This window comes from Momordica charantia, assembly GCF_013281855.1.
Source record: "Momordica charantia cultivar OHB3-1 chromosome 5 unlocalized genomic scaffold, Mcharantia_2.0 BLBB01000005.1, whole genome shotgun sequence".
Taxonomy (NCBI): Eukaryota; Viridiplantae; Streptophyta; class Magnoliopsida; order Cucurbitales; family Cucurbitaceae; genus Momordica; species Momordica charantia.
In genome coordinates, this window is record NW_028275163.1 from 18,684,699 (window position 1) to 18,785,876 (window position 101,178).

Consider the following 101,178-nt stretch of genomic DNA (forward strand, 5'->3'; position numbering starts at 1 on the left):
TTTTTTCTTTCTTTATTTTCAACTTTTGTTTCTTTTATATTTTTATCTTTTTAACCTCTAAGATTTTATTATTATTATTGATGATCTTCAATCTTTTATTATTTAGTTCTTTCCCGAAAGAATAAAATGTGAATGTGACATATGATAATAACGTGACATTTGATAATAACAAAAGATTCTACAATTCTTTCAATCATTTTTTTTAGCAAGTACACATGTCTAATAACTTAAATATTGTATTTATGTTGTAAATAAATGTACAATTTATAAAAGTTGGAGCGCTAAAATTGATATTTCAAAAAATTAAAGAACCAAAATTAAAAGTATGAACCAAAGTCAAATATTCTAAATTTTAGGGGCAAGAATAATAATAGCAGTTAAACTAAAATTACTAAAAATGTAGAGTTAAACATGTTATATATATCATATGCACTAAAAAAAGTATGTAATAAACTTATATTTATTAATGATTAAATTTTGAAATTAACTAGTTAGAATGAAACTGACAATAAATTTTAGCAATTGAATTTATGTTTTTATTCCTCCTAAATTTCATAAAAGTAAACTTTATATTACAAAATAAAATAATGCAGAGCATCCTATAAAAGTGGCTTTATTATGTTTAAAAAAGAGAAAGTATCTTTATTAATTTAAAATCAAAATAAAATGATTCCAATCACAAAAGGTTTCAAAACTTTGAGAAAATGTCTAATTTTAGCTTAGGTCTATTTTTAGTATTTTCTTTTTTGCTAGACTTTAAAAATGTGTATTTTAATCTCTTATAAATTTAAAACTATTTTATAATTTGTAGTTGTATTATTCTACTACCCTTTTTAAAAAAGAAAAAATCTACGAAAACAAAGCAAGTTTGTACCATTGCTGTAGTAATTTTACCATTCAATGTAATTTCTGAGTGAGAAAAAAAAAAGATATTTTAACAAAAATAGATATTTTAAATTGGGAGGATTGAAGTCTTAAAATAGATATTTAGAAATCTAAAGGACTAATTTAGGGTTGAAAAATAGAATAAAAATAAAAGGTTAAAAATACCAAAATAGAATGTTAAAATTGTCTTTTCACCTGTGATTATAGACTTGTAAAGTCCGTCTTCCACTCCAACCACTGCCATTTCTACCGGATCCACTCAGTTTTCGATTCCATTCTCCGGCGAAGCCATGAATTCCATGCTTACACTCACCGTGGCGGCCTTAGCAGCCGTCGTCGCCATCGTTTTCTCCCTCCAAAGCCCACTCCTCAAGCTTAATCAGTTTCTAGCCCCGCCGCAGATTGCCGGAACCCACGATTTTCTCCATTCCGCCACCGTCCTCCCGCTCACCGGCGCCGTCGGTCCCGAGAGCCTGGTTTTTGATCCTAACGGTGAAGGCCCCTACACCGGCGTCGCCGACGGCCGGATTCTCAAGTGGCAAGGCGATGGCCGCGGCTGGACCGATTTCGCCGTCACCAGCTCTCAGAGGTATAATTCTGTTTTCTTGCGTTATTCTGTTTGGCCTTGATCGTATATATCTTTAATTCGATATGAATGAGTTTTGTTCAACCGATGAAGGAAATCAAAAACGTTTTAGGAATTAGGACAGCGATTTACCAATTCTTTCGGTACCTCTTACTGCTATATATTATGTAACATCATCAGTGCAACTTGTGATTTTTTTATTGAGCAGGACTGGATTGAATTAATGTAAAATATTTAGGCGATGACTGATTAATCAATCACTAGTTTTTTTTTTTTACTTGAAAATGGTGAATATAAATATGTGGAAGGAAGAGGTTTCGGTTGAACTTTTAAAGGATTTGTAAGATTACTTGGTTTGAAGAACTGATTATCCGATTCTCTGATATTCTTCTCTTGCATCCTAAATATCTTAACCTATTGAATTGGATGTCAAACTGGTGAGGCACCATTTTAAAGGCAAATTCATCGACTATTTCTAGTTGTGCTTGTATGGATCGATCGTCTTGAAAATCGGTGTGGAAATGGAGAACTATCTAGGGTTCAAATCCCTCTCTCGTTTGCTTGGTGAATAGATTTTTTTCTTTCTTCTGTTGGTTTGGTTTTGCCCAGCTCAGTATCACAAAAGGACATATCATTAATTGTCCTTGACCATTTCTATAATTAGCAAGCTTCTTCCTGATGCCTCAACGACCTGAAGATATCTCAGGGAGACTAGGAGTGGATTAACAGTATGAGACGATGTATTGAAACCGTCTCTTACGCCTAAGGAGAGCAGAATCGTGTTCTCTGTAGAATTTGAGCTGATGAAGTTGACGTTTGAAGTACTTAACCTTTCTGTCTTACAAATTTCACTCTATTGCTCATATTGGTACTGTTGGAATGTCTGTTTTAGATGTGCATGTGCTGTGCTCACTGGATAGAGGACTGTGCATAGATTGTTTGTCGAATGTTATTCATTTCTTGGGTTCACATGTTGATTCAGTTTGTTTTATGTTCTTGAAGGAGCGAGTGTGTTCGCCCGTTTGCACTTGAGTTGGAGCATGTTTGCGGGAGGCCATTAGGACTGCGTTTCCATAAGAAAACTGGGGATCTCTACATTGCTGATGCCTATCTCGGCCTTCATGTGGTCGGACCTGCTGGTGGTTTGGCGACCAAACTCGTGACAGAATTCGAAGGCAAGCCACTTCTCTTCACAAATGATCTTGATATTGATGCAGTCGCAGATGTGATATACTTTACTGACAGTAGCACGGTTTTTCAAAGAAGGTAATTCAGATCGTAAAGCACATTCATTCCTCATTTTAGTAAGTGTTCTTAAAGGATAAGTTCTGATGAAAGAATCTGATAAAAACTATCTGATGAACATAAGCTAATTGATTTTCTGGTTCCTGAGTTCTTTTGTTCTGCATAACTGAATCAATATGTTTATAATGTCATTAATCATCTCTATTTGAACATTCTCATGAAGACCGTTAAATCGCTTAAATACTGTTGCCTTTAACCTTAAACTTTGCTGAATTTGCAGGCAGTTCATGGCGTCGATCTTGAGCGGAGATAAGACGGGAAGGTTATTTAAGTACCATCTAGCGAGTAAACAAGTTACGCTTTTACAAGAAGGCCTTGCTTTTGCCAATGGTGTTTCATTAAGCAAAGACAATTCGTATGTGCTAGTTGTTGAGTCCATCACAGGCAGGATCCTTAGACATTGGCTTCGAGGTTCTGAGGCGGGAAACGTCGAGGTTCTCGCACAGCTTCCAGGGTTCCCCGACAACATTAGAAGAAACAGGAGAGGCGAATATTGGATCGCTTTGCACTCGAAGAAAGGAGTTGTTGGGAACTTGGTTACTTCAACCTCTTGGTTTGGGAATCTTCTGTTGAAGCTTCCTTTTGACTTCAAGAAATTGCATGGGTTGCTTGTGGGAGGGAAGCCCCATGCAACTGCCGTCAAGTTGAGCGGGGAAGGAGTGCTTTTGGAGATTTTGGAAGACTGTGAAGGCAAGACTTTGAAATTCATTAGTGAAGTGGAAGAGAGGGATGGGAAGCTTTGGTTCGGGTCGGTTCTAATGCCGTTCGTGGGCGTTTACGAACCAAAGTAAGTAAGGTTGTCCAAAGCTATTTCTCAAGATACCGTTAATTAAGGTCGTCCAAAGCTACTTCTCGAGATACCATTCGGGTATATAGTTCACTCTTGCTTCTGGTAGTTTTAGTTTTCCTTCTAGATGATCATAAAATGGAGCGAAAGAAGCTCTTGTCGATCTAACTTTTGGTTAATATATTTGGATTTTGAATCTTTCTTCAATTTTTTCTTGTTTTTGTTTTTTGATTGATTGTTTGGTTTAGGTTTTGAACATATAATTGTGGATTTTTTTTTTTTTTTAACATTTAGTCATTCTGAGTTTTTAATCTTATTTAACTTTCAGGTTTATCTGATTTTCAAAATATTGAGATAAAAGGACTTTTTTTTCTTTTGAATAAAGGATAAATCTAACATAAAATAAATAAATAAATAGATCAAACTTATTTTATACTTTCTTTCATTCTTAAATTGAAAGACCAAATAAAATAATTTTTCTTCCTAAAATAAATTAATATTTTAAAAGGATCATTTTGCAATTCAGAACATTTTGGAATCTTTGGATACTATAAAATAGAGATGGTTGAACACACGACCTACGAACCAATTTCGTCAGGCACGTTAATTTTGACTAATCATATCTTTAATATTATTGGTAATTGCAAGTTGTTAGTAACATTTGAGAAACAAAAATGTTTTGGTAAGTTTCTCCTTTTAATAAAATATTTTCAAAATTATGTAGAAATTTAGAGCAACAAAATTATGTTTATTATTTATTGTTCTTGAATATTTTTTCCAAAACATAGATAAAAACATTATTTTATTATTTTTATGTTAAAAATGTATAATAAAAATAAAAAAAATTAAATTTTAAAGAACAAAAAATAAGAAATGGTTAAGCATACTTCTATATATTTTTTTTTCAATAATTAAAAATAAAACCAGTTATCAAACGTAGTTTTTTTTAATTGAAAAAAGAAAACAAGAAATAAGAAACATAAATGTTACCACCAAACGAGCTTTTAAAATCCTTTTTCTTTTATTTTCAAATAAGACTTCATGAGGTGTAATTCTAGTCCTATAAACTTTATTAACATCGAATTTGAAGTAATAACTCAATCAAGATAACAACTTGCATAGAAATCTCGTCACACATACTTTAATACTTGAATCAGTAATTATATCGGACTTGAAACAATAAAGCCACCACGTGAGGAGGAGGCATTTTCCTCGCCCACAACAAGAAGGTTTTCTTTTCCTTTGAGATTCCCACATAAGAATTTTAATAGAACAAGAGATGTTCATTGTAATCGCGTCCGGATACTCCGAAAACATGAAAAACAAACTTAACAAACCCAAAAATATCTTCCTTGTTAAACTTCAAAACTTATAAATATTGAAAAAATTAAAATAACATACAGCTTTTAGAATATTTCATGTTTCCAGTATTTTCAAAATTTGAATTTAACATTTTAAAAATACAGAATAATATTAAAAATGATAAAACTTGGATGAAATAGCTATTTCATGGTACAATCTCATTTATTTTTCTGTCAAAATTAAGAAATGAAAAATATAATATACTACAAATTATATAATATTGTAAAATAATAATTCAACAAAACTTATAGCATAAAAGTTAATAAATAAAATAATATTATTTTAAATTAAAATAAATATTTAATCGATAACTATGGCCAGTTTACAAATATATCATTAATCCTTGAAAAACTTTTTAAATTGATATTCAATTTCTAAATCTATTACCAAATATGTTAAAACCACAAAACACAATTTTGTTTTTTATTGATTTTTTTTATTCATTTTTTACTAAATAAATAAAAACAATAAATAAGAAACAGTTATCTGAGGAAGAAATAAAAAAAAAATCAATGAACGCACCCTAAAATATTAATAATTTAGATTTTAGTAAAAGACTAAAATAACCCCCATCTCGGATTGTAAGGAGTTAGGGCGATTCTCAAGAATTAAATTACAAAATTGCCATTGCATTGGTGTTAAAAATAAATAAATAAATAAATAAAACTCACGCATATCACACATCTCTGAAATTCGGTTTCTCTCGTCTCTCTGCAGCAGAAGCCATGAACTCCAGCCTCTGCCTCACCGCAACCGCAGTCGCAGCCGTCTTCGCCCTACTGGCAGTCACCACCACCAGATTTTCGCCGCCGCCGGAGTACCTCGATCATCGGAAAACTGAATATGCAGTGATCCACGGTGGCGTCGGACCGGAAAGCTTCGCCTTCGACGCAGGCGGCGGCGGGCCTTACACCGGCGTCTCCGACGGCCGAATTATCAAATGGCTGCCGGAAGAACGGAGGTGGATCGATTTCGCCGTCACCTCTCCGAACAGGTCATTTCGATGATTTTTAAATTATTTATGCCTTTTTATTTTATTAGTCAAATGCACGATGAGTTTTATTTTTAAAACTGGCACCCAAAGCTAGCTGGCTTGGATTAGATTGATAATTACTTTATTTTTAATTTTCTACTTTTAAATTATTTCATTTTAAAAAGCTCTTTTAATCTTTAATTAAACTCCAGAAACAAAAATTAAATATTTTAAAAAGTAGATAGCACGTGAAGAAAACATGGGTAGAAATAATGTTTATGGAACCTCATTTTCAAAAAAGAAAAAAAAAGTGATTAGCAAATGGAAACTTAAATATTAAGATGAATATTTTTTTTTCTAAAGCTTATTTTAATTCTTCAAATTTTAGTTAATAATTTTTTTTTAAATACAACATTGTAATGGTAGAGATGGTTTGGCATTCTGATTTTCCACGTTGGTGCTTATGTTTATGTCAGCAAATTCAAATAATTTTTTTTTAGAAACTATTTTTGTTTTTCTGATTTGAGATTCTTTTAATAATTTTTTTTCTCTACAAATGTCAAGGAAAATACTGCTATTATATTAGGGGGTTGTAATTCTTCATTGTAAATATTATTTATTAACCATAAAATTAACTGAAATTAATAAACCAAAGTATAAAAATAAAGTTAATTTAATATGTCGCAAAATGAATAATTCAATGATTAAAGTTATTAATAATCTCGAAATAAATAATTTAACTTAAAATGTGTGCGAGTGATTGGGACAAGAAACTATTCATATGATTGAGAAATTTCAAAAAAAAAATGCATTATTTTTTTTTTTGAGCCATAGAAAAAAATGCATTATTGAGAAGTAGGAAGTTTCTTTAAATTTTCTTTTTCTTAATTATTTCTTTTTATTTTAAGCTGAAATGATAGAGTAGGAACAGCTTCAAGGATAGTAGAGGAATTTCATATTTAAAGTTAATTTGGTAATGAGAATAAATGAATAAATAAGGATGAGTTGGGACTTATGAAAAATTTTCCTTTATTTTCCAATTTTTTGTTATTGCGTGCTGGTTGGTTTACATAACGATAGAAATTTTTATATATAGTTAATTACGATTATACCCCTGATCCTGGTAGACTATGCATGAACTCCACGTGTAAGCTTTGGCTCTCTGCTGTTTGTCATTTTTCTTAATTCATCACATATTTTTATGTGGTGATATTTCCTAGATTGGTTCCGCAATTATAAATTTTGCAGACAAATTAAAATGTTTACTATAATTTTTTAAAATTAAAATTAAAAAATATATCAATGTTGTTTACCAAACTATCTGGAATTGGAATAAGATACATATATGTCTTTCTTATTTTAGGTAATTATAAATATATTAACTACAAATTGTTGTGCTAATATTATTTTTAATTAAAATATTAAGAAATTTAAATCTATCTTATTTATAGTAAATTTTTTTGCTGCGTATTAAAAATACATTTCATTAATCGTATCTATTTAATTTTTGAATTTGAAAAAATTAAAACATTTTTAACTACATAGTTAAACACTGGGATTGTGATTCTAATTATTTCTTACCATTAATGTTATTAACTAAATAATTAAATGACATTATAGAAAATAGAAAGACATTAATTTGACATGAAGTGGTAGAAAAGAAAAAGATAGTTAGAACAAAATAAAATTATCATCAAGTTTATTTTTATATATTAATTCAAGCGTAGTTACTCAGATATAATAATTATCTAATTTCTAACAAGTAAAAAAAAGGAAAAAAAATTTACTTATTTTTTACCGTGCTAAATAAGCTTCCATTTGTTCTGAGCCTAGCACAATTTGTTATTTTAGAATTAGAGATGTAATCTAAGAGGTAATTTATTAGATTAGTTGATGAACAATTTTTTAATTTAGTCCTATTAATTTTATTACTAATTCTAAATCAAGATTGAATATTCCAATATGAGCCAAGTAAAAAGACAAAAAAAGAAAAAAAAAATCTTTAAACTTAATTAGGTATTCAAGAGCTTGCAAAGAAAAAAAAGAGGGAACTTAAGAGTACTTTTTAACAATATTAAACCACGAACCTTTTTTTTTTTAAGTAAAACTTAATGTTTGAAAAAAAAAACGAGAACATGATGAAATTATTATTATTTTTTTTTTGGTTGTAAAATGTTAGAATTGGGAAAAATATTTAATTGGAGAGATGAAATTGAGAAAAAGGAATTATGATGGAATAACAGAACAGGGTGTGAAGAGAGAGAGAATGCGGAGGAGGGAGAGGAGAGGTGCGGGAGGGCATTAGGGCTCCGCTTCGGCGGCGGCGGCGATCTGTACATCGCCGACGCCTACAGGGGGCTGCTTCGCGTCGGCGGCGACGGCGGTTTGGCCACCAGAATTGAAATTCAAAGGGAGGTGCTGCAGGGGTTTGATTGTATTTTCACATTCGCCAACGCTTTGGACGTTGATGAAGCTTCTGGACATATCTATTTTACCATTACCTCTTCCCAATATCCAAGAAGGTTCTCTCTCTCCCATCCAAACTCTACCAAAAAAAAGGTCAAATTTTTTTAAATTTTTCTTTATTTTAATCTATGCTTCATCACAAAACTATTTTGTTTTTTAAAATGTAAGTTTATAAAACAAAACGTTGTGTTTAAAGAAAATGAGATGGGGAGAAATTAAAGTGTAATTTTTAGAAATAGAAAATTAAAAACGAAATTGTTATTAAACGGACATGTATTTTCGAGAATTTAGTTAAGATTAGGTTTCGGATGTCAATATTAGGTATTCACGTATATGTATTTTCATGTATAGCATTGAACTCTTTAGTTTAACGGATGAAAATGTTAGTTTAGCGGTTTAAATTTCGTATGTTAATTAAGCAGTATTTGAGTGACATGTTGGTTCAAATCTGTTAAAACAATAATTTAATCGTCTATCAATTTTTTTTTAACAAATTTTATGTCGGGAGAATTTTAACCCATTAAAGATAAGATTGAGATTTTTGAAAGGTAAATGACTAAATTGAGAATTATTGTATCTAAAAGCTTCTTTGTTGTATAGGAATTTTGTTTCTGCAGTATTAAGTGGAGACCATTCAGGAAAGCTAATGAAGTATGATCCTGAAAGCAAAGAACTAAACCTCCTTTTAGATAACCTCTCATTTCCGAACGGAGTCTCATTGAGCAAAAATAGCGACTTCCTTCTACTTGCAGAGACGACCAAATGCAGAATTCTGAAGTATTGGCTAAAGACACCGAAAATCGGCAGCTACGAAGTCGTGGCCGAGCTCCCAGGGTTTCCCGACAACATCAAACCGAGTCCTCGAGGCGGGTTTTGGGTGGGGATTCACTCGAGAAGACGAGGGTTGTCGAGGGTGATCATGTCATGGCCTTGGATTGGGAAGGGTTTGGTGAAGCTTGTTCCTTTTAATATAGAGAGAGTCTATTCATGTTTGGGAAAGTGGATAGGGAGTGGTGGGGTTGGAATAAGGGTGAGTGAAGAAGGTGAAATTTTGGAGGTAATTGAAGGAAAGTTATTAGGAGGGTTGAAATGGAAATCTATTTCTGAAGTAGAAGAGAGAGAGGATGGTGTTGTTTGGATTGGCTCTATTGATACTCCTTTTGTAGCAAATATTAAGATATGAACAATAATGCTTCTTCTTGATTAATGGTCAATTCTAAGATTGGAAATTGGAAAGATTAGCTTTGAACACAATTAAATTCAATGATTAGTTACTTAGTTATTGATTAGGAGTGTGTTTGGGTCTTTAATTTTTGTTAAGGATTTATGAGAATCAAAACGATAAGAAATCAAAATAAACGAATGATAATTAATCGGAATGATAATTTCTTATATTGTTTACTATAAATCTTTTTAATTTAGAATCATAAACTGGTATTGTTTATTTGAAATTGTAAATTGAGATAGGAATCGGATATATATTATAATTACTAGAATATATCCTTTTCTAAGTTCTAGCTAATTAATTACAAATTTGTTAATAATAATTTTTAATTAAAACAATCAAAAAAAACTTTTAATTTATTTTATTAATATAATTTATTGATAGTAAATATTTTTTATTTTAATAATTTATTTAATATTATTAAATAATAAATAATTTAATAAAATTAAAAATATTAATATATATTTTTATAGAACAATCATTATTTAAAGTATTGTTAAATTTGTGTTAGAATTTTTAATAATATAAATTTTACTTAAACAATTTGATATTTATTAATAATAATAAGTAAAATTAAATAATTGATTTTGGAGGACTAAAATAACCAATAAAAATCACTTTTAAGCAATCAAATTGATTAAAAAAATTTTTTTTAAGGAATTACTAGCTTTAATGTTGATTATTTTAAAAGTGATTCTAAAGTGATATATTGGAAAATGAAAATCACTTTAGAATAAATTTAAGATCATTTGATATTTATAGAATCATTTTTAGATATGACGGTGGAATCAATCTAAGAAAATGTAACCAAACAAAAATATATATATTATATATTTAATAAGATAATATTTTTTCAGTTAAGTTTGGTAGGTATGTCAAACTCTCACTCTAAGTTATGTTAAAGTATTTTTTGTTTGATTTTTTTTTATAACTTTTAAATATTCTATTTCAATCTTTAAATTTGGAATAAAAAATTATTTGTAATCATTGTAATTGATTTCTCATTAATTATTTTGAAAAAGAATATACGATTTACTTAAATTTAAAGACTAAACCATAACGTTTGACATGCCTCTCAATTGAGTGTTTTTGGATTCTGATATCATATTAATATTCATAGAGTTACATCTCAAAATCAATTGACGAGAGAAGTAGCTCATATCTATTCTAAGCCTTTGCTTAGGTCATTTATCTTTTTAATGTAGGATTCTTAACAAAGAACTGTGTCTGCCTTGTCTCGTACTAAGACCCTGATTTCGAGAAAGTTAGAAACAGCTGCATCCGTATTCAGTCTCATCCAACTTGGTAATAGAACTTTTATCTCCTTGCTAATCATTATTTGGTTACGTCTGTTTTTTGCTTGCAAGAGACCCTTCTTAAATATGCTAGATACGAGTGAATCCATTCGCATTTTATCTCAATACTAGAGATTTGTTTATGATGTATCTAATTATTTCTATCATTCCATATGTACCAACAAATTAAACGCGTCAAATCTCGCTCGCCTAAGTGCACGTTAGACGAAATAGAATCCCAAAAGCTTCGTCGAAACCTCATATTCGGCCAATGCACAGACTGCCAAGATGGTAAACACAAATCCCAAATTGTTTTTGCTCGTTTACAAACAGATTCCTCTTTCTTTTTGCATATAAAAGGACACAAGGGATTCACCTCAAGCTTCCTACTATATATGATACTCATTGTAGGAATGCAATTATTGATTACCTTCCATAGAAGTGCTTAACCTTGGTTGGGATCTGAATTTTCCATAAATGTAACCAAAAATTACTTCTTTTCGACAAGCTAAGCGTGATGAAGTCTTGGATACATACTCTTTACTGTATAAACTCCCCTTTTCTCGTAATGCCATATCCACGAGTCCTGTCTGTTTGAGGTACCAAGAGGGATTTTTCGAATAATGTCAATATCATCGTGGCAAAATATAGTGCATTAAGCTTACATTCATCCCAATGTCTACTAGGACTAATAAGATCTTTAACCAGCATATCAGCGAATAAAGGGGAAGGCATTAGTGGTTTAAAAGTAGTCTCTCTCAGAATCCATCCGTCAAGGAAAATCTGAATAGTTCTTCCATCTCCAACCCTTTTTTCCAAACCTTTGCTAAAAGAGCTTGATTAAACCCTTCCATCTCTAACTGAACCGTCATGATATTTTGAATTAAAAAATTGAGGTATTTACATTAATATCATAAAATAAAAATATATTCTCACATATTGATAAAATTTGAAACTTTCCAAAAATAGTACCATCCAAATTGAACTCAAACACACCATATAAAAATACTAAAAATATCATATTTCTGTTGTATTTGAAAAAAAAAATTACAAAATTTTCTAAAATACATATTATGCCTAATATAATTTCTCTATAAAAAAAAAAAATGAAAGGTAGCCCATGTGCCAGATTTTCATTAAAGGAAAAAGAAATCCTAAATGGAAATTATGGAATATTATGAAATATGAAGTTGATATTTTTCAAAAACTTTCCTTTTTCTATAAAGCCTGTTTTCTTCATCAAATTTCTCAAAAAAGAACAAATTTTGAAACAAAGATTTAAAAAAATGAAAGATAAGTCTATTTTCACAATTTTACTACCATGTCATATTTAAGTCTTAAGTTTAACAAGAAGTTGATGAATCGACGTTTTGGAACAATTTTAAAAGTTGACGAATGAATAAAAGTTAAACTTTTAAAATGATTGGGCATAATTGAAGCATGCCCTAAAGTTCAATGAAATTTTGCTCCATTTAACCTTCACCGCAAGAAATTAGATCTTTGCTGATACAACAAGTTCATCGACAAAAGTAAAATGGCATCATCGATCCTGTCGAAAAAATTGTCACCAATATTACCGACAAGAAAAGTTGATAATTTTATTTTTGTCGACCAAATTTAAATTTTGTCAGCAATTGGTATCAACCTTTTTATTATTTTTCTACAAAATTTATGTCAGAACTTGAATTTCGTCAGCAAAATAGAAATTTATTTCTTTTTATTACAAATTTGATACAATAGCAATTTATTTATTTTTATTACAAATTTGATACAATATTTAAATTTCTTTAAACCTAAATCACAATTTCATAGTAGTAAATGTATGCATATCATAAATCTATAGAGATATAGGTTAGAACCAACATTATTCTTTATTAGCATATAAATAACATCCTAAACCTTAAACTATAAGGCTTCGTCTTCATCAAAATGTTGACAAAATTTTCACGAAAACAAGCCTCAAATAATATCAAATATACTTGAAAAAAACAAAACAAATAATAGAAAAAGTTTAACGAGAAGCTCAAACATGTCAAAAACACGTTTCCAGTGCTTAAGTAACAAAAAAAACGTATTTAAAGTAAACTAAACATGTTTAACTCACCACTATACATTCTCAAAAATGTTTGAGATACTTGAGAGAAAAAAACATTTTTGAGAACGTATAGAGGTGTTATGCCTCAAACTTTAGGGTAGATCATATCAATTATGCATCGACCATTTAAGCTTTAAATTTTAAAATTGTTTCAAAACAATCATTTCATTAGATTTCCTTATTAAAACGAGGATAAAAATATAACATGATGGTGAGTAGTAAAATGAAGATTACATATATGAGCATGCGTGACAATGAGTTATTAAAGAATTTTAGTCCCAATTGAAATTATGGTGGGAGGATGAGAAGCCACGTTAGTTTTTTAACCTATATCATTATACCTATACCAATTTTTAACTTCATATTTGATTGATTATATAGATTTTAGGAGACATGACAACATGCATGCCTAACAACATGCAACGCCATGTAGGCATGCTTAAAAGGAGAGACGATCTGGCTTTGCAACATTATTTTTGGAACAAGTTTGAAAGTTATAATATTTTTTAAACAAATTTTAATGAGTACATTACATACACACACATATATATATAATTATTTATCTATTTAAAGACTCTAACATTCCTATTTCTTGTTTATGTATTTTCATTTTTAATAAAAATGTTCTTGTCTATGTATTTTCATTTTTAATAAAAATGAAATGCATGACTCCAACATTCATGTATATTAAAATAATATTTTTATTTATATTTCGGAACAAATTAAAAATAGAAAGAGAAAAACTAATTTTAGTTGTTTCTAAAATTTCTATACAACTATAAAATTTTCTGAAAAAAAAAGAATAAAAAACATAGTTAATTGTAAAATGTTTAGATTTCTTAATAAAATTGAAAACGAGAAACAAGAAACAGAAACATCATCAAAGGGACACTAAATATTTTGTTCCGAAACGGACGTAATTAAAAAGAGTTAAAATTATGGCATGAATCAATTTCTTGGAGGAAAAACAATGGGATATATGGAAGATCACCGAATTAGACAAGGAAACTTCTCTAACATCCCTTTAGAACACATGACTTATGCTCCACGCAAACTCACCCTCTCTCTCTTACATATATTATTTATTAATTATAGGAAAAAAAATTTCTCTCCATAAATTTAATTTAATATATATATAATATGGGGTGGGAGTTTTATTTTGTTGTGAATCATCTTGGAAATCTGGTTGTCCATATGGCGGGAATGCACTACAAATTCTTCCCTACAGATTTCTACTACCCTCGTCTGCCACCATCAAACTCCGGCGAGAGCGTCGGGAAGGCGGCGTCTGCGGTTCTTCCTGTGGTGACCAGAAAAGTAGCAGTGGAAGAAGCAGCAGAGAAAGAAAAAGGCAGGAAGAAGAAGAAGATTGTGAGGGCCATCATCAAAAACTGACCCTCGCTCTATTTGTAATTTTGATTTGGCTTTTCTTTCATATTCTCTTGAAACATTTGTATTATCTGCTTATTTATTTGAAATTTAGGGTCGATTCGGTAGCGTTCGTCGTTCTCGTTCATTGTTTCTTATTTTCAATTTTAATAAGAAACTCAATCATTACAATTATTCATGTTTCCCTTGTTTTTCATTTTTTTTTTTTTACATTCTCAAAATTGTATGAAAATTTTCAAAACAATAAAAACAAATTTGTTGTTTTTTTTCCTCTTTTTTTCGTTTTATATTTGTTCCAACATAAATAAAGATTTTGCCCTATCGTTTTTTAATGCATGGGTGTTGAAGTTCATGCAATTCTATTTTTCTTTATTAAAAAAGAAGAAACATAAACAAGAAATAAAAACGTCAAAAAACGGGCCAATTGCTATTTAATTTGGAGTTGCTTTCCTAATCCCTTGATGAATTTTTAATTCTCCTCTCTAATAGATTTCTAAGGTCCAGTTTCTTAGCAATTTCGTTTTTGAATTTCTGTTTTTAAAAATTAAGCTAAAAAATTACTTTCATCTAATGTGTTCTTTGTTTTTGTTTTATTATATAGTTTAATAAATATTTTCAAAATCTATGCCAAATTTTGAAAAAAAAATATAGGTCCATTTCGTAACTATTTTTTATTGTCTGATTTTGAAAATTATGCTTACGTATGTATATATATTTTCTTTGGTTTGCATCCATTTTTAAAATTTTTTAAAATCTAAATTAAAATTAAAAATATATATATATATATTTTCAGAAAAATAGTTTTTTTTTTTAAAATCTGGTTAATAATTTAAATATGTTTTCAACGTGATTAATTGATTAATAGACACATAATTGAAATCTAAGGTAAAATTTTAAAACAACCTACTAACAAAATTGACTAATAAAGTTTTAACATGCTTGTTTGATTAATAGAGGCATAGTTGAAATGTCATAAACTTATTAAAGTAAATTTATGACTAACTTATAATTTAAAATTTATTTATTAGTTTCATTATAAAGCAATACTCACATTTACAATTAAAAAAATAAGTGAAAACACTTGAGAAATTTATTATGCTTGTACTTGAATGACTTTTGAAAAAATTATTTTTTATGTTTACTTTTTGGAATAAACAGTGCTTCTCCTTGAAAGAACTTTAGGTGCTTTTTTTATTATTGATTAAAAAATATTTTTTTGTCCATATACTTCTAACAATTTAATCCCTAAACTTTAGTTTGTAACGATTTAGTCATGTAATTTAGTTATTGAACTTTAATATGTAACAATTTAGTCCTTGTAATTTAAAGTTGGTAACAATTTAGTCCCCATCATAATTTTTTTTTTTAAAGTTTATTGTGTGTATAGATTGATAGAAATATTAAATTGTTATATGATAAAATTTGGCACTTAATTTAATAAAAAGTTTTACGATGGGGACTAAATTGTTATAAATTTTAAACTACAGATACTAAATCGTTACAAGTTAAAGTTCAGAGACTAAATTATTACTTTTGGAAAAGTACATAGACTAAATCGTTACTGTAACTATATACTTTCTGACAGGATGGTTTGAACCTAGATCTTGAATATAAACACCAAAGCCTCTTACCACTATGCCAACACCCAAAGGTGCTTAAAAAGTTTAATTAATTCCTATAGTTTGAATTAATTTTTTTAATTATTCTATATGGTTTCAAACATCACAAATTGTCCACACTACTGCTATATTATTGATACATTTTTTGTCTGATAATAAGTTGATATTTTCTATTTGGCTAATTGTGTATTAGTTATACTAAAAGAATTTGTTGGTAGACCATGTTTTGTTTAGTACAATATGTGGGGTGAGAATCGAACTCACAACCTCTTGATTGGAGATAGTTATACTCGCTTTGGCGTTAGTAGACCATGTTAAGGTTTAGGGATAAGTGAAAACCGGAGGAAATAGGTGAGTTTTTGGGTGGATGAAAGATAAAATCTTAATAAGCCCAAACCATAAATTGTAGAGACCAAATTATACTATAAATCACATGGACCAAATTTGTAATCTGAATCCATTTATTTATTTATTATTATTATTATTATTATTTTGCTATTCTGTACGAATTGAAAACCATAATATCAACCCTGAAGGTTTTAGATTGACGTTGAGCCAATATCTTGATCTAAGTGTCAAAGTAAGCATAGCTCAATGGTAATTGACATATTGTATTAAGAAAAATATCTTGATCTAAGTAAGAAAAAAAATGATGTAATTGCAACGCTTTTACAAATCGACGGTTATCTAATAGTTTGTATATTTTTTAATATTTAATTTGTTTAATTGCTATTTAAATAAATTTAGGAAGTGATTGTTGAAATTGAAAGTTCATTTCTTAAAAATTTCTAAAGAGGAATTCCCCAATGTGATTTGTCTCTTAATGGTCATTAAATGTATATTAAAAAACTCTAAACAGGACGGCGACGATGTGACTATCTCTTAATAACATGCATATTAAAAAACTTTTATATCCTTTAATAATTATTAGATATAAATTGTCAAAGCGAGTATAACTCAACGGTAATTGACATCTATCAATCGAGATGTTGTGAGTTCGATCCCTCACCCACATATTGTATTGAAAAAAATTATTGGATATGGATCCGAGGTATTTTAATAATTTATCTTTCATAAATCCATATTAGAAACATTGTAGCGGCCACGTTTAATAATTTATGGGCGGTTTCTGTAATTTTTTATTTTAGAAATACCAATTCAAAATTTTCAAATACTAAATTTTAAACCCTAATTTCTATTTCCCCTCCTTCCTCTTCAATTCTCAGTCTTCCTTCTGCTGCGCCCCACCCCATCCCACCATACTGCCGCCGCCCGCCGAGCGTTACTGCCGCCGACGACGGTGAGTTTCTGTCTCCTTCTTTTACGCATTCTCCTTCTCTTGCGTTTTCTTTCATGATGGCGGAGTCTCGCTCCTTCTCTCAGTCTCAATCACGGTGAGCTTGACAATGAAATTGCTGATTTTAACATGTGATTTCATGGGATTATTACGAAGAAAAAACAATTAATTGTAGAAATAACAACAAATTTGTTGATTTTAGCGTATATGTTGACGCATATTGTTCGTCATTTACACCACTTTTTTTTAGTTTTTTAGTTTTTGGGTTTCATATAAATGATTTGTAAGTTGTTTACTTGTTAGCAATGCTTTGCAGATAGTGGACCAAGTTCTCCTCTAAGGTTCAAAGCATTTGCATTGCATCTGAGAAAAACGAGGAGAATTTAGACTGCCTTTTGGTGGCACAACTTCTGTTATTGTTCGTCCTTCAATCCACAAGATGGGAAAGGCCAAGAAAGGACCCAAATTTGCAGTCATGAAGAAGATGGTCACATCAAAAGCAATTAAGAAGTATGCCTTTCATTTTTTCTTTTCAATTGACAACTTTATAATAATATTTTTTTAAATAAATATTTTTTGATTATGTTTATTTTGTTCTTGTTACCTATCTCAGCTATAAGCAAGAGGTATTGAATCCAAAAAAAAAAGATCTTACCAAGGAGAATCTTCCAAGAAACGTGTAAGAAACTTGTTGTGCTGATTATTTTCTGCTTATTCTTTTCACTAAATTTTCTAAGTTATTAATTATTATTGAACATATTTTTTGTTTTCGACTTGTTGGCCATTAATAATTCATGCTTTTGTCGCTGTTAATTCAGTCCAAATGTCCCTTCGGCACTTTTCTTCAAGTACAACACTGCTTTGGGGCCACCTTATCGGGTTTTGGTAGATACAAACTTCATCAATTTCTCCATCCAAAACAAAGTGAGTGCTTCAGTGTTAATGAGAATATACTATATTATAACTTTCTGATCCCTGAGGAAATGTAAAGCATATTATATTATGAATATTTTTATGGATGATTTTAAAGTATATTTTCTCAATGGTTTCAACCAACAGGTGATTATTGGTAGTAAATTATTTTCTTTCAAATAATTGTATTTCTCCTCATCAATTTTCGTAATGATGAGAAAGCACTACGTCACACTAGTAGAAAGAAGGATGAAAATTTCTGTTTACATAATGACTGAAGTGGTCTCTTTCCTTACTGGTGCAGTTGGACTTGGAGAAAGGAATGATGGACTGTTTATATGCTAAATGTAAGTTGCACATTTATGGGAAAATTTTATTTTGAGAACCCAAAATATGAAAAGTTATGTTCTACTTGGACATGTGTGCTTATTTGTTATCATATTGTAGGCACTCCTTGTATAACAGATTGTGTGATGGCTGAGCTTGAGCGATTAGGTCAGAAGTATCGTGTTGCTCTTAGGTAAATTCAAGTTTCTTTGTTATTAGAATATGGATTCTATCCCTTCATTTGTTGGTACTATATACATGTATGTTCAGATGCTGTTGGAGTTGGTCTGGAGTTGGGTGATATTGTGTGTCTGTGTGTCTTTTCTTTCTTTTTTTTTTCCTTTTAAATACCCATCTTTGATTTTGTCGTCAAGAGAAATACCAACAACTTATAATAATTTGCAATTCAAGCACTAATAAAAAAGTAGATTGAAGACTTCAGAAAGCTAAAAGCAATTCCATTATTATAATGAAAAGAAAGTAAAGATGTAAAAATTTCTTGACTCCTCTCCCTGAAAATTTCTCAAGAAAATTCCAACTCAACGTTAATCCAAATAGTCTTAGCTTTACCCTTGATTTTTGAGCCGGTAAAGCCTGCTGCTTTGATTTAGATCCCACGCAAGGCTGCTGCTTTGATGGAGAAAAATCCTAAGAAGAACCTCATTTGGACTGGAAAAGGCTTGAAGGTTGGACTCATCTCATTAGTTGTACCATTGTCCCTTTGAGCTCTGAGGAAGGAGGTCTTCAGTTGGGCAATCTTCTTCAGTTGAAGAATGTGACATTGTTGTTGTCCGAGTGCATTTGGAACTTTATATTGGAGGAGGTCCTAGTGTACATAATTGTGGTTAGCCAGTATGGTTACAGATTTGGAGTCTGGTTTACAGACAGAGAAGGGTATTAATGGTAGGAGTCCATGGAACTTTATTTCTGCCTTATGTTTAAAGTGGGAGATAACAGGGAGATCTTTTTGTGGGAAAACAGCTGGGCTATGGATCAACTGCTTATGAGCGAGTACGTTTCCCAGATTATACTTGGTGCTCACTGTCTAACTCCTGAAAAATAAAACAGAATAAGAAATCAATCTCAATCAGCCAGTCTTTGAATGGATTTGATAGGATGCAGAATATCCAGTTTAGGCACCACTTGAACGGTGTGGAGTTGGTGGAGTGAGTTGTATCGTTACAGATTCTTCAAATGTTGGGTTATTTACATTTCGGATTCTTCAGAATCTGGAAAGTTTGGGTGAGTTTACTTTCTGAACTCTATTCTCTAGGTTGGTTTCCGAGAAGGCCTTATTTCTGAATCCTTATTTAAAGCAATCCGGAATACAAATTACCTCAAGGAAGTTAATTTGTTCCATTTGGTCTCTGACCTTGGGAGGTTGGAACCATTGCAGAATCCAAAGAAAGATCTGATATCTGATGTAGCATCTTTCTCCCAACTTCTATACTATCTGCAACAAGAACAGTTAAGATAATGAGCATTTTTGTCTGATTATTCCTCTAGTTGCTGATCAAGGCTTCTAATAGTGTTTCACTTCAGTTTGTGCTTCTTGAGTTACTGTCTAACGTGCTGAAGGGATGGAAAATATGCTTTGTTGGCTAGAGGAAGGATTATTTTTATTTTTATGAACAAGAAACAAACTTCTGATTGAATTAATGAAAAGGAATGAAAATGTTCAAAGATACAAACTCTCGAAAGAGTGAAAAAGAGGAAGGATTATTTAGTGTGGTGAACTCTATGTTTGGAAGCTAAGAAGCACGGACACGGACACGACAAGACACGGCGATACGTCAATTTCTGAAAAACTAGGACACGGACACGCTGGGGATACGTTATTTATTTATTATTTTTTTTAGGATATAGGTAAATTTAACATAAAAATGCTAAATATACTTCGCTAAAAAACATAAATGTTAAGTAAATTTATTGGGTTGAAGATGTACCCACTAAAAAGCATAAAAATAGTAAATGTAATCCACCAAAAAAAATCCTAGAGAAGGATTTGAATTTGATTATTGGGTCGAAGTTGTCATCCTAATTTAGTAAAACATATTCTACTCCAGTTTAATTCATATGAAATTAGGGAAAAAAGGAAGTAAAACTAAGAATAGAGCTTATTTAATTTAACTCACACAAACAGAAGGGTGGGTCACTAGGTAGCGTTTTAGGGTTTTTTTTTGTAGTTTAAGTTTTTGAGATTTCAGCCAAACTTCTTGGACTTCCAAAATTGGGCTAAGGAAACAATATTTTTTTATTTGGCGTGTCCCTCCCGTGTCCAAAACGTGTCCCCACGTGTCTGAAATTAAAATAAAAAATTTAATATTCGGACACTTTAAATTGCGCGTCGGACACGTGTCCGGAGCGTGTCCGGACGTATCCGTGTCCGACACAGACACTCCTCCTTTTTTGCCATGTCCGTGTTTTATAGTTTGGAAGATTTGATTAGGAAAGCCCAAAGAACTTTGGAGGGTGGAGGGCAAAATCAACATTTTGAAGTTGGCCTCCTCTTGAGTACTCTATTTTTTGATTTTTTTCTTCGGAGGAAATCCAAGCTTTCTCGGCTCTTGGAATCCAGTTCTAACAGAAAAATTGCTTCATTTATACAGGAGGCAGGCTCAATTTGATGAGCTCAGTTCTCCTAATTTGACTAATTGCCTTAATTTAAATTTTGGTCGAGGTTGTTAATATCCTAGATGAAGTCTTCAAAAACAGTGTGGAAAGGTGTGGAAATGGTAACATTCGTTTGGTGCACTGGAGTTCTAATTAAAGAAATCTCTTCTTTTATAAAGGAGGCAGGCTCAATTTAATAAAAGTTCATTTCTCCTAATTTGACTACATATTGCCTTTATTTAAAATATCGGTCGAGGTTGTTGATATCTTAGATGAAGTCTTCAAAAACATTTTGTAGCAAAGTGTGGAAATGATAGTACTCATTTGGTGAACTGGAAAATTGAATATCTTCCATCGTAAGGGAAGGAGGCTTAGGAAGTGGTTGTATAAAAGAAACAGAGCTCTCATTTCTTATTGGCAATGAGATTTTGTTATGGTAAAGAGCCTTTTAGATGAACTAGTGCTGACAGTTACATTACAAGTAGCCAAGTAGGAGAAGCCCATGACCTTTATTTTGAGTTGGAAATAAATCTCTTCTGTTAAATTTGCAACATACTTTCTCCCTCGGTGTGAAGGCTTTCTTGAAGAATGAGGAGTCTTTGGATAATTAGATCATTTGTTTCTCCACTATTAATTTGCTGCAAATTGGTTGCATCGTTTGTTCAAGGAATTTGGCATATGGGTTTGTCTGTCAAGTTGGATTGGGGATTTGATTGTGGAAAGTCTTGCAGGCTTTAGATTTAAGAACAAAGCCAAGGTTTTATGGAATTGTGCAGAGTGTTCTTGTTGCCTTTCTGGAAAGAGAGGAATCATAGGGTTTTTGAAGATAGCGCCAATACAGGGAAGATTTCTTGGAATAATGAACAATATACTTCATCACTGGTGGTGTGCTAATAACAAAAAAATCTTTTGTAACTTTAGCCTCCTCACGATCTTGTATGATTGGAAGGCTGTTCTGTAGTTTTTGTGGGGGTTTCCTCTACATCTACCCCTGCCTTTAGGTTGTTCAACCTATTTTTTTTCTCTTATCCAAAAAGAAGAAACATTTATTCTAATCTCTGAGGCTCCTTTGCACTTTATGCTTCCTAGGCGAGGCTATGCAATTTGACCATTTTTAAAGGGGCTTCGGTTGGACATTGCTGGAAAGAAACATGAATTAACTGGGACTTCACTTTTAGGAGAAGGCTTGTTGATTGAAGACCTGTGGAATGGATTCCCCTCAAGGTCTTTGTGGAAAGTTCCTCTAGGAGGCAAGGTCAAGATCGAAGAATTGGAAACTTGGGGTTTCTAGCAACATCTGGTGCAAATCCTTTCTTACCAAGCCTGCGACCAATTTGGTTGCTGTCTGCAAATGTAAGGGGAGGCCTCCTCTAAGAAATCAATTTTTTCCTTTGGTCAGTGGCTAAGGAGGCATTAATACTCAAGCAAGAATCTAAATGAAATATTCTAATTTTTCTTCTTTTCCTAGTGAGTTGGTTTATCCTCTGAAAAGGTAGCCATGAGTAGGTGGACTACCTTTTTTCGCACCTAGTGATGATAGTGTCCTGTAGTTAACCAACAGCCTTTTGGTTTATTTGTGCAATCCCTATAGTTTGCAGGTGACTTTGGAACAACTCCTTCATGAACACCCTTTTAGAAGTAAAGCCATATCTTTGGCTGAAAGCGGTGAAAGCTTTCTTTTGGAAATTATGGATGGAAAAAAATAAGTTAGCTTAAAAAATACTTTCTGATGGAAGATGATCTTTCTAGGAATCGTACTGTATTCGAGGCCTGAGGCCTCTCCTTGATGTTCTCTTGTCGTTTTTGTGAATACTTCCTTTTTAGAGAAGTAGCCGCTTGTTCTCTTCTTCTGTATCTCTCTGTTGATACTGATTACTATTTTTGGACTTGAGCAGAATAGCTAAGGACCCACGTTTTGAGAGACTACCCTGTACTCATAAAGGAACCTATGCTGATGATTGCCTTGTTGAAAGGGTGACTCAGGTGAGAACTCGAGGCTTTTTGTATGTGTATGTGGTTGCGTACGTAGACTTTGTTTCCATTTTCATGTATCATTTCCTTTTGAGCTTCTAAATATATTAACCATCTAAATATATTTTTTTTGGTGTTGGGGGGGGGGGGGTGGATTCTTGGGAAGGTGGTCTCATGCAGCATCTTTAGAATTAACTATTCTTCCTTTGTAATTTTTGCCACTATGGACATTTGTGCAACTTGGCCACCGGCATACTTGAACATGTTGTAGACGTGTTGAAGCATGTGAAAGCTGCTAAAAAAAAGGAGAAAGCAAACGTGTTTGTTTAACATTTGACAAATATATATATATTTTTTACGCATTGAAGCAGTTATATATATATATTTTGTGCATTGAAGCAGTTCTAATTAATAGTTCTTTTTGGTGATGTACATAAAGAAAATATGGATGATATGACAAATGTTGGTCGAAATGGAACTTTATGTCTCATGTAGTTGTTTGTGTATAGTTAGTTACAGTATGGTTTATCATATTTGTTAGCTTGTCAACAATTTTTCTGAAAGATAATCAACATTGTATCAAGTTATTAGTAAAAACAATATTACAAAAAAACATAGGAAGAATTAGGTACCCTGGCTAAAAGATCTCATGTTGGATAAGATTCAAAGTAAAAGGATTATTACAGAGACAACTAGTGGAATGAAGTTGAAGTGGATGGAGGAGTGAAAGATGCTCCATGCCCCCCCCCCCCCCCCCCCCCCCCCCCCATCTGTAGCCTTCCACACCCTGAACTGTAGCATCACACCATCTCCCACATGGCCCTCCCTCCTCCTCCAAACCCCATCACCATTGATAGAAAACACTTTTCCATTACCATCGACCATAGATATAGAGGCAGTAGAGTTCGTATCACTGAAACCACCAAAGACAAGGCCTGCCTTTTTCATTTCCCTTCACTGGTCTTCCATTGCTGTTTTCTCCACCCTTCTTTCATCCCCTCTAAACCACAAATTCTTCAAGGAAACTCGCATCGATGAACATACCATTTGGGTTGAAAAGACTAGTAACCTCAAAGGCACCCTTGCAAAGATTGCAAAGCTGGATAATAACGACGGTCTTACCAAACTTCTGATAACCATTGGTGAGGAAAGGATAGGCTGGAAAGCTTTTTATAGACTTCTCCACGAACCCCCCAAACAAAACAACACTTCAATACTACACCAACCACCCCTGGACAACCTAGCTCATCCATGGCTTTTGGCCCCTTGACCTATCGCGATGCCATTTAAAAAGGAAAACAGAAAGTTAACCCACTACCTATTCCACCTTCGGTACAGCAGCACAGAAGGAACCCGCAGCCAAACAACATGGCTGTTTATGAGGAAGCAGACTTACAGCTGGAATCCTCCATTGTAGTCATCAGGCGTTTCTTCCACGACGATTGGTTTAAGATAACTAGAGCCCTTCAAACACATATTAGCACTCTTTGTACTTTTAACCCTTTCACTGCTGACAAGGCCCTCCTTCGGTGTGAGAACAGAGAACAAGGAAACATTATATGTCAGTTAACGGATTGGCATCAAGTAGGCGACACCCAGCTGAAATTCTTGGCATGGAACGAGCTCGACCCATCCCATCCCCCCTATAGTCCCATCATAGGGTGGTTGGATAAAAATTCGCAACCTTCCTTTGGATCTTTGGGATAAAAAGACTCTGAGTTTCATTAGGGGATTCCTGTGGAGGCTACTTGGAAACAGCTAAGAAGACTCTATCCAGACTTGATTTGCTTCAGGCGACAATTAGGATAAAATCCAATCCTTTTGGTTTTATCCCCGGAGAAATATGGATTACAACCGCCTTTTCCACACAACTGAAGGTGCTTATTGACCCTTTCCATGAGGTCGAACAATACCTGGGATTTTCAGCCAGAATACATGGAGCTTTGCCGATCAGAATGTCCTCCGATCATCCTTCTGGGATGGGCACTGATGTCCTTCTAGGATTGTGCCCAAAATTTTCTATTTTGGAGAAAGACAGCAGACCTACCTCGGAAAGTCGCCTTGTTTTCACCTCACCTCGTACAAGCCCTGACACGCATGAACCTCAAAGTCCATCTTTATCACCTTTTGACAGCAATCCCTTGAGCCTAGTGCCGTTGACTGACACCCCTGCAACTTTTGATTTCCATCCTGCTGACATACGACATCCTCAAAGTCCTATCACTTCTGTACCTCTGCATATCACAGGCACCTCTCTTTCCTCGACTGCCACCCTTGCTCTACACACTCAACCTCCCCCGCTTTCACTTTACCCCTACCCAACACCTACTCTGACCCCCTTCCCCCCCAAAATCCTCTTCCTCACCCTACCCTCCTCCTTGAGGACCCAAAATTAGCCGTTAATATCGCTTAAAAAGAAACCTACCTTGCTTTGGGCACAAAACACTCCACCAACCCCCCAAACTTCTCTCACCCGAACTTCTCTCAGACTCCGACCAATGTATCTTTAGCCCCTACCCGCTCTCTATCGAACCCCCTTCCCCAACTTTCTCCTCTCATCTGATCGGGGGCCCTGCTCCTCACCCATTTGCATCGGGCGTTTCACACACATCCCTCTTTCCCTTTGATCCTGCTGTTCACCCTTCATCCTACCTACAGGTGGTAGTTCCATGGCTCGACACTATGGGCATGGGCATTTTCCCCATCCCCACAAACTCTCAAAAAAGGCTACATCCACCCAGAAGGAATTCGGGGGAATCAGGGAGCTCGCGGGTCTTACTTCCTCCATCAACTACGACAAGCACAAACCAAAACAAGGCGGGTCTTTCTCTGTTAAATGATTTTCCTCTCCTGTAATGTTAGGGGTCTTGGCTCCTGGAACAAGAAAGCTCTGATAAAGACTCTCATCAATAAGCAAAATCCCACCATCGTTATCCTCCAAGAAACCAAACTTGAAGTGGTTGATCATCTGACTATTAAATCATTATGGAGCTCTCGGGACATTGGCTGGACAACCCTAGATGCATCAGGCACATAGGGGGTATCCTTATCATGTGGAATGATCCTTCTTTTCAGGTATCTGATGTTACTTTGGGGCTCTACACATTATCCATTTTTCTCACCCTTCTAGATGGCTCCAATTTCTGGCTAACAGGTGTTTATGGCCTATCAACCTCCGAGGACAACCTCCGAGGACAAGCCAGCTTTCTGGAAAGAGTTGACCGACCTCTCCTTCCTCTACACTGATTTCTAGCTTCTTGGGGGAGATTTCAACTCTGTAAGATAGTCACATGAGAAATCAACCTACCACAGACCTACCAGAAATATGCACCAATTCAACTCCTTCATCGAACAAGCTGCTCTACAAAATCTCCCTCTGACAAACGGTCTTTTTACATGGTCGAATTTTAGGGACCCCCTACTCTCACATTGATTGAAAAATTTTTAGCTACTAATGATTTTCTTTTGAAATTCCAGAATGCATATGTCAAAAGGCTCAATCGACCAACTTCAGATCACTATCCTCTTCACCTTTCTTTCGACATGTCTAGATGGGGCCCCTCTCCTTTCTGGTTTGAAAATGCATGGTTGCAACATCACTCCTTCCCTCCACTGATTGAATATTGCTGGAAAAACATCCCTCTCAGAGGCTGGCCAGGCCATGGCTTCATTATGAAATTTAAGGGGTTGAAAACAGTGATCAAAACATGGAGCAACTCTACTTTTGGAAGCATCACACAACAAAAAAACCAGCTAACAACAGAGATAGGCATTCTGGATAATCTAGAAGAGGAAGGGCTCCTAAGCACAATACAACATACCCAGCGGAAATCTATTAAGACTCGTCTCCTAGAAGTGGTGGCAATGGAAGAAACTCTTTGACGTCAGCGTTGTAAATCCAAATGGCTTCACGAAGGTGATATCAATACATCTTTCTTCCATTGCGTTGTGGCTTTGAAGAGGCGGAAGAGCACCATTACTGAAATTCTCTCCTCAGATGGTTCTAGCCTCATTGAAGAGAAGGACATCGAGAAAGAATTTCTCTCTTTTTTTGACAGGTTATACTCCAAGAAATATAGACAGAGATTTCTCCCACATCCCATGGATTGGAGCCCCATATCTCATCATCAAAGCATAGAGATTGAGCAACCATTCACTGAAGAGGAGATTTGGCATGTGATCAAAGAGTTAGGCACAAACAAATCTCCTGGACTGGATGACTTCACTGCTGAATTCTACAAAAAATTTCGGAACATTCTCAAGGGCGATATTATGAGAGTGTTCTAAGACTTTTTTAAGAATGAGATTATTAATGCAAGCCTCAATGAAACCTACATATGCCTCATTCCCAAGAAGCTTGATACTAAACAGGTAGGGGATTATCTGCCTATAAGCCTCATTTCATGCCTCTACAAGATTATTGCTAGGGTCCTTTCTGAAAGATTAAAACGACTGCTGCCACACACAATCACAAATGTGCAATCTGCCTTTGTGGCTGGGAGACAAATTCTCGATGCATCTTTGATTGCCAATGAGCTCATTGAAGTTTGGGAGAGACGCCAAAAGAAAGGAGTGGTAGTGAAGCTGGACATTGAAAAAGCCTTCGGTAGTGTAGATTGGGAATTTCTTGATGCTGTCCTAGAGGCTAAAAGGTTTGGAACTACTTGGAGAAAATGGATTCAAGGTTGTGTATCTTCAGCAAACTTCTCCATTATAATCAATGGTTGTCTGAGAGGAAAAATCATCGCTTCTAGAGGCTTTCGGCAAGGTGACCCTTTATCACCCTTTCTCTTTATTTTGATTGCCGATGTGTTCAGTCGTCTTATGTCACAATCAGCTCACCACAACCTCATAAAGGGGTTTGACCTGGGCAACAACTTCTTGAACATACACCATCTACAGTTTGCGGACGACACTATCATTTTCTCCACATATGAAGACGCCGCCCTCAATAATTTGTTCAACATCAACCGATTTTTCAAAGAGGCATCTGGGCTTAAAATCAACCACCAAAAATCAGAAATTCTGGGAATTAATCTATCCGGCAGTGAGCTTGCAGCCCTAGTGTCACAATCGCACCTTTTCAAAGCAGCTCGAGCGATTGTGCGGCACTTGCTCTAGCTCAAACGAGCAAGTCAGCCGGGAAAAACTGTAAGTTGTGGACAATCTCGGTCGTGGGTCTAGCCTCCGCTCACGTTTTAGGAGAAAATTGGTTTTAGAAAACGTGAGAGAGAAAAATAGTTGAAAACATCTTTAAAACAAACATTGTAGACATTGGATGCAAGAAAGCTTTGATTGCAAGAAAGTATACAACACTTGGTCGGAGGGAGGTTTGATGACTACTTGGTCCCCCCTAAGGTACATTATAAGGCATTTTTGGTGTGGCAGGTGTAGACGTCCTAAGTGGCGAGGAGTCACTCGGTGGCCTACAGGGCCCGTGTGAACTCCGATTGGCTTGAAATTTGGCGTGCTTACATATCTTACTAATACACACCTAGTTCCAAAGCCGCTCGGCCAAAATCCACCTACAACCCCAAAAACCCGATACAAGAAAATTACACTAGAAAGCTTTAAAGACATGAAAGGAAAGCGAGTGGTGAGGATGGTTTGGACATGCGGCCATGGGTAACACACCTTGGACAAGCATGCCCACAACACCTAGCATCCAGGTTCAATTGCAAAGAGGGATCTTGGCCTACTCTTTATCTCAGTCTGCCTTTACACGGTAAGCCAAAATCCCTCACCTTTTGGGACCCAATGGTTGAGAAAGTGAAGAAAAGATTACTCTCATGAGAAACTCCTACGTCTCTAAAGGTGGTAGACACACGCTTATACAAGCTACTCTTGCAAATCTCCCTACCTACTACCTCTCTCTCTCTTCCCTTTGCCATCTAAAGTTGCTAACACCTTAGATAGCCTCTTTAGAAACTTTCTTAGGAAGGGCAACAAAGAAACTAATGGGATGCACCTAGTCAAGTGGGATACTACACAGCAGCCGATTTTGGAGGGGGGATTGGGCCTGCCCACCTTGAAATGAAAAACAAAGCGATGTTGGTCAAATGGATTTGGAGATACACTAAAAAGTCGAAGGCTTTGTGGCATGATGTGATCGAAGCAAAGTATGGAATCTCTTCTTGGTCCCATAAACCTATCACAACCTCTCTCCCGACAGGAAAAGGCCTTGGAAAGTGATTCTCAAGACCCAGAAATTGGTTTTCGATAGGCTGGCTTACAAAATCCAAAATGGTAGCTCATTCTGGAAGGTCCCCTGGTTGGTCAATGAGCCCTTGGAACACCACACACCCCTTCTCTTCGCCTTATCCATGAAAAAGGATGCTTCTGTTCGGGATATTTGGTCTGTGGACAACAATTGCTGGAATTTGAGGTTGAGAAAGAAGGTAAAAGATGCTGAAATTATAGAATGGGCAGCCTTCTCACACGAGCTTTCATCTGTTCACCTATCCACAGAGATGAACATTTTAACATGGAAACTTGAACCAAACGGCATCTTCACCACTCGCTCCCTCATAAAAGACCTCACACAACTTTGCTCGTATTCTCCAAGGCATCTGTATGAAGGCATATAGAGGGACACATATCCTAAAAAGGTGAAATTCTTCCTTTGGGAACTTAGCCATCGAGCTATCAACATCGGTGACAAACTACAAGAAGAATGCCCTATATGGCTCCCTCCCCCCATTGGTGTGTGATGTGTAAATCTAACAATGAGACCCAACAGCACCTCTTCGTCTCCTGTCACATTGCAACCAATTTTTGGAACCTCTTCCTTAGCACTTTTGGATGGGACACTACTTTGCCAATGGATCCCCCTCTCCTCCTTGAAGCTACTCTAATAGGACACCCATTTGGAAAAGAGAAAGCTCTTCTTTGGCAGAACTTTATGCGAGCATTCCTTTGGATCACTTGGAGAGAACGCAACCAACGCATCTTCAGTGACAAAACCTAAGAAGCACGGACACGGACACAGACACGGACACGACAGGACACGGCGATACGTCAATTTCTAAAAAACTAGGACACGGACAAGCTGGGGATACGTTATTTATTTATTATTTTTTTTAGGATATAGGTAAGTTTAACATAAAAATGCTAAATATACTTCGCTAAAAAACATAAATGTCAAGTAAATTTATTGGGTTGAAGATGTACCCACTAAAAAGCATAAAAATAGTAAATGTAATCCACTAAAAAAATCCCAGAGAAGGATTTGAATTTGTCAAGTAAATTTATTGGGTCGAAGATGTACCCACTAAAAAGCATAAAAATAGTAAATGTAATCCACTAAAAAAATCCCAGAGAAGGATTTGAATTTGATTATTGGGTCGAAGTTGTCATCCTAATTTAGTAAAACATATTCTACTCCAGTTTAATTCATATGAAATTAGGGAAAAAAGAAAGTAAGAATAGAGCTTATTTAATTTAACTCACACAAACAGAAGGGTGGGTCACTAGGTAGCGTTTTAGGGTTTTTTTTTTTTGTAGTTTAAGTTTTTGAGATTTTAGCCAAACTTCTTGGACTTCCAAAATTGGGCTAAGGAAACAATATTTTTTTATCTGACGTGTCCCTCCCGTGTCCAAAACGTGTCCCCACGTGTCTGAAATTAAAATAAAAAATTTAATATTCGGACACTTTAAATTGCGTGTCGGACACGTGTCCGGAGCGTGTCCAGACGTATCCGTGTCCGACACAGACACTCCTCCTTTTTTGCCGTGTCCGTGTTTTATAGGACAAAACTCTCCCTTTTGATAATTTTTTTGAAAGTCATTACATGGTGTAAATCCTCCCCTATGTTTCACGACTATAGCTACATTTCCCTATTAGCTAATTCGGAGTGCTTTCTAATTTCATACATCAATGAAATTGATTCTTACACAAAAAAACAAAAAAAAAGTTGTAGTGGATGGAGTGAACTAAATGCTGCATTGTTTTAGTTATTTTTAAATTGTTTTGATGCTTTTAATTAAACTTTTCTTTTTTGCAGCATAAGTGTTATATCGTTGCTACTTGTGATCGAGATTTGAAGCGTAGGATTCGCAAGGTATTATCAAACAATGATAGTTGGCAGGCAACATAGGACATTAGGTTTAGATACGGTAACTGGCTTATTTTCTTGCAGGTTCCTGGTGTACCAATCATGTACATAACTCGGCATCAATATTCAATTGAGCGGTTACCCGAAGCAACAATTGGAGGAGGTAGGCTAAACATATTTAACTCATACAATAATGTTATCTTTTAGAATAAACTGTCCTGCAATGTTGTGCATCTTGATGTATCTTAATTTATTGGAATTGTAACTTCTAAATGTTAAGTTCGGTTCGTAAGTCCCTTTTAATTCAAAATAAACTGCCATGGCTTTAAATTCTCTACCTGGGATATTAATATTTTATGACTATTAAATAAAAGCTATTTGGTCTAGTAGTATTTGTTTTGAACTTCTTAAACATTGAGAAGCTGAGGGGTATAACATTTGTGGGACTCTCCCAAGGGGCAGGTCAGTTGGTAAGGGTCTCAAGTTTGAATCTTCTTATGAGCTTAATACAAAAGAGCTCATAAAAAAAATCTTTGATATTTCCCGGATTTGGGCCTTGGGCCGGCACAGATGGCCTTAAGTATAGGGGAGCAAAGCTCCAACTCCCAGTTCTAATAAAATATTTGAGGGACTATTATGGACACTATTGTGGTATAAAATTTTCTTTAGGTGCTGATATGCCCCCTTTTTTAGGATGAGTTATGGGGTTTTCAATGTTTTTCTTTTTTGCTAATTGATTTTACAGCTATTTTAAGTATTTAGTGACTGAACATTTGTAGTTAGAACAATTTTCTTGGGTGGTTTGGAAGAACGTAGTAGTTTACTCCTTGGAAGTTGAAGGTCCAATTTAAAATGTTTTGAAGAGTGTTATTAATATTTGACATTGGTTTTAATTGTTGATGCAGCTCCAAGGATGTGATTATGACAAAAGAAAGAAGACTTGAAGAGGTTTTTTCTCCCACCAACAAAATCTCTATAAGATTAAATTTAAAGAAAATATTAGGAGGTCTTGTTATCATGTAAATTATTTGGCATTAGGTGCTATTGTGTTGTCTCATTCTTTTTCAATTGTTCAACTCTCCTTGGGATTCGGTTTTCGAGAAAAGGTCCAATCCTTTAATATCATGATTGGGTGATGGGATAGCATCCCACCTTATCTTGATTGGTAGGCACAATCGCTTGAGTCTAGTTAATGAGTGGAGGAATAACTTTCAATGAAAAATTTTCTTTAGCAATCAGCGATCGGTACTCCTTTCTTGTCTTCTTTTCATCTCAAGTGGTTCTGCATACTGTTTAATGTTAAGGTTAATGCTGTATTTATACGATGTTAGATAGTAGATTTTTTTCTTAATGTATGTTGAAAGAAAGTTTCTTTTTCTTGAAAGTTTTAGAAGAGTTTTGAGAGTGTTTTCATCCAAAGAACTACCATCAAAAGTTTCTACTATATAAACTAATGTTATTAAGGGTTCCTGTTGACCCCTCGATGTTTATTTAAGCCAGACTTCTATAGACAATTAAAATTGGACAAAAGAAATTAAGTTGAGGAAAGTGGGTAGAGAAACTAGTGAGAGTATGTATCTTGTAATAAAGTGTGTATAAGATGTGGGTTGTCTTCTTCTTTTTTTTTTTTTTTTGAGGTTGAAGATTTGAGTTGTTAAGAGTGAGACTGTTCTTACAAACTACGGTGGTTTTTTTTTTTGATATTTTCAGCATGATTTGTTTTTTACTCACATGCTTCTTAGAAAACAGTAATTTATGATTGAGAAAAAAAAAAGTGCACCTTCATGATATGAGTGGTGACCATCAATTCTTTTAAGTTTTTCTTAATCGTGTTTACATGGTTTCAAGATCTTTATTTGGATGTGGTATTAATTTATTCGTGTATTTTTTTGAATTACGATAACATAGTGAAGGTCCTTGTTTGAACAATACTGTTTTGGAGCCGTAGGATTCATTTAGATGAAGGGACCACCTCAAATTTGGGAATCTCATTCCCTAAAAAGGGGTCATCTCATCCCTTTCGTAATGAAAATTTTGATTCTCTGTTTATCAAATTGTAGGAAAGTAATCAAGGACTCACTTCAAACTTTGAAATTCCATTGCATGAAAAGGGGTAATCCCATTATACTCCTACAATCCCATCAATCTCATTCCTTATTCCGTGGATCCCACATATATATTATAATTAATGTACCTCTTTTACTCTCTCTCATCTATGGATTAAATCCATATAATTTTTAATTAGTTTTTAATACTTTTATAATTTCTTCTCCATTTATACTCCCATTTTTATTAATTGATGGTATTTTATTATATAATATTAATATTAATTAATATCAATAATTTTTTAAATAGATATTATTACTTTTAAATATTAGAATAGTAAAACTTAATAATATGTTTTATTAAAGTTTGGTTGTTCTACTAAAAATATTTTATTTGATGTAATTTTATTTTAATTATTCATTATGTATTAATATTAGATAAATTGTTATAATAAGAAATATTTACTATCAATAATATAGTAATAAATTAAATTAATATTTATTATTATTGTAATTTAAAAAAGATTATCACAATAATATATTTGTACAGCAGAAAGGGGTATATTAGTAATTATCCTGTATCTGATTCCGATTCCGATTCCAGACAGTTTTAGTAAACAACATCAAAGGAATTCTGATTACGATTCCAGAAAATTTCTCGTAAAAATAACATTATGATTCCGATTGATTTTCATTACAATTTCTTTCTATTAGGATTGCGGTTAAGTAAACGTGGCCTTAATTTACTACATTTACCCCTTCCACCTCATCTATTAATGATCCATAACTTATTTTTATTAATTATTTTATACTTTTATTAATTTTATTCATTTATACTACTAATAATTTTTCTTCTAATAAAAATTTATACAACTTTTATGAGATAAACGTAATTTTATTATAAAATATTATAAATTAATTTTATAATATTTATAATATTAATTAATATTTTATTTTAATTTGTTATTAATTAATCTCAATTGATTTTTAAAATATATCTCATTATTATTAAATATTAGAATAATAAATTTTAATAATGTTTTGTATTAAATGATGGCCGTTGTAACAAAAAAAAAATTAGTTTATGTAATTTATTTTAACTATGCTTTCATTTTTTATTTTACTTTGTTATAATTAATTAATATCAATAAAATATAATTCATTATTATTAAATACTAGAATAATAAAATTTAATAATATTTGATATTAATGATGGTTGTTCTAATAAAAAGTATTTTAGTTGATGTAATTTTATTTTAATTATTTACTTTACTTTGTTATTAATAATTATTATTAATAAATAATTTTAAATATAATTTATTATTATTAAATATATATATATATATTTTGAAATGTATTATTATTAAATATTAGAATAATAAAATTTAATAATATTTTATATTAAATGAAGGTTGTTCAAATAAAAGAAAGTATTTTAGTTAATGCAATTATATTTTAATTATGAATTATTTATTAATATTATATAAAATATTATAATAATAAACTATTCACTATCAATAATACAGTAATAAAATAAAATATATTATTATTTAATTACAAAAATTGGAACAATAATGATTTTGTAATAAGCTAGAAAGAAAGAAGGAAGGGTATACTAGAAATTATTATATATTTGATTTCGATTCCGATTTCAAACAGTTTTAATAAACAGCATCAAAAAAATTCTGATTCCGATTCTAGAAAATTTTTGATAAACAAATCAAACTAATAACATTTCTATTCCGATTGATTTTCATTTCCATTGATTCCGTTCCGGTTCTTGGTAAGTAAACATGAACTTAGTTTAAGGTTTGAAAAGATGCCCATAAATAGCAAATGTCTAATAGTAACATGTATGAGAATAATGTTATTTGAAATTAAAGATTATTGTATTTGATCATGCATACGAATGCTAATTTTATGAGAATAAATGATGTTTATATATATATGTTTATGAAATTCATCGCCACGATATTTTAGTTAATGAGCAAATCAAAATTAGTCCTAATAAATTAATTGATTATAAATAACTAATTTTAATATTGAAAAATAAATTATTATACTAAATTAGTGTAATTAATTATATGTTAAGATATTGTTAATTAATTAACTAATTAGTAATTTTAGAAAATAAGTAGTTGCATTCATTTAATAAAAATATTTCAGTAAAAATGAATTAAGTATGTATTTTAATAAGTTAACAAATAATTATTAATTTATTATAAATAAGTAATTAATTATATTAGTTCTGGTACATTATTAGTTAAAAGCATATATATATATATATCTATATATATTATTTTCATGTTTAACCTTATAAACATCGTACTAATTAAATAAGGGTATAAAAAAAAATCTTTATCCATTCCTATCTTCTGATCCCTTATACCAAACGACCCTTTAAAAGTCTTTATTCCCAAATGAAATTGATTTTTTATTTTTATTATTTTTATTTTTTTAAATGAATCACAACCATGTGGCATGGTTGATAGATTCTCCACCACAATCTTTAGTATCAAATGGTGACCAAACAACTTAAGATTTGCAAATGCCTAAAAGTCAAAGTAAATGAGTGTAGAAAATAATTTATATGGTCACTAACCAAAGTAGCATTTATAGACAAAGGAAAATAGTGTTGCAGCGGTCTTCTTACGTTATCATTAGTGGCTCTCATATATTCACGGATCAACTTTACCAGGTTGGCCAAAGTTGGAAGTTCAAAACTCTACCCCACATATTATTTAACTTAAAAAAATATATATATTTGTCACCGTTGGCATGAAAATGACTATAAAGTATATTCAATAAGAAGCCTTCGATGGGAGGTTGAGTGTTGAGTGGGGCGTTCATATACGATCCTGTGGTGAGGGTTGTGTCAGCTCGTAATGATCTTATCTCAAATCTTTCAAGTACTTTTGACTTGGTTATAAAGATGGCATCCCGAACATTCTCCCAAAGTTATATCCTATATTGGACTTAAGTTCTCACACTTCGCTTTTGACTACACTTAACATGTCTCGTACAAATGAAGATATTGTTCTTCACTTATATATTCATGATTTTTTTATATCGGACATCATTCATCCCAGCTTTGTCCTAGTGGCATTGTTTGTGCAATATCGTTGGTAATAATTATTAATGATATTACTTTGCATTGTTTATATCATGTAGACCCAAAAGTAGAGATGTCATATATAATCCATTAAGATAAATGTATATGGTAAGAATAGGATTGTCATTCTCTACACCTTATTAAAGTGTAATTTCTTAATAGAAATATTATAAGTAGCTTTTCTTTCCATTGCACTTAAATACATGGTTTATTTTAGGGTGATTTAAAATTTTAGTCAATATATTTTAATCGGTCAATCTAATTGATTATAATGAAACAACTAATCCACCAATATATCTCATAATAACTGCTGATTCGTAAATTCGATATTAATCAAGTTTACTTGTTTAATTTCGTTCTTCAATAAAAGCTATTCCTAGTATAGGACCAACCCAAGAATTTAGAGCAGTCCACACTCAGGGAAGGAAAGAGACCAATCAATGCAAACATGTGTTGGAGGCGATTTTCAACACACATGTGACACATATTGATTGGGTAATTGAAGTTATTCCACCTGACTTTCAGTGATAAGCTTCAAGTTTCACCACCTTAGTTTCGTCTCTTACGATCGAGGCGACGCCTAGCGTGGCCGAGCTGACCAAGCTTCCTTGAAAGTCTTGTTCCCATTTATTGGTTGAACTGACTATCTTCATTTCGGCCCAACCCCAATCTCCGACAGACTCCACGACAACACGCCATGATTCATGGCCACCTTAACAAGTTGTTGAGGCCTTCTTGGGGACATTATCGGGATAATTGCTTATAAATAGAATCCATTTACCTTATTTTCAGGTAAATGAACACTCAATTCTCTCTTGAGTTTAGTTCGTTCAGCTAGTGACTTTAGCATCAGAGTGTGTTCTGTTTTGCAAGTTCCTTGCTCAACCTATCTTCAATTCATCCATTGAGTCATCCTCAATCTGGGCTGAGGTTCGCAAAGTTGATCAATTTTGTGATCAAAGTACAACTTCTACTATCTACGGAGTGTCTATCATGGTATCCACACAATATTTTTTTCTTTATAAATTAATTATTCAATGTTGCGTCATTTTTTAAACCTTGTTTTACGCAGTACTTAGAACAAAATTTAGTATTCACATAAACATATTCATTGTTAGTCATATCAGCAATAATAAAGAACGATGGGACATTGAATAATTATTCATACTGTTTCAAAAAAAAAAATTATTCATAAATGGAAACTCGCAAGGTAGGGTATGAGAAAATTTCCCATATTATAGGTATAAATGGGCCCCCCAAAGGGCCCACCAAACTTATCTTAACGATCTCAACAATTTCGCATTAGGCCCGTTTTGGGCCCACTGAATTTAGTATTTGTTTATAGAAAGCATTTGGGCCCACTCAGTACCAAATGTTGTTTTCAGGTCCATTTCAACATTTGGTGAGATTTTGAATGTTGAATTTCTTTTCCTCACATCATCTCTTAGCCACAATTTTTTTCCCTTTGTGATTGCAATTTCATTTTCTCCCTTTATCTCCGAATACATATTTCTCATTTTTAGAAAGCGAGGGCCGCACTCGCTCAATTTCGTGGCTACCTTTAATATGCCGGTTTCTTTTCTATCCATTCAATTTTTTTCCTTTTTTCTTTCTTTTTATTTATTTAAAATCTCAAAAAGACAAGAAAATCTTTTAGACGCTGTTTGAAATTAAGAGACGGGATGAGAATAAGAAGAATGGCAGTAAGGGTAAAGTTGTCATACATGATCGAGTCATTATTCGCTACATATTCGTCATTTTCTTTCCATTTTGCTACCAAAATAAATATAAACACAGTTTTTTTAAATGAATAAATAAAAATGTTTTCGTGGTCTTGTATACAGTTTTTATTTTTTATTTTATTTTTATTTTAAGATGTTTTTATTTTAAGATGAGATGGTAAGATAGTAAGCTACACTAGTTTTATAATTATTTTGAATTTTTTTAAAAAATATTTTCTTAGGTTTATAAGATTAGAAATAAGAATGAATTGTTGTCATTCTAAAAGTCGCTTCTTCTGTCTTTATATATATTTATTAATTTAATTTATTTCTAACCAATTAATTTAAATTGGTTAATTTTGTTTAAAATTACATTTATAATCAATAAAACTACATTAAAAGTACTTTATTAAATTAACCTATTTAATTATTCCATTTACTATTAATTGGTTGATTAAAATATACACACAATTCATTTTTATTAATGAAAATTAATTAATATATAATTATTTATATTTCAAGGATTAATTCCATAAAATGTTCTCAAAGTCAGAGTCCATAAAATAATATCATTATTTTCACATGCATCTAATGAAACCTTAAACTAAATAACCATTCGAAGATATTCGACTTACGAATAAGCTTGTGTCATTACAAAAGTCAAAGTCTATAATTGACATGTGAATTTGTTTTTCTTACCCTATAAATTTATTAATCTCACGTGTTATCTAGTACGTTGCTTATAAAAGCTCGTCTAATTATTTTATTATTATATACTAACTTTCATATATTTAGAATTGGTAAACTAAATATAGATTATATAAACTCAAAATTTTATATACAATGGTTGCTATTTTTTATATATTTTATTTTTGGTTAAAATATTATTTTAGTCTCTATACTTTTAATTTTTATTTATTTTGGTCTCTCTACTTTAAAAGTATGTATTTGGATCACTGTACTTTCAACTCAACTTTAGTTTATTTTAATCTTTGTATTTTCAAAACATTCATTTCGTGCCCTATATTTTAAAAAGTGACCACTTTAGTCTCTATTTGCAAAAATTTAACAAAAATTCTATATATAACTGAATTTTTAGTAATACAAAGTTATGGCTGCATTTCAAGAAATATGTTGAGTATAAGTATTGTGTTAAAATCATGATTAAAAAAATGAGATAAGAAATAAAATGAATGAACCAAACAATCACACTTTAAAACGTAAGAGAACAAATTGAACGTTGAAGTATATAGACTAAAATAAATAAAAGTTGAAAGTACAGGAAAGCAAAATAGACATTTTGAAAGTACAAAAATAGAAATTAACAAAAATTCGAAGTATAGAGGCCAAAATAGTATTTTGACCTTTAATTTTTATCACATAGATGACATATTATATTATCTATATTAACCTCTATATATTCCTCAACAAATCAGTTTTGATTTGAAAAGATATATATTTTTACCCTTCTATAAATCACATTAGACTCATTCTGAATGTTTTATCTACAAGTGCTCTTAAAGCAATAAAGTTAGAAACTTTATATTTTCTTCCAATGGTAATGCCTATATATTCAATGAGTCGATTCTACTAGAACTTGTCAGATTTGTCAATGAGAGCATAGTTTCATCGGTTGAGACACATATATCCAATCATGAAGTTTAGGATTTAAATTCATACCTCACATGTTGTATGACTCGCCGGAGAGCTCTTCTTCAACTTCTAAAGAAAAAGTGATCATGAATATCCACCTATACGTAGCTATTTTAAGAGTTTGATATCCGGAATAAGAGATGAAAATATATATTATGATAAGATATTTAGTTTATCTTAGAATATACAATATTAAACCAATTAACATATCAGAGACACCACCCCACGTAGTGTACTAAAGAGAAACATACCAAAACTGACGATATTGAGTCTATTAGCGAAGATCCCATCAATATTACCAATACAGGTCCTCAATGACCATATTTGTAACATATTATTTCTCATACTATATTTATAAATATGGTAGAATTATTTGTCATCCCTTACCATTCTCAAATTTAAATAGATAACTTCATTTTTTTTAATATTTGTTGCATATGTATTTTTACAAAAATAGTTACAAATATAATATATTAAAAATATAATATAGTTTTTTAAATACAAATTATTGATTAATTTAAATTAGGTAGCCTTTATAATTTATTCTATACATTAATTAAGAATGATTAACATAAATATTAATCAAACTATAGTCGTAATAATGGTTCTTTAACCTACATTATTAACTTTTTTTAAAATAAGACTTAATTTAATAAATCAAGCCACATGGGTTATATTTAAGTAAAGTCTTCCATAAATTTTTTAATGCATGATCCACCATATATTTCAGGGTATTTTATACCCAAAGGGCAAACAACCCTTATAATTATATTTGAAAATTTATTTTGGATAGCATATATACATCTTGTAGCATGCATATACCTACATTATTGACCCTTATTATAATAATTGATTTATATATTCTGAATTTCTCTCCCATTTACAATTATTTTTTAAATACTTTTATCTAGGTTTGCATCTGAATCTAACTTTTTAGGATTGCATAATAAAATTTTTAATTGTAATAATAGTTTTGATTAAAGTTTTATAAAATAACTTGTTGACCCTAAAAAAATATTGGGTTCACCTCAAAATATATAATCTTTAGATATGCTTGAGACATATTAAAATCAAATTATAATTTAATCTATTTCAATTAGAGTGTCCTAATTAGCCAATAAGATTATATTTTAACCATTTAAGACACCGGTAATTTTGTTTCTAGAAATGGAAGGTTTTAGTCTCTTCCTAACACCTTTATTGTACTTTAAAAATTAGAAGTGTTAGGGTTAGTGAAAGATGACCCTCCACGTAAGGAAATGTTTGAAGAAGAAAGATGGGGTAATTAAAGACCTTGGACCTCAATATAACTTATAAATGGCCAAGGTGGTCATGCTAAGGTGCTCAGAAGTCATAATCATTCTTTCATCATTCAATGATGGCAGAACCTACTCTGTAATTCCTGTGAAAATGTTTGATAACTTACCAGGAGAGTCATTCTCATGTTCAGATACGTACATAATTGATAGCTTATTTTGATATAACCTCATAATTTACTAACTTGATTGTCAGAGTGTGATTTTCATTTCTTGAGGTTACTTTAGTCACCTCTGGAGGAGGACATTGATCGAGCTTTTCCATGGTTAATCCCAGTTTCGGTTAAAGACCTAGAGCGGGCTACCGATTTATACCAAGCCCGTTTCGCCAATAATTCATTGAGGTTGATCTTGAACTTACGTTCGAGACCATATAGCAGTAGTTTCTATTTATTCACTCAAGAATGAATGAGACTTTGTTTCACGGGATGAATTTCATTAACACGTCTCGACTAAAAATGGTCTTCGCAAGCGTACCGCTCTTCCAGTACATATAAAGACATTTTGTTTTCACGCAAGAACAAGAAGGGTCCAATTACAATATGATATATTATCGTTGTTGGTTAAAAATCCAAACAATAACTTTGTCGAAAAGTAACTAATTTAACAAATTGCCATTAGAGATTTGAGTCCACGACCTACATATTGTTGAACTAAAAAAAAGAACTGTTTTATCAAATCTACAAGTTAAATACAAAAAAATAAATGAATAATTCAAGTAATAAACAAACCTGTTAGATCAAGAATCTGATCAATTTCATGAAGCTTGAACTATGATAAGGCTGACAAACTAGGAAATTTGCACAGAGAAATTAAACAGCTCAAACATTCAAGTCAAGTGTTAATTCAATCTAATACTCAATTTGAGGATATATAGTTTCATGTACCTTAAAAACGAGGTGGAACTCTCTATCTAGAGGTTGAGCTTCCGACGACAGTTGAAGAACGATTAATTACTATAGTCTCGCAAATCACGAGGTTTGTTGGATAAATTATTATCGGTTTGCGACAAATGACATAATGATCGTCAGCTTGTCCCTCATGAGAGAGTGGTCTATTGAGATCTATGTTGGTCAGCTTGGCCTTTAGGAAGTTACGTACAAACGACCAAAACAAAGTAATATTGACTTAGCTTTTAAGAAGATTCAAGCGGTTCAATAATCTTCATAAACTTTGTCTTCTAATTATATTACTATGATGATTCGGAGCCTTCCAACCTATTAAATGTTGACACATGATCGATGAGAATTCGCCTTCAATAAAATCAATTATATAAATCTTTATCCTCATATTTGTTGTACTAAAAAACAATTATACGAGTATTATATGTATGATTATTTTCTAATTGACAAAAAAAATAATGGTTTTTTTTTTTTAGAATTATAATAATAAATGAATGTGTAGGTCATGGTTGTCGTTTTCGATCTCAGTTGATGAATGCGTTGGAATGACCCAAACAAACGAGTCTGCTTACAAGGTAACGGTAATGCAGGCGGGACCGACATATCAATAAATGATTGAAGAACTTCATTTCACAAAACGGCATCCTGTAAATATCACTTATTTTTTTCCTTTTAATTTCATATTAATTTGGACGGTTATTACATATGAGTTTTTTTTTTTTTTTTTGAGAATGTTATTACATATGAGTTTTAAATATTGACGTTGATATAAATAGAAATATCGATAAAATACCGATGTCGATGTAAAAATTTGAAAAATTAAAAGATATTTAAATTAATAAATAAATATTCTCTATTTTTAAATAGATTAAAAATCTATTTAAAAATGATCAATATTAATATTATATATATATTAATGACATTTTATTGATATTTTTCATATTAACACTACGTAGAAAATACATTTTTCTCTATCTTCTTAAGCGAGTCAATTTTAGATTTTAGATTCAAATTCATAGATAAAAATTTAGTTTATTTTTTTACCTTACATTTATAATATTAACATATGAACTTTAATAGGTATAATAATTTAATTTTTATAGTTTAAAATTTATAACAATTCAATCTCTATAATTAAAAAACTTATTGACGTACTATGTAACAATCACCATTAGATACCATATATAAAAAAGTTAAAGGTCATATGTACAAAAATAAACAAATAACAAATAACGGAAAAAAAAGAAAGGAATGATGGGATCCAAGTGGCTATCACTCAACTCCATGTTACCATATTATTTTTTTTAATAAGAGAACTAAATCACTATAATATTTAAATTACAATAAATTATTATATGCTAAAATTCAATTATGATGTCCACTTACTTTAAAAATTAATTCATATATTTTTTTTATCAAATGTTGTAGAATGGGACAGTTGTCTCGTGAGATTAATCAAGATGCACGCAAATTGACCTGAACATTCATGGATATAAAAAGAAAATTACATATTAAAGTTCAACAACTAAATATTTACCTAATTTCTTTTTTTCATCTCTTTTTTTAGTACAACATGGGGAGATCACGACCTTTTAATCGAAGGTAAGTTGTCTTATTCAATTTAGTTATGCTATTTACAATCATTTGAATAATATATAACTAAATGAATAAAACTTAATTATATTCCAAGGCTATCACTCAACTCCATGTTAAACTATTATTTTAATGTAAGGATATACTTTTTTGTCTCATATTTTTTAATATAAATATATGTGACAAGAATAATTTTAATATTGTAACAAAAATATCTTTAAAGATCATTCACGGTATATCTTTTCCAATAATTGTATACTATATACAAACGCCCATATCCATTTTTTATATTTTATATATGTCTCAAAATTTTAATTGAATACAAATTGACAAACTCACATGGATGTGATGAGATAAGAGTTCTAAAAAAATCAATAAACTTTTTTATAGTTCCTTTGTACAACAAATTCCGTCATTGTTGGAATTAGTCGACAAAGACGATTGGAATGAGCTTGAGTGTCACTTCAGTAGGAAAAAACGACCTACATAAGAGATGCAAACACATCGATATGCTCAAGTCTGTTTAAATTCGACCTTAATATAGAGACCAAACTAGAATGCGATACATGGAGTGAAAGACTCTATTTATAACTGGAGGATCCGACAAGCTATCCGATCAGTAGTTACTCATGTCATACCAAAGGTCGGCTGCTTGGGAAGTGGGAAGATATTAAGCCTAAAAGAGGTTTTTCAATGTGGTTTTGTAGCTACGTAGGAAGATCGATCCGTCTTCCCAAAGTTGGTTTTCGGGTGAGACTTGATCTTTCCGACTTTTCTCTATTCTTCATGTGACAATGCTATTTTTCACCCACAATAGAGTTAAAATACTATTTTGATCCTAGCTTATTTTATTTTGGTCTCTCTACTTTTAAAATGTATTATTTTGATATTGGTACTTTTAACTTAGGTTCATTTTAGTTTTTATACTTTCAAAATGTCCTTTTTGACCCATGTACTTTTAAAAAGTGACAGTTTTAATCTCTGTTTGCAAATTCTTAACACAAATTCTGTAGAACAGCATAAACTTTTTAATATAAAATTATGATTACATTTCAAAAAATATATTAAATGTAGTGCAGCGTTGAAATTGTAATTGAGAAAATGAGATAAAAATAAAATGAAGAAATCAAAATGATTACTTTTAAAAAATATAGAGAACAAAATAAACGTTTTAAAAGCACGTAACCAAATTAATAGTCATTTTGAAAATACATAGACAAAATGAACATTTTAAAAATAAATAGATAAAACGAACAAAAATTAAAAGTATGGAGAGTAAAATAATATTTTTAACTAGTTTCTAGATAAATAAAAAAATAATTTCGGTTGGATAAAAATGAGTCTTTAAGAACCCTATCAACGAAAGTTCAAAACTTACTTAGTTTTAATTTCTTTACACATTTAAAAAAGGAAAACATGCCCTATCAAAAAACTTAAACGACATAGTCAATCTGAACATAATTTAATTGATTATTTAATTGATTAAATCATATATATGATGGATTAAAATCTTAAAATTTTTACTTTTCATTCCAGTGGAACTACAAATAAACTTTAACCAAACTAGTAAAAAAGAATATGATATTTTAACAAAATAGAAACTATAATAATTAAAATTAAAATAATATTAAAAGATTAAAAAAAACACAATGGAATTTAACAGAATAATAACTATAACACCTATGGCCAGAAATAGAATATGTTTTTCGAAAAAACAAAATATTTTATTTGTTGCCCATACTTGTGGATGAATGATGGTGACGTGGCTTTCAACTAATTTCATTTGCTGCCACGTAATCGATTCCGTGGAGGTTCTGATCTGTCGCATTCCCCAGCCAGCTGAATAGTTGAACTTAAATGATACGATTTTTTAGTTAATTACAAAACTACCCCTGAAATGAGAACGGGGATCAAAGAAAATGCCACCGTGTCCTCTGTGTCCTGTCCGCGTCATTTCTCCAAATCGAATCAATTATGCCTCATTTTATAGCTATTTCCTTTTTCATTTTCTATTTTAGAAAATCAAGCATATAATATTACTTCTATTTATTACCATGATATTAAATAGTTGTCGACACGTTGATATTTTAATTGACACGTCGACATTTCCATCGACATATTCATATATTTATGAGTTCGACATCGACACAAAAAGTAAATTGATATTTCCATCATAGTACAAAAAAATAGATCAAATATAAAAAATATCAAAACAAAATGTCACTAATATATATATAATATTAATATTATTCATTTTTTAATTATTTAGAAATAGAAAAATGTGTATTGGTTAATATAAATATTTTTTACGATTTTTTAATTTCTAACATTTACAGAAATATCCATTGAATTTTTCAAAAATTAAGTTAAAAATTTTTGTGGTCTATTTTTCAAAAATTAAGTTAAAATTTTGAAATTAAATAAAAAAATGAAATAGTTATCGAACTGAAGTGTTAAATACCTCTCTTTTTTTTTTTAGTAAAACAAATGTAGAATAGGAAGATTTAACCTTCAACCTCAACAGAAAGAGTGAATAATTCAACCTCAACCTCCAACCTTAATAATATAATAAGCAAATCACGTAAACCATTCTCGAGTTTAGTAAGATTTTTTTTTTAGTACAACATGTGAGACAAGAAATCAAACTCACAATCTCTTGATTGGAGATATATGTGAATTACCGTTGAACTATGTTCGTTTTGACTGGTAGAAACTTTTAAAAACCAAATAGATAAAACTTCTTAATTGCCAGGTATGTAATATTTACATAATTTTCTAATTTAATTAAAAAATTTTTAAAAAAAGACAACATTATATGTCATGGAAGAATCTTGAGATGCGCCAAGACATGCTGGACCCATTTTATAATCTCGTGGCCTAACTTCTTTTTCTTTTTTTTTTCTTTAAATAAATTGTTGACCTTATAATATAACCTATAATTGTCGCTTTGATGGAAAGTCAATTTATAATGTTTTAATCAAAAATTAATTATTAAATTAAAATACTTCTAAAATAAATTACGAAGATATTTTTACATGTTTTATGGGCACCCCACTCTCTTCTAAAACTTATACTAAATTTTGGCTATTACTTTATAGCCACATCTATCACTCATTTAAATAAATTTTCTTAAAACTTTTTTTTTTGAGCTAAACATATTTCAATTACTTAAGAGGTTATTTATCCTTCTAAATAGGTTAGGTTCAAATTTCGTTCCATCTTTTTCTTGAACACTGAAGAAAAAATATATAATTTTTGAAGGATGTAATTGTTCCCTATCCTCTTAATATCTTTCATTTTGGTGTCAACCTATGCATAACTTAATTGGTTAAGACTAAAGTATTAAATTATTTTCGACACGTCGATATATTCATATATGTATATGTATTAAACATCTTACATAAGGAGTGAATCAATATTTTCATTGTATCGTAAAAAATCAATGAATTATTATAAAATTCAACAAAATATCATTAAGAAACATATAATATTATCTAAAATTTTAATTATTTTTAAAAAATTAAAATATTTATGCGTTAATTTAAATAATTTTTCTAATTTTTCTAAAAACATCTATAGATATTGAAATTTTGTCTATAAATTCATCGACATTTTTATAAAATTGAAATCTATCGACTATTGACATTTAAATTCTTTGTTCAGACATCAATAATCTCTCTAAATGTTAGAGTTCAGAATCCCAACCCCAATTCTGTGTAATAAAAAGAAACAAAAAATTATTTTAGTTATTTTCAGGTTGTGACAACTTCCTATTTATGCACAAATTTTTTTAAAAAATATTATTATTAAAAAAAATTATTTGCTCAAATTTTGTCAATTTTCATTGAAATTTTTATAAAATTGAAACATCGACATTTCTATTGGTCAGTGATATTTAAATTCTTTGTTAAGACATTAATAATCTCAAATCCCCACCAAACTCTTTCCGATAAAAAGAAACCAGAAGACATTTTAGTTATTTTCAGGCTGTTACACCTTCCTATTTAACAACAAATTTTAAAAATTTTGAAATAATTTTGAGGTTCATATTTTTCAAAAAAAAAAAAAAAGTTATCAACTCAAAATTTTGTCTACATTTTTATAAAATTGAAACTTTGACATTTCTATCGACAATTGACATTTAAATTCTTTGTTAAGACATCATAATCTCTCTAAATGTTAGAGTTCCGAGTCCCGCACAACTATTTGTAATAAAAAGAAACAAAAACATTTTAGTCTATTTAAGCACAAATTTTAAAAATTTTGATATAATTTTCAGACTCATATTTTTCAAAAGGAAAAAAAAAAAAAAAGAAAGAAAGCTCTCTCTCGGGTGGAGAATCTTTTGCCATTACAACATGAACAATTGACAAAACCAAAAAGAATGGTAAGAAAGGGACATTAAGATGAAGCTACTTATTACACCATCTGGGGTGTGGGAGATCGAACTCACAACCTTATGTTTGGAGGTATATGCTAATTACCGTTGAGTTATGCTCACTTTGGTATAAAATATTAAAGATTATACAATAATACAATGGTTTATTTATACAATTTTATAATTTGTGCTTAATTTCAATTTGCCAACTTCAACGTATTTCAGCTAATAGGTTAGGAAACCATTGATTAGAGGTTTTAAATTCACACCTGCACTCCACTCCTAATTAAAAATTAAAACTTTTAATTAAAAAATTGTTTGTGCACAAAATGTCCTTCATAAACGATCAGGCGAATCTTCTATGAAGTGTAGAGAGACCTGCAAGATAAGTGGTGAACACTCTAATATTCAAGTCAGTATAGATTAGAATAAAGAAAAGAATTTTCCTTATATCCCAGGACTCTCAGGAATCACACTCATAATTAATGATATTAAATCTCTCTTTCTAAGATTGTATCCGTTATGATCTGAAACAGACAAATTACATGCCTAAATTCTCCTATCCGATCTGATAACATCTTCAGACGTTAATTGAAAAACTCTCTATCCTCCTACTCTAACAATGCCAACACGTGGCGATCGACTTTTAGCCCATACAAGAACGCATAGGTCCTATGTAATTTTCTCTAAATAATTCAACTAATGAGAATAATTTAATATAATTAAAAATTGTAATAAAGTAGCATAAAAAAAGAAAAAAAGAGAGAAATATTATGCCCCCATTTGAATTGTCCAAAACGGGCTAAAGAATCAGAATCATTGGCCATTATGGGAAATACCGTTGAAGTTTGAGGGCAATTTTGGAAAGTGCGTATATTGAGGATCGTCGTCTCTTTGTTTGGCAGGCTCTATTTAAAGCCACTCCAAAAAATTTCTCACACTTTTCACAGCCACAAGCACAAGAACGGAGCTCCAAATTCAAATGAGGTTCGACAATGGCGCTAATTGCCATTAGAACCAAAATCTCTAGGATTCTGAGCGCTCTCCCGGCCAATACCTCGCTTTCCAGACCTCCGTTTTGCTCCAATGGTGGCGCCAATGGATTTGCATCCTCTGCTGTGGCTTCCTTGGAGTCCAGGTCCATGGGGCTCGAGATTTTGGGCGTGAAGGATTACGAGGACTATCGGAGGTCTCTCTATGGTGAAATCACTCACAAGGCTCTCCTGGTTGATGCTGTTGGTACTCTTCTTGTTCCTTCTCAGCCCATGGCTCAGGTCTCATCCTCTCTCTCTGAGCTTTTTTTTTTTTTTTTTTTTTTTGCATGTTTAAATTCTCTCTGTCTCTTCTGTTTTTTGATTTCTGTGTTGAAGTTTGTTGAATCTTTTGATATGTTTTGTTGCAGATTTACAGAGAAATAGGTGAGAAGTATGGGGTGAACTACTCGGAGGGAGAGATTCTGAATAGATACAGAAGGGCTTACCAGAAACCTTGGGGTGGATCTCGCCTCAGGTCAACTTTTCTCCTTCGATTCACTGAGTTTTTGTTTTGAATTGGCTACAAATTTCAGCTTCTTATGACTGATTTTGCATTTATTGTTCTTCTTGTTCTCGTCTGGATCTCGTAGACCTTGTGTTCTGTGAAAGAAAAGTCATACACACCTAATACCATTGTCCAAAAGACCATTGAATCGTTGACTAGATCATATTTCCGAGGATATATTTGTAACTCTTCCAATGTAGAATTAAGAAGAATTTATTGTCTTTTTGGTTAATAGCTGTCCATCATTAAAGTGTATATGCCTTTTAGGTTTGTAGTTTAGAAGAAAAATTATTTGGTCCAGTGGGAGCAATTTCTAAGGAATTATAGTTTATTTAATGAAATTTTCTCACAGTTAAGTCAAATGGGAGCAATTTCAAAGAAATTATAGTTTATTTAATGAAGTTTTCTCACGGTTAGAGTTAGGCCACTGCCTGTTATAATTTTAGCTTTATGCTGTGGCCAGCCTAGTATCCTAGTCAGTTTACAAAGTGCTTTTGTCAGAATCAAGTCGCTTAAACCTGTAAAACTGGAATCATAATTGATTATCATGGCCTGTGTTTTCCTGGTCAGTCGAAAGAGTAAACTGGTGGGAATATTTTTAATAATTATGAATCAGCCTTGGAAACACAGCTTTTTTTCATCAGTTTGTTTTGTACGGCTGAGGAACAAGATCTTATAAATTGGAGCAATTGCTTGCTCATTTGATTTCATTGATGATCTGATGAGATGTTTGATATTTTTAATAATTAGATTATGAGATTTCATAATTTTAGGCATTTTCCTGGGGGGGAATGAGATGTCAGTTCTTCTCAGATCTCTGTTTGAGTAATCTAGAGACAGCGAGAAGTCTTCTAATTCTTCTCCAATTCCTTTTAAATTGATGGCATAAAAAATAACATTTGGCCTCGTGGAACTGCAGATATGTGAGCGATGGGAGACCCTTTTGGCAATATATCGTCAGTTCTTCAACTGGCTGTTCAGATTCTCAGTACTTTGAAGAACTCTATAACTACTATACGACTAACAAGGTTAGAATTATCGGCAGCCACTTTTTCCTCGGAGCTCCTAGTGGTGATATTTCTTGTTCTATAGACATATAGTTATGTTCTTTCTGCTGATAATATGTTCGCAGGCTTGGCACCTTTGTGATCCTGAAGCTGAGAGAGTCTTTAAAGCTCTCAAAAAAGCAGGTGTAAAGATAGCCATTGTTTCAAATTTCGACACTCGATTAAGACCTCTCTTGCGGGCCTTGAACTGTGATCACTGGTTCGACGCTGTGGCAGTGTCAGCCGAGGTGAGCTATTCATCCCTTTTCATTGGTTCTGTTGGACTTCTTCTATATGTTTTTCCTGCTGCTCCCATTGTTTTCCATGGCTACTGAGACACGATTTGGTTATAAAACTGCTTTGCTTATAAAGGTACATATGAGTTTACATCTGAAATCCTTCCCAACGTGATCCTGAACAGGTCGAAGCTGAAAAGCCTAATCCAACAATCTTCCTAAAAGCCTGTGAGTTGCTGGGTGTGAGACCTGAGGATGCCTTACACGTAGGGGACGATCGTAGGAACGATATATGGGGCGCGAGAGACGCGGGTTGTGATGCATGGCTGTGGGGAAGTGATGTACACTCCTTCAAAGAGGTATATGCTTCAATCCATTCACTCACTGCAGAATGAAAGAACTTACCAAATTTGATCTAGTTCTACTGTCATTTATATGTATCAAATCAACCACAAATCTCCTTCGCACAAATGTCGGTCACGATGCTTGACTTGCTGGTTTTTTGGCAATGCAGGTTGCAGCGAGGATAGGAGTGAAAGTGTGAAAAGGGAATTCGAGTACGGTAAAAGATTTTAAATTTGAATTTCCATGGAAGCTGGATGGATGTACAGGGATTTAGCAGTGAGAGCAGCGCAGCTGAATGTGTATATATTGTATTTATGTGCTTCTGTTTGTAGTTTGTTTATGGACTGTTTTTGCTACCGAGCACACAAAATAAATACAACTCTTCTTCTACTTTCCTGTTTTTCTTTTGTTTCCCAAGTCATATTTGATACTCGAATACTCGGTTCGATAACCCGTTACTAATTCTTCCTCTCTTTCAAGCATATACAAAGTCAATGTATATTTGTTCGCTTTTTTTTTTTAAATCAGATTTTGTTTTAATACAACATATAGGGATAAGAATTCAAACTTACGACATTTTGGATAATATCTTAACTAGTGGAGTTAAAGTTTAGATCGAAGAGAATTAGAATTCAAAATAAAATTCAGTTAAAGTTTAGATCGAAGAGAATCATCAAAGAGGCATGAACTGTGGAATTTATTATCTTTGAGATAGAGATTTTTATTCCTAAGAAATGAATAGTAAAAGGAGAGGGAAATATATAAATTAATTATATAAATGGATGGCTCTATTTTATTAAATATTTATAAATATAATTTTTTTAAAAAGTAATTACATACATACATATATATTTTTTTTAAATTATTGTATATACATTTTTTTCCTTCATTATTACTTTCTGGGAACTAAGGATTCTTAAAATTGTATGAATGCAATTTGATCTTGATTTTTAGTGAATTATATAAAGTTTTATTTTTCCTTTTGATTTATGAGTGAAAATAACTTGTTAATTTATGTAATATGTCCACAATTTGAAAGACATTATTAAATAGAGGGTAACATAATCTCACAAGAGTTGTACTCATAATTTTTTCTATATATGAAAAATAGAGGAACAGTTTTCTTTTTAAGTGCTTGTTTGAGATTTGAACATTGAGATCTCCTAATTTTATTAGCCAGAGAATTTTTTTTTCTCTCTAAACAGCCTAAGAAGAATTTAGTACAATTGTTTATTTTAAGGAAAAAAATAAATATAATCATATAAGTAAAAAGGATTTTTTAACCTAACCATATAACTATGAACTGCTTGAGGAGAGCAACTTACATACTACAGTGGTTATAATTGTGAATTTCCTATATATGGGATTGCAGTCTAATTATTTTAGTGAAATAATTGAGATTAATGAATAAAGATTATTTAATTCAAAATATAATCAATAAATTTAATATCATTTTTCATTAAAAATGAATCTATTATTCAACACAGGCATAGTTCAACAGGTGGAGACATTCCGCAGTTTGAATAAAAAATATGTCTTAGTTAAAACTTCTTATTTAATTGTGAAAAATAAGTGGTTAAATTGAATAGATTGAATCCATAATTAAAGTTTTAATTTATATACTTTTAAAAGTGACAATTTTGACCTCTATTTACAAAATTTTAACACAAATTTAAAAAACTCAACAAATTTATGACTAGATTTCAAAAAACTTAGTATCATTTTAAATTTTTTATCAAAATAAATGAGATAGAAACGGAAATGAATTGACCAAAATGATTACGCTTTTAAAATACAAAGACCAAAACGAAATAATATAGGATATTAGTATTTAAACCTATCTGAAAAAACCATCTTCTGGGTCGAAATTAAATATGTTTAAGGAGAGGGAATGAATTAGAGTATAATGAAACAATCAATAATTAGAGCACTGGCTTCACACAAAACTATATCCTCAAAGTTCAAGGGAGCATTAAGATTAGGACAATGACGAATAATCAAACAAAAATCAATACATAAATCACATCTTTGAATCACAAAATTTTTCTATATACTATTCGTTCTATTGATGATCATATTGTTTCAATTGGATCCTCTAGTGTGCATCCTATTTGTTTCCTCTGTAAATAGAAATGACAAGCTCTCCTACTCATTTAAGTGAAACATAACCTACCAAACTAACAAAATTTACAGCTTCAAAACTCTTCTCATGGATCAGATGAACTCTCCGAACATGCGTCGTGACGTTTACGCTCTGCTATTTTCCTCAGCTATCCCTTATATGTGACTAAATTGGTGAATTAGGCTGCAACTTTGATATATTTTGCTTTATAAGATGCAACAGTGTGAACATTCACCTGTGGCCTCTTCTACCTCTACCTCTGCCTCTGCCTCTGCTTTGGCCAGGTCTCATTCGACCTCGAACACCTGATTTACCCTTTGAACCTGCAAATTCCGCGCTCCTCATGTTCTTCTTACGAGGGCCTTCATCATCATCATCTTCCTTATACCTGGCCGAGCTTCTGGGCCTAAATGAAATCTCTCGCGACCCTCCTGGTCCCAATTTAACTTCATTAAGAATACCAGAATCCCGTTTATTGTCTCCCATAGCAGCAACTCTCTCCTCCATGGTGAGCCTGTTCTCCTTGGCAAGCGATACACGGTTCCAGAATGCCTCAGCATGCCTTTCATCCTTAACCTCATACAATCTACACATTGTCATTAACAAAATTACCAGACGTTTCGTTACCAAAGATTCTGATATAATATTTAGCACAAAGAATTCATATGAACTCAGAGAGAGAGAAAGAGGTTAACTAATATGTATTCCTTTTTCCCTTAATGGAGAACTTTTACTAAAGCATACAGACTTTTTTCATAGGTTTGAAGATCAGAAAACTACTAGCTCTTAAAAGAAGTGCCTACAGAGAAAAATAATTCAGAGTTGAAGAAAACTCACTTCGGAACTCGTGCTTTCTTATGTTTACCACTGCCAGGTTCATCTTCGGACTCGGATGCAACTGAGGCATCAGAATTACTTATGCTTTGATCACTATCCTCCGACACAGGTTCAAAATGCTCTTCCACCAAAGATGGTTGCTTCGTAGAAGACACTGGATGCAGCGCAAGATACTCTTGTGAAAACTCATCGATCTCGAAGTTCTGCAGTAAATGAAAAGATGCTATAACATGATCCAACATAAACAAAGTAAGCTACTTAAAAATGAAAAAGTGAAATTCAAGTGATCACCCCAGGCCCAAAGTTTCTTTTTCTTGACATTTACTTTGTTAAGAAACATCTGGAAACATATTCCACGAGCAGATGTTGGCATATGTAATTTGATCTTTTTAATTAGATATATTGTAAATGAAGCCTTTGACATTTTTCTTCTTTCCCTTTCAAGAGTTTTGAGACTGATAGAAAATAAGTAACAGAAATATCGAATAAAAGATGACGAGGAGTGCTCGACAGCCATACCTCATTTTTAAACATATTTGAAAAACGTTCATCTTGAAAGATTTCGCTACTGAAACCTTTCTTCTTCTTTGATGCCTTCTTAGTCTTATTGACATCATCCTTCTTTTCCTTTTCAGTGTCTTCATCCTTCTTTTCCTTTTCAGCTTCTTCGTCTTCAAGAATTTGATTTGCAAGGCGCCTGTTAACTTTGGGTAATTTCCTTTTCATCTGGAGCAAAATAGTAGATAAAATACAAGTCAGACAGTTTGATGAAATTTTAAAATATATAAGTTGGCAAGCCATAATAGGAGATCCCATAAAGACTTTGCCTGACCTTCCACTTACAAATTCTAAGTACATGGAAACATCCTAAAACAAGATAGAAAGAAAACTCATTCACACATCAGGAGATTCCTAAATGGAATATCACTACACATCAGAACTTAACTTCAATGGTTGTACAATGTAAGTGATAAAAAATTGTTAGAATCCATATAAATGAATTAAATTTACCCAACCCATCAGCTTAAGCTTTTGGGTTGAGTCGTGATTTGTTCATTAAGATGGTATCAGAGCAGGAGATCCTGTGTTCGAACCCCTGCGTTGTTGTTCCTCCCCATTTATTATAATTTCCACTTGTTGGGTCTTGATGTTATTTTCCAAGCCCACAAGTGAGTTGGAGTGTTAGAATCCATATAAATGAATTAAATTTACCCAACCAATCAGTTTAAGTTTAGTGGTGGTTTGTTCATTCTTAAGAAAAATAATTTCAATAATTTAATTAAAAAAAATTTAAACGCAGCTGTCTTTAGGTCGATGAAAACAAATATTATCTCATAGTGGCCTTCATTTTTAGAATTAAAATAATGGAAAACTAAATAAAGATGGTACAAAATAAAAGGCAATGATGGCTTGGGTCATATGACCTTCATACCACTAAGAGGGGTTCAAAAGAAGTATCCTACACCCAATCCTCAACCAAGTTGTGTGTTGTGCATGAAAGCTTCTGAAGACGACCAAAAAGTTTAATGATGGTAAGCTGGAATTACATTCCCCAGTCAGCATAATGTTGAATGGAGCTCTTAGTTACCTTTGAAGAGCCTAAAGGAAATAAATCTATGCCTATATTAGAGAAAAGTCAAAGAAGAATAAATCTATGCCTATGTTGAATGGAGCTCTTAGTTACCTTTGAAGAGCCTAAAGTTTAATCCCTCTAGGGTTGGGCACAGCAGCCTAGTTCTGCAATCTGCGACTTATAGAGCCTGCCCAGAGCAAACTTTAGCCTATGCCTTCTAACAAATCAAGATTGACTTCCATTTCATTCAGTTTTGGATTCTGTTGTCTATTATCTGATTGAGTCTTTGGATGTGTTTTGCTATTTCTCTTGTTGGCCAATTTTTGCCCTTGTCCAGGGCCAAGGGCGTCTGTTTCTGGTTCCGCAATCACTGTAGAGACTTTACATATATTTTTTTCTTCTACTAAGCAATTTTTGCCCTTTCCTCCCATTGAAGTCGTTTATTCTCAAAAGGACATTTTTTGGCAGCCTCTTTTAGATTCTATTAGTACAGTATCGTTCATGTTCAACTTTTCTAGAGTAAGAGTCCAAAACCATACTTTCACCTATTTAAGGATTTTTGCCTTCCAAATGACTTTGACAAGTAGTTACTTGAAAGGAGGTCTCCGCTGTGAAGTTGGGGATGAGAGCTTTTCTTGAGGCAGAAAAAATATCTTGGGTAGGTTGGGGACAAGAGACCTTATTGAGAAGTATCCACTGCTATGAAGCACACTGTCTAGAGTCCTCCTAATTGCTAGGGGGTTGAGAGCTAATTAAATTTAGTATTGAGTTCCACCCCTCGGCATCAATATCTGTGATGTTTCTTCTAAAAAGAAGATTCCAACCATTAAATATCTCTAACCAGCACTACTTGACATTAAAACCCTTAAGAGATGGCAACATCGTAGAGTCTCGGGAAACTAGAGCTGAAGGGTGTTCCCAATCCACTGATTCTCCCAAAACACTCTAAATGTCTAGCCTTTTTTATCTTTCTTGGTTCTCTTCCTTTCATCCAGCAGAGCACTTTTTAACCACTGACACAATGTGGCATCAAGAAGTAAGGCCAAAGTTCTCTGGTGAAACATTGCCAAGAAAATCTGAACAGAAAGAAATTTAAGAATCTTAAAACGAAAGGGTAGAGATTTAAAGCATTCGGGAGTCTGCTAGATTTTCGGCTTCTACTAGTTAGTCCATTCTTCATAAATACTTGGTAACTACGATTTGTTTCTCATTAACACCAATTTGAACTTCTTTTTGCAAACTTCCCTTGGACCTCAGTGGCACCTCATCTAGCTTTCTGCATTATTCTTTATTGTGACAAATGAATAATTTCAATTTCTTACTAAGAAGAAAAAGAAGAAAAAGAATTATAAGCAATGGAGAGAGGCAAGTGAAACAGAGAATCTGTACACGTGAGGTCCAATAAAATTAGGAGCATCATTTTCCACATGCCTTCTGTCATACCAACAAGCGATTCAATTAAAATCCTACTAATCTTGAATCCCAGACTTCCCTTCTTATAAAAAAAATAAAATAAAATTAGCATCAAAGAAACAGACAAGAATATTAACAAATTGATCAAAACTAAGATAATAAAGTATTACAGTGTTTTGGGACAAAAAATGGATTACCGTAATTCGGTTGGCACGCTCCTCATCTAGTTTCTCTTTTTTCCTTTGTTCTATGTACGCATCATATGCAAAAGGATCCACCAGTGATTTTGCCTGCAATAACAAACACCACTAGATTAGCACTTAAAATACCTCAGTCTATAATATAATATTTTTTGGGGGACCAGTTTGCGAACTTTACTTTCAAGTTACTACCATCATCTTGCAACCTAGCCTAGCACACCGAAATTTCTCCAGAAAAAATTCAAAGAGCAAACTAAAAGTTGTATAAACAAAAAGAAGATATATTTTAGAAAAAAAAAAATTAGAGATATAAGAAGCGGGAAATAAAATACACAAGTAAAGCTATAAACAATGAACACTCAAAAGAGATTTGGTTGGAAAATATTATTATTATTATTATTATTATTATTATTATTATTATTATTATTATAAGAAACAACCCGTTCATTGAGAATAATGAAAATAGATACAAGAACTACAAAAAGGACCTACAGAAAGGGCATACAAAAAGACAGCCCTGAGAGAGGAGGCTTTCCAAAGACAGCCCTGAAAGAGGAGGCCCCTAAAGAAAGGGACTCCAATTCAAAAGAATAAGACCTAGCGAATAATTACAAAAAGGCTTAGAAACCGAGCCCCATAACGAAGTATTAAATCTAACGATATCCAAACATAGTCCACAGACTTTTCCACCCCCCTTAAACAACCTGTGATTCCTTTCCAGCCAAATACCCCATAAAGTAGCTAGAAAGCAAGCCTGCCACAAAAAACAACCCCATCACAAAAAAGGGTATAAAAGCACCTCCTCCATCATAGCCCTACAATCCCCAATATATGTGTTTTTTATTTATTCTCATGCTTTTTGGCATATTAAAAAAAGGTTGATAATAATGTTGTCAAAATACAAGGACAAAAATACAAATAACCAAAGTGAGAAACAACAAAAATAGTTAAAAAAAAATTATGAAATAAGGACCACTGGATTTTTTTTTTCCTTTAATGGATGAAGTAATCTCGTGAAAGAGGAGCAATTATCTTAAGAATGGATGGGAAATCAAATCAAAATCAGCATATGCAAAATTCAAAAATATATTTCTCTATCCTATCCCACAAGTCTCCACTAAGGTTCTCCATATGTTACCCAGTGATCTATCAAAATTAAGCAATTCTCATGTATTTAATACTACCAGAAAATGAAGCTGTCACTATTAAGGAAGGAAGCATCTTATTTTAAGTTCTGGAGAAAGAGCATAAGCCATACCGTAAACAAAACCATAAATTTACACGTAAGCCATACTATAAATAAAACAATAAATTCACACACAAGCCATACTATAAACAAAACCATAAAATTACCTTTTTATACAAACGATAATCAATAAAGAAACCATGAAGGTAAGCTCTTAGCAGATTGGTCCCAATCAGGTTTGTCAAATTTAGCCTCTCAAGTTCTTCTTTTGTCAAGAACTTGAAATCATCATATATTGTTGTTTGTGCACCCTCCTCCAACTCCTCCTACATTAAGAAAGAAAAAGTATTACAAATCCAAGATCCCCCAAAAAAAAAGACTAAAGAGAATAATTATCAAAAGTCCACCGTCAAATTCTCCAAATAAGAGCACCACTTTGGTGCAGGTCCCAGAGCAGGTAGAAAGTAAGAAGGTATTTGACTTGAATTCAAAGCAAGTAACATCAATCCACTGTCTTTGAATACACACGTGTCATTTATTGGTCCAAGTGTGGGCTCGATGCTTGTCATTCCTTCTCCCTAAACACGTTATTTTTATAATTGAAAGAAGATATCAGAAAATTTTCAATCTACAAAGAATGAACACAAACTTTGCCATCAATCAAAGATAATAAGGAACGGACCGTGCAGTTCAACAATCAGACAGTTGGCAACTAGATAGAGTTCTCATTAACAAATCAAAATAATTCTCATAACAAATTTTGTTTGATAGTCAACAATCTAGAAGAAGTCTTGTTAGTCAAAATAGACTTCCTGCTCATAGAAATCCTTGTTTGTTAAAAATCTTTTTAACGGAGCAGAAAAAGTTGACCATATTTCAAATCGTTATGCCAATGACATTTCATCGACTTTAACAAAAAAATATATTATGCCTAGCTAGTGAACAATACATTTCGCTCAAAATCTAATTTCTATCTTTCGTAGACTGAAAAAACAGAGATGATGGAGAGATTTCTTACAGTATCTGGGTCCCAAATCCTAACAATGTGCTTGTCAGTGGTAATCATTTTCGGTTTTTCCGAATTAAGAGTTGAATGCCATTTAATGTCCAAAATTGGACTGTCATACCTGAAAAGTAATCATATAATTTTAATCAGTACATGATGGTTAAGCCGCAAATCTAATAAAAGGTAAACTCACATGTGATCTTTAATTCTTATGGGAACTGATGAACGCAAATCGTAGATCAAGACCTGCACATGATGTGATAAAATCATTCAAGTTAAAATATAATTAAAAATGACATTAGGAGATATTGGAAATTATAAACTGCACTACTTTCAAAAACAATAGTAGAAAGCTTGGGTATGAGCAATGGAAAGAGAGGAGCAATAAAATGTTTCAGTGATAAGCCAAGGATTTTGCAGTTTTAAAGGGAAGTATTTCCTTCTTTGTTTTTGAATGCTATGTAGTGTTTCAGTAGAGACATTTGTAATTATTATCCTTTTTTATTCAAATCAATAGAGGAGATTTTGTGATCGCTTTAACTAAGGGAAGGCTGGATTCCTTAGCCTCCCCCTTACGTGAAGGGATTACAAACCATCCAGTAATTTGTAACACAATTTTAAAAAATTCCCCAAATATTACCAAAACTGAGTCACTGACTCTTAACAAGTTCCATAAGGATGGGAAAAAACAAACAGTACGAAAGAGATAACCAACATGTTCACTTCTGCATCCATAATACATCAATAAGAAAACAAATCAAAGTGGGAAAACTCCAATCCAAGTCTGCCATCACCATTCTTAATTTATATTTTCACCTTTGATGCAATCATTCAATTTCCAGGAAAGTCTTAAAGATTAATTCCCAAATAATACCACAACTTAGGAGATGAATATTTACCTTTCCTGAGCTACTGCCAACAGCCATTTGGAATCCACCAATGTCGTCAAATGCTAATGCAGTGACCTCCTATGTAACAAAAAGACAAGATTCAGTAAATTATTGATAAAATGTTTTGCTACTGCACAAGATCTCGTTGAAACCTCATGAGTGCTAAAAATTTTGCTAAAACTCCTTGATGCAATCTATCCTAAAACAACACAAGTAATTGCAAAAGATTTAAGTATTCTTATGTAAGCAAAACAATTATTTATTCTTTAAAAAATAATAATAAACAGAGCAAAACAATTTTATATTTAAAAAAAAAATTATTTATACATGTTATGAATAGAAATTTGATTTAAAAAACAACGTTATCTTCCATTAAGAAAATACAAGGCATACAAAAAACCAGCTCCTCGAAAGGAGTGCAGAGTCCAAACCCTAACCATACAGAAGCGAACTTCAACCCAAAAGAATAGAACTTATCTAACAAATACAAAAAGGTTTAGAAACAAACACCCACAAAAAGGTGTCAAATCTAACAATATCTCAAACCTCTCCCCAAGACATCTCAACCCCTCTAAAAGTTCTACCATTCTTCTCAAGTCAAATACCTCACAACATAGCAAGAAAACACACATGCTACAGGACTCTGCCCTTCTTTCGAAATGGAGGATTCAAAAGGACCTCTTCCTAGAACAACAATCTCTATTACATGTCCTGCCAATCTCAAAACGACTCAAGTCTAAGCAAACAAACAACTCCAAAGGATATGAATCTATGATCAAGATCCTTTTGTTTGTTTTTTTGTTTTTTTTGAAAGAAACAATTTCATTGATGATAATGTTCCAATTGGCTATTAGGGAAGTGTGGCTATAGTTGCTAAACAGAGGGGAGCATTTACACCAATTAATGACTAGGTAAACTATAGCATCAAAAAGTTTCTCAAATCTCAATAGATTGTTCCTTTTCTTGGAAGGTTAGATGGTCTCCCTGATAGGAGCTGCCTCTTATTTATGGTATAGAGGGGAATTACAATGTTTAGGGAGATTTGAGAGCTCCCTTACCTCTCCTCCTATCCTTCTCAAGGAAATGACTACTCGCAAAAAGATACCCTCCCCTCCTTCCAGCAGCTGTATATATAACCAACTCACCACCCCAAAACCCATAACTAACTTGGGCCCACAATACAAATATTCCCTTTTCCTATTTTCCCTTCTTACCCTTTCTCCTAACATATTTATGAACAATTGGAGGCCTATCAATACCCGCCCGCCAAGAAGACACCTTGTCCTCAAGGTGAAATTCCGGAAATTGGACACAAATAGTGTCATAGGGTTCCTAAGTGGCGTCCTCCAAGGTCCCTCCCTCCCATTGAATCAGTACATCCCAAGCATCTGGTTGATCGCCTCGTACTTGAACGCCAAGTACCTCCACGGGTTGCTCAGTCAACCACCCATCAACCCCTAGGGTCCGAGGAAGAGGAATAATAGTAAAATTGTTGCCGACCGCCTTGCGAAGCTGAGAGACGTGAAACACCGGGTGAATAGTAGCAGTCTCAGGTAATACGAGCTTGTATGCCACCGAACCCACGCGTTCCAAGATACGAAACGGGCCAACGAACCGTGGTGCGAGCTTGGCATTGGAGCGAGAGCTCAAGCTGCTGTGGCGATATGGTCGAAGCTTCAAGTACACCCACGTACCTACGTCGAACTCCATATCTCGACGTTTGGGATTCGCTCGATCACGCATACGTTGTTGGGCAGCCAATATGGACCTTCAATTGTTTCAGCATGGCATCCTGATCTAAGAGTTGTTGGTCCACAAGGGAGACAGGGGATGTACTTGGTTCATAGGATAGAAGGGGTGGCGGAGGTCGGCCATACACCGCTTCGAATGGGGATAATCGTGTGGAAGAGTGGTAGGATGTGTTGTAACTAAATTCTGCCCAAGACAGCCACTTATAATCCATTTGGAGGGAGTGTACATAGTGAAACAGCGGAGGTAGGACTCGAGACAATGGTTAACAACCTCGGTTTGGCCATCCGTCTGCGGGTGATAGGCCGTGCTACGGCAGAGGGACGTCCCAAGCAGCGAAACAGCTCCTCCCAAAACAAGCTAGTGAAAACTTTGTCCCGATCAGAAACAAAACTTCAAGGAATTCCATGGAGACGAACCACCTCCTTGACAAAAGTTTGGGCAACAAGTACTACCGTAAAAGGATGTTTGAGAGGGATGAAGTGGGCATATTTAGATAAGCGATCCACAACCACTAGAATGCAATTGAACCCCTCCGACCGTGGCAGCCCTTCCACAAAGTCCATGGAGACATCCTCCCAAATGCGCTCGGGAATAGCCAAGGGTTGTAACAAGCCCGCGGGAGCCAAGGATAAGTATTTAGCCTGTTGACAAACAATACAATCACTACAAAAATGACGGACTTGGATACGTATTCCCTTCCAATAAACCTCACGTCGGAGGCGCTCCAAGGTTTTAAGAAAACCCATGTGCCCGCCCACCGAAGAATAATGGAATTCTTGCAGCAATAAAGGAATGGATGGAGATTTGGGGGAGAGAACCAACCGCCCATGACGATACAGTACCACATTCCTCAGCATATATCCTTCTGGTGTAGGGTGCCCATTCTGAAGGGAAGTGACGATCTGAGACAATTCATCATCTTCTAATGCCTCTTGTGCAAAGACGGCTATATTAAAGCCCCCCACCATGGACAAGGCACTACAAGAAGCAAAATCTGGTCGGTGAGAGAGCCCATCAGCAGCCTTATTCTCCAACCCAGGCTTATATTCGATTGCAAAATCATAACCCATCAATTTAATAATCCAACGCTGATACTCGCCAGGAATCACACGCTGATCCAAGAGGAACTTAAGGGCCTTCTGGTCTTTGCGGACCGTAAACCAGCGACCCAGAAGATATGGACGCCATTTTTGCACTGCCAGCACAACCGCCATTAATTCCCGCTCATAGTTCGCCTTGTGGCGGTGGCTCATAGATAAGGCATGGCTGTAATATGCAATTGGCCATTGCTGTTGCATCAAAACCGCCCCCACCCCGACACCGGATGCGTCGGTTTCAACCACAAATGGCTTCGAGAAATCAGGAAGGCCGAGGATTGGTACTATAGACATACTTTGCTTTAATTCCTGAAAAGCCACAGAGGCTTCTGCCAACCAATAGAAATTATCTTTTTTTAGCAACTGAGTCAAAGGAAAAGCGACGACGCCGTAATTCTGAAAAAATTTCCGGTAATAGCCGATGAGACCGAGAAATCCCCGAAGTTCCCAATATTGGTGGGCTCGGGCCAGTCAATCATAGCTGTAATTTTGGCGGGGTCAGCGGCAACGCCGTCCGCGGAGACGATGTGGCCAAGATACTCAACTTGTGGCACCCCAAACAGGCATTTTTTTTCATTGGCCACCAACTGATGCTCTTCCAAAGTTTGTAGAACTAAACGGAGATGTTGAGCATGGTCCTGTAGAGTGGCACTATAAATTAGAATGTCATCAAAAAACACAAGAACAAACTTACAGAGGAAGGGGCGCAAAATGTCATTAATCAAAGATTGAAAGGTCGAAGGAGCGTTGCGCAAGCCAAACGGCATCACGAGGAATTCATAATGTCCATCGTGCGTTCGGAATGCCGTTTTATGGATGTCACTAGGGCGCACTCGAATCTGGTGGTATCCCGACTTCAAATCAATCTTGGAGAATAAGGTGGCGCCAAATAATTCATCTAACAACTCATCCACCACCGGTATAAGGAACTGATCCGGAATTGTGACTCGGTTTAAGGACCGATAATCCACGCAAAAGCGCCAAATGTCATCCTTCTTCTGCACCAATAGAACCGAGCTGGAGAAGGCACTCGAGCTAGGCTGTATAATCCCGGCCAGCAACATCTCCTAAACGAGCTTCTCGATTTCCCCCTTTTGAAACTGTGGGTACCGGTAAGGCCGAACATTTACAGGTCCCGTGGACGGATCTATCTCGATGGCATGATCATGAATTCGAGAGGGAGGTAGGCCCTCGAAAGGCTGAAAAACCTTAGCAAAATTCTCTAACACCTGCCTTAATTCAATGGCGAGCTGCCCTGTACGAGAATCACCACGACATAAAGGATTAGAAAGAATAGAGCGGAGTTCAATGAGTACTCCCTGTCTCTCCTTCTTAATTGTACGTAGCATCGATTTAAAGGACACTTGGTTCCACTGAAGACGTGTCTCCCCATGCAGCATCACTCGTCGAGACCCCAACGCAAATTTCATTATCAAACTCCTCCAATTCAAGGTGACATCTCCTAAGGTGGAGAGCCACTGGACCCCTAAGATCAAGTCGGCACCGCCCAACGGAATGGGGAGAAGTTCTTGGATGACAGAAATATTTGGAAAAATAACCTCAATGGCCTTACAAACTCCTGAACATGCCACTTCTTCTCCGGTACCCAGTACAATTGCATAGCCCTTGGTCTCATTGATTGGAAGGCGTTGACCTCGAACGAACTTGACATCAATGAAATTGTGGGAAGCGCCGCTGTCAATTAGGACTACGACCTCTTTCCCCGCCACCGTTCCCTTCACCTTCAGCGTTTTCGTCCTCGGGAATCCAGTCCCACGAAAGAATTTCGTGACAGCATCACAAATTCAATTCCTTCCTTGTCGGTTGTTTCGCAAATTGTATCGATGGCATCTTGGAATTCGTCACCCGCCGCCTCCACCTCTTGGATCGATGCCCTGGGGAATACTTCTCGTCACATCTGTAGCAAAGCCCTTTTTCTCTTTTCGCTTTTAATTCCGCATCAGAGAGTTGGCGAAATTGGCCCCCTGTTGAAGGCGTGTCACCCCCTTTAGGTCTATTCTCACCGTTTCGAAGAGGATTGGAACTGGTCGAAGTAAAGGCCCACGGTCCGACCCGACTCAGACCCGGTTGTTACAGATTTGGACAGTACCGCCCCTACCGTAGTGCCCATTTTCTCCTCTTGGGCCGTGAGAGTTGGGCTGACTCCATCTCTATCTTCAATCAATTAGGCCATCTGCATAATTTCCTTCACTCCTTTTGGTTTCATAACACGTACTTCTTTTCTCAACCCTTCCTTCAACCCGTTGAGGAACAGACTCTCGAGAAGAAACGCCGGCATGCCATCAACCGTTCCGCCAACCTCCTCGAATCTTCGCCGGAAATCCCTCACTGTCGTCTAACAGCTACGAGGCGATCCCTCAGTGTCCCATCCATGGTGGGTCGAAATCGCTGCAACAGAAGTACTTGGAATTCCTCCCAAGTCTGAATCGGCCTCTGCTTCTCTTCCCATTGATGCCAATTCAAAGCCTCCCCATCTAAACAGAGAACTGCAGCCTCCAACTTCTCCACGTCCGTCAACCTGTTAATCACAAAATACCGCACAACCCGATGCAACCATCCATCCGGGTTTTCGCCTTCAAAAATGGGCACTTCCAACTTACGAAATCGAAGATCAAACACTGGCGCAATCGCATTCGAGAGCAAGTTAGACCCTTCGCCCGATGTCACAACACTGGCCGGAGTTTTCTCTCTGCCTTCGACACATACCAGTCCTTTTCCTTTGTCGTCCTTCAGTTTCCCGTCGGTGTCCGTTTTCGGGGTCATCACTGACATCCACGACCTCATCTCTTCCCGGAGCATAGCCATCTCCTTCTTCCATGACTCTTGACTGTCCTCGATCGTTGTTACCACTCCCGAAAGCTGCTGTTCCACGGCTTCCACTCTACTTTCCATTCTCGTCACCATTCCCAGAACCACGGCTCTGATACCAAAATGATAGGAGCTGCCTCCTATTTATGGTATAGAGGGGGAATTACAATGTTTAGGGAGATTTGAGAGCTCCCTTACCTCTCCTCCTATCCTTCTCAAGGAAATGACTACTCGCAAAAAGATACCCTCCCCACCCCAAAACCCATAACTAACTTGGGCCCACAATACAAATATTCCCTTTTCCTATTTTCCCTTCTTACCCTTTCTCCTAACATATTTATGAACAATTAATTGGAGGCCTATCACTCTCCTGCCAAGTGGTCCAGAAAAAAGCCCAGAAAAAGTGCATTCAAAGAAGCTTCTTTTCTTTTTTGAGGGGGTGATCTATAAGAGTAGCTTCCAAGAGGAGAGGAGGGTCTGTTGGAAGGGCAGGGCACCAGCCGAATGTTGAAAGAATGTAATTCCAGAATACTGTAGCAAACTGGCAGGAAGTAAAAAGGTGGTTTTGTGATTCCTCACTGTGTTTGCACATCAAACACCATTGTGGAGAGAGGGACATATAAGGCATCCTTCGCTGGAGCTTTTCATTTGTGTTGATGGCACAATGACACTACTCCCAGAGAAAAAAATTTACCTCCTTTGGGTATGGGCCTTTCCAAATGGCATCATATAGCTTTGGAGTGGAGTCCAGAAAGTGGGGAGTAAGGTCTTTGGCAAGGGAGCGGGTAGAGAAAATGCCATTTGTTTCAAGCTTCCAATACATCAAATTGGGCACGGTAGAGAAATGGACGAAGGAGAGTTGGTGTGAGAGTGATGACCACTCATTGATTTCAGCATCTTTTAAATTCCGTCTCAATCTCAAGTTCCAGCCGCGAGTGTCTTTTAGCCAAAAATCACTTATGGGTGGTTCCTTTTTCATAGATAGAGCATAAAAAGGGGGTAGGTGAGTTCCAATGGTTCTTCATGCAGCCAGGTAGGTTTCCAAAAGGATATGTTACACCCATCTCCAACTTTGTATGCTATTCTGTCAAAGATCAGATTCTGAGTTCTAATGATCGCCTTCCAAGGTCCTTTAGCCAAAGGGATAGATGTAGCTATAGGCTTCAAGTTCCAAGAGGATTTTCCATATTTCACTTCAATGACCTGTCTCCAAAGAGAGTTCCTTGGAGAATGCACCACTGCATGGAGGATTTTTCATGTGTATGATCAAGATCCTCTAACACGTTTACACAGAATGCACCACTGCAAGCCAGCCAAGAAGCGAGAATGCCTCTAGATACGATATAAAGTGTTAACCCTCCCGTGCAAGACCTACCATGAAAAGAATTTGACTTTCTTGGAGACCCTAACCTTTCAGAGAGGAGAAAGAGGCCTCAAGTGAGGACAAAGGGACATATTAGATTTGAGACAACGAACTACAAGAGAAGTCCCCTGAAGAGTTGATGGTCCGAAAATAGAGTCCCCTCTCCTTGGACACACATGATAGGTACTCGAAAGCGAAAGAAAAGTTGTCACTTCCGCCACCTCTCTATCCGACAAAGGACAAAGCCCCAAAAAAGGGAAAAGTAAGAACTCGAGGAAGGCATAAGAGAGGTTACTGAATGCTAGGAGATACGAGCAAGGAAACATCGCACAAAGAGACTTATCTCCCACCCAATAATCCTCCCAAAAACAAATATATGTACCTTCCCCAATAGAGCATCTCACAAACTTAGAGAACAAAGGGAAACCTGAGGATTTCTTTTTTAAGGAAGCAAACCCTTCATTAAGAAAAACGAAAGAAAATACAAGGGTAAACAAAAAACCAACCCCTCAAAAGGAGTCCCGACTAGCATGAACTTCAATCCAAAAGAATAAAACCTAATTGATTAATTACAAAACGGTTTAGAAACCAAAGCAGCAAAGCCCATAAAGAGGTATTAAACCTAACAACCTCCCACACCTCTTACCTGGTCCCCTCCACCACCCTAAAAATATGTAACCTCTCAGACCATATATCCTACCAATAGCAAGTCTACCAAAGAACTCTGCCCTTGTCATGAAAGGGAGGAAAATGGAGAACCTCCTCTAACATAGAACAACAATCCCTATTACAAAAGCTTACGCGTAGCAACTCCATAAAGTCTGAGCGAATGAACAATCTCAAAGAATATGATCAAGATCCTCTAACGCACTCATACACAAAAGCACTACTTCATGCCTAACACCAAGGAGGAATGCCTCTAAATATGGTTGGAGGTGTTAACTCTCCCATGCAAAACCCACCAAGCAAATAATTTGACATTCTCTAGGATCTTAATCTAAGGGCATCCAAGGGGACAAAGGATCGAATAAGATCTAGAACAGAGAGCTACAATAAAAAACCCCTCGAAGGGTTGGGCCCAAAAATGAACATCCCTTACCTCTAGACCCAATTGAACGTCACCCAGAAGAGAACAAAGAGCAAACACTTCTACTGTCTCTATGTTTGATAAAGGACAATAGATGCCTAATGAAAGAGAAAGTTCAAGACCCAGAAAGGCATAATACGGGCCACGGAATGCAATTTCTTGGCTAAAAGCTAATATAAATAAGGTAACAAAGCACAAAGAGACTTGTCTCTCACTCAACAGTCCTCCCAAAAATAACATTTGTCTTACCCAAGGGAGACAAAATGAGAGAACAATGGAAAGCTTGAAGAAATAGCAGACCAGGGACTTTTTGAATAGCCTTTAGACCCATAAGCCAAGACCTGCTAAAAAGAGTGAGGACTGTATTTACTCACAATAATCTGCTGTCAAAAAGCATCTGGTTCCTTAAAGAAACGCCACAACCACTTGTCCAACAGGGCCTCATAAAGAATCCTTAGTTTGCCAATGCCCAAACCACACATAGCCAAAGGACGCAAAACGGTCTCCTACCTAACCAAATGGGAGCCACCCCCTTCATCAACTCCTTCCCATAAGAAGTCCCTCACGAATTTCTCTAGCCTTTTACTCGCCAAAAAACGAACTCAAAATAGGGATAGGAAATAGGTTGAAATCCCACGTAAGACTTATTAGATGAGAGTTAGTCTACTACCCCTTTAGACTACTACCCATTTAGAAAAGAAACCTTTATTCTAGGAAGATGGATGCTTTTGAACCTTTTCTAAGATTGTTCCAAACCAACGAGCTCTTCGAATTGCTCTCCAAAGGGAGCCCGATAAGAGGAAGGAAAGCTACTCACCGCACAGCCCACTTAAGAAGCACAATCATCTAGTTTTGAAGAATCTCAATGGATCCCCAAGACCAAACTCTTACCTCTACTAATCTCAAGGAATGAAATAAACTCAAAGAATGACAAAAGACCATTAAGATTAATGAAGGACCTTTCCTGATCAAACCAAAAGAAAGTGTGAAAACTCGAGATGAGAAAGAAGTGTACTATCCTTTCCCACCTTAAAGCCTTGAACCTTTTCTAATACAAGATTCTAAACCAACAAGCTCCTCGAATTGCTCTCCAAGGGAGCCCAAGATAAGAGGAAAAAAGCTATTCACCTCACAACCCACTTAAAAAGCCCAATCATCTAGTTTCGATGAATCTCAATTGATCCCAAGACCAGACGTTTACCTCAGCTGATAAGGATAGAAGACTGTTAAGATTAATGAAGGACCTTTCTTGGCCGAAACAAAAGAAGAGAGTCATCTGCAAACTGGGGATGAAAAGGAAGCATACTATCCTTTGGCACCCACCTTAAAACCCTCAATAGCATCCTTCTCCACACCCGATTGCTGAGGATGTCAACCACCAAATGAAAGAGGAAAGAGGACGGGGAACATCTTGCCTATGACACCTCTAAAGGTAAAAATCTTACCTCTAGGTCAACCATTGACTAGGATAGAATAGTTATCTATTCTTATATAGTATAGCATAGCATTCTAAGGGTTTTTAGAAAAGACCTTAGACCCATATAGTAAAGTCCACTCAAAAGGGTGTGAGTCGTAATTACTCGCGATAATCTTATGCCACAATGTTAACTCGGTAAAGAAGCGCCACAACCACTTGGTCAACAATGCCTCATTGCACAAACTCAGGTTACCAATGCCCAGCCCTCAAAATAAAAGGTCTGGATACCACCTCCCACCTAACCAAATGAGATCCTCCCCCATAAGAAATCCCTCATGATTTTTTCTAGACTTTTATTCATTGTAATTGGAATTCTAAACAAGGAAAGAAAACAGGTTGACGTCCCACTTAAAATTGACTAGATGAGAGTTAATCTTATCCTTCCTTTAAGGAATGCTATTTTCCGAGAAGAGAGGCACTTTTGTACCATTTCCCAGGCTGAATTCCAAAATGACAATATTTTTGGATTACCGCCCAACGAGAGCCTAAGGTAAGAGGAAGGAAGGCTACACACCTCAACATCCCACCATAGAAGCCCAAGAGTCCAGCTTCAAAGAATCGCAATTTATACGGATACCAATGACTGAAGTTCTTCCCTGTTAATCTTAAGGCATGGTCTCAAGAAGCATTCAAATTCACAAACGACTTTTCTAGAACAAAATAAAAGGTGTCATTTACAAACTGGAGCAAAAGATCAATTTTGTACCTCCCCACCTTAATCCCCTCAATAGCACCCTTCTCCACTCCTATCAAGACCCACTTGCAAAGGATGTCAACCACTAAGTTAAAATGAAGGGGAAAGGAGGTCATCTTGACAAGGATAGATTCTAGAAGCAAAAATCTTACCCCTAGGTTTTCCGTTGACAGGGATAGAGAAACTAACCGTCCTTATACAACTTCAAATCCAAGATCTCCATTTAAACCCAAACCCTTTAAAGAACCTTATCAAAGAAGTCCCAATCAACATCATCATAGGTTTTTCAAAATCTATCTTAAAAATCACCGCTTCTTTATTCGCCTCTCTCTAGTCCTCAATTGCCTCATTAACCATCAATATCAGATACAATTGCATAGTCAAAAGTAGCATTATTGTAGAATATCCCGAGAATCTGAGACATAGGCAAACGCATAGGCACAAGCTATGGGTACAGAATTCCCACAGGTGAACTTAAATTGATCTAAAAAAGTTCATATGAAAAATAAGATCACTCATCTGTATCGCCAATGTCGAGTATCAACTCCTACTAGTCAATGACAGTCTTACAAAAGACATCTAGATTAATATTTTTTTAGGTTATCGTCTATCAAAGAGAAAAATCTTAGCATAAACTTAAAAGGAAAACTTCAACACTTCATGTAATAATCTAATTCCATTTGTATGGCTACATCCAATAATCTCTAGCCCCCTTGTTTTACCTATAAACAGCAAAGCCAAATGATTTTAGAGATTTCCATATGTATCTCTTTCTTCAAATGGCCTTTCCAATCAAAGTATTCCATTCACTACAAATTAATTCTGGGACCCACTCTATTGAGAGCAAATATAATACTAGGGTCAACTTTAATTATAAGTAGGTTCTTAAAATAATCCACAACTCCCTTAGAGATAATTTAGTTATTTGAGATCAATTAGTATTTAAAGAACAGCCAATGGAACAAAACAGTGAAGAAACCCATCTAAACAAAGATTGAAGCTGCCATTCAAAAGTATATTTAATTTACAATCTACAAGATGCTATGCATCACACCCAAAAATATTAAACTGTTCACAATGGAACAAGCACTGCCTGTTGTTAGCATACTTTAAATATAAAACTATTCACAAGATTTCACCATAGGTCAACAAGATCTACCTGGGCCTTGTCTCCCGCAGGTGCAACAGCATCAATTCTACCAATTGAAGATAACTTAGTTCTAGTGTCAAAACACTCTACAGCTCCATCTTCACCCCCACAAGCAACTATCCCATGAATCTTGCTGTAATAATTGAGCAAATTTCCAACTTAGATAAAACATACGAAACTATTTAATTCACTGATCAATAAAGAAAACCAAATCAGTTAATATGAGAAGAGTAATGTAACAAGAATGGGATCCATTAACATTTGTTGTATCTTTTCACTTCATCGATGAGAAGTTTGTTTCTTGTTCGGAAAAAAAAAACAACAATAAGATAAACCATTACCTTCGAGAAACTACATTTATTGCTGAGGATTCAGTGTTGAGAGGTGAAAGAAATCGCCCCTACAATAAACCAAAGGCTTACTTATGAACTTATATGTAAAATTATCCCAATTCTGAGTTTGAAAAATATTCTTGGAAAACCACAAATTATAATAAATATATTCAGAAAGACATATAGCACATGACACATTAACATTATAATCGTATCTTTATACTCAACGTGCAGTACAAAAACAAAAAACTACAGTTGGAGTTTCAGCACATATGAAGTTGTGCTTAGGCCCTTTACTTCTATTTTACCTTATTGTATATAGTTACCGTTGGTATTTTTTATCTGTACATATTACCTTCCTCACTTATCCCTTTTTCGGACTTCCCTTTCTTTATTTCTTTCTTTCTCGTTTCTCCTCCCTGATTCATTTCTACCTTTCTTTATGAAAAGATGCTTTCATTGAGACAAATGAAATAATACAAAAAGGCATACATGAAGACAGCCAAGCAAAAGGAGCCGAATTAAAATAACATTCTTCAATCTAGCAAGATCAAACCTAAGGAATAATTATGAAAATCTTTGGACACTGAAGCACAAAAGGAAATTGAGCCCAAATCTCCTCCAAAATCTCTCAGCCCCTCTAAAACTCATGTTGTTTCTCTCATTTCACAAACCCCACAGAACAGCAGTTTGAGCAGGGTTTCTACCTTTCTTAAAGTTCAACATGTTTCACTTTCCTTTTACATGCCTCGTACCATTGGTATTTACTTGTAATAGGTTTTATTTATTTTGGGGTTGTATTGTTCTTTCGATAAGATATATGAAAAATAAGCATTCTATATCTTTTTAACTAAAAGCATGAACAAAGCTTCGTGGAACACAAAACCCACCCAAAAATCAGCACTTATGAATGATTACCGCAGGCAAAAAAATAAACTCTATGAATTTGAATTTGTTTTTATAGAAAACAGTATTTCTCAGTCTTCATGCCTTCCTATATTGTTATATTTATAGAACGTTCTTCTAAAAAGAATGCCATATGACAATATACTATCAAAGTTCAAATTAATCCATGCATTAATTGTTTCTCCAAAGCTACTAACAAGTCCCTAAAGAAATTGCCACGTAAGCTGCACATCATTATTACTGTTGTAGGAAATGTTTCATGGAATTCTCGTGCATCCTCATTATATGAATCTAGAAAATCTAACTAAGTCCTGTCCAATTTGCATCAGTTGATTCAGTTCAAAAAAATAATAAAAGAAAAAAAACTAAAACCTGTTGCAAATTGATTCTGTACACATCAGGAGAGGATGCAGCACAAAGCAAGTCAGCAGACCAGTAATCAAATTCAATATCCCTTCCCACCCTGTTGATTGCATAGATGACACGATTAGAGCTTAGTCATTATTTTTTTGGTAGAGATCAGTCATTCATATGAGACAGAAAAAGTGAAACCATCGGACTAAGGTCAATATGTAGCCATATATGAACTCTAACTATCCTTATTTAATAAGAAACTATTTTATTGAGAAAATAAATTTACAAAAAGTCTTAGAGCACAATTCCTCCAATATATGAAAACCATAGAAAATAGAAATGTCAAAATTGCATATTAGAACTCCTTTAGAGCACAATTTGCATCATTACATTCGATAAAAGGGATGAGGCAAGCTCCAATAGACAAATAGTGGAAGGAAAAAGTACTATGAAGATTTTATTTCAATAATTGAATCCCAAAAGGATATAACCCAAGGATTACCATTCAAGGGGAGGCCAATGTAGGAATTAGGCCACAAACCCCACTTTACAACCAATAAATTCCTTGGTAATCAAAGTGTTACTTTATTAATCTGGATTTGAAGGATTTCTTGTACTAGCTCTTTTGGGCAAGGGTTCCCTCTTCTGTATGTTGTGTTCTTTGTTAATAATAGTGTCTCTTATTTAAAATAGATGCAAGAATAATTTACAATTGAGAAATGGGAGGGGGGGTTGGAATTGTCAAAACAACCTTATAACAAAACAAAAAAGGGAAACAGGTTCTTATAAACCATAAGAAAGTAACCTTGGTATCCGCAAACTATAATGTTTTCCATATTTAGCATGGAGAACAATAGAACGATCAGCACACATAAATGCTAGCTTTGAGTAATCGTCATCCAGTATCTATACGACAAAAAAACATTAAATTCAGTTAATATTTCAAAATTCAAAAAAACAAACTACCTGCATAGCATGGCCTAATCAAATATTCAACTGTCTTCCATCCCCCACATTCAGATAAATTCCAAAAAGGGCAAAAAACATGTGCAAAAGATGAACAGGCTAATTGGGTAGCATTTAACTAATTTAAAGCACAAAGAAAAAGAAACCTTGAGCAATATTTCACAGAAAGAAATAAGAGCTGAAGAACAATTAAGCAAGATTTTTGGGTGGCCTTCTTGTTTTGTTCTTTCATTAAAGCTAATGGAAAATCTCATTTAAAAAAATATTAATGTCAATGAAAATTAATTTTCTTGTATAAAAAATATCATATCCAACCACCATGCATTCAGTCATCACAAACTGTTTGAAATCAGAGATTACATCAAAGGCCAACTGAGATTTCAGTATATAAGAGTGGCTATTTTATCCACAGGGAACAAGGTCTATATCAAGAGTAATAAAACTCTATATAAAGTTACACTGCAAGAGTTTTGGTTACAAGCATTTAGAAAAATGAAATTCTGAATTTCTTGCTTTCCCTCCATACAACATAGAATAATACTGTTTTTAATAAGAAACCACATGCATCAATAACATTTTATAGGTTCTGTGATAACAAGATTACTAGACAATTAGATGTTTGCCTGGTCCAAGTACGTGCTAAAGCCTGAAAACACAAGTTTATTTTCATTGATCCATTGTCCTATACTAGAAAAGGAGATATTAAAACATATAAGAGTCATATTGCTTAAAGATCACATCATTAAAGATGATAATAAACCCCTGGTTTTTATGAAGAACAGATATACTTCTGTTTCTGGTTGAAAATTTAACCTACCCCCCACCCCCACAGAAATCCAACCCAACCAAAGCTCCCCAACATAAAATTTACCTGGAAGTCAATTATCTCTGAATCAAAGTGCCTTTTGAACTTCAATGAGAGTTCCCTCAGCTCATAAACTTTAACTTGTGGTGGATAGATACCTATTTACATCTATACATAAGTAACAATAGATACTAGCAAAAATAAGTAGTTATCCTTTTACACTTTTTCTTACTAATCTTCTTACTGATTACTGATACTAATTTTAGCTTGCTTGCTCAAACTCACCTGATGCTATTAGAAACTCTCCATCAGGTGTTGCCTTTATTTTGCTTGTTGCAATTTCAAACCTCAAATCCTGGACCAAGTCCACCCTTGATGTATAATCTGACACATCAAGGAATGAAATTATAAGCAGCAACGGATGATGAAAACACAAACATAAATCTATTGTCTTCACACTTCACAGGAGGACAATGCTGCAGAAGAATGAGGATAAGATTTCATAAAGAAATTGTTGCCTGTTGGTCCTAAGTAAATAATGCAGAAAATCATGTTACATGGGCTACAAATATAATACGAAGAGTATTACTCAAAGCAAGAAACAATAGAACCAACACCCCAGTACCGAAATGGACAAGAAAGCAAATAATCGAGATCAGAAAGATTCCTGCTTGTTGAAATCTGTCATTGATGACAGTCGACAGAGCAGCCAATCCACCACGCCAGAAAACAAGTTTAAAAAATGCAGTTGTTACAACACAAGGCGAAGATGAACTTCTATGGCTGATCCCATAACACTTCAAGGAAACAAGGAAAAACTTGGCTACCATCATAGAGAAATGTTAAATTCTTGGTTTTCCAGGTAGTCTACAGAAAAACAGACAAACTACATTATATATACAAATATAGTAGACTGTTAAATAACAGCATACCAATGTAAATGACAATAGTGAAAAGGAAAATATCTCATTATTGAACTCCAAATCTCATAACTAAACTCCAATAAACACTTCAAGACGAAATAAAAAATAGAAACCTTAAGAGGGTTGATTGGTGAATTAGATAATGGCCAAAACCAATACAAGAACAAGGTAGTGTGACACTGCATAACCATCACTATTCCCATGTAACTGGCTCAATAAGCATGAATATAGAGACAGAACAGAAAAATCGTGTATTCATCAAGCATATTTTCATTTAACATTAATTTTTTTCAAGAAACAAAACTTCATTGAAGTAGAAGTCGATAACATGAGTTTCCCATAATGCAAATTATCTAATAGAGGCTAATAAAGTGAGTTTTGCACTAAGAGAATCATTCTAGGAAAGAAAAAGCTAGTCACCCTTGTCTTTGCGCAGAGCTCGCATCTTCTTAGGATCGAGCCAAGTAGCAAGAGACCGTTGCTGGGATGCTACGGTGTAGAGTTTCACCCCATTGATAGAGGTAGACTTGAGGTTGCCTCCTTCGTACGCCATTGCAGCAGAAAATGGACTGCGAGTGGAGCTAATGAGAGACGATTTTGGGGATTTCTCGGACAATCTCGCGCGAAAGCAAGGGAAAGAGAGGGAGCGACGGGGATGCGAGGGCGGAGATTGATACGCTCAGGAAGGTTCGAACGACTGAAGGAACAGAGCCGCCGCGCGGTGCGACGGCGGAGCGGCCGGAGCTGCGCGCACGGTGCGACTACGAACGGACGGAAGAGGGCGGCGGGAGACTATTATGGTGGGACTTGGGAGGAATGGAGAAGAACGTTGAAAAATAACCTAAAAGAAATTTTAAAAAATAAACTAAAATAAAAGAAAATATATGTGGAGATTCGGTTCGATTTTTATACTTCAAAACAAAAAACCGATCTAATATTTTGGTTTCTAAAATATAATAAATCAAACCAAACCATGACCAATTAAACTAATCTAATTAAGCCAGAATCAATCAAATCAATTAACTTAGTAGTAATTGGTATATACAATTTAGTTCGGTGTGACTCGGACTCGATTATATTCAAAATTTAGCGATAAAAGTTATAAATTTGAAATTTGACATAATTGAAACTTACTCTAAAATTGTAGACCTTGTGTGATTAATAAGAAACCTTAGATTTGATTTTGTTTTTGTTTTAAAAAATTATGATTGTTTCCTCACAATTTATTTGATATATCTTTTAACTTTCTCATTAACACGTTTAAATTCTTAATCAAATTTCAGAAGAAAAAAAAATTAGTGTTTGAAATTTGTTGTTTCAAAATTTTACAAATATTTTAAGATGCTTTTTATAACTATATAACATAACAAAATATAACACATAAGCGAAAGTAATGTTTCTAAGCTTAACTTTTAAAACATAAAACTAAAAACGAAATGGTTATCAAACGAGCCTAAATTTACCAAATCTAAGTATTACTCTTTGAATTTTGACCTTGATTAATAAAAATAATTTATTATCTTTTAACATATGATTTCATCACAATTAGTTTAGTTCAACGATAATTGGCATATGTCTCTAATCAATAAGTTACTGCTTGAATCTCATGCTCCCACTTATTGTACTAAAAAAAATATGGTTTCATCATAAATTTTCTAGAGACCATAGAGTTTGTGCAAAACTCACTTTCTCTGTTTTTTAGTTCTGTTTCATCCGAAGCTCCTTCCCTCCAGGAGAGTGATTCGACGCGATTTATCAACTTAGTGACTCTATATTTGACACTGGAAATCCAACTCGCAAAAAACTCATTTCTCCTTTTTCCCACTTGTCTTATGGAAAGCCTTCTTACACTGGTTATTGTTATAATGGCTTGCTAATGATTGATCAATTCAGTAAATTCTTTTAAAACCCTCATCTCTACTTTATATCTTAGGTTTTCAATTCCTATCAATAATATAATTTGCTTCTACTTTACCGCTGTCGCTACGGGTTTGCGACATGTAGCGGTCGACTTTATTTTCGAGAGGAGAAAAATGGAGTCGCCACCATTATTTAATTATAGGTGTTTATGCAAGGATATGCACAACAGTGTATTTCAGATTGCAGCTCGAACTCGGCCTCCGGACCGATCTGAATACTTGGACGGACCTGCACAAAAAGGTGAGCACTCCGACGATCAAGTCAGTATAGGTCGGATTCCCAGTTTAGTTCGAGGTCAGAAATCATCGTACCTGATCGTGGAGTGAAGTCCTCTACTTATGGGTGGTAGTCCCGCTAATCTCGCGATGGTTACACCCGCTAATCTCGGGACCGTCGGTTACACCCGGTAATCCCGGGACCGACGGTTATATTCGATAATCACGCCGCTGAGAGTAGCTCACATCGGCCCCCACCGAGCTTCCCGGTAGGTCGGACCTCGGCCAGCTTCACCTCGGCCCTCATACTTAGCATCTGTCAACGCTAGTGGTGGTGATCTCGGCCGTCCGAGCTGGGCATGACTCATGAGTCATCTTGGAGCACCAATAGGAGTCCTCCACGTGTCCAGGGTATTCTCTTCCCCAAACATTGGCCCCCTCTCTGTCTGGTCCGATCTCGACCTGGCAGAGAAGTTCATTCGACTTGCTTTGGACACGTGGCGACTTCCTATTCGTGGGAAAATATAACCGTTGCGGTAGATTTATCGTCGGAATATTGAATATTCCAACGCTTCGGATCTTAGGGAGGATCCTAGCCGCTCGTTGATTACACGTGTACGGTGGGGAAATTTTTCCGACGAGCTATAAATACCCTCAATCCTTCAGGTCATACCTTACGTTCCCTGAATTCTCGGAGTTCAATCTGAAGGTAGCTCGAACCCTTGGTAGGTCGGTCTTTTCCCTCACTTTCTCTTTCGAACGTAGTTGCCATGTCGTCCTCTTTTAGCAACAACTTAGGATCCGATGAGGATTTAGCTCGTAGGTTAGAGTCCGAACTCGAGGAGATAGAAAACTTTAGATTCTCCGATGACGGGGAGGATAGTGATGCCTCCACCTCGGGTCAGGGTTTGAAATACCCTTCTAGGATACCTGAGCACTACCTCGGATCCCTTCGTAGGGGGTTCGCTATTCCTGAGAACATCCTCCTCAGGATTCCGGAGGAGGGGGAGAGAGCTGACAATCCTCCAGAGGGATGGGTCACTCTCTACTTCAAAATGTTTGAGTACGGCCTCAGACTTCCCCTTCACCCTTTTGTCCAAGAATTTCTCTTCCGGACTGGGTTGACTCCGGCTCAAGTGGCCCCCAATGGGTGGGGTGTCATTTTTGCTTTGGTCATCCTTTTTTGGCTACGAGCTCGGGATAGTGAAGAGGCCGAGTTGTTGGACGTAGACCAGCTCCTCGCGTGCTTCGAAGCGAAAAGGATAGTTAAGAAGCCTGGTCGGTTCTATATGTGCGCAAGGAAAGGCGCAGGCGGTATAGTTAAGGGGCCGACCTCCATCAAGGGAAGGGTGAGGAACTGGTTCTACGCTTCTAGGGAATGGCTTGCAAAGGACGAGTCAGGTCGTTCCTTCTTTGACGTCCCCACTAGGTTTGGGAACCTAGGTACGGAGTAGTTCTTACTTTTTGTGATTTTCTTTTCTGTCATTTAGGTCTAACTCGGATTTTGTCTTCGTGCAGTTTCAATCCGACCAGTCCCCGAGTTGACGCAAGCCTCCTTCGACACGTTGAAATATTACAAGGAGCGTTTTCCGAGGGGTAGGAAGGTTGGAACCTTGGTGACCGACAAGCTGCTGCTTGAGTCCGGGCTGTTAGATTACAACCCTGCAGTTCGTCCCATTGAATCCTCAAGGCCGAACTCCGAATTAGGTATGCCGAGCTTGCTACCCCTTCCTTTTCCTCTAACTTTGTGCTGATTTCTTTCCTTTGTTTTTCAGCCATGGTTTGCGGGTTTGCGAGTAACGTGAAACGCAAGTCCAAGGGCCGAGCCCATGCTCTTGAGGCCGCCCAGAGTTCGAAACCTGCCACTCCTGCTGTGGTAGGGCCAGCCTCGGAAGATCCAGCCCTAGTGATCGAGCTGGAGTCTTTTGGGGGTCCTTCGAGGGAGAAGCGCCCCAAGGATCAGACCGAGGCGGTGGACGCCTTGCCCTTGGGCGAGGAGGTGAGGGAGGAAGTCCCTCTGAAGCGAAGGAGGAAGAAGAAGAAGACCACCTCCCCCTTGGAGGTCGGAGCTCGTGGGGTCTTGCCTGCGAGCTTCGCAGATCGGGTGGACGATCCTGAGGCCAGGATGGGCGGGACGTCCGATGTGACGGCACGGTTCCGAGTTGAGCCGTCAAGTTCTAGGGTGAGGGACCAGGTGTCCCGCATCTCGGCCGCAAGTTTGGACCGCTGCCTAAAGAGGGCGTCCAAATTTGTGAGCGACCCAGGGTCCGTTCTGCAGAGGACCATCGACTATGCCGCTTGGTAAGACTAGTGTCTCCATTTTTGCTTAATTTACCTAACAGGTAGCTCGGTCTAATTTCTTATTTGTACCTTTTCTCAGGCGTTCGTTGCTTCCATTCAATCGACTCTGGCCGTGAAAGTCGAGCTGGATGGGAGGGAAGTTCTGGCAGCGAGGGAGAAAGAGGAGTTCTCTGCTGCCTTGGAGGCTGCTTCCTCCACCATGAAGGATGAGCTGCTGAAGGCTCACTCTGAGGTGGAAATTTTGAAGGCCGAGGTGGAGACCAAGGCCGAGCTGCTGAAGAAGGAAGAGGACAGACGCAAGGCCCAGCTCCGAGCTGCCCATGCTATCACCAGGGGCTTGGAGAAGGAGAAGTTCCAACTCCTGAAAAAGAAGGACGACATGCTCCAGGCACTTGAAGCGAAGGATAAGGAGCTGAAGCATGCGACTGCCGAGCTGGAGACGGCGAATGAGCGTCTCAGCAATGGAGTCCTATTGGAGGAGTCGTTTAGGCAACATCCTGACTTCGATGGATTTGCCAAAGACTTCTCTGACGCGGGCTTCAAGTTCCTCATGAAGGGCATTGCTTCCGACATGTCTGACCTTCAGATCGATCTCAGTGGTCTGAAAAAGAGGTATGCCGAGCAGTGGGCGTCTGGGCCTGGCGGCACCCCTGGCCCCCAAGCGTTGGTGGATAAGTATGTCAGAGATCTGGACTCTGACTGCTCCGATCTCGAAGAGGACCAGGGCGCTCCTCAAGCAGGCTCTTAGGCGATCATCCTTTATGAGGCCTTTCTCTGTCTTTCTTCTCTTCTTCTTTGTTTTTGTTTGTAAGTCTCAGGGCAGAGCTGCAAGGTCTATAAGCCTTGGCTCTGCTCTCCATTTAATGAAGAAGCTCCCATTTGTTTTTACTTTGTTGTTGGCAACATCTTTCATTTTTTTGCTTTTTTCTTTGAACTGCAGCCATTGTCACCTCGCACCTCTTACTTTTGAGGTCGCGCCTTCAATTAAAATAATTTGAAAGTTTGAATTTGAATCTCTGTCTAGCATTCAATGCATTGCACCAACTCTGGATTTTTTAACATCGCACCCTTAACTTAAAAACGTTAAAAGGCTAAAATCCTAAGTCCGTAGCTGTTCTTCATATCGTACATCGTACCCTCAAGTTCAGAGGCTTGATCATTTTGAACTTTTCACATCGTCCCTTTACCTTGAAGGTTTGAATTTTAAGTTCATCAGTGGTTTTGGCATCGCACCTCGTACCCTTAGGTTTTGGAGGATTAAATTTTAATCGACTGCTGGAATGTGGTCGCGTGGGAGTCCGTGGCCCCCATTTAATTTCTGGTCGAACTCGGAATCATGAAATTAAATCATCACATTTATTCCGATCATAATTCTTTTGAAACAGTTTTTACAGATCCATTGAAAACCCTTTTGGCATTTCAAGGATAATAACGCTTCAGGTGCTCCGCGTTCCACGGGTGCGCGAGGACGTCTCCTTGCAGATCGGCCAATACGTACGTCCCAGGTCGGACTATGCCCTTGACCTCAAACGGGCCCTCCCAGGTCGGATCAAAGGCACCCACATGGGTTTGGACCCTCCTTAAGACCAGATGTCCGACCTGAAAGGTCCGAGGTCGAACGCGGGCGTTGTAATGTCTGGCCATTCTACCCTGATATTCTGCCAGGCGTAGCTGGGCCATTACTCTTCTTTCTTCCAACAAGTCGAGGTTGAGGAGCAGCTCTTCCTCATTTGCCGTAGGCTCGTAATGCTCTACTCTGTCAGATGGCATGCCGATCTCAACCGGGACTACAGCTTTGGAGCCGAAGGCCAAGGAGAACGGGGTCTCACCCGTCGATTCTCTTTGGGTGGTCCGGTACGACCATAGAACCTTTGGTAGCTCCTCGGCCCACCTGCCTTTCTTGGAGTCCAGTCTAAGTTTGATGCCTCGCTTGATGATCTTGTTCACTGCCTCCACCTGCCCATTTGCTTGCGGATGTGCAGGTGACGAGCTAAGGTGACTTATGTCAAGCTTGCTGCAAAAGTCTTTGAACTTGGCGTTGTCAAACTACTTCCCATTGTTTGTCACAATGGCCTGCGGTATACCAAAGCGACATATGATATTTGTCCATACGAAGGACGTGACTCTGGATTCCGTTATGTGGGAGAGTGCTTCGGCCTCGGCCCACTTTGTGAAGTAATCCACAGCGAACTTGGTCTGGCCCTTGCCCAAAGGGAAAGGACCAATGATATCTACCCCCACTGCGCAAATGGCCACGGGGCCGAGATGGGGGTGAGCAGCTCGGGAGGTTGGTGGATTATGGTTCCGTAGCATTGGCAATTGTCGCAAGTTCTAACGAACTTCTTGGCGTCCTGGCTGAGGGTCGGCCAATAGTATCCTTGTCGGATCACTTTGGCTGACAGCGACCGAGCGCCTGAGTGATTGCCGCACACTCCTTCGTAGATTTCTCTGAGGACGTACAGGCCCTCTTCAGGGGTTAGGCATCTCAATAGAGGTAGGGAAAAGCCGCGTCGGTACAATGCTCCACCTCGGACCACGAACCGAGCTGCTCGCCTTGCCAACTTTCTGCGCTCCTTGGGGTCTTGTGGTGAGTTGCCTCTAATGAAGTCCGCAATCGGGTCCATCCATGAGGACTCTGGAGCGCCGATCTCCATCAGATCTGGCTTTGAGATCGAGGGATTATCTAAGATCTCGACGGGGACCGACCTGGCCAGGTCGGTCTCGTACGCCAATGCTAACTTGGCCAATGCGTCAGCATTAGAATTTTCTGCTTGGGGAACCCGGCTTACTTCGTAAGTTCGAAACTGGGCGAGGTACGATCTGACCTTGCCCAAATACTTCTCCATTTGGGAGTCTTTGGCTTGGTACTCTTCCTTGATCTGGCTCACAACCAGCTGGGAGTCGCTGAAGACCTTAACACAAGAGGCCCCCAATGCTCTGGCGATTCGGAGGCCGGCAATAACTGTTTCATACTCAGCCTCGTTGTTAGAAGTCCGGAAGCTGAACCGCAAGGCATACTCAAATCGCTCGCCTCCTGGTCCGAGCAAGAGGACCCCGGCCCCGCACCCCTTCTCATTGGAGGATCCGTCGACATAGATTGTCCACGGTAGGTCGGACTCGCTCAGCTCGAAAGGTGGTGTGAGCTCGGCTATGAAATATGCCGCTGCTTGTCCTTTCAACGCAGTTTTGGGTTCGAACTGGATGTCGTACTCATTTAGCTCCATTGCCCACTTCATCAGGCGTCCAGAAGCTTCTGGCTTATGGAAGATGTTTTTTAGGGGCAAGTTAGTGAGCACCACCACCGTATGGGCTTGGAAGTATGGTCTAAGCCGTCGGGCCGAGGTGACTAAAGCGAGAGCCAACTTCTTCATCTGAGGGTATCTAGTCTCGGCTTCGGTCATAGCCTTGCTTGTGTAGTAGACCGGGTTTTGCCGCGCTTCCTCTTGCCTGATTAGGGCCGAGCTGACGGCACTGTCAGACACTACTAAGTACAATTGGAGCTTGTCCCCCGGCATGGGCTTGGCGAGCAAAGGTGCCGAACAGAGGTAGCTCTTCAATTGCTGAAATGCTTGTTCGCACTCCGCTGTCCATTCAAACGGCCCTTTCTTTCGTAGGACTTTGAAGAAAGGAAGGCACTTATCTGTCGATCTTGAAACAAACCGGTTCAGGGCCGCAATCCTACCATTGAGGCACTGAAGCTGCTTCAGCATCTTAGGTGCCTCCATCTCGATCACGGCTTTAATCTTTTTGGGGTTGGCCTCGATTCCCCGGTTGTTCACCATGAAGCCAAGGAATTTGCCCGAAGAGACTCCAAAGGCACATTTAGCTGGGTTGAGCTTCATTTGATATGTCCTCAGAACCTCGAAGGCTTCGGTCAGATCGGAGAGATGCGACTTCGACTGCTTGCTCTTGACGAGCATGTCGTCCACATACACCTCCATATTCCGGCCGATCTGCTTGGCGAACATTTTGTTCACCATTCTCTGGTAGGTCGCTCATGCGTTCTTTAACCCGAAGGGCATGACCTTGTAACAGTACAGACCTTGGTCTGTTATGAATGCGGTATGATCTTGATCGGGGACATGCATCTTGATTTGGTTGTACCCAGAGTAGGCGTCCATGAAGGTGAGCAGTTCGTGCCCGGCTGTGGCGTCCACGAGCTGATCAATCCTCGGCAGTGAGAAGCAATCCTTCGGACATGCCTTATTTAAGTTCGAAAAATCTACGCACATTCTCCACTTTCCGTTAGATTTTTTAACTAATACAACATTGGAGAGCCACTCGGGATACGAAATTTCTCTTATGTATTCAGCTTTCAAAAGTTTGCTAACTTCCTCAACAATTACATCACTCCGCTCCTTGTTTATAGGTCTTCTTTTTTGCTTTACAGGTCGGAATGACGGATCTATGCTGAGGCGATGCGTCATAATTTTCGGGTCAATGCCAGGCATGTCCTCATGGGACCACGCAAAGACATCCGAGTTGGATCTGAGGAAGTGGATTAGCTCCTCTCTGTCGGTGGCCCCCAGCTTGGTTCCTATGCTTACTTGCTTCTCGGGACTAAGCAGAGGAACAAGCTCGAGCTCCTCAGTGGGTGCGGCAAACTCCCTCCTCGGCAGGTCGGCCTCGAACTCGAGCGTCCCATCTCTACTGGCGAGAGTTCCAAAGGCGCAGACCGATGAGCCTTTGAGTGCGGAGGCATAACACTCCCTTGAAGCGGCCTGTTCTCCTCGGACCGTGCCCACGCCATTGGGGGTGGAATACTTCAAAACTTGATGAAGTGTCGAGGGAATGGCCCAAAATGAGTGGATGATGGGTCTCCCAAAGATGGCGTTATAGGCCGATCTACCGTCAATCACCACGAACTCGGCCATTTGGGTGACCCGAGTTTGGTCCTGCCCAAGCGTGACCGGCAAGTCAATGCAACCCTCTGGGATGATCGATTCTCCAGAGAACCCAACCAGCGGTGTCGGGCTTTTCTTCAATTGCGACCTCGTCCATCCCAGGGCGAGGTAGGTCGGTAAGGACAGGATGTTAGCAGATGCGCGTCCGTCTACCAGCACCCTCCTGACCACCACATGATCAATCAAGGGAGCGATCACAAGTGCGTCATTGTGGGGCAGGTGCACCTCCTCTAAGTCTGTACTGTCGAAGGTGATTGGGCAGGTCGGCCTCTGCTCCCTGATGATGCACACCTCGCGCCTGGCTGCAAGAGCTAGCTCTTTTCTTTTATGTCCGGACTGACCCCCACTTGGCCCTCCAAAAATGGTATTGATGACCGCAGGTCGGTTAGTGCGCCGGGGCGGCGTCCTCGAACGCTTCCGCTCTTCTTTTTTCTCTACCGAGCTGGTCCTGGCTTTCCCACAAATTTCTTGATGTAGCCATCTTGAATTAGATACTCAATTTGGCGCTTCAACTCCCAGCAGTCCGACGTGTTATGGCCATGCTCCCGATGGAAGCGGCAATACTTGTCCTTGCTGCGCCTTTCCGGGTCTCCCCGAAGCTTCTCAGGACGCTTGAGTAGTTTTTCCATTCCAGACTTCTCGATGTTCGTTAGGATCTCGGAAATTGGAATCGTGGTCGGGGTGAAGCGTTCGTAAGGTCGGCTTCTGGTAGGTCCGTTCTCCGCCCTCCGATACTCAGCTCGGCCGCTGGAAAAGGATCCCTTGTCCTTGGACTTGGGATCTGTCTTTTCTATATCTTTTCCACTTCTGCCCCGGCCGATCTTTCGTTCTGGTCGACCGGTTTTGGTTCGGAGGAGCTCCTGTCCATCGATGACTTTCTTCGCCTTCTGAAGCACCTCGGCGAAGGTGGCCAGGGCCTCCTCTCCAAGTTTCACCGTGAGGGCCTCGTCGGCTAGACCGGTGAGAAAATAGCACATGGTCGAGTCATCGGAGTAGTGTGCGACCTTCAACTGCTCCTCCTGGAATCTGGTGACATATTCTCGCAGCGTCTCACCCTCCTTCTGTCTGATGGTGGCGAGACGGGTCGCTGTCTTTTTGTCATAATGCCGAGAAGAGAACTGGGCGAGGAACTCCCTTCTCAGCTGAGAGTAGGTCGAGATCGACCTGGGTGGCAGTCTCCGATACCACAATCGCGTGCTGCCAGTAAGCGCGATCTGAAAGGCGCGGCATTTGATTGCGTCTGATGCCGCTTGGAAATCCATGAGGCCTTCAAAGACCTCAACATAATCCTTGGGGTCTTTTGACCCATCATAAGGTTTCATGGTAGGAGCTTTGAACTTCGGAGGGATCGGTGCTTCCAAAACGTCCGAGGTGAAGGGCGATTCTCCCAAGTCGCCATCGTTCAGTGGACCTTCTTTTTGCTCACATTTGGCCTTTAAGGCCTCCACCTGAGCTTCGAGCTGGCCCCTCAGCTGGTCGAACTCCTCCCTTGTAATCACTCCTGCAGGAGTTACTGGGTTGCGAAAGGATTCAGCCTGCTGGTTGGAGCTCCTGTGTGAGCGGGATGGTGACTGTCCTTTTCGGAGAGATGAGCCTCTCTTTTTGTTGAGGTGTTCACGGAGGTCTCCCCTCTGGCGAGTGTGTCACTCGCTCTCGTTGTCTTCGGGATGTTCCTCCTCGACTGGGCCGAGGTGGGAACCCCTTTGCTCGCGTACGTCAATGCGCGTCATTCGATTTTCAGATCGAGACCCTGCGCCTGCAGCTAGTATCATCTCGTTATACATTTCCTCCATGGACCGCATTTGTGTGCGCATTGCCTCCATTTCTCTCTGGAGTGCGTCAAAGTTCTCACTTGTCGGGGCCGGGGCTGGACCCCGGGCGCCCTTCTTAGAGGTTCCACCTTGGCCACGGGTGGCCTTGGATGTCCTTGGGGGGTGCAGAGGTGGCAGGACAAGCGCGGTGATTCGTACCGACCTGCGGAGGGGTTCTGTTGCTAGGCCGTCGTGACCTTGCCCCTCTACCACTGCTGCTCCGACCTCCCTCTGGTGGGCATCGCTGGCAGCTAGAGTTCTTCGATCTGCCGTATTGGTCGAGTTTGCTGGTTGAACCATTTTCGCTCGCGTATTGGTTTAAAAGGATTGGGATGACTTAGATTGTCGTCCCCACAGACGGCGCCAAATGTTTATGCAAGGATATGCACAACAGTGTATTTCAGATTGCAGCTCGAACTCGGCCTCCGAACCGATCTGAATACTTGGGCGGACCTGCACAAAAAGGTGAGCACTCCGACGATCAAGTCAGTATAGGTCGGATTCCCAGTTTAGTTCGAGGTCAGAAATCATCGTACCTGATCGTGGAGTGAAGTCCTCTACTTATGGGTGGTAGTCCTGCTAATCTCGCGACGGTTACACCCGCTAATCTCGGGACCGTCGGTTACACCCGGTAATCCCGGGACCGACGGTTATACCCGATAATCACGCCGCTGACAGCAGCTCACATCGGCCCCCACCGAGCTTCCCGGTAGGTCGGACCTCGGCCAGCTTCACCTCGGCCCTCATACTTAGCATCTGTCAACGCTAGTGGTGGTGATGTCGGCCGTCCGAGCTGGACATGACTCATGAGTCATCTTGGAGCACCAATAGGGGTCCTCCACGTGTCCAGGGTATTCTCTTCCCCAAACAATAGGGTTTGACTGGCCACCCAAATGCATGGATAATTTGATCGGATTTAGGTTCGGGGGTCTTTCGTATATGGGAAAGGTATTAGCACCCCACAACACTCGTTCAATGAACGATAATTTATTTCTTAATATTATTTTCATAAGATAAATAAAGAACAAATAATTATGAGTGACTTAAAGCCATTAGACAATTTTAGTTATTTTTTGAAATATCATAAATACTTTAAAAGTCATGAGTTTTTTTTTGTTCTAGGGAATGCCTTTTTAAAAAAATTCTCTTAATTGATAAGCATTTTTAAAAGATGCGTAAAAACAATTATTTCTTTACAAAAGGGATAAACCATATTTAAAAAAACACACACACATTTTTTCCTCCGGAAAAAAAATTAAAAATCAAATATCGGCCTCCCAAGATATTGATTTTTACCCTCAAGAAATCCAAGAACATTAACCTCCCAAAAATTTCAAGATTCCATCGTTGGAAAATTTTTCTTTTAGAAAAATAAATGTATTTTTTTTAAATTATCATTCTAACCAAATTTGTGCCCCTAATAATCTACATAATCTACACAAGAGCATAATTGGATAAAATTAATACCAAAAAAAAGTGACCAAATATAAACATTATATGATACAAATGAATTAACACAAAACATTAGTCTAAACTATATACATAACAACTCAATATGCAAATTCTTATTTCATGCTACAATTTGGAAGCAATATTAGCAATTAAACAAAGAAAATACTATATTGACCAAAATATATAACAAACAGAAAAAGAAAAAAAATCCACATAGTCAAGATTAGGGCCGAAGACCAGTGCAAATGAAAAGAAAGAATTTAAGTCTAAATATTCATGCTTGAATTTAATGAATTTTAAAACCAATTTCTCTACTCACAGTATCATAGCACAAATCGATTTCATAATTGCAAATTAAAAAAAAAACCATTAAACAAACTTTGAAATTCAGCATCTATTTAAGAATATGGGTCAACTTCCTAAAAAGCTCTAATTTCTTAGATCGACAAATATCCTTGCATCCAAATTTCATTTGAGATCAATATGAAATAGTCACATATTCACATATTTTTGCGGACATAATTTTATAATTATAATATTCTCACCTTTACTCAGTTGTTCTTTCTCTCCACCGTCACCTTCTCTTCTTCTTCACCCACACCGACGACTCCGACGATACTCGACTGCACACCTCCCCCGGCAACCACAAGTTTTGACAACCCACTGCACAGTAGTCCGACACAAAGTTCTACAATCCCGACGGACAATAATAATATAACGAACAACTTCTACAACCGATGCACGGATCTCTGCAACCTGACTCCCACCTCAAGTGCTCCTTCACGGCTTCAGACTCAGGGCGGGGGCGCGAATAGTGGGGTGTCGCCCGGGTCCGTTGTTCGACGTATGGCGCGTGAGTGGTGATTCGGTAGATTGGGTCGGCAGGCTGGGTGCTCGGGCATCGAACTGTCGGCACGACTCCTCCTCATTGATTCGACGTGCCCCAAAGTTGTAGTACTTCGAGTGGCCGCAATGTGGATCGGTCCGTGCTCGTGTCAGGGGGGCCTCGGTTTGGTGGGCTCTCGCCCCCATGCCGCCCTCCGGCACGCACAGACCCAAACAAAACCCCGGCGCAGGTCGCGCCAAGGAACTCCAACGAATTTGCCCGCCCCTTGCTCCGGTCTCGACGTGTGGGGGGCGGAGCATTCCTGTCGTATGAACGTATTACGTACATACCAAGAAATTTCTCTCTGCAGTACGCGATGTAAAAAAAATGCTTTTGGAAATGATTTGATTTTTTAAATAAGTTTGTTTTTAAATTTGATTTTTTTTAAATAAGTTTGTTTTGAATATGATTTTATTTTCTTTAAAATAAGTTTGTTTTAAATATGATTCTTTTTTTCAAAAGAATTTGTTTTAAATTTGATTTTTTTAAACAAGTTCGTTTTAAATTTGATTTTTTTAAACAAGTTTGTTTTAAATGTTTTTTTAAGTTTAACGAAGTTTGTTTTATACGGATTTCAAATCTAAAACAAAATAAAGTTTTTTTTTTGTTTTAGTTTTTATTTTATTTTTTAAATAAAATTTTAAAATAAAGATTTGTATTTTAAGAAGGAAATTGAGGTTGTATTCTGTGTTGTTGGCATAGTGGTAGGTTTATTAGGAATAATTTGCATGTCTCAAGTTTGAGTCTTTGCTTCCTAAAGTTAATGTTATTTTTTATATCATTGTTTTTACTAAACATCTATTTTAAATAACATGATTTTTTTAAAATAATAAAAAAAACTTTTCGGCTTTTTAAACAAATTTCAAAAAATAAAACATTTATATTTCAAAAAAGAAATTAAATAGTATCCTTAAAGTGTTAGCACATTTATTTATTAATATTTTTTTCTACTAAATAATTATTTTGAAAACCCCAATGACGGAAATTGGATCATTCCAACATTTTCGAGGTGATAAAATTTTTCTAATGACATTCGTGCCACTCATACCTATTAATTCATAACTTATAACAAAATGTAAATTAATATAACGTGGGACATTTCAATCAAAATACAAAAATAATTTTCTTTTGGACCAAATAAAATAATAGGATAATTTTTGACAAAATATGGTACCGTTTTCAAACGGATGTCGTAGGGTGCTAACATCTTCCCTACGCTCGATCGACTCCCGAACTAAAATCTGTTTTTCGCAGACCAAGTTTTTTAAATAGGTGACCAATCATACATCGTAGATGATTGGTTGCGACTCCAAACCCTAATCTCGAAAGAGACCCTTCAGAGGATGATGTCGGCCGCTCCGTGTAGCGATGACGTTGGGATAGCTTGGCGACTGCACTGGGGACTTTTAGAGAGTCAAGCCATTATTTTTGTCATTTATTATCCTATTATATTTTTTTGTTCGCTTTGTTTTTTTTAATGTTGTATTATTGTATAATTAATTTGATTTGGCATCACATGCATCTCGCAAAAATACATAAACCTCATACCTGAGCTTTATCTTTAAGATTAGATCGGAGACTGAGTAGTGTGACATTCGTGGAATTTCGGGTTCCCATGCAAGCGCATGAAATTTTTCCACTCAAGTTGACCATACTGCAAAAGCGTATGGAAGATTTGGGGGCTGTTTTCCTCTAGATTGTTAGGCATTAACTTTACACTCATCTTAGCTCTAGCATAACATTTCGCTATTTATTTATTTGTTTTTGTTTGGGGTTGGTGTTAATAAAGTGATGCATAAAAAAGGTCTCATTGCATTAAAAATGAGATGTATCATTCAATAAAAAACAAAGTCTCATTGCTTAAAAAAAAAAGAGGCCTTAGTGCATTGAAAAGAAGAGTCTCGTTACATTGACATTAACTTTTTTATTTTTATCATTTTATTTTCATTTTAATTTCTCTAAAATAATGACCATCAGAGAAAGAATCGAGTACGGTGTCAAGCATCGTACTCAAGCATGGTCGATTAATTAGTATTGCTAGTGAAACATCGGTCATGAAGAAGGCAAGTTCTTTGAAGAAGAAGGAGGATGAAGTGCAAATGCTAGGAGCAGACCGACACTTTTGGAAACAACAACCGTATGGTCGGACACCACGATATGCTCTATATTATTACTGAAGGGATGTGAATCCCGGAGCGGAAGTGGACTGTTGTTCGTGAAATTTGGGAAACAAAATCAAAACGTGCAAGATGAAAATACAGACGAAAACCATTACCTTTGAAGAAGGTTTCTTCAATGATTTCCCAACGAACACCACCAAACGACCTTCCTTGCTATCCTCTTGGTTTTCGAGAACACGCTCGTGGGAGCGTTTCTTTTTTAAATGAGAGGGAGTGTTAGAGAGAGATCTTGAGAGAGTATAGGAGTCATTTTTTTTCTTCTGTTGTCATGTTTTTGCAGAACGTTTCTTCAAAATTTCACAGAAAAACAGTGACGTGGGGAGTTACCCCACGTCACTTAACTCTCCATTCCCCTGAAATAATGCAGGGGAGTTAATAATTAATTATATTAATTAATTAATATTAATATAATTAATATATTAAATAATTAATTAATTAAATGTAATATTAAATAATTAACCATTAATTATTTAACATTTAATTAAATATCTCATATTTAATTAAACCATATTCTCTCTCGTATAACCTATAGATTTAATGTACATCTTATGTGCATTAATTTTTAACCTATAGTTTTAATATGAATCATATCCATATTATTTTATTTGAATCTCATTCAAATAATTTCTATCATAATATATAGTTTTAACTTAGAATTAATTATATATTATAATGTATCAATATACATATAATCCATTAAGAAATTTGAACAGTTCAAATTCTTCCAAAAACTTGATCCTCGTTTTACCCGTTATAGCAAGGGGACCTAATGGACCTACAAATCCGAAGCTCCAACGATACGAGATTAATTGGTCAAACTCATTGACCGAGTTAATCAACATTCGTTAACTACAGGTCACTCCACTAAAGACCCGAAGTTGCACTATTCTCACTGCAGAATGTTTTCGTGTCCATGGATATACGACCATAAATGACGAGTCAATCCTTCACGAGTGCTCGTAACTCAAGTTGGGTCAAATTACCGTTTTACCCCTGAGTTACATCTTACTCCTTAAATATCACTGCTCCTCTAATGAACAACCCGGTTATGGTCCGACCAATAATCGGAAGTCCCTCTCGGGCCAATGAGAAGGTGGAGCCCCTTGTTCAAGTCCCGGAGTCAGCATTTAAGGGAACACTTATCTACCCTTAAAGTCGGAGAGGAGTGAATTCCATCTTGTGAAGTTATGTTCCCAGCTCCCCACTCGGTCTCGTCCCCAAAATGGTAGGAATATTGAGTCGGCAACTCGGGCCACTCTCACCCATACAGATCAAAGGACGAGCCCTCATGGGTAGGAGTCCATAACTCACTCAGGATTGAGAATGAGTTGTCTGGTCATCCTAAGAAACAACAATCTATTAGTTAACGGTGTTACATCTAAAGATTGGCTATTTCGTGGTCCGGTCTTATACAAACTCATTGTATAGGATACTCTCACTCGCATATCTCCACACGAACGACCTGGATCGAGTCGTCTGTAACCTTTACAGAATGAGCCGTATCCATAGTGTTGTCAGAATAAGGTACTCAGCTTTATCCATATACTATAGACCCTTTAGGTTATTCACGAGACATTATCCACTTGTATATCAAATATATACCTCGTATATCAGGGGTATATCAAATATATACCCAGTACATATACTGTCCCGACTACATTAAAATAACCTCGGATGTTTAGTTTATTGGATTTTAGACAATGCAATGCTATGAATTCAACAACAAATTTGTTGAATAAAAATTTATTGAATATACATTTGTTTTTACAAAATACAAACTACGAGTTTAGGGCAACACACCTAACAATTACCTAATGCCATACGGGTATAATCAACCATATGTGAATAATGCAACTTCACATTACTCTCCTTATGCCTCTCAAAATTTTCGACCCTCGGCTTGTCAAAATTTCCAATATCTGTTTTTCATAGACCAAGTTTTTTAAATTGGTGACCAATCACACATCGAATATGATTGGTGGCGACTCCAAATCTCGAAAGAAACCCTTCAAGGGATGACGTTGACCGTTCCGCGTCGCGATGATATTGCGACAGCAACTCTTGATAGTATTCGATGGTGGGAGTCAAGTCGAGGGAGTTGAACTTGAAACATTTATAAGTTGGATCCTAGAAGTAGAGTGCGGCTGCTAAGACATTCACATATGAACGTATAACAGACTTGCCATGTTTCCGTACTTCTTTACAAATGCGAGCTTCTGCTCTTACGTGAATCCTTCCCAAATCTCTTTCAATCTATTTACATTTTGAACATTAAAAACATTGGTCGCCGGGAGTTCAACTGAGACATGTTTTGCTGGGCAGCTCCTTTTCATTATATGCATCTCCTCTGACCATTGATGTACAAGCTTCTGGCTATCAATGGTGACATTTAGCTTTCCCTCCATCCTAACCCAAGTATCAGATTCATCCGAAAACGATCAAAATTTCAAATAATAAAAATTGAAGTCTTTTTTTTACAAAATTTTTTTTGCACAACCAATTATGAGGTATGAAGAAACTAAAAGAAAAAAAACATTGATAGATATGTAATATACAACCAAACATGGAAAAATCATAATCACAAATATAGACAACCACAAAACCACAAAATAATATCTACATAGACAAACACGTAATATGCATAAATGAATATTTAGTGTGGTTAGTCTCTAGTGTTCTAAAGGTGGTGAACGACTTTGGAACATCAATTTCTTTCTATTCTGGTTGATTCTTAAAAAAAAAAAAGAAAATTTTCACACCGTTCAACTTCTAGTCCTTAGAATTTCTTTACATCCATCCAATTACTATAAGATTGTAAAAGTTGCTCTTAAATTGTTAGAACATAATGAAGAATTTAGATGGAAAAGATCATTGTTATGCCATGGAAATGACCACTGCCTTAAAAGCAAATTCACCATGAACTCGATGCTACATCATACGCGTGTTGGTTGCTTCCCAAGTTTAACACAACTTCGAACTCATATGTGCAATTGTCAGAGCTGAATAGAATCGAAGAACATGCTCAAACTTTCTTGTAGGAAACAATGGAAAAGCCAACAAGGAGAAAATTTTCTTTATCTCTTTGAGAAGTAATCCAAGTTATATAATAGACAAAAAAGAATAAAACATTTTAAGAAATTAATGTATAACATTAAAATTAATTAAAAACGTTATCAATAATAATATGTAATTTTTTTATAGACAATAATAAAATGTAATTAGTTTCATAAATTAATTTAAAACATAACGTAATTAATAATTTAATGTTTGTAAGAGTCATTTTTCTTTTGTCATTCCTTACACTTTACTCACTGTGTGATGTCAAAACTCTCGTATTAGCCGTAAAAATCGGATTGACACATTAGCAATCAGACAGATAGTCAGTTATAGTCCAAACTTCGATCATATTAATAAATGAGTTTAGTACACCACTAGTCCATTGTAGGATTCAAATTATAAAATGGGATTAACTTTTGAACTATTTACACTATTGCTTAGAGATCCACCAATTATAGGTGAAATCCATTAGAAGAATTACTCATAGTTGTTTTGTAATATATATTGAATAAAGATAAAAAAAATCAAATCAAATATGGAATAAAATTAGAAATTGAATGGTTTGCTAAAATTTTTTGAAATCCCTAAAATTGTGCAACCCTTGTTTCTCTTTTAAGACCCTATTTACTTACCATGAATCAGAATGAAAATATTATTCTTTTAGGCCATGTTTACTTCAAGGAAATAAGAATGAATTTTTCAATTCCCTTTGATAGTGTTTACAAAAATTAAGGAATGAGAATAAATAGTGGAACCCATCTCAAATTCCTTAAAAAGAGGCAATCTGGTTCGTTAAAAAAAGGTGTTCAATCTCATTCTTATTCCTTATTCCGTGGGACCCACCATATTTATTTTATTATTTTTCCATCTATACCCTTTTCTTTCTCATAATTATATCACTATTCTTCTTTCAAAATATGGATTTATTTTGCTTGCATTTTCATCTTCCCCTTTTTGTTTGTGAAACCCAGGACCCCCAAGATCTACATCTTCTCAATTTGGACAACTGGCGAGCGACCCACGACGAGGATAGCAGTAAGTTTTTGGAAGTGTTCTTGACCTTGTTGTGCATTAAATTATTTATATATGATGCGTTAAATTTATATATTGTTGTTCTGAACTTTAACCTCTATTTTTCAAACTGTGTATTAGATTAATTAGCTTATTTTGTGTTTCGTTGTCTCGAACTTTAACCCATTTGAACTTTAATTATTGTTGTGTTCTTTTCGGGTTGTAATTATGAATATGTTCGTTGTTGGACATGATCATTGTTGCAATTATATAAACATGTTTATCGTTTTGATGTGGAAGCATATTGGAATATTGTGAGATCATTGTTATAGTTTTTGTTGGTTAGGTTTTTGTAATTTTAATTTTCTCTTTTCTGTTTTATTTCTTTGCATCTTTTACTAATAAATATCACTCAATTTCACAATGAGTTAGTCATTATAGAGTACCTCTCATGTCTTTTTTTCTTCATGTTATTGGTATATAGATATGTCTCGACTTACTATTGGAAAGAAGAAGAAAATATATATCGTGATAAATATGTTGGTTGTCATCCTTCGAGAAATGCTCGCACTCTATATTTCCATTTGTACCCATCCACGTCTACATTATTTAAGAGAACCCCATAATCCGACATTCTCTAGATTTATTTACCAAGTGTGTCACTTGCAACCTTTGGTTCATGAGAATAATGTTAGTTGTATTAATCAACTAAGGATGGATAGACGAACATTTTATAAGTTATGTACTCTCCTTAGGATTGAAAGACAATTAAAATGGTTAAAGAATATCACTATAGATGAAAAAATTGCAATATTTTTACAAATTTTAGCAAACCACGTAAAAAATAGAGTTATGAGTTTTACTTTTAAGAGATTTGTACGAACCATTAGTAAATACTTCCATGAATATCTAAAAGCTATGATTTGATGCCAAAAGTATTTTTGGAAGACTCCTAAGCCTATTTTGGAAGATTTAATGGACTCTACATGTAAATGGTTTAAGGTATGCAAAATAGAATCAAATCATTTATTAGAAAATTTTAGGGGCAACTTGAGATACAACAAATTTTTTTTTTTTTGGAAAATAAGCAAAATAACAACCATGTTTGGGTTTTCCAAATATAGCATTTTTTTAAAAAAAAAACGGAGGCCCACGTTTTAATTTACAAATATACCCTGCAGGCCCAAACCCAACTATAAGAAATCCAAAATGTAGGCCCAAAACGCATGTTGAAGCTCAAAAAAACCCTAACTTTCAATTTACCTTCGATTTCCATTTGATTATCCTTTCATCTCTTTCCCCTTCCTTTTGATTTCTCCTTCGTAGTTGTTTGGTGTGTTGCCATAAACTTGTAGTTTTTAATTATGTAAAAACCAAATGTATATTCAATAAAGTTTTATTCAATAAATTTGTTGTTGAATGCATCCAAAATCCAATAAATTAAACATCCAAGGTTATTATCATGTAACCGGGACAATATATATACTAAATATATATTTGATATACTAGGTAAATATTTGATATACCCATGATATACGAGGTATATATTTGATATACCCCTGATATACGGGTGGATAATGTCCTGTGAATAACCTAAAGGGTCTATAGTATATGGATAAGGCTGGGTACCTTATCTTGGCAACACGATCGATACGGCCCACTTTGTAAATGTTACAGACGACTTGATCCAAGTCGTTCGTGTGGAGACATGCGAGTGAGGGTATCCTATACAATGAGTTTGTATAAGACCGAATTGCGAGATAGACAATCTTTAGATGTAACGTCGTTGACCAAACAACTCATTCTCAATCCTGAGTGAGTTATGGACTCCTGCCCTTGAGGGTTCGTCATTTGATCTATATAGGTGAGAGTGACCCGAGTTGACGACTCAATATTCCTACCATTTTGGTGACGAGACCGAGTGGAGAACTGGAAACATAACTTCACAAGATGAAATTCACTCTTTCCCGACTTTAGGGGAGTAGATGAGTGTTATCTTAAATGCTGACTCCAGGACTTGAACAAGGGGCCCCACCCTCTCATTGACCCGAGAGGGACTTTCGGTTATTGGTTGGACCATAACCGGGTTGTTCATTAGAGGAGCAGTGGTATTTAAGGAGTAAGATGTAACTCGGGGGTAAAACGGTAATTTGACCCAACCTGAGTTACGAGCACTCGTGAAGGATTGACTTGTCATTAATGGTTGTATATCCATGGACACGAAAACGTTCTGCAGTAAGAAGAGTGCAACTGCGGGTCTTTAGTGGAGTGACCCATAGTTAACGAATATTGATTAACTCGGTCAATGAGTTTGACCGATTAATCTCGTATCGTTGGAGCTTATGATCTGTAGGTCCATTAGGTCCCCTGACTAGCTCATAACGGGTAAAACGATGATCAAGTTTTTGGAAGAATTTGAACTGTTCAAATTACTTAATGGATTATACGTATATTGATACATTATAATATATAGTTAATTCTAAATTAAAACTATATATTATGAGAGAAATTATTTGAATGAGATTCAAATAAAATGAATATGAATAAGATTCATAATAAAACTATAGGTTAAAAATAATGTGCATAAGATTTACATTAGAACTATAAGTTATACGAGATAAATGCTATAGAATATGATTTTATTTATGTGATAAATAATTAAGGGTTAATTATTTATTTGATATATACATATTAATTACATTAATAATTAATTAACATTTATTAATTAATATGATTTATTAATTAATTATTTGTATATATTAAATATTATATATATATATATAATAATTATTAATATTAATATTAATATTAATATTTAACTCCCTGCAAAATTGCATGAGAGTGGGTAGTTAAGTGACGTGGGGTAACTCCCCACATCACTACTTTTGTTTGGTTCTTTTGTAGTTCTGCAAAATACAGAACACATAACAAAAGTAGAAAAAACTCCCAGCATCTCTCTCACTAAATCTCTCTCAATTCTCCCACTCGTTCCAAAGAAACGCTCCCACAAGCGTGTTCTCGAGGCCTAAGAGGATAGCTCGGAAGATTCGGTGGTAGTTTTCGGGTGGAAATCGTTGAAGAAAAGTTCTTCAGATGTAAGTTTCCCCTGTTTTTCCTTCTTTGCACGTTGGTTTTGTTTTCTCAAAAACTCATGAACGATGGTCCGCTTCCGCTCTGGGATTCACATCTCATCAATAGTAAGTTCAATTTTCACTATTCACGTTCACGTTCCTTTCAATTTCAGTAAGTATCGAATTTATTTTTATTTTCCATGCATGACATTTTGATTTTCATTCGATTTCAATTTTCGGTGTAACTTCCCTTCGACTGTTTTTGGTGCAACCTCTCTTTGATTTCAGTAATTGTAATTATCTGCTATTTCTAGGGGTGTTCAGGGAACCCGACAACCCGACGAACCCAACCCAACCCAATGTTAGATTCAACCCTTACGGGTTGGGTTGGGTTGGAAAAATCACAACCAGACCGAGTTGGGTCGGTCTCGAGTTGACCCTTGAAAATCTCAGGTCAACCTGACCCGACCCGAGTATATATGTTTATATATATATATATATATATAATAAATTAATAATTCTTATTTTTTAAAACTGAATCTCATTCATCCATCCAATTTGAATAGATCTCAACCATCCAATTCTTTTTAGGGTTTCAACCCCTTCCTATTCTTCTCAATCTCTAACATTTTCATTTCATCTTCCTCTCCCCCATCTCTCTCTACAATCTTCAATCTTCAAGCTTAGTTCAATCCCGTCGCCACCGCCTTTGCTCCCGTCGTCGCCGCCCTTGTTCCCGCTGTTTTCTCCTCCCGTCGTCGCCGCTCTTCCTCCTGTCACCGCCGCGCTTGCTCCCTTCGCCGCCGCACTTGTTCCGCCTCCTTTGTTCCCGTCTGTTTTCATTTCAATCTCGCGGTAAGTTCTATGTTTTGTTTTGCCAAGTAGTTTTTTTTAATCTATAATTATACCCAAACAGATTTGTTCACATAATAAGAATTGTATTTTTGAATAAGAATTGTTGAGGTTGGCTGTTTGGATTTTTTAATAAATTTAATATTTTAGCTAACTATTTCATTATATATATCGAAAACAGATTTGTTCGGGTAGTACATCCGTCCGTCGCCAGTGAAGGAAGTTGTCTCCGGTGAGTTAATTAGTTTCTAGCTTACTATTTTATAAATTAATAAATGTTAATTAGTTTTTAGTTTACTTTTTATGCATAGATTAAAGTATGATAAATAGAATGTCTTGTCTACGAAGTATGATTGAATTGAATTTTTTCTTTTGTTATTAGTATTTGTGGATGTGAATTCGTGATTTTAATGTATAAAGTTTATTGATTGAGTTGAAAGCTTAACTACAACACAATGTGAGTGGGTAATAATTTTTATTTAATTATTTTTTGTAGATGGAAAGTAGTAGTACAAGTGGATGTAATAATGAAAGTCCTTCCCCTAATAGTGATATTATTTCTGAGACTGGATTTAAACCACCCTTGTCTTCCAATCCTAAGAAGAGACCAAGTAGACCAAGTAAATATTCGGTGTGGGATCATTTTACAAAAATGGAGAGGGTAGATAGTGATACATGATCTAGATGCAAGTGCAATTATTGTGATAAAGATTATGTTTGTGACACTACATCTTGTGGAACTAGCGCTTTATGGAAGCACTTAAAAAATCAATGTAAAAAGTATCCATATAGAGAGGAAGAAAAAGAACAAACTACTTTAACTTTCCAACCTGCTAAAGATGGCAAAACTGGAAGTAATTTCGTGTCTACAATTTTTAGTCAACAAGCATCTAAAACGGCATGTGCTAAGATGATAATTATAGATGAGTTACCATTCAGATTTGTAGAGAATGAGGGATTAATATTATTTTGCAGTGTTTCATGTCCTAAGTTTGAACCTCCATCGAGAATAACTGTTGCTAGAGATGTGTATCAACTCTATCTTGAAGAGAAAATCCAGTTAAAATCTATTTTAGTCAAAACTTCTCAAAGAGTTAGTCTTACAACTGACTCATGGACTTCACTGCAAAATGTTAACTACATGATACTCACGACACACTTTATTGATTCAGAATGGAACTTGCAAAAAAGAATTTTAAACTTGTGTCAAATTGAAAACCATAAGGGGGAGACTGTTGGCAAGGTTATTGAATGTTGCTTATTGGAATGAGGGATTGATAAAATTTTCACTAGGGGTGAGCATATAAACCCGAAAAATCGATCCGACCGACCAAAACCGACTGAACTGACGTAAGTCGATCGGTTTGATAAAAATTTCAGTCGGAATCGGTTTTATTAAACGACTTGTATCGATCGGTTTGGTCGGAAAAGCAATTTCCGACTGACCGACCGACAGACCTTTATTTATAAATTAAAAAAAGGAAAAAAATACAGACGATAATAATACAA

General features: G+C 35.7%; 5 protein-coding genes across 7 annotated transcripts; 4 read left to right on the forward strand and 1 right to left on the reverse strand.

Annotated features, from left to right (window-relative positions):
- The first annotated feature begins 1,084 nt into the window (after window positions 1-1,084).
- LOC111025248 (protein STRICTOSIDINE SYNTHASE-LIKE 10) lies at window positions 1,085-3,770 on the forward strand. The gene is made up of 3 exons (XM_022303089.2): window positions 1,085-1,474; window positions 2,474-2,737; window positions 2,997-3,770. The coding sequence occupies exons 1-3, from the start codon at window positions 1,176-1,178 to the stop codon at window positions 3,565-3,567; spliced, it is 1,134 nt and encodes a 377-aa protein (XP_022158781.1). The 5' UTR covers window positions 1,085-1,175; the 3' UTR covers window positions 3,568-3,770.
- Window positions 3,771-5,560: 1,790 nt separating this feature from the next.
- LOC111025249 (protein STRICTOSIDINE SYNTHASE-LIKE 2) lies at window positions 5,561-9,600 on the forward strand. The gene is made up of 3 exons (XM_022303090.2): window positions 5,561-5,919; window positions 8,142-8,420; window positions 8,965-9,600. Exons 1-3 carry the CDS (start codon window positions 5,651-5,653, stop codon window positions 9,545-9,547), a joined length of 1,131 nt encoding a protein of 376 aa, XP_022158782.1. The 5' UTR covers window positions 5,561-5,650; the 3' UTR covers window positions 9,548-9,600.
- Window positions 9,601-17,130: 7,530 nt separating this feature from the next.
- On the forward strand, window positions 17,131-32,399 carry LOC111025245 (PIN domain-like family protein). Of its 2 annotated transcripts, none has more exons than XM_022303086.2 (10): window positions 17,131-17,287; window positions 17,601-17,794; window positions 17,898-17,963; window positions 18,103-18,208; window positions 18,501-18,543; window positions 18,644-18,716; window positions 23,032-23,119; window positions 31,111-31,167; window positions 31,246-31,324; window positions 32,067-32,399. In XM_022303086.2, exons 2-10 carry the CDS (start codon window positions 17,724-17,726, stop codon window positions 32,078-32,080), a joined length of 597 nt encoding a protein of 198 aa, XP_022158778.1. In that variant the 5' UTR covers window positions 17,131-17,287; window positions 17,601-17,723; the 3' UTR covers window positions 32,081-32,399. The 2 variants fall into 2 exon arrangements, with proteins under 2 accessions (XP_022158778.1, XP_022158779.1); XM_022303087.2 differs by having other exon boundaries at window positions 17,138-17,287; window positions 17,588-17,794.
- Window positions 32,400-48,807: 16,408 nt separating this feature from the next.
- On the forward strand, window positions 48,808-51,437 carry LOC111025250 (Haloacid dehalogenase-like hydrolase (HAD) superfamily protein). The gene is made up of 6 exons (XM_088123552.1): window positions 48,808-49,155; window positions 49,284-49,390; window positions 50,340-50,448; window positions 50,553-50,714; window positions 50,888-51,061; window positions 51,217-51,437. The coding sequence occupies exons 1-6, from the start codon at window positions 48,877-48,879 to the stop codon at window positions 51,244-51,246; spliced, it is 861 nt and encodes a 286-aa protein (XP_087979678.1). The 5' UTR covers window positions 48,808-48,876; the 3' UTR covers window positions 51,247-51,437.
- Window positions 51,438-53,041: 1,604 nt separating this feature from the next.
- EDA7 (embryo sac development arrest 7) lies at window positions 53,042-76,853 on the reverse strand. Of its 2 annotated transcripts, XM_022303088.2 has the most exons (16): window positions 76,430-76,853; window positions 75,372-75,470; window positions 75,153-75,244; window positions 74,121-74,221; window positions 73,334-73,424; window positions 72,065-72,123; window positions 71,733-71,856; window positions 60,284-60,352; window positions 59,578-59,630; window positions 59,397-59,505; window positions 58,786-58,956; window positions 58,546-58,704; window positions 57,190-57,282; window positions 54,526-54,732; window positions 54,007-54,209; window positions 53,042-53,755 (listed from the first exon to the last, which is right to left on the reverse strand). In XM_022303088.2, exons 1-16 carry the CDS (start codon window positions 76,560-76,562, stop codon window positions 53,401-53,403), a joined length of 2,118 nt encoding a protein of 705 aa, XP_022158780.1. In that variant the 5' UTR covers window positions 76,563-76,853; the 3' UTR covers window positions 53,042-53,400. The 2 variants fall into 2 exon arrangements, with proteins under 2 accessions (XP_022158780.1, XP_087980418.1); XM_088124292.1 differs by lacking the exon at window positions 76,430-76,853 and having other exon boundaries at window positions 75,153-75,254; window positions 75,372-75,480.
- Window positions 76,854-101,178: the final 24,325 nt, after the last annotated feature.

What these genes read in the sequence shown, in the direction of transcription:
- LOC111025248 (XM_022303089.2), top strand. Translation starts at nt 1,176, where the DNA reads ATGAATTCCATGCTTACACTCACCGTGGCGGCCTTAGCAGCCGTCGTC. An exon ending in GCCGTCACCAGCTCTCAGAG is followed by an intron (nt 1,475 to 2,473) that starts GTATAATTCTGT and finishes ATGTTCTTGAAG; the next exon opens with GAGCGAGTGTGTTCGCCCGT. An exon ending in AGCACGGTTTTTCAAAGAAG is followed by an intron (nt 2,738 to 2,996) that starts GTAATTCAGATC and finishes CTGAATTTGCAG; the next exon opens with GCAGTTCATGGCGTCGATCT.
- LOC111025249 (XM_022303090.2), top strand. Translation starts at nt 5,651, where the DNA reads ATGAACTCCAGCCTCTGCCTCACCGCAACCGCAGTCGCAGCCGTCTTC. An exon ending in GCCGTCACCTCTCCGAACAG is followed by an intron (nt 5,920 to 8,141) that starts GTCATTTCGATG and finishes ATGGAATAACAG; the next exon opens with AACAGGGTGTGAAGAGAGAG. An exon ending in TCTTCCCAATATCCAAGAAG is followed by an intron (nt 8,421 to 8,964) that starts GTTCTCTCTCTC and finishes TTTGTTGTATAG; the next exon opens with GAATTTTGTTTCTGCAGTAT.
- LOC111025245 (XM_022303086.2), top strand. Translation starts at nt 17,724, where the DNA reads ATGGGAAAGGCCAAGAAAGGACCCAAATTTGCAGTCATGAAGAAGATG. An exon ending in ACATCAAAAGCAATTAAGAA is followed by an intron (nt 17,795 to 17,897) that starts GTATGCCTTTCA and finishes TACCTATCTCAG; the next exon opens with CTATAAGCAAGAGGTATTGA. An exon ending in GGACTGTTTATATGCTAAAT is followed by an intron (nt 18,544 to 18,643) that starts GTAAGTTGCACA and finishes ATCATATTGTAG; the next exon opens with GCACTCCTTGTATAACAGAT.
- LOC111025250 (XM_088123552.1), top strand. Translation starts at nt 48,877, where the DNA reads ATGGCGCTAATTGCCATTAGAACCAAAATCTCTAGGATTCTGAGCGCT. An exon ending in CTGTGGCAGTGTCAGCCGAG is followed by an intron (nt 50,715 to 50,887) that starts GTGAGCTATTCA and finishes GATCCTGAACAG; the next exon opens with GTCGAAGCTGAAAAGCCTAA. An exon ending in ATGTACACTCCTTCAAAGAG is followed by an intron (nt 51,062 to 51,216) that starts GTATATGCTTCA and finishes TTGGCAATGCAG; the next exon opens with GTTGCAGCGAGGATAGGAGT.
- EDA7 (XM_022303088.2), bottom strand. Translation starts at nt 76,562, where the DNA reads ATGGCGTACGAAGGAGGCAACCTCAAGTCTACCTCTATCAATGGGGTG. An exon ending in AGAGTTTCTAATAGCATCAG is followed by an intron (nt 75,245 to 75,371) that starts GTGAGTTTGAGC and finishes AGATGTAAATAG; the next exon opens with GTATCTATCCACCACAAGTT. An exon ending in CAAATATGTTTAAAAATGAG is followed by an intron (nt 54,210 to 54,525) that starts GTATGGCTGTCG and finishes CATTTACTGCAG; the next exon opens with AACTTCGAGATCGATGAGTT.